Source organism: Polypterus senegalus, chromosome 8 (assembly GCF_016835505.1).
Source record: "Polypterus senegalus isolate Bchr_013 chromosome 8, ASM1683550v1, whole genome shotgun sequence".
Taxonomy (NCBI): domain Eukaryota; kingdom Metazoa; phylum Chordata; class Cladistia; order Polypteriformes; family Polypteridae; genus Polypterus; species Polypterus senegalus.
The window spans coordinates 165520964-165644625 of NC_053161.1; the positions used below are offsets into that span (position 1 = coordinate 165520964).

General features: G+C 41.0%; 2 protein-coding genes across 4 annotated transcripts; one reads left to right on the plus strand and one right to left on the minus strand.

Annotated features, from left to right (window-relative positions):
* Positions 1–451: 451 nt before the first annotated feature.
* Positions 452–73411, plus strand: LOC120533277 (gastrula zinc finger protein XlCGF26.1-like). 3 transcript variants are annotated; one of them, XM_039760092.1, is made up of 4 exons: positions 2327–2704; positions 23200–23569; positions 36337–37490; positions 72218–73411. In XM_039760092.1, the coding sequence occupies exons 1-4, from the start codon at positions 2690–2692 to the stop codon at positions 72827–72829; spliced, it is 2151 nt and encodes a 716-aa protein (XP_039616026.1). In that variant the 5' UTR covers positions 2327–2689; the 3' UTR covers positions 72830–73411. The 3 variants fall into 3 exon arrangements, with proteins under 3 accessions (XP_039616024.1, XP_039616026.1, XP_039616025.1); XM_039760090.1 differs by lacking the exons at positions 2327–2704; positions 72218–73411 and adding an exon at positions 452–569 and having other exon boundaries at positions 36337–38457; XM_039760091.1 differs by lacking the exons at positions 2327–2704; positions 72218–73411 and adding an exon at positions 2813–2835 and having other exon boundaries at positions 36337–38457.
* Positions 73412–99904: 26493 nt separating this feature from the next.
* Positions 99905–114392, minus strand: LOC120534683 (zinc finger protein 2 homolog). Its single transcript, XM_039762273.1, has 2 exons — positions 114194–114392; positions 99905–100701 (listed from the first exon to the last, which is right to left on the minus strand). Exons 1-2 carry the CDS (start codon positions 114390–114392, stop codon positions 99905–99907), a joined length of 996 nt encoding a protein of 331 aa, XP_039618207.1.
* Positions 114393–123662: the final 9270 nt, after the last annotated feature.

Sequence of the window (123662 nt, forward strand, 5' to 3'; positions counted from 1 at the left end):
AGGAGCTAGAAGAAGTGGCCGGGTGAGAGGGAAGTCTGGGCATCTCTGCTCAAGCTGCTGCCCCCGCGACCCGACGTCGGATAAACGGAAGAGGATGAAAGGATGGATGGACAACACTCTAATTTGTATCAAATTCAAAGTAGATCACTAATTTAAGGTTTCAGAAAAATTAAAGAATCTTCTGAAGAAAAGGGCAATAGTGCTGACATTAACCATCAACTGATGGAATTTCTTAAAAATAGTGGTTTGGAAACCAAAAAGAATTTACCAAATAAAATGGAATGAGAAATTAGCTCTCCATACAGAAGATGGCAGTAATACACCAAGAATATCTAAACTGAAGCGCGAAAAAAGCAGGCGGGGGCGCGCATTTTCAAGTAAACCTGAGCGAGCGAACGCGCGTACATGTAGACGGCGGGCAACGCGACGTGCTGTGTGACGTCATCAAGGGCGACGAAAATTCAAGTGGATCTGCTCCTCGTATCTCAAACTTGTCAGCTAACTGGAGGAAAGGAACAAGATGTTGGTCGTTGATTTTTAAAAGTATCACCTCACCCAGAAAGGCAGAAGTAAGTAAACCAAGTTCGGGGTCGTCATAGATATAGATGTGGGATTTGTTTATTTGCATAAATCAGAGTTACAGCACGCCGCTCTATTTATTGTCCGCCGTTTGCGACTCGCTTCTCTGTTGTTGAGTCCCGTTTCTGATTTTAAATCCCGAGACACACCGCCATTCCTTGCCGTATACTCGTTTTCTCGTGTCGTGGCCGAATAATTTTAGCTTGAGTAAAAGGCGATTTCACCGGAAGCGAAACTAGAACCGGCAGGGGTACTTAAAAGTCTGGGGGGTATTCCAGAAAGCAGGTTATGTGACATACACGGGTAAGTTTAAGGGTAAGTTAGTGGATAACCTCAACTTTCGGTTCCAAAAACTGAGGTAACTTTCTGGGTATGTATGTAACCATAGCAGCTTACTCTCTGAAGATAACCTGCCACCGAGCAGGTTATGTTCCAGGGTAAGTTTGTTTCAGAAGGTTACTGAGCATGGCGTGCCCTTTTGATGACGATCCTGTGGACGTGGAAGCACAAATTATCCGAGGTTTTTCCGCCGGGAGAGTAATAAGACCGCGTATTGATGTCTTTTCATTTCCAAATGATTTTTTAAAAGAGCGTTATCGGTTTTCAAAAGAATCGTTAATTTACTTGACCCATCTCTTGGCACCGCATATTGCACATGTCACAAACCGCGGGTCTGCGCTTAGCACAGAAAACATTCTGTGCATAGCACTTCGGTTTTTGCCTCAGGGCATTTTTTGTGTGGGCGATGCAGAGCATGTTGGAATGGCAACTGTGTGTAGAGCCGTTCGCACAGTATGTCTGGCACTGAAACACTTCTTACACACGTTTGTACAGTTCCCTGGCCGTAAACCTCTAATTAACCTCTAACCTGTAATTAAAGAGGAATTCCGCAGAGTGGCAGGTTTGTCCTTTGTAGTAAAATTCATGACGCATATTTAATATGTAGTCATACTATTTATATCTATAGATGTATTCATCCTGCACACACACTTGATACTTCCCTATATGACTTTCTATTTCAGGGTTTCCAAATGTAATTGGGTGCATTGACGGCACCCACATTCCTATTAAAGCTCCTTCAATGAATGAGGGAGACTATGTTAATAGGAAATCTATTCATAGTATCAATGTGCAGGTAAGAACTGGATTTTGTGTTCAATAAAGTCAGCCTGCATAAAAACATTTAAGCATGTTGAAGAAGCCTTTAAGTGACAGAGATAGTAATTTATTAAGTCATATAATGAAAACAAATCATAGCGGTAAACTTACATTTCACCATGCTACTTGTGGTGCATGGTGTGTGTGACGAAGTGCCCCCTGGAATGCCAGCAACCACTGGTCGCCCTTTATTAAGGGACAGAGCCAGCTCCTCAGATGGGGTGAGGGGAGGTGGTGGTGGGCCCCCGCCAGTTAGACGGGCTTCAGCTTGCTTTCTATTAGCTACATGACAGACAGAATATACTAAATCGTGTTTAATCAATAGTTCAGTGATCGTGTAATCAACTATTACCTTTTTGCAGTATGTTTTATGTTTCATTTTGACTTGGCTCAAAGTTCTTCTGCATCCAGACGGATTACACCTTATTAAATAAGAAACCATATATTCCTAGTCAATACACATTGTTATTTTAACCTAAAGAAATGAATGGCAGGAAAAGTGAATGCATTCAAAGTGATTGAACAGTGAAAAGGGTGCGGAAGGGGTGTTTCATTATTTTACAGTATAATAAAAGGGAGGCGGTGTCAATTTTGCAATTTAATACACTCACGCATTTACTCTGTCCGTTATTTTTTGCCAAGCCAACTCTCTTTCTTTAGCCGATGCAGCCGTATTACTTTTTTTCATTATGATAGGCTTGAATTCTTCAAACGCCTGCATTAACACCTCCAACTCCACCTCTGTGAAATATGCCGCTCGCTTTTTTTCTCATTGATCTTCCGTTTTGACTCGTGAAATCGGCGATCCATTGAAAACGTCTTTATGTATGCACGGTGCACGCGCATTAACTCTGGGTAACCAGTAGGAGGTTGATTGAACTTACTCTTCTCAGGTGTTTTGGAACCGACATACTCATGGTATGCGGGTTTGGTGTAAATCAACCCAGAGGTTATGATTTACCAAATGGTAAGTTAACCAAGCTTTCTGGAATACCCCCCTGTTGTAGTCCTGTTATATTTCCCTGCTCTGTTTGTTGTGTTATGTTACGTCATCAGTGTGAGCCTCTCCCAGTATGCGTTGTGTTACTGTGAGAGGAGGTAAGCACGCTGTTATTCTCTATATGGTACAATTAATTAAATGATTTGAGTTAATTTTTATGTATTATGACAGTAATTGTAATATGATTTTTGTTGCATACAGTTGCTGTTTTGAAATGTTTTGAACGCTTTACTATAATTTCGGTTATGTGTTAATGTGAGCATTCAACAGCCTTTCCACGTGGTTTTCTTTCTTTTGTTAATGGGAGGAATCACAGAGCTTGAGTTGTCACTTTTTATGTCCTCTGTTTAATATTTCAGACCGTTAATAAAAAAAGAGAAACATCGAGAACTAAAGAGTGTTTGCATTATTCTTTCGTGTCGGTTTTTACGGCACGTTGCATGTATATCACAACGCAGAAGCTTTAAGGGTTAACCGAATCCAAAGGCCAGGACAAAGCAGTATGGTGCGTGCGGTGGAGACCGGTTACACGTGCTATACAGTAAGTTAACAATCTGAGGGCTGTTCCACGAAGCGAGCTTATAAAATCGAGGATTATTTGTAATAGCCTCGCTTGAGTTAGCCTAACAGTTCACTTCAGGCTCATTGAGTTCCACGAACAAAATTCAGGTGTATTTAATCTCCGCTAATTCAAGCCAAGCTTGATAAGCGAGGCCCGTGCGCGTCCACGCGATATAAAAGGCAGCCTTGTTAATCGATGCTGGATAAGTAAGAGTGGAAACTAAGGAAAGAGCTGCCTTTTTTTCGCAGGCGGAGCAAGAATTATTATTACAAGCCTATGAGGACTACAAAGCTATAATAACTAGAAAGGGGAACACGAGCTGTATTATCAAAGCTCGTGAGGCTGCATGGCAGAAAATAGCTGACAAGTTAAATGCGTAAGAACATGATTTTAGTAACTTTTGTGTTAAGGATGTCAAACTATTTAACAACTAAATGAGAACAGTTTCAAGCCTTCAAAATGTATAGTCATTAAAATTTCCTTTTACATATGCATTTTGTTACCAGTTGTAAGGTACTTTAAACTGCACAGGCTACTACAATGTCCCACGCTCTGTCTGGTGTAACTCGGAGATGCCGCAGGCAGTTAAACCTGGATTTTAACTGTCCAAATGTCATTTCAATGCGTGCCCTTGTCTTACAATGGGCATGTTTGAAATGTCTTTCTGCTTGTGTTGCAGGATCTGTATATGGTGTGAGAAGAAACGGTAGACATGGGTATCCTCTGTCACCAAGCAGCACACCAGGAAAAATTCCTATAATGGAAAGTAGACACATTAGACTGTAGTATAATAAACTATAGTATATTTGTGAATTTTAGTTGACTTGCCTTGTCTGAGGCTTTGAGCCAGTGAAGACTCGCGAAAAATTCTGGCATCATGTACTGATCCTGGCCATTTTGCCACAATGTTTGAAATTAGATGTTCAGCAGTGCATACCATCTGAAACATTTTAGGAAATGGTAATGACATACATTGCTAATGTTGGACGACTACACTTTCACCTCTTGTATATAAATGTGAGATATTCTCAGTACTTACCTGTACATTAATACTGTGATATGATTTGCGGTTTATGTAATCAGGCTCTGTTGGACCTGCTGGAGCCTTTATCCTCACGTGTGTACAGTCAATGGCTCCAATGACGTTAGGAAAGCCTGACAAATTAAATTCAGTTACTTATCAGGTAATGATTTATGTGCTGTAAATGAGTAGATGTTTAAAGATTAAGCACCATTAATTCCAAAGAAAGTTTCCTTAATGGCAAGAATTCCTCGGTGGCCAGGAAAGGTAATGAATATATTTAAAAAGGACTTTAATGCAACGCAAACCTTCCTGATTTCACGGCACACTGTAGCTTTGCTTAAATGTTCAGCATCCCCCACACTGTACAGAAATGAACCACTGGCAAAATAACGCAAAGCGATACACAAAGACTGTGCAACCGTAAGGGCTTTAGAGCGACGTGTGTTTTTAGAAATGTAAGGTTCCAATAACTGACACAAATATGCAATACTGTGTCTACTAAATCTATAGCGCAGATAAATAATCATCCGCAAAATGCAACGGATCTATCCTGGGCCGAAGTAATTGTGGAACCTGTTGCCTTAAAGCTCTACGAATGAGCCTCGCTCCCTCATCAACTGGATTATGAATAAATGGGCACGCCATGGTTATTCATGTAAAAGCCTTCAATGCACTCCTTGTCATTTTATACTTTCTAAGTAATTAGAATCGCCTGCATGTAATCTGTAATAATTTTATATTGGAGGGTCGATGTGTGCGAAAGAGGGAGAGAACAGCAGCAGAATAATCCCAGCCCCGCAGAATGTCGTGCTGTGACATCACATGGCTTGTCCAATCATATTCATCAAGCTAAGCTAAGCTTCACAACTAACCTGCCACGGAGCAGGCTTGTCCAAGAGCATATGTTGGCATAGTAATTAAGTGGAGCTTCAGGTTAGCCTCGTTCGTGGAACCGAATTTCGAGAAATTAAACCGGGATTATCGAAATAAACCTGGATTTTGAGGTTAGCTCGCTTCGTGGAACAGCCCCCAGGTGAACAGCTAGTTATCCATTAAAAAAAATAATAATTTGAGACAGCAGATACCTCAGTGGAGAGAAAGGACAAGCTTACACTCTTACAAATAAAGTCTCGCAGTAGGAGACCAAAGAAGCGAATGTTGTATTTGCATGTAAACAGCAAAAGGCTTTTTAAGTTTGTTGACATTAGACCAGCAGATTCGGCACAACATCCGCATAATGAAACACATCTGAAAAACGCCGGTGCTTGTACCACAGTCCGTCAAATACATGAAAGTACTGAAAAATAAGAATCAGCATGTAAACATCTGGAGCAGAAGTTTTCTCAAACACAAAGGGCCGCTGACTACTGCTGATCTGAAGCACATGTCTGCAGGTCCTGTTGAGTTTAAGTATTACTTTAGTTACTAGGGTGTTGTACCGTGTTAGCCATTATGAGTATAGTGAGAGGTCAAGCAAAATGACACCATTTATTGTCTAACTGAAAAGATTACAATATGCAAGCTTTCGAGGCAACTCGGGCCCCTTCTTCAGGCGAGATGTAATTGACAGACAAGTCCAGTGTGCGTGGGCTTCTGATTATGTGCGTTTGTAACATAAATTCACTTTTTATGACGGCACACTTGTATTTGCTAAATGCACTTCTCTTATGCATTATGCACTAAAGGGGGACTTTTTTTTTTTATTTTTTTAAATGGTGTCACCTATTATCATAACTTATCCTTTCATACAACTGGGCACAAATTTAATCAGAGCAATACTTTATATGTCATGAGGGCCCATGTTCAGACCTTGTTTGGCCCTTTTACTAAAATAAATATTTTAACCAGTAAATTACTGGCAGCTAAGCTGTCAGTCGTTAAACCGTAAAAAGGGGGCAGAAGCTGAGATGACCAAATGTTTTAAATCAGTACTCCTATGAGGGAATTAGAATGCAATTTACACATTTTCCATCAAACTGTATCAAGTAATGTTTAAATCGGCTGTTTTTCTCTGATTTTTATACAATTGGTTTCCTCCGGGTACTCCAGTTTCCTCCCACAGTCCAAAGACATGCCGGTTAGGTGGATTGGCGTTTCTAAATTGGCCCGTGTGTGTGTCCTGTGGTGGATTGGCACCCTGCCCAGGATTGGTTCCTGCCTTGTGCCCTGCGTTGGCTGGGATTGGCTCCAGCAGACCCCCGTGACCCTGTGTTCGGATTCGGCGGGTTGGAAAATGGATGGATGAATTGATTTATATACAGAAGTTTAAGTTTTAATAGAGATATAAAGCATAATACCTTGCGCCTAATGTGATTTGTTTTCATTAACTTTAAAAGGTTCAAATATGTCAATTGTTTTTCATTTCTGCTTTTAAATAAATATTTAGGTCTGTTTTTAATATTCACATATTTCAATTGTATAACAAATATCCATTAAAGTGCATCGTGCTAATCTTAAAATGTTTTTTCTTTCTTTTGATTTATACAGTTTGAAATTCTTTAGTTTAAGAAAATGCACTAAAGATATATTTATTATTGAATGAACTTGTGACAATTATGCCACACATTTCTATTCAATCAGTAATATTCAAATAGTTATTTATCATGGGTCAGTATAATTACAACTGTAGAAGACAATTTTAGTTTCTGTTTATTTGGGATGATTGTATTTTCTGTGCAATCTTAGTTTTGCTTACTCTGTAATATAAATGGAAAAGAAAAAGCATCTTTTATAATGTGAGGTGGAAAAAAAGTATCATAAGTCTGCTTTCACACCCACATATAAGTGACAATTTTAAAAATCCTGGCCCTCTGATGGCACCATGTGGCTCTTTACTGGGTTGTATGGTTTCATGTGGTACGATTCCTTGACCAAGCACCATTTCATTTTAGGAAGGGTTGTTTGCATGTGAAGCGGATTCTTTGCGGTTTACCAAATATTTTACCTAATATGTAGGAAAACTAAAATAAAATCTTTAACGGGACCCTGACCGAATAAGAAAACCTGAACTTAGCCTGTGATATTTTATGCAGTAAGAGTCATTTATTTAAAGTTATGACCCATTGGTATTTCACCCATCTGTTCTTGATTATTGAGTCTGTTACAGATCTAAAGGAAGAACAGTTCTTTCTGGATCTTCTTTATGGATGGGTCTTTAGGGAACTTAAAATGATTCCCCGATGGCATTGTTCTGAAGAACTGATCTAACAAGTTTATTTTTAACAGTGCATGACAGTGGGGATGGGGTTTACTAAACTGTTTAAATATGTTTTCAAATGTTTAAAAATGTGGGAGTCCCTTGGATCGCAATGCAACATTGGTAGGGAGCTGCGCGGGACGGCTAGTCTTTACATAAACGTCAACGTCATTGTCATACGTACTTGGTAGAACAAAAATATTATTCTGTGGGTCCTCTGGCAATAAACAAAAACATCTCGCGTGCAAAACAAAATGCAGATAAACTAACAAACGTAAGAGGGCACGTGCAAATAAATAAACGATTCAGTGTAAGCTCTGCAAGTCTCAAGATGCCGAAGGGGGGGACGCAATAGATGGGTTTTATTTGCAAGCCTGAGGGACAGTTTTCTCCCTTATGCCATCAGCCTTGTTATTCTAGCTGGTATACTCCTCTAGCGTCTCCTTGATGGCAGCAGTATGAACTGTTCATGTTATGGGTGGGTTGTGTCCTTAATAATGTGATTGGCTCTCCTGAGAACTCTGGTGTTACAGATGTCTTCCGGTGCGGAGGGTACAGTTCCGATGACATTTAGCCCTGATTTTACCACCTGCCGTGGAGCCTTGTGCTCCCATGCTGAACTGTTGTCAAACCAGACTGTGATGGAGTAGGTGAAGATGCTCTCCGTTGTGCATCTGTAGAAGTTGCTGAGGACAGTTCTTGGCATGTAAAACTTCAGTAACGATTAGCGCTGCCGGCCTTTCCCTGCCAAGTCTGTAACGTTGTAGGTCTAAGTGACATTCTCAGAGATGTTAATTCCAAGAATTTAAAATGTAGCCACTTTCTCCTCCTCTTTGTGGTGGGTGCTGTCCTCTTTTCCTCCATGTATCAATAATCATCTCCTTTGTTGTTCTGGTGTTAAAAGAGAGATTCCCGTCTTCTGACACCACTTCATAAGGCCAGCCACCTCCATCCTGTACGCTGACTTGTCTCGGGCCTTGTGGAATCCGCTTTATTTTTTCACAAATTCCGCTTTATTTTATTTTTTTTGATTTTTGGGTTTCACCGCTTTATTTATTTTTCCTTGATTTGGATTTTGGGGTTTTAATGTGTTTTTTTACCATAAGTAGCAACAGCTACAATAAAACAAACAAACAAGAATGAAATGACACTTTACATTCCTTTTCATGAAACGGCACACTAGCACAACTTAACCTTATTTTGCAGGTCCATTCATCAGGTAGGAGCCCAGATCTTCCACAGTCCTGTACGCTGAGACTGCAGTAGGCCAGTGAGTGCCCTCCAGAATTGTAAGAGCCGTTACTAGTTTGATGCATCCTTCTGAGATGAAGGTGAACTTCACTTTTAGGATCTCGGATATTTGTTACAGCCTGAGCTGATGTGTTCTCAGCCAGAAAGAACTCTTTGTAGAGGTGTATGTGTTCAGCGAGGTACCCTACTGATTTGAACCAGCTATTCCACCTGATGTTTCCTGCCTTGGTGGTACCTGGCAGGCTTCTTGAAGAAGGTAGACTTTACCCACGTCACTAGAGATGCAGCCTCACTAAAGTATTTGTAGTGCTGCCAGGTCTCTCCCACCCCACCACACTGATGACTTGAACAAGCAGGTTGAATGTACACTATTGGGCAGAACCCCTTTTAAAACTTCCTGGTATGCTTTCAGACAGTATGATGCATTGTGGGTAACCATTGCTAAAATGTCATTAAGATTCAGCTGGTTGTTGTGAAGGAAGTGAAGTGCTGCCTGCGAAAAGGTGGGAATGTTGCTGCTCTCCATAAAGATAACATCTGCCAAAAAGTGCTGCTCTTCAGTACCTGTAATTATTGTAAAGTATTTCTGATGATTCTTAAACCGTAAGTGTTTACAGAGTGAAAACGTGCATCATTACATCTGTAGCTTCACCTACTGCTTAGGGCTGTTCGATATAACGATATATATCGGATGACAATATGAAAACGTCTATCGCTGCACATTACGTTATCGTTTGTTTTGTGGTGTCGCAAAATAAACTGTTTACGGCAATGTTTTTTTCATTGTTTTGATGGCCACCACGTGGATGCAGACACACTAGCATGGCTGATGAAGACGAGGCAACACCAGGTAGCTCCAAACAGAAGGACCTTGTTCCTAAACGAGGGGCTACCTCTGTAGTATGGAGATGGTTTGGATTTGAAGAGTCTGACACGGACCAGAAAACGGTACTGTGCAAATTATGCTGCAAACCGATCGCTACCACAGACTCCAACACGACAAACCTCTTCTACACCTCCTCAAAAAAAGTAATGAGCGAGCATGCAGAGAGTTTACAACTGAGAGGCAGGCCACGTAGGATATTACAGTTGTAAAGGTACTATTTAAACGAGCATGTTAAAAGCTTGGAAGATTAATTGCTACCAAAACAATTTGCTTAAGGCATAATTTTCCCTGCAGCGTTTGCTGTCAGCGTTAATGTTGTTAAAATTACTGTAGCGTCTTCCAGACGTAATGACGATCCGAGACGGTCACTTGGTTAGTTCCCTCTTTATTAAACACAAACAAAAAAAAATGGTTGCTGTTGGCCACAACCACGCCGAACAGACAGCAATCCAAAACAAACTCTTAGCTAGGGCGACAAGATCGCCGCCCACTCCTCCTTTTCACAGCTTCCCCATCCCTCCGAACCTCCTTTACCTTCCACTCTATTACAGTCCATCAGAAATAACAGGGACAACAGAATAAATAACTGAGAGGGATGTAAATCACAGAACACAAACTGCAGAACAGAACTCTTCAATAAAGAACAGTAAGCTACATTACGTTTACGCCACAACTGCATTAACACTTCAAATCTCCGTTAATGAGTTACCGCGGATCGCCCCGTGCTTAGGGCTGGACTGCATCAACACGTTAGCGCCATCCAGTCGCACGCACGGGGCGATCCGCTGTAACTCATTAACGGAGATTTGCCACACTACGATGTGCAAATTAACATTTTACTAGAATGTAGCCTAAAAAATATTATATTTAGTATTATATATTTAATATGTTTTTGTCGTAAGCCTTATTGCTGCTACAGTTTGAAGTACAATGTTTACATTTGGTTTTGACAGTTAATGTTAGACTTGTATTTATTTTGTTTAAAGGGTTTATTGGCCTTATATAGTTTAGTTGTTAGTGCTTTGATCCTTTTATATTTAATATATGTTGTGAGAGTTATTGCTGCTACAGTTCACATTTTGTTTATGTCAGGCATTTTATATAGCAGTATTTTATATTGAGCCTTTAGTAATTTGTTTTTGAAAAGTGTTTTATATTTGATATATTAACATTTTATGTTTACATTCTAAGTCAAACATTTGCTCAAATGTTCTAAATATAAGAACAGAAATAATTACAAGTTGCGTACTTCTCTTTTTTGATTTTTTTAATTTAAATGAAAAAAAAAGGAGTGGTGATTATATAAACTATTCACTGAATACAAAGAAAATGTACTATATCGTGATATCGGGATATGAAATGAAATATCGGGATATAAGATTTTGGTCATATCGCACAGCCCTACTACTGCTTATCTTAAAATAATTCATTACAATTACTATAATATATTAAATATAATTTCATGTCTACATAAAATTATTACCATACAAGCAAATGTTTGCTCGCCTATCACGTGATGAGAACTATATGGTCTCGGCTATCTGTGGTTTCATCAACTACAACATACATTTTACTGCCCTTTATCTTTTGAAGAACGGCGTCCATATGTTGTTCAAAGAGTTTGACGAAGGCTGCTGTCATTTTCTGGCAGTGCGCCTCCTTGTTTGCATTGCTTGATAAAGAAAGGACACATCTTTGTCATTTTTTCGAGTGGAATTTCTGACTCGCATGGGCACAAAGTCCTCCACAAACTGGCGTCTTTTACCTGACAATTTTGTTGTTTCCTCTGTTGTTACCTGAATCTTAATTTCTCCTTGTTCTTGAGTTGGGTTTTAGATTTGATGTGGTGATCCGTTAAGTAGTTCTCTTGTTGGCTAACTAAAGGGAGTTGAGGTTACACCCCGAGGCAGACGTGTGAGTGAGGAGGGCCCCACAGCCTGATGAGTCTCTCTCGGATTCGCGCTAATAAATCGGTGCCGCAAGCAAACTATGATATTTATCGAGATAAGAAAGTCACAAAATCAACGCAGTGCTCAAGCAAATTCTAGAAAAAAAAAAACCCAATCTAAATTCGTTGAGTAGTTCTCTCGTGAAAAGTGGACAGACTTACAAACGGGGTCTAAAAAACTATTAGAAACTTCGCGCTTGGGTCACAAAATTTTTAAAACCGTTTCTTAGCAAGCACCTATGGGCCAAGGGCAATTACATTCCAAGTCCCAAGTCCTCATGATTCGGGAGATTTCGTGATGAGTGAGTCAGTGGTATTTGGTTTATATACAGTGAGTACGGAAAGTATTCAGACCCCCTTCAATTGTTCACTCTTTGTTATATTGCAGCCATTTTCTAAAATCATTTAAATTAATTTTTTTCCTCATTAATGTACACACAGCACCCCATATTGACAGACAAAAAAAAGAATTTTTGAAATTGTTGCAGATTTATTAAAAAAGAAAAACTGAAATATCACCTGGTCCTAAGTATTCAGACCCTTTGCTGTGACACTCGTATATTTAACTCCGGTGCTTTCCATTTCTTCTGATCATCCTTGAGATCACCTTCATTTGAGTCCAGCTGTGTTTGATTATACTGATTGGACTTGATTAGGAAAGCCACACACCTGTCTATATAAGACCTTACAGCTCACAATGCATGTCAGAGCAAATGAGAATCATGAGGTCAAAGGAACTGCCTGAAGAGCTCAGAGACAGAATTGTGGCAAGGCACAGATCTGGCCAAGGTTACAAAAAAATTTCTGCTGCACTTAAGGTTCCCAAGAGCACAGTGGCCTCCATAATCCCTAAATGGAAGATGTTTGGGACGACCAGAACCCTTCCTAGAGCTGGCTGTCCGGCCAAGCTGAGCTACCGGGGGAGAAGAGCCTTGGTGAGAGAGGTAAAGAAGAACCCAAAGATCACTTTTGGCTGAGCTCCAGAGATGCAGTCAGGAGATGGGAGAAAGTTGTAGAAAGTCAACCATCACTGCAGCCCTCCACCAGTCAGGGCTTTATGGCAGAGTGGCCTGTCGGAAGCCTCTCCTCAGTGCAAGACACATGACAGTCTGCATGGAGTTTGCTAAAAGACACCTGAAGATTCTCTGGTCTGATGAGACCAAGATAGAACTTTTTGGCCTTAATTCTAAGCAGTATGTGTGGAGACAACCAGGCACTGCTCATCACTTGTCCAATACAGTCCCCACAGTGAGGCATGGCGGTGGCAGCATCATGCTGTGGGGGTGTTTTTCAGCTGCAGGGACAGGACGACTGATTGCAATCGAGGGAAAGATGAATGCGGCCAAGTACAGGGATATCCTGGACAAAAACCTTCTCCAGAGTGCTAAGGACCTCAGACTGGGCCGAAGGTTTACCTTCCAACAAGACAATGACCCTAAGCACACAGCTAAAATAACAAAGGAGTGGCTTCACAACAACTCTGTGACTGTTCTTGAATGGCCCAGCCAGAGCCCTGACTTAAACCCAATTGAGCATCTCTGGAGAGACCTAAAATGGCTGTCCACCAACGTTTACCATCCAACCTGACAGAACTGGAGAGGATCTGCAAGGAGGAATGGCAGAGGATCCCCAAATCCAGGTGTGAAAAACTTGTTGCATCTTTCCCAAGAAGACTCATGGCTGTATTAGCTCAAAAGGGTGCTTCTACTAAATACTGAGCAAAGGGTCTGAATACTTAGGACCATGTGATATTTCAGTTTTTCTTTTTTAATAAATCTGCAACAATTTCAAAATTTTTTTTTGTCTGTCAATATGGGGTGCTGTGTGTACATTAATGAGGGAAAAATTAATTTAAATGATTTTAGCAAATGGCTGCAATATAACAAAGAGTGAAAAATTGAAGGGGGTCTGAATACTTTCCGTACCCACTGTAGATATAGATATAGATAGAGAGAGATAGATATATATAGATAGATTACGTTAGCTTGAATAACAACAAACTAGAAAATAGTATCTGAATGATAGAACTACAGATTATTCAATTGTCTCCGGTGGGCTGACGCCCTGCCCAGTGTTTCCTGCCTTGCGCTATGTGTTGGCTGGGATTGGCTCCATCAGACCCCCATGACCCTGGAGTTGGGATATAGCAGGTTGGATGATGGTTGGATTATTCAACTGTTTAATTTTTTGGGAAGTTTTGTAACAGTCACCCCTTCAGTCTCTATATTCTGCACATTTCCATTTTTAAATCTATAATCCGTTTTTATGCGTTAATTCCGTGATTCCGTCCGTGTTTTCCGCATCACAGAAATCATAGGGCCCTACTTGTGTTCCCCAAGAAATTGGTCTAATCACGGTGATTTCATCCACAAATTTAATAATGCTGGTATTTTGCTGAGACGCAACACAGACATGAGTGAAGAGCATGTAGAACTCCAAACGCATCCTTGTGGGGCTCCTATATTTATGGTTATTGTTTTGAAAGTGTTGATCTCCCAGCCTGACTGACAGGGGTCTGCCTGTGAAGTCCAGAACCCAGTTGCATAGAGGAGGTGGCACATCTAGAGTGGTGAGCTTAGCTGGTATCAGTAAACAGCAAATGGACATAGCAGTCCTTGTTCTCTAGGGTTGTAAGAACTGTATGAAATGTTGTGCTAACTGTGTCTTCGGTTCACCTGTTTGGTCTATATGCAAACTCTAGGGGGTCCATTGTGTCGGGTGTGAATGTCCTGAATGTGGCACATAATGATTCTCTTGAAGCATTTAATCGCTATAAGAGTCTGTGCAACAGGCTGGTAGTCCTTTAGATAGTTAGATTGGCCCTTTTTTGGGCAGTGATGGTTTTGTAGCTGGTGGGGATTGCGGCTTGTATAAGGGAGAGGTTAAATATGTCCTTGAGAACATCAACCAGGGTTTGAAGCACAAGCTTTGAGTGCACGTCAAGCGATGTTATCAGGGCTGGCTGCCTTCCGGGAGTTTATCCTCCTCGGAGACTTTTCCGGATTTGATATTGTGAACAGGGCCACTGGCCGCCATCTTGCCCAGCACCTGGCCGCCATCTTGCCCAGCACCTGGCCGCCAGCACCTGCCCAGCCCCTGGCCGCACGTCTTGCCCAGCACCTGGCCGCCGTCTTGCCCAGCACCTGGCCGCCATCTTGCCCAGCACCTGGCCGCCATCTTGCCCATTGACTTGTGGGCCTCAAAGCAGGCATAGAATTTGTTGAACTCATCTGGAGAGAAATGGCTGTCAGTGGTTGACCCTGTACTTCTGTCTCTGTAGCCTGTGATGTTTCCAATCCCTGTCACATACTCTGAGTTACAGCAGTAATGTAGTGACCTTCCATTTTAAGTCTGTATTTCTTCTTGGCTTCTCTAATAGCTCTGCGTAGCTCATATCTGTTTTTTATTTTTATTTATTTATTTTTTTTTAACTCCCTGGCATCACCTGAGGCCTATGCCTTGTACCAAGCATAAAGCACTGAGTGGACCTCTGAATTAATCCATTGTTTACTGTTGGATATGACTGGGATGTGTTTGAGAGGCACAATAAAGTCAGTGCAAATGCTTATGCAGCTGGAAACTACTAAACTGTATTCCTCGAGTGTCACCCTCATTCCTAGCAGCTGTCTTAAAAACATCCCACTGAGTACACTGAAAGCAGTCCTGCTCAGAGTTTTTTGTCCACACTGTAACAGTTTTCCTTAATGTGGGAACTTGTTTGAGGAGCTGTCTGCATGCCAGATCGAGGAATTACAGAGCCATGCAAAGACCCTCCAAAGAGGAGGGAGAGGTTATACGCTTTACGCGTTATACGCCCCCTTCATATTACTATACATGTGGTCCGGTGTGGTTTTCTCACATGTAGGAAAAGTACCGTGTTGTTGGTATGCTGGTATAGCCGTCTGTAAGTTACGGTGGTTTATAGTTGCCAGCCACTATAACCAGTGCATTGGGGTGGTTTCTTTTCTTGTGATTTTAAAACCTCATATAATGTTCCCAGTGCTGCCTTTGGGTTTGCATACAGAGGAATGTAAACCGACAGAATGAACAGAGCAGTAGACTCCCTCAGGGTCTGCATTTCAGCATTTGGTACTCTGCATCACTCCATCGGTGTTTTCCGACAGTCTGCACATCTGAGCACCATCGATCATTAACATAAGTACAATTTCCTCACCTCTGATTTTTGCCAGATGCTGCTGTGCAGTCCCTGTGATGAATGGAGTGAGCGTGAAGCTGTACAGCCTGATTCCGGGATGTTGTCCAATGAGCTTGTTTCACTGAAAGTCAGGGGGCAGCAGTTGTTTCACTTCTTGCTGGGACTTAATCCTGGTTCTGAGTTCATCCATCTTATTTTCAAGCAATCAAATGTTAGCAAGCAGTTGGCTATGGAGAGGTGGTCTGCTCACCCTAGCATGTAACCCTGCAGCCCCACCCCGACTCCTCAGAGAATTTTGCTCCTTCCTCAGTGTTTTGTAAAAAGAAAATGGCAAAAACGTGTGTGGTTTTTTTTTTTTTTGTTGTTTAGAAAAAAGAAGAATTTCAACGAATACAAAATGGATGTCCTGTTTAGTGAAGTGGAGGCACAAAAAATGTATTATTTGGTGGCTTAAGCAGAGGTATAAGTAGCAAAAGGAAGCTGATGGAGTGGTACAGCGTGGTGAAGGCACTCCAAGTTTAGAAAGAAGTGCTCAGATATCAAGTGAGACGCAGCCAATCGTCTGAGTGTCGTAAGGTAGCGTATTAGGGTCACAGGGAAGAAAAGAATACATTTTGGACAAAGTCGGGGTATTCCATGTTGAGAATGAAGTCAGAATGTTGAGTTTAATCTTGTTTCCACTTTATCTTGTCATTTAAGTAGAACATCGTAAACGTCATCTTAAAATTGATCTTTACTAGATTTTGTCAAACCACATCATAGCTAAAGTAGCGTGTTAAATGCTTTGTATTCTGAGTTCGTTAATCACTGCGTGCTTCTTAAACGGGCTTTCTCTTATGGCGAAAGGAGCACGCAGACCGCGATTGCCACACAGAATACATTATTCATGATACTACTAAGATGTATACTTGATGGCATTTTCATGATGAAGTGCATTAAAGCATGTGTTAAACATGTCGGGGCATGGTGGCACAGCGGTAGCGATGAGCTGCTGCCCCGTTCGGAGCTTGTTCCTGCCTTGTGCACGATGCTTGCTGGGATGGAATAATTAAACATGTGTAACAACGATTTATCAGTGAACATTTAGTGTTCTAAGTTTATAGCTAGCTTTACTATCACAAACACATTTATTGTGCGGTGATTGGTTATGTGGAGAAAGAAAAGGAACTGGGGTTTGGTACATTTGATAAAGACTGCACAGCTGCAATAAAAGAGAGCCTGCTCAGAAGAACATCCATTGACGTCTGTGTCTGTGATCCTGACCACTAGCTAATGAGCCACACATTTACACATTATTTCAGTTAAACTAGTGGGATACTCATTCATACATCTAGCCTATTGGAGCCTCGTCACAACTGCCATAAAGGTTCTCTACATTGGACTTAAAGCTGCTTTTGCAAACACTTATTTTGTGGTGTCCTGGGAATTTTGCAGGAATACTGTGTCTGTCAAACATACCAACCTGCAATTCCTTCCCTTCTGTTTTTGTTTTTTTTTTTTTTGTCCAAGTAACCAATCGCCGCACAATAGGCTCTGTAATAAATTTCAAACCATCTGTAAGCTTATAATGCAGATTGTTCAGAACTTTTAAGGAACTTTGAAAAGTCTTTGTTATTCCTGTTTGATTATTCCATCCATCTTGGGTTGCCCCTCTCCCAGCAGGCATCCAACACGAGGCAGGAACAATTCCTGCACGGGGTGCCAGCTCCTCTCAGGGTGAATATCAGCACACACATACGAGGGGGACCCAAAAATAACCGGAATTGTGTTGTTGTTCGGTTGGTACTTGTAGTACGTGGTTGGGCCGCTAAGGTGATCGAGTTACACTCCTCACAAGTCAGTCAGTCTGCCAAGTGCCATCAGTCTGGAAGGTTGTGCTTGTGTTCAGTGAATTTTGTAACGTCGTTTTTTTACGATGGCCGATTATCGTGAGCAACGCGCAGCAGTGAAATTTTGTTTTCTTCTTGAGAAAAGTGTTGCAGAAACTATTGTTGTTGAAATGGTGTGACAACCCCGAACCACCCACCCTTCTCACCGGATTTAGCTCCGTGTGATTTCTTTTTGTTCACTCGGATGAAAAAAGACTTGAAAGGAAGGCGTTTTGCTGACGTCGAAGAGGTAAAAACAAGAAACGACCAGAGCATTAATGGGCATTACCTCAGACGAATTACACTTATCTAACCGTTTGTTCCATAACATTTGTTTATTTCCGTCAATAGAGAGTACTTCGAAGGAGACTAATTTTTAAAAAATATTTCCGGTTATTTTTGGGTCCCCCCTCGTACACTAGTTGCATCAACATAGCATCACCAGATCCCCTAACCTGCGTTATTTTGGAAGGAACTCGAAGCATGCAGAGGACACATACCAGGAAAACCTGCAAACTCCAGGCAGAATACAACCGGGACGTGACACCCTTACTACGAGGGAGCAGCACTTCCGCCCCACTTGTTCGATTATTAAGGCCGGAGTTATACTTCACGCGACGCATGCTGCAGCGGACGCTCCTGCTACGCAAGCGTTGTAGTGTTTATACTTGCGCGTGTACTTTATGTAAATCTGGAGGAATCCACCAGGTGGCAGTGTGAGATATTATCCCGGTGAGAACATGTTGGCTTCTCTGTGTTGTGAATTGCCTAAAACGCCTATTAAATTCCGATAACACCTTACCGCAATATCTGTGAAAAGGATGTTTATTGATTAAATCCATAAATCCAGGGATGTATGTGTCCATTCTGGGAAGCATTGGGCACGAGTGAGAAACAGTCCCTTGACGAGGCCTCAGCTCATCGCAAGGTGAATACAAGCACACGCATACACTGGCGTCATTTTAGCGGCACCAAATCCCCAAATCTGCATATCTTTGGAAGGAAACCGGAGCACAGTGTGGATTACCAGCAACATAACTCCCTGCGAGACAGCAGTGCTACTCCTCCACGTGACACCCCCGTGTGTGTAATTATTCCCCCATGTGTGTATTTATTAACAGTATTCATTATTTAAACGAAATTATATGTAAAATGTAACATACACATTTTAATGCATTTCATCATGAAAGTGATATCAAGTATAAATCTAAAGATTCTAAATGTGCAGAGAGTTGGAATATCATACATTTAATTTGTTCTGTTTGGCGATCTATTGCTGCTTTCCGCTGCTGAAGCAAAATGCCGACGTACAGATGCATTCGCGGTGCTTTTATATTCAAGCGTCGCATATTCCCGATCGTAATGACACGATGCATTTTAAAAGTCTCACATACCATCTTTTGTGCCATCTACTTTTATTGTTTTACTTTACCTGCTGTCAGGTCCAAGAAGCTCGTAGCGATTAAAAACTGGGATGACGTTTACGACCGTCTGCTTTAATGATAAAGTAAACTACGAGGTTAAAGTGGACAATTCGAGATTAAAGCAGAAATTTCCACTTTAATCACAAAATACACGTTTTCACCGTGTCCTTTATTTTTTTCTCGGTGGCTCAAATATAACGCTATACATTATGTTGCTGTTAAGTTGCAAAAATTAAAAAGTAAAAAAAGACATATATAAATGACACGATACATTTTAAAAGTCTCACATACCATCTTTTGTTCCGTCTATTTTTTTTTTGCAACTTCACATCGGCTACATAATGTATAGCGCTGTATTTGAGCCATTCATCAAACAGCAAAGTGCGCACATCGATCCCCGAAGGTTCTCCATAGAGGCTTGCTGTCACGTGTAGATAGTAAACAGAGACTCTGACGTCACGTTCTGACTTTTAGCACACTGCGCCCCCCGACTTTTTGCTGGTACTGCAACTCGCGCACGCGTCACGTTAATTTCTGAGGACCTGCTCAGAGGACGCGTGAAATGAACGCTCTATGGAGATCCTTCGGGAATCGATGTGCGCTTTGCTGTTTGATGAATGGTTCAAAGTGTTGAAGCAAAATGCCGACATACAGATGCATTCGTGGTGCTTTTATTCAAGCGTCGCATATTCCCGATCGTAATGACACGATACATTTTAAAAGTCTCACATACCATCTTTTGTGCCGTCTCTCTCTTTTTTTTTTTTTTTTGCAACTTCACATCGGCTACATAATGTATAGCGCTGTATTTGAGCCATTCATCAAACAGCAAAGCGCGCACATCGATCCCCGAAGGATCTCCATAGAGGTTTGCTGTTACATGTAGATAGTAAACGGAGACTCTGACGTCACGTCCTGACTTTTAGCACACTGCGCCCCCCGACTTTTTGCTGGTACTGCAACTCGCGCGCACGCGCGTTAATTTCTGAGGACCTGCTCAGAGGACGCGTGAAATGAACGCTGGGAACGCGTGGCAGCCATGATGCGGACGCGTTCTGAGCGTGAAGTATAAATGACCCCTAACAGTATACGTTATTTAGGCAAAGTTGACAATTTATCTGCAAAAAACCTTAATGCATTTAAATCAAAAAAATGATATCAAGTATTCATCCTAGTATTCTAACAGAACACGGCTCCAAGAGGATAGCGCCTGGAAATGTAAATCGACTCACAAGCCAGTCATCATCAGGGGACAAGAAGTCCATATGATCTATAAATATGTGCTTTCTTTTGATTCTTCCATTTGCAATGTCTTCTAACAATGCTAAAGCAGCCATGGTAGTTGGAATAGTTTGGCTGTTCCGTTAAATTTGTAAACAATATACAATTAATTTCGGTGTGTTTGATAAATCAATCAATCAATCAACATTTATTTATATAGCACATATTCATACAAAAAATGTAGCTCAAAGTGCTTTACAAAATGAAGAATAGAAAAATAGAAGATACAATAAAAAATAAACATAAGTCAACATTAATTAACATAGAATAAGAGTAAGGTCCGATGGCCAGGGTGGACAGAAAAAAAAAACTCCAAGGACTGGAGAAAAAAAATAAAATCAAGCCCACGTCACGGGTGCGAATATGAAATGGAAAGGGAAACCACACAGAAACGGCAGCACTGCTTTGACGCTGGGTGCTGCCTGTTTACAAAACCAAGCAGAAATATGTATATGCATGGTGTGAGGCTGCCATGAAAATGTTAGTTTAGTTTTTACTCGTCTGTATGTGAGTGTGGAAACTGGAGTACACTGCATTTTTTTGTGTACGCACCGTTTATACATGAAGGCCCCAAGTCCATCCATCCATCCATCCATTTCGTAACCCACTGAGTCCGAACACAGGGTCACGGGGGGGTCTGCTGGAGCCAATAGGCCCCAAGTCTTTAATTGAAAATCACGGCCAATGAAGTGAATTGTCAGGCTCATGTTGGGATCTGTTGTGCTGCTTGATCAAAGATTGGTCATGCGTGCGAAAAATTCCACGTCTTTCAGCACCCGTTTGCAACACTGCTCATAACGGCCTGCACTATTTTTTTTGACGTCTGGACCCAGGCTCGTATGGTGATGTGCATTCAAAACATTTGGAAATCGGTGGCTGTTTTAGACATGGTTCAAATTTTCCGTCTGGCCACGCTGCTTGCCCCCTTTTTTTTTTTTGTACTGCTGTGTTTCAAATTGTGGAAGAGGCTTGTTGTGTCTCCTCTCAAAGAAACCACCTCCGCTCGACCTGATTTACAAAATACCTGAGTTTGTAAATGGTCCTCCCATATAAAACCAAAGTACAGTACACCCCCAAAATTTGCGGTGGTTACCTTCCTAGAGCACCCGCAAATTGTGAAAAACCGCACATTTTGGATGTGGTTAAAAAAAAATGCATATTTTTATAGTTTAAACCCTAAATATGCCCCTAAAACACTTTAATTTAATTTCAAACTCAGCTTAATACATTACCTAAAAAAAAAGAATGTAAAGGTAAACCTGTATACTGTACTGCTATGTGTCCCACAGTGCTAGAATGTAAAATGCCGATGTTACCGCTATATGTACTGTAGTTCATGCAAGCCCGTTTTCATTGCCAGAAGCCTTAGACAGTGCAGCTCGTTTTGGCAGCATCTTGGGGCTTTAACCCTTAAACTGCCACATACTTGGGGTTAATGCATCCCTGGACACCAAATGCTTTTTTGCTGCACTTTAAGTAAACGTCACAATTCACAAAGAAAAAGTGAAATTTTAATATTACACATTTTCTTTCCATGCAAAGAGCATCACAATTACTGCGACACTGATCATTTTACACACTGCTAATGAACTGTAAAAACTATTTAAAAAAACTACTGGAGCAATACGTACAAGGTGCAACTGACGCCATGGATGAAATTCAGTAAATCACCAAGCCAACTGCGCTTGAACTGGCAACACGCAAGCACACTGAGGTAAACGCGGACTCTGTCTCAATCCCAGAGAGAGTGAGGCTGCACAGTATCCCGCTCAGGTCACAGAATTGCACAGAAGCACAGGAGATTGTAGAGACAGGAACTTTATTCAAACACGTCAAACAAACGTGTCTGTTTCAGAAGTAAAACGAGCTCAGTATGCAGTTATCGATTTTAAAGAATAGACCAACAATTGTCAGAAAAAAAAATGAATGCAGAGTCGGCGGTTTCGTTTTGCAGACGTACACGTCCCCCTTGTCTGTCAGCAGCTAAGTGAGTTTCTCTCTCCCCTGAGGTTTTATTTTGCGGATGTGCTCGCCTCGCTTGTGTATTAGCGGGTGAGTGAGTTTGTCCCACTGCGTGTCTCTCAGATTTGTGCAAATAAATCGGTACCATAAGTTAACTATGATACATAGCACGATGAGAGAAGTCATTAAAATCAACCGGAATGTTTAAACAAATTGTAGAAGGAAACAAGATCAAAATCCATTAAGTAGTTCTCTTGTAAAAAGCGGACAGATATCGGATATATAGTGTGATGTGCGAGTCCATGTCTTGCACCCCAAAACATGAGGCGGAGTCTCCGTTCCAACTTTATTCCTCTTTAAACAGGAACAGCACAGTTACTTATTGTAGCGGGATCTACCACTCTCCTATTCACAGACACAGCAATCAGGCAGCGAGTCATGGCCAGGTCAGGGGTCAAGTTCTACTGTTCCCTTCCTTTATAATGTCCTTTGCATTACCCATCGGCGACAGGCATGTATATTGCAATTTCGATGGGCTTATAGTTGTTTTCGTACCGCTGCGAACCTGTGGTTGCGTCGGCAATGGAGAAGCAGTACTTCACAGATGCGGCAGGCGTGCTTTGGTGTGCCATCCCGTTGGGGGGTCGGGTTCTAAAAGAGGTCAGAAACCTCGTACTTTCTGTATGAGGTTGCTCCTCTAACGCTTGTTAGACCTTCACTTCCCTGCTGTTTGTTTTACATTTGATAACATGTTATGAAGAGTGATGAGTTATCAATATACTTTAGTGTGACTTCTGACACTAACATCAGCCTTTGCTGGTAGTGTGCTATAATAAAATGAAATATTTTTAGAGCTCTGTGATGCAGTTTTGATGGAATAAAATTCTTTTCTTTCAACAACAAGGAAGAAACTGCTGTCATTTACTGTAATATCAAGATGGATGTGAAAGAGGAGAGCTGTGAGGCTGACATAAATACCATGGCGGTAATGACTGCAAATATGAAAAAGGAGGACTGTGAAGGGAGATCCTCCCACAATAACCAGGAGAGCCTCTGCCTTAAGGGTGAGAATTGTGAAGAGGAAACTGCAGGAGGTAAAGAAGAGGCAGAGGAGATGACGGTCAGCTCTGAGATACACCAACATAAAAGTCTGAAGTGTGATGACCCCGAGGTGAAGTCTGAATCATTGCAAGCTGACGTAAGGAGGATCGAGGAAATCTCATCTGTTACGATGCGGGATGATCAGCCATCCCCTACACATCCGTCTGGAGAGAGTAAGTGCAAGATAAAAATACTTTTTAGGATCAGCAGTATTTGCCTGAAAAGAGAGCCTCATACTCTTCATGTGAAAATGTGGTGAGGTTTAATGCTTCATGTTGAAAGGCAGGGGTGGGCAGTTTGTGTTGCTTTTCTTTCTTTTAGTAAATTACTGAATTAGCTAGTGTAATAAGAGTCATTTTGTATAATTTAAGAGCTCAATTGTTATAAAAGAAAGTAACCTTATTAACTCTGAGGGCTGAATATTTTTTCCAAAAAACATAATTTTCTGAAATGCAATGGCTTCAGACAGAACTCAGTATAAAACGTCTGTTGCTGCATGCTCTGGCTACCAGTTTGCCAAAAATGTGCGGCAGGAAGGCTGCCAGGCTGTGTTCACGTGGTTGCACGGGGCAGCAGCAGCAGTCACGGTCACAGTGGATTGCAATCTGGTTTCTACCTCTTTTCATTGTTAAGTGGCAGTCCTCCCAGGTGAACAGTGCCATAGGCTGTGTCAGTTTACATGAACCTGTTCAGCACCACGTTTAGCTGCAAAACCTCATACTCGTTTTCAATGGCTTGTATCAAAATCAGAGTCCAACAAGTCTTAGTCCAATTCAGAGAGAACAGGCAAAACGTTGTCCACGGAGTATTTTGCTTTATGCATTCGCTTTGATCTCTCGCCAGAGCTCTCGTCAGTTCCATTTTTGCCATTGTCTGCGCCTTGCTACCCACGGGAGCGCAGGAAATCTCGGTCAATACCAATGAAGCTAACTTTCCTTCTACCAACGAGAGTCTAACTAAAACGTAACGATTGGTTTTGTCACAGTTTACAGTGCATCCAGAAAGTATTCACAGCGCATCACTTTTTCCACAATTTTGTTATTTTACAGCCTTATTCCAAAATGGATTCAATTCATTTTTCTCCTCAGAATTCTACACACAACACCCCATAATGACAACGTGAAAAAAGTTTACTTGAGGTTTTTGCAAATTTATTAAAAATAAAAAACCGGAGAAATCACATGTATATAAGTATTGTGACAGATAGGGGGCGCTATCGCTCCCTTGAACTTTTGTCCAAGATGGCAGACACCAGATAAAAGTCCAAAAGTAGACTTTATTAATACAGCACAGTGCACAAAGCACCCTCCTCTCCACAATACTCATTAAATAAACAAATAATCACTACAATAATACAATCCTCCACTCCCAGACGCGTTGCCACCCTTCCACCCAGCTCACCTCGCCGTCTGGGAGTTCCCACAGTCCTTTTTATATTCCCTGACCCGGAAGTGTTCCAATCTCCAGTCCATGTAATCTCCTATCACTTCCGGGTCAGATAAAAAAGTCCTTTTCTTCACCTCGGAAGCATGTTATTCCCCTTGTCCATGTGACTCGGACATACTTCAGGGGTGTAAGGCAAATGACCATCGTTCCTCCTTGCAGCGTCTCCTAGTGGCCCCCATGGTATCCAGCAGGGCTGTGTATAAAAACTCCAATGTCCATGATGCCCTGCTGGTCTTTGGGGAACCTCCATACTGCAGGGAGGGCTCCACCTAGCAGCTTGGAGGTATTGGCCGGGATGAATTGCCGGCCATACACCACAGTATTCACAGCCTTTGCTCAATACTTTGTCGATGCGCCTTTGGCAGCAATTACAGCCTCAAGTCTTTTTGAATACGATGCCACAAGCTTGGCACACTTATCCTTGGCCAGTGTCGCCCATTCCTCTTTGCAGCACCTCTCAAGCTCCATCAGGTTGGATGGGAAGCGTCGGTGCAGAGCCATTTTAAGATCTCTCCAGAGTTGTTCAATCGAATTCAAGTCTGGGCTCTGGCTGGGCCACTCAAGGACATTCACAGAGTTGTCCTGAAGCCACTTCTTTGATATCTTGGCTGTGTGCTTAGGGTCGTTGTCCTGCTGAAAGATGAACTGTCGCCCCAGTCTAAGGTCAAGAGAGCTCTGGAGCAGGTTTTCATCCAGGATGTCTCTGTACATTGCTACAGTCATCTTTCCGTTTATCCTGACTAGTCTCCCAGTTCCTGCCACTGAAAAACATCCCCACAGCATGATGCTGCCACCACCATGCTTTACTGTAGGGATGGTATTGGCCTGGTGATGAGTGACGCCTGGCATTCACACCAAAGAGTTCAATCTTTGTCTCATCAGACCAGAGAATTTTGTTTCTCATGGTCTGAGAGTCCTTCAGGTGCCTTTTGGCAAACTCCAGGTGGGCTGCCATGTGCCTTTTACTAAGGAGTGGCTTCTGTCTGGCCACTCTACCATACATGCCTGATTGGTGGATTGCTGCAGAGATGGTTGTCCTTCTGGAAGGTTCTCCTCTCTCCACCGAGGACCTCTGGAGCTCTAACAGAGTGACCATCGGGTTCTTGGTCACCTCCCTGACTAAGGCTCTTCTCCCCTGATCGCTCAGTTTAGATGGCCGGTCAGCTCTAGGAAGAGTCCTGGTGGTTTTGAACTTCTTCCACTTACGGATGATGGAGGCCACTGTGCTCATTGGGACCTTCAAAGCAGCAGAAATTTTTCTGTAACCTTCCCCAGATTTGTGCCTCAAGACAATCCTGTCTCGGAGGTCTACAGACAATTCCTTTGACTTCATGCTTGGTTTGTGCTCTGACATGAACTGTCAACTGTGGGACCTTCTATAGACAGGTGTGTGCCTTTCCAAATCCGGTCCAATCAACTGAATTTACCACAGGTGGACTCCAATGAAGCTGCAGAAACATCTCAAGGATGATCAGGGGAAACAGGATGCACCTGAGCTCAATTTGGAGCTTCATGGCAAAGGCTGTGAATACTTCTGTACATGTGCTTTCTCAGTTGTTTTATTTGTAATAAATTTGCAAAAATCTCAGGTAAACATTTTTCACATTGTCATTATGGGGTGTATTTGTGTGTAGAATTCTGAGAAAAAAATTAATTTAATCCATTTTGAAATAAGGCTGTAATATCACAAAATGTGGAAAAAGTGATGAGCTGTGAATACTTTCCGGATGCACTGTAAATCTATACCTACGAGGTGTGGCAGAAAAGTAATGAGACTGATTTTTTATTTACCAAAGTTTTTATTTTTTTCAAACATCAATGTTATCCCCTTCAAAGTAGTTCCCTTGGGCAGCTACACACCGATGGAGACGTTGTTCCCACTGTTGGTAGCAGCGCTGGAAGTCTTCAACCAGTATGGTCTTCAGCATGTCCGTTACACTCTTTTGGATGTTTTCTAAAGTCCCGAAATGACGTCCTTTGAGGACATTTTTCAGTTTAGGAAAAAGGAAAAAGTCACACGGACTGAGGTCACGTGAATAAGGGGGCTGGGGAACCACAGGAATGCCTTTTGAGGTCAAAAAGTCTGTTATGGAGAGGGCAGTTTTTCGGCACCATTTTGGCACAGACCTTTCACATGTGCAAATGTTCAGTCAAAATTTGATGAACAGTAAATCTGTTCAAATTTAATTGTTCACTCAACATTCTTAATGTTACACGATGGTCTGATCTCACAAGATTGTTCACACGTTTGATGTTTTCATTGGTTTTCGAAGTTGAAGGCCTCCCTGAACGGTGTTCATCTTCAACGTGTTTTCTGCCTTCCAAAAATGATTTGTGCCAATGAAAACTTGAGCTCGGGATAAAGAATGTTCCCCATAGGCCCGTTTTAACTTTTCAAACGTCACACTTGCCGATTCTCCAAGCTTAACACAAAATTTAATGGCACAACGTTGCTCCAAATTCCGCTGTTCCATTTTGCGTGACGCACAACTTCGCTAATAGCAGTCACAAAAATCACGTAGTTAACGGAAGGAGTTTAAACTCGCACTGAGCTATGGGAGGGTACTGATGCACGTGCTCTATCAAGGACAACAGCACAGCGTTGCCAGTGTCATTACTTTTCTGCCACACATATAGATATATCTATCTATATCTATGTAGATACAGATACAGTAGATATATAGTTATATATCGAAATACACAAACAACAAATGACTAAATTAGTGTGGTTTGGACATATGCAGAGGAAAAATGCTGGGTATATTGGGGGAAAAAGATGTTAACTATGGAGCTGCACGGCAAGATGAAATAGGAAGGCCTAAGAGAAGGTTTATGGATGTGGTGAGAGAGGACATGCAGGTGATGGGTGTGACAGAACAAGATGCAGAGGAGAGGAAGAGATGGAAAACATGAAGTGTGATACTGCATAGACTTAAAGGAGAGGAATACGCCTTGTGCATTGCACAGTTTACTTTTCTACAGTGCCACCATAACATTTACTCATGAGCATGGCTTGTTAAATTTGGAATCACATCAAGTAGCAAGTGTTCTGAATCATTGTGTGTCACATGGCCTTGTAGATCCACCAGTTTCAATGAACAAGTTAACTCGACTTCTTGACACTCTCTGTGTTCAACTGTTTGTTTGCCCAAGGTGCTGCTCCTTGCAAACAAAATGTTAATGTCTGTTGTCTTGCATCATGTGGGCTTTGACATGTGTACTCTGACTCGTTGCTTGTTTGAACCTTATCTTCTTTGTCCTGAAATATGTCAGAGACCAATTTGCTTGTGATTTTTTTTTTTAATTTGTTTATTTTTTTTATACCCTGCAACAGGCCAAAACACTTACTCTTATTGCTTTGATGTTGCATAAAAAAAAAAACTTCCATGCAGACCATACTGAGGTTTGTCATTGTTAACCAGCAATACTCCTCTCTAAAGCCACCTTGGTCAGCAAAGCATTATTTACTGAATTTTACCACTTTCAAGCCCAAAAAGTTAAGCAAAATCAAATAGATTCTGTCTGTTTCAGCTTGTAACTTGTTGACCAGATCACCCTGCCACTTCATGTAAAGAATCATCAGTGCTACATTTTTTATTTTTTTATTTATTCCCTTTTTTAGTCGCACTCGCTCCCCTTTCACCATCTATAAATCACCATACAGAAAGTGGCACAATTGCAAAAATGAGTATTTGATGTGTTTGAAACAATATGAAGGGTCTCCCAAGGCTCTGTTGATCCTTTCACTGATCATACCATGAATGAGTCTCATTTGCTTTCGACCCTAATTTGGCTGACATGCACTGGCTTACGTGTGTGTGTGTGTATATGTGACTAGCTCTAGGAGGTCTTGTCCACTGCTGGCTCCTGCCCTGCACCCAGGGCTGCCTGAAAAGCCATTGTTCCACCCTATAACCTCACACTGGAAGAAACTGCTATTAACATATATGTTTGTATCTATTTAGTTTATTTCAGACATTGAAGTGCATTATTACAAATGGTTTGCTTGTTGTTGCAGTGTCATATAAAGTTTTTGTGCGCGTGTGTGTGTGTATATGTATATTTTGTTCTAAAGAAATAAAAAAAAAAGTGTAACTGCAGTTTGTTTTACGTGATTATCTAGGACCAAATGTTTACAAATGGGACAGTATAGTCACAAATTATTAAATACTGAACTCTTACTAGGCACAACTAAAGACAAGATTTCTTTAACTTCCACCTCTCACCCTAATATAGCATTATTTTATTTGGTGATTTTAATTATGGCATTGCCCAAAGATTATACTTTTGAAAGGAATTGCATTTATTAATTCATTATCTTTTAAAGATATAGAGATATATATAGAGATAGATATAGATATATATATATAGATAGATATATAGATATAGATATCTCTATCTCTATCAGCCATGTGCACCCAACTACGTTGCGCATGTTAAAGTTGTCTGTGAAGGGCTCCCTGTTTAAACGCGGCTGCCAGTCGTGAACTGGGCCCTTCGTCGCTTTATTGTGATTTTTTTATAAGGGAAACAAAATTATAAAAGAAAACCCTTGGATATTGATTCGACAGGAACGGCCTACTCGGAATCACTGTCAGAATCGTAATTATGTGGTGGTGTAGGAGCATTTCTGCTTCTGTCCGTTCACAGTCCGTCTCGTTTTCACGACGCTGTCGTTTCCTCTCACGATGTCTTCTCAACCTTTCTCCAATCTCGCAGGTTGCTTTGTGGCAATCCAAAGAGTAAGGCAATATACACGGAGCAATGGTTATAAAAGGGGGACACATAGGAATCCAGGCTCTTTAAAGCATGAATAGGGATCACTTCACTGACATGTGAGCAAGCCACGGTACAAATGTGAGACACGCAGCACTCGCCGGCTACAATGTAACAATAATAATTTCTGGAACGTGCTGTTACGTTGTCATTCATTTTACCCACTGTCTTTCTTTCATTCATATGTTACGTAGGCACGTACCTTTTATCTTCGGCAATCTCATTCTCTAACCAGGCCTCGGGAGCTAACCAGCGTAACACTGTCCACCACCCCTTTTGTTATTCCGGCACATTGTTGATATCCGTGAGTAAGAACAACGTACTAAACTGGAAGGTGGTCTACGCATGCGTGGAATTCGCGGACAGCAAAGATCAAGATCTAAATGAAGATCTCTTTAGTTAATTTAAAGCACAACAATTTGTTTAGTTTGAATGTCTGTGTTTTGAGGTGTGACTGGCGTACTACAGTCTTCAGTAGTATAAGCCTGGAGGAGAGTCTTAATGCAATGCCTATGTTTTAGCTGTCTCTCTACTGCCATCTAGTGCTGCTTCTTCTAATTCATTCACGGACAAACAAAGATCAAGATCCAAATGAAGATTATATATATATATATATATATATAAAATATACACATACAGTAATCCCTCCTCGTTCCAGACCCCCCCGCGATAGATGAAAATCCGCGAAGTAGAAACCATATGTTTGTATTTTTATATATTTTAAGCCCTTATAATCTCTCCCACACTGTTAACATTATTAGAGCCCCCTAGACATGAAATAACACCCATTAGTCAAAAGTTTAAACTGTGCTCCATGACAAGACAGAGATGACATTTCTTTCTCACAATTAAAAGAATGCAAACATATCTTCCTCTTCAAAGAAGTAAACGTTGGGGCAGAGAAAGTCAGAGAGAGGGAGCGAGAGAGAGAGCACGAGAGTAAAGCAAACAATCAAAAAATCAATACGTGCTTTTAAGTATGCCGAAGCACCGCGATAAAGCGGCATTTTTTAGAGGAGCGTCCGTATCCTCTAGGCAAACAGCCCCTGTGCAAACAGCCCCTCTGCTCACACCCCCTCCGTCAGGCAGAGAGAGTGAGAGAGACAGAAAAAAGCAAACAATCAAGCACCGCGCGGGAAGCACTTCGTATATCATTGAGGAGTTTTATTTAATATGTAATACATGCTCTGATTGGGTAGCTTTTAAGCCATCCGGCAATAGCGTCCCTTGTATGAAATCAACTGGGAAAACAAACTGAGGAAGCATGTAGCATAAATTAAAAGACCCATTGTCTGCAGAAATCCGTGATATATATTTAGATACTAGCAAAATACCCGCGCTTCGCAGCGGAGAAGTAGTGTGTTAAAGAAGCAATGAAAAAGAAAAGGAAACATTTTGAAAATAACGTAACATGATTGTCAATGTAATTGTTTTGTCACTGTTGTGAGTGATGAGTGTTGTTGTCATATATATATATATATATATTTACACACACACACATAAACATATATATACATATCTATACATACATATATATATCTACATATATACACATACATACATACACACACATATACACACACAAATATATATATATATATATATATATATATATATATATATATACATACACACATATATACATATACATACATATCTACATATATACACACACAGCTATTTCAGATCAGTGCAATACGCTGCTTGTTAAAACGGATGACTCCACTCTTACGTGCAAGTCTGCGTGGATATTATGAACTATCAGTATTTGTTCAAGTTCTATTTAAATTTTAAATAGAAGGAATTTTTATTTAGTCGACAGAAATATCTTTGGTAGGAATGGTAAAACAGACAGGAATATTATTCCTGAATAAATCAACTCAAACCTTAAACAACTTATAATATTTTGCTCTCCATAAAAATATATCCTGTCTAAATTATACAAGTTAGAAATAAAGTAAACGTTAAAAGAACAAACATTCAAATTTCTTTACTCTTATGTAATTTTATATAAAAATAAACTTAGATTTTAAATATCCCAAAAGATTTTGCTCTCCATAAAAATATATCCTGTCAAAATTATACAAATTCAAATATGAACATGCTGCATAACAAAACCTGGAAATATAAATAAAATGTGTTCCTTTCAGCAATAACAAATCAAATCATTCAGTTGTCTTTGCTCATATGTCATTTTAGAGCTGGACGCCTGGCATCTTTTTGGCCACAGGTTCGTTTCTGTTTGGTGTGAGGTTCTGTGTTGTGGAGATTCTCAGGATGGATTGCAGGTGCTCATCAGTGAGGCGACTCCTGTGTGCTGTTTTGTTAGTCTTTATCACTGAGAAGAGCTTCTCACACAGATATGTGCTACCAAACATGCACAAGGTTCGAGCCGCATGTAGACGGACTTTTTGTTCTTCAAAGTCACCAAAGCGCCGTGCAAACTCAGTGCAGTGCGCTCAGTTTATCAGCAAAGTGCGATTTGGGAACACCGTAGTGACGACTTGGTTTAACATTACTTGGCAACAGGGAAAGTGGGGCAAGGTGCACTGGTGCATTTGTGTCTCCCATAAAAGCAGCTTCACTTGAAATCACTTTGTGATTGTGCACGGTAAAACGTCCGCTGAAGTGTCAGATTCTTATTTAATTCTTCTGCTTTCTGTATCTTCTGCATTGCATTCAGTTTACCCTGATGTTTTGTCTCATAGTGCCGTCTTAGATTAAATTCTGTAATTACAGCCACATTAGCTCCACAAATGAGACACACGGGTTCAGTAAACATATACTCAGCCTCCCATCGGTTTTAAAGGCTCTATTTTCAGAATCAACTTTTCTCTTCAGCATCGTGTGAGCTAGCTTCGCAATAACTTGCAGCATCATAAGCTAGACTTGATTAGCGGTAAGTGTTCGGCAAGGCAGCTGAAGCGCTGCATTATGGGATCTGTAGTTTATTGTGTTACCAGCGCTTCATATACCGGGCTTTAATAACAATAATACAGTATATAAAATGATCTGCCGGGCCGGATGTGGCCCGCGGCCCTTGAGTTTGACACATATGGACTAAATAGAACTTGAAAAGATATATTTTTCAAATGTGATCGCAATTCAGATAGAGTTGACGCCTACAGCCTGCATGCCTCAATAAGTCATCCTCCCTCGCTCTTACTTTTTACCGTTCATCTAATGAATACACTGAGTATGGCTTTACCAAAACAATCATTGATGGCGAATAAAGTATCCATTATTCGAGTATGTAGATCGGGATATATATATATATATATATATATATATATACCGCGTATCGCAGCGAGAAGTAGTGTGTTAAAAAGCTAGAAAAGAAAAGGGAACATTTTAAAAATAACGTAACATGACTGTCAATATACAGTATTTGTTTTGTGAGTGTTACTGAGTGTTGCTGTCATCAAGGATTTGATTATCATTATTTCTTTCAATCAGGTTCGTATTTGTAGGATGTGTTGTGTTCAAGTTACATTCCGTGTTTGTCAATCGTTGTAAAGATGACAGGTTTCATTCATCGATTCGTTTCTTACTGCATCAATAAACAGCTCGTCTTCTTCTTTATCTGAGACCTGACACACTGCATGCACGGTTTTTTTACACTGTCTTCCTTTAGCGGGACATTGACTTTTTCCACGTGTGCTTTGTTTCCACAGTAGCTGGATTTATGAATATGCTTGTATCAGGCGCTTCATATTTTTGCTGCCTTTTCAATTGTGTAATTCGGTTTTGTTCAGCGCTCTTTGGAACTGTTGCTTTTATCTGTGCACTCGTCAGTTCACGTGAGCCACTCGGTGTACATGCATCGAAGGTTCCCAGCTGTGCTGGTGCCATCTCGTGCTATGTCCATGGCTGTATTTAATGTTACCTTAGTCCTGGCACTTAAAACTTTCTCTCGCAGTTTAGCTGAGTTTGTGTCAAACACCACCCTGACCATCTCATCTTCCTCTCCATAAGCACAGTCCTTCACCCGTGAATATTTAGTGGCAGTTTGCTATTGGATTGCCGCTGACGGACGGCCTTATATGGGCAGGCACTAAATTACAAGCGCCAGCGCAGCCTGTCTATGAACTTAATTTAAAGTGTAGGTTTACATCGTGCTTTGTTTCCAGTAGCAGAACTCATGAATATGGTTGTATATGTCACTTTCGCCGCTTCTTATTGTTTAGCTGCCTTCTCAATTATATAATGCATGTTTTCTTCAGCGCTTTTGAGGTCTTCCTGGTTTTCTATGTACTGCGTGATTACGTGGGAGGCGTGATGATGTCACACGAAACTCCGCCCCACGGCGTTGAAGCTCATCTCCATTACAGTAAATGGAGAAAACTGCTTCCAGTTATGACCATTACGCGTAGAATTTCGATATAAAACCTGCCCAACTTTTGTAAGGAAGCTGTAAGGAATGAACCTGCCAAATTTCAGCCTTCCACCCACACGGGAAGTTGGAGAATTAGTGATGAGTCAGTGAGTGAGTGAGGGCTTTGCCTTTAATTAGTGTATATATATATATATATATATATATATATATATAATATATATATATATATATATATATATATTTAATATATATATTTAATATATATATATGTGTATATATATATATATTTAATATATATATATGTGTATGTATATATATATATGTGTGTGTGTGTGTATATATATGTATGTGTATATATGTGTATATATATGTATATATATACGCCGAAGTACTGCATTAAAATTTTTATTAAGAAGAAAATTTTACCTTTTTAAACTGAGGGAAAATATGCCAATAATTATTTGTTAAGGATCTGTTTGTATACCACATTGTGAGTTTGGCCCTCCGGTTGTAATATGACCAAGCTGTGCGCTGAGCTTACTCTTGAGCATGTAACGTACAGTTGGCCATGTGAACAGTAATCTTTTCTCAAATCTCACAGCTTGGATTGCTGCTGTCATAATCAGTTTGAGTTTCATGGTTTGTTTCAATTACGACAGTATTTGCAGGATTTGTTGTGTTGAAGTGACATTCGGCATCTGTCAAGCGTTGTAAGCATACAACCGGTTTCAGCGATAAAATCACATCCAGCTTTTGAGAGTTCAAACATTCATAAACATCAAAGTGTCCACTACTGAAATCGTCACCTGTGAATCTAAGATGTTTAAGAGGCATTGGCGGTTGTCGAAAGGTGTAAAATATTTGGCCATTTCGGTACATTTGAAAGCGACAACCGAACAATTCAGCGGCAGCCATCAACTCACATGCAGAACCATAGGTGAAGGGCTTAAGCATTTCACTCTTCTAGTGCTCCTGTGTAGTATAATTATCTCCTGTACTGTCATCAGTCCACACCTTGAACCTGTCCCAGTCATTCAATACATAAGACACAATGTTCCTCTGGATATCAAGAGTGAGCCTGATATGGCCGTGCAATATGTAACGAAGAGAATGGAAAAGGCAGGTGCCATCTCCGGGCATGGAAACAACTCGACAAGTGACAGTTTTTTGATCGATAGTGATCATCTCGATTGACATTGTAATGGGGGTTGGAATGATAAAGGAAATGGGTACCTGAGCAATGTAAAGTAAGTGTAAAATACCTACACAATAACTATAATTGTAATAAACAAACAATAAAACAGCGGAGAAGCCGTGGATTAAACAAAAAGGCTGTAGTTATCAGTAGGGAGACATGAATCCCGTGGCGAAGCAAGGAAGGGAATGAAGAGACTGGAGCAACGGACGGCCTTATATAGGCAGGCAGCCAACAACGTGGGAGGCGTTGGGATGGAGGACCCAACGCCGCCTCACACTGTGACAGAGCTGCAGGCTATGGAGGTATATATGTACGTAAGTAGGATTCAGTTGGCGTTGGGAACCCGTGTACCAAATTTCTTGAAGATGGGCCCATAAATAAGAAAGTTCAACATGGCGGATGTTGTTGACCGTTATCGACCGTTAGGACCGTTACATGTAGAATTTCGAAATGAAACCTGCTTAACTTTTGTAAGTAAGCTGTAATTAAGCTGTAAGGAATACGTCTGCCAAATTTCAGCTTTCTACCTACATGGGAAGTTGGAGAATTAGTGATGAGTGAGTGAGTGAGTCAGTCAGTGAGGGCTTTGCCTTTTATTAATATAGATATATATATTCATTCATTCATTCTCCCAAACCCTTGTAGCACTTTGTCTGTACATTAATGTTGCTCTATCCATTCAGTTATTTTAATTTGGTGATTAAATCCGCCATTTTGTTTACACTTGGCATTCCAGTGGATTTATTCTAATTGTGGACAAATGTTGGGGGTATATTATGGTTATTAATGGTGTGTTTCACATGCTCAGCATGGCACACTGTTACTGTTCAATATCATCATAACTGGAAATCACATCCTTCCATAAAGATATAAAGTTGAGCAATATGTCATTTTGAAGAATATTTTATGACTGTGAAGATGGAGATCAGTAATGTAGCTATTAAAATGTGATCAAATAACAGTTTGTCAATCATACGTGATCTGCTCATTTTACTACTGACACTTTTTGCCTACGGCCGTTCTGCTTGTGTCTTGAGTATTTGTAATACGCAGGATTGTTTTATGCTTTTAAAAAGCATGTTGATAAATTCAACCAGGATTTGTTTAATATCGTGGCTTAATGTCAATAATATGGCAAAGGTTTGAAAAATAAGCTTTTGTTTTTTCTTTTAAACTTCATACAGGAGTCAAACTTCACTGCTGTTCTGAATGTAGTAAACGGTTTTCAAGAAGGAGCCATCTTCAGACCCACAGAAGAATTCACACTAGAGAAAAGCCATACTGCTGTTCTAAATGTGGCAAACAATTCTCTGACATTGGTAGTTTTCACATTCACACGAGAATTCATACTGGAGAGAAGCCATACCGCTGCTCGGAATGTGGCAAACAATTTTTAAAAAGTAGCAATCTTCGAGTCCACATGAGAATCCACACTGGAGAAAAGCCATATTGCTGTCTGGAATGTGACAAACAATTCTGTTACAAAAGTTCTCTTCAACACCACACAAGAATTCACACAGGGGAAAAGCCATACTGCTGTTCTGAATGTGGCAAACAGTTTTCAAGAAGTAGCCATCTTCAGACTCACACAAGAATTCACACAGGAGAAAAGCCATACTGCTGTTCTAAATGTGGCAAACAATTCTCTATCATTAGCAATTTTTACACTCACACAAGAATGCATACTGGAGAGAAGCCATTTTCCTGTTTAGAATGTGGCAAACAGTTTTCACGAAGTTCCAGTCTTTGGAGCCACAGAAGAATTCATACTGGAGAGAAGCCATATTCCTGTTTAGAATGTGGCAAACAGTTTTCACATAGTCACAGTCTTCAGGCCCACAGAAGAATTCACACTGGAGAGAAGCCATACTGCTGCGCGGAATGTGGCAAACAATTTTCAAGTAGCAGCCATCTTCAGATCCACACAAGAATTCACACAGGGGAAAAGCCATACTGCTGTTCTAAATGTGGCAAACAATTCTCTCGCATTGGCAATTTTCACACTCACATGAGAATTCATACTGGAGAGAAGCCATATTCCTGTTTAGAATGTGGCAAACAGTTTTCAGAACATTCCAGTCTTCAGAACCACAGAAGAATTCACACTGGAGAGAAGCCATACTGCTGTTCTAAATGTGGCAAACAATTCTCTCTCATTGGCAATTTTCACACTCACATGAGAATTCATACTGGAGAGAAGCCATATTCCTGTTTAGAATGTGGCAAACAGTTTTCACAAAGTCACAGTCTTCAGACACACAGAAGAATTCACACAGGGGAAAAGCCATACTGCTGTTCTGAATGTGGCAAACAGTTTTTAAGAAAAAGCAATCTCCAGGTCCATACAAGAATTCACGCTCATACTTCAGGGAAGCCATATTGCTGTTTGGAATGTGACAAAAAATTCTGTCACCAAAGTTCTCTTTGTAGACACTCAAGAATTCACACTGGAGGGAAGAAAGGAGTCAAAAAGCTGCCTGCCTAATTACTGAAGCATTGAGGAGTATCCTCACATGGTTGGCTTCATTGTACAAGCTCTATAACAAATCTCATCAAGGCCAAACTATTATTATTGTATAAAAAGGTCCCAAAAAATAACTTGTACTGGCCACACAGCTCCCTGGGTTAAAAGGTGCCCTTTTTGTTGAATTAAGAAAACCCGAGGCTTTCCTAGCAGCCCATGAAAACAATCCAAGCCACAAATGAACTGGCAACCCCTGTTTTGACATTCTGCTTTCTGGCCAGTCTATGATTCCAAATATCTCTCCATAAACTGGACACGAGCAGTAGAAAACTGCTGAATGCTCATCAAGTAATACGCCAGAATCAATTGAATCAAGACTTGACATCGTGAGTCCTGAATGAGGCCTGGCCCTGAGTGAGATGAATCGCACGTATAGATCAGCGACTTCAGGCTCACCTAATGTGATCTACAGAAAGTATTCAACCATAACACAAATAAGAAATATCCACCATTATAAAGTTTGGGCAGTTATGCAGCTAAAGTGCCAGAAGAGACTGTACAGGTAGCAAGAACAGGAATTTAAACTATTGGACCAGCTTGGACAACTTGCAAGACTACCAATTCAGTGACAAACCTGCTGTTGCCCTGCTGCAACCCCGCATACACCAGGGACTTGTTCAAAAGTGCCAGACAGAGAGGTGAGCACCAAATTGTGGTCGCACAGGGCAGTGGTCTGCACACAGGGTGGTTCAGGACATCAATAGAAAAAATGGCATAACAAATGCTGTAAGTGGGGGCTGGGTGGTCTCGTAGCCTTGGAACCCTGCAGATTTTGTTTTTTCTCCGGCCCTCTGGAGTGTTTTTTTTTTTTTTTTTTTTTTTCTGTCCTCCCTGACTATCAGACCTTACTTTATTCTTTGTTAATTAGTATTGTCTCATTTTATTTTTATATTTTTTCTTTTTTCATCTTGTAAAACATTGTAACCTACATGATTTGTACGAAAATGTGCTATAGAAATAAAATGCTGCTGCTGCTATGGCCAGACAGAACTGGAGAGTGTCATTTGTGTGTTGATTTATCTGGGGTTTTGTCTCTAGTCCTTGTCATTTTTATTGTATATTGCATGTTTGTTTACTGGATGTACTGAATGTTTACCCCTCTTGTGTGTTTGGTTTTGAATGTTATTTTGTTTATTGATCATTGAGTGTGTATTGTGTGCTTTTGTGTTAATATATTCACGTTTAGTTATGTGCCTTGGCCACATCAAATAGGAGTATCAGAGGGCTGGACCACCCTGTGCCCATTTATTCATGGTCGAGTCCCATCCTTCAGGATGGAATTGTGAGGTGCGGAGTTTACATCTTGAAGTATTGTTGGAGTTTTCTGTTTTTTTTTTTTCGGGTTGCTATTTGATAAATCTTTGAAAATGGAAAAAAAAAATTGAGTCTCATTCTTGCATTAACAACCGAAGTGGCATTCTCTCCTTTGTAGTTTTTTTGGGGAAAAAAAAAATATATAAAACCAGGCAATGTTTTTCCAGACTTCTATTGTCCAGTTTTTTGTGAGCCTGTGTGAACCACAGCCTCAGCTGCCTGTTCTTAGCTGACAGGAGTGGTGTGCGGTGTGGTCTTCTGCTGCTGTAGCCCTTCTGCTTCAAGGTTCGAAGTGTTGTGTATTCCGTGCTGCTCTTCTGCATACCTTGATTGTAACGAGTGGTTATTTAATCAGCTCAGATGAGTCTGGCCGTTCTCCTGCATCAACAAGGCATTTTCTGCTGCTTAGTGGATATTTTCCCTTTTTCAGACCCTCCTCTGTAAACCCTGCAGATGGTTGCGTGTGAAAATCCCAGTAGATCATCAGTCTCTGAAATACTCGGAGCAGCCCGTCTCAATGTCCACTTTGGGGTTACAGCTTGCAGCCTTTCATCTTTCCTTTGACTCCACTCCGTTTTCCACCGCTGCGAGGTTTGCACAAAGGCATCCCAGAGATGAATTAGGTTGGAGTGCGATTTCCCAGCCCCTCTGTGATTGTGATTGCTAAAGTCAGTGAAATTGAAGATGTCTCATTGAGATAAGGTGAAATAAACTTTGTTGATTAATCTGTATATGTTTATTTTGCAGATATTCCAGATATATGGAATCCTGTGAGTTAAATAAGCAAAATCAGACAACCCAAACAACTTTAATTGATGTCCACGGAGTAAGCTTTGTATCCGGAGTTTCACCTTGAGCAGTTACAGAATTCACAATATAGGAGCAGTTAACAGATTAAACAAACAAAGAGAAGTTAAAACCAGGGGCATCATGTATAAAGCCTTGCTTGAATTCTATACTTACATTTTGCTTACGTTAGAAAGGCAAAAACGGCAGACACTAAAAAAATTGGATCCGTACAGATCCCACAGTGAGTTCATTTAGAAATCTCTAATGAACTTAAAGCTAGGTGCTCGGCACACTCTTTTATCTGCCACCCGTCACCTCTCACCAGTAACCATGTCAGGCCTTAAATATGCCCATTTTGAATATTCAGCAGCTAATCATCATCATGATCATTAATATGATTGATTAATTAGGCCATGCTCCGGAGTGAAAGCAGAATGGAGGGAATGACACTTTAGTAAATGCAAACTTGAGGTGATATTAACATTCGGTGGAGTTTAAGAGGTGGCCAGCCCAACCCCTGTGGATATATATTTTTGTGTATACTATTTTATAAGACCACAGTTAATGTAAATACAGTATGTTAATGAATAAATTGGGTGCACGGTAACGCAGTTGTAGGGCTGCTGCTTCGTATTAAGAACTCTGAGGGTAGCGCCCTGGGTGTTCCCTGCGTGGAGATTGCACATGGGTCCCTGTGGGTTTGCTCTGGTTTATGATCAGTACGTTTACAGCGCTGATTGTTTCCACAGAGCTAGAAATGTTCTCACAGACGCATCCCACCCCAGTCACCGTCTGTTTGACCTGCTGCTATCATGGCCTGCACCTCCAGACTAGAATACGGTTTCTACTCCGCTGCGGTCATCAGGTTGAACCAGGCACCCAAGCAGTGTAATACATGGCCACATCAGACCTCAGACATTCATACCTATGCACTTTCCCTTTTGTATTTGGCCATCTGTGCTACGGTTTTCACTTTAAATGATGTTTATAGTCACTTTTGATTATCTTGTACCCTTTTTCCTTTGGCTACTGTGTGTTTTGCCTTTATTGTATTGTATTTTGCAATTCCTGTGATTTTGTTTATGATCACTTTATTTGGTACTCTTGTTCTTCTATCTACTGTGCTTCCTCAGTCCTATAGTACTGTGAACTTGAACTTGTACCTTAACAACCAAAATGAAAACTGCAGTTGTCTGTGACTGGCACAATCTCCCAATGTCACTGCTGCAGATTATTTCCCTTTATTTAGAATGTCAAGTTGTACAATATGACCGGACATTCACATCAATATCAGTTAAAAGGACTGATCCATGTAATGATGCTGTGGTGTATTATACATACTTGCTCTCTAATCGGCCGGCAGGTACCATTATTCTCATGTGAGTGTAGTCCTTTGTGCCTGCAATGTTTAGGAAGCTTAAATACTGTAACGTTACCTACTGTCACTGATACAACTTTGGATAAACACATTTTTTTTTTTTTTATTTCGCCTTATACAATTTCTTGTATTAGGAATATGTTAGTTTTCGCATACCCCTTGGGGTCAGAGCACAGGGTCAGCCATTGTACCGCGCCCCTGGAGCAATTACAGGTTAAAGGTCAGGGATTCGAACTGGAAACCTTCAGGATACCAGCACAGATCCTTAGCCTCAGAGCTACCACTCCACCACCACATTGTATATGAACTCGCCAAAAAAAAAAACTGTTTGCGCAATGGTCAGGCATTTGTTGTGGCAAGTTGATTCTGCGATGTATACTCTTTCAACTTGTGAGGTTTATAAACTCTTTTGGGACAACACGCCGAAGAGCGTCCCAATGCGCGATCACTGTTTCTGTGGAAGACAGCTTATCAATTGCCGGGGCAAGCACAGGCTCCCAGAGCTGCAGTGGCTCATCGCGAAAGTAAATCTGAACTGACTGTGGTCCTGCTATAAGTGCCTGTTATCGATGGGTAATGCAGGGAATGGTATTACTTGGCCATAACCCTGCCTGATTGCTGTGTCTGTGTATCGGAGAGTGGTAGATCACACTACAATAAATAGCCGTGCCGTTCCTGTTTCAAGCTGATTAAAGCTGGTTTTGCTAAGGTACTGAGACTTGGCGTCATGTTTTGGGGCGCAAGGCAGGGACTCGCACATCACAAACTAATTGCATATGTGTCAAGATACCCCAGCCCCAAGGATTAATAAAGTTGATCTAATCTAGACATATTGATTTATGCAAGTAGTCATGAAGAAACATTAGATATACTTAAAAAAATAAAAAAAAAAGAAGGTGGTAATAAATTAATTTAAATTGATTTTTTTTTTGTTTTAACTGGATAGTTTGGGTTATACTCTTTTACCGTTTATGTAATAAACAATTAATGTGCCTACAGCCAGAGTCAGACTAAGACCTTTAGAGACCCTAAGCACTTAAGAGATTTTTATGCCCTCCAGCTTCTGATTGTGTTGTATTCCCAAGATTAATTATATGTCATTAACCTTAATCATTACTATTTTATTATTTTTGTTACTGTATATATGTATGTATTTATTTTTTCTTTTAATGTGTGTGCCCCTTTTTGTGGAACCTGGTTTCGCTGTACCATTTTCAGTTTTGCACCATATGGTCCATGGTAAATCCAACATTTCTGTGATGTCCCCCCTTCACTTATTGCCCTAAGCCTATGCTTATTTTGCTTTTTAATTAATCCAGGTCTGCCTACAATCGGATAGACTAGAGCATTAAAGGCTCGTTAGTAGTTCTGGTGCAGAATAGGATTTACTTTATTATTAGACGACGAGCACTTCTTGACTTCATGGTTACTTCAAAATCTTATCTGTGTACGATACAAGCGATTGATTCACATCCCCTTTCATTGCCTGTCAGACAGCACAAAGCTTCACAGCAGTTGGAGTTGCACTGGGGCATCAGTGATGTTGGAAGCTTCGGACTTCATCAGTCATGTAGCAATGGAGTTTCCACTACACCGTTTCAGTAAAGTGTGCTTCACTAAAGCGGTACAAGCTTTGAAGCCTCAGCATCAAAATGTCCCATCCCTATACAATTCACCCCTTAATTATTATTACAGCCGCTTTAGCACCATAGCTACTAACAGTGCTACTCCATTTTACTGCTTGCTTAGAGGTGAGACTGGCAGCATCACCGTTCAAATGATTAAAGGAATGAGCGATTGCAGGCTTTGATTTTTAATGGATTTGAAAACACATTTTCACTTTGTCACTGTGGCTTTTTAAGTGTACATTGATGGGCAAACATGGCAAATTTTATCCATTTAAAATTAGTTACATTTATTTATTGGGCAGATGCTTTTATCCAAACTGTGACTTACAAAAGAGGTAAACATAATCGAGTAACATTAGGCCAGGGTCTGTTTTGTTCACCAGGTGTAACTGGACAGATAACAAAAGTTGATTGCCAAAAGTGAAAAGATGTAATCCTCTTTAATAAAACCCCTGTGTGCGTCCAGGGTTGTCCGTGTGTGTGTGTGTGTGTGTGTGTGTCTTCTGGTGAAGTGCGCATGTGTGGGGCACGGTGCGATGCGCGGCTGGGGAGACGCCACAGGCACTTTTATCAGCTGCATGCCGCACATTACATCAGTTGCTGGTGAGACTACAGTGATTGCACACTGTTGTGACAGAAAATTTAAAGGTATATTCCAGACATCAACGCCAGTATTACTGTGAGAAGAAAATTAAAGGCACACAATACAGTGACGCATATTACAGCCACATAGAAGGTCCCTTGCCATTTAATATAGACTGTTCCTACTAATGTTTATGCACTACTGTTCTAGTGCCCGTTATTGTAACAGGCTTAATGTCTAGTAACTAATAAATTTACAATCGTAGATTATAATCAATCAAGCAGTAAAACTTAAACAATAAGTTAACCAAAAATACAAAAGATCACAGAACATAGTATTTGTTTTTCTTTTCTCGTCAATCAGTTCGACAGATATTCTCAGAATAGATGGGTCTTCAATATCTTCTTAAATACACTGATAGAGTCAGCAGTATGTTTGGAGGTGGGCAGCCCATTCCACCAACTGGGAACTACAAAAGAGTCCGGATAGAGACTTGATACCACGTAGAGGCGGCATCACCAGACACTGTTCACTGACAGACCTGAGTGGGTGAGAAGGAACGATACACGTCAACAGTGTCTCCATATGCTCAGGTGCTGACCCACTGACTACTCTGTAGGCCAGCATCAGGGATTTGAACTTAATGCATGCTGCTACAGCAAGCCAATGTAGCAACCTGAAGAGAGGAAAGTTACATGTGCCCTTCTCGGCTGGTTAAATACAAGATGGACTGCTGCATTCTGGACAATCTGCAGCAGCTTGATAGCACATGCGGGTACTCCTGCCAGGAGTGAGTTACAGTAGTCCAGATGCATCAAGACCAAAGCCTGGACCAGACGTTGTGCTGCATACTCTGTCAGATAAAGTGTGATCTTGTGGATATACAGAGTGAACCTGCATAAATGAGAAGCAGGAAAAATGTGGTCAGAAAAAGATAACTGCTCATCAATCCCTACCCCAAAGTTGTATACTGACTTGACAAGTGTTAGTGACAGTGAGCCAAGCTGTACAGAGATGGGGAGTCCAACAGACTGTCCGGCTGAGATCACAAGAAGCTGTGTTTTTGCAAGACTGAGCTGTATATGGTTGTTCTTCATCCAGGTTGAGATATCAGTAAGACATGCAGTGACTCTAGCTGATACAGCATTATCCACAGGGTGAACGACAGGTGTAGCTGTCTATCATTTGACATAGAACTGATAAGAGAACCCATGTGATTGGATGATGGAGCCCAGTGAGGAAGGGTATACAGAGAAAAGTAGAGGACCCAGTACCGTTCCTTGAGGCACCCCTGTGCATGTGCTCTTGACCATTCTCCTCACCAGGACACATTGCAGGATCTGCCCAAGATGTAGGCATCAAACCATCGATGAGCAGTCCTAGTAATGCCAATTAGGTCAGACAAGGTGGAAAGAAGGATATCATGGTTGATCGTGTCAAAGGCAGAGAAGAGATCTAGCAGGATCAGGACCAATGACATGTTGGTAGCTCTATTGCAAATCGTACCAGGCCAACCACAGTCAGTAGGGCCATCTCAGTCAAGTGGTTCCTCTTGGAGGCGGACTGGTTAGTATCGAGAAATTCATTCTGTACAAGGAAGAAAGAGGTCTGGTTAGAAACGGCACGTGTGTGTTTTGGAACGAAAGGAAAGGAGAGAGACAGGCCTGTAATTGGTAACGTGCTCTTGACCATTCTCCTCACCAGGACACATTGCAGGATCTGCCCAAGATGTAGGCATCAAACCATCGATGAGCAGTCCTAGTAATGCCAATTAGGTCAGACAAGGTGGAAAGAAGGATATCATAGTTGATCGTGTCAAAGGCAGAGAAGAGATCTAGCAGGATCAGGACCAATGACATGTTGGTAGCTCTATTGCAAATCGTACCAGGCCAACCACAGTCAGTAGGGCCATCTCAGTCAAGTGGTTCCTCTTGGAGGCGGACTGGTTGGTATCGAGAAATTCATTCTGTACAAGGAAGAAAAAGGTCTGGTTAGAAACGGCACGTGTGTGTTTTGGAACGAAGGGAAAGGAGAGAGACAGGCCTGTAATTGGTAACTTGGGACGGATCGAGTGATTCAAGATGTTAGGAACTGTGCCCGAGCTGAGTGAGGTGTTAATGATATGTGTAAATGCAGGAATGAGTGAGGGGGAGATGGCCTGAAGGGGAGAGGATTGAGTGGACAGGTAGAGGGGTGATTGACGAGGAGGTCAGAAACATTAGTGGCAGAGAGGGTAGAGAATGCAGGGTGATGCTTTGGAGGAAGCATAACAGATGGGAAATGACTTCTATTAACAGTCACCCTATCCTGAAAAAAAGGGAGGAAGTGAAACACAAAAAAGTGTCCAGAAAGTGCGGGTGTCTGAATTCTTTCTAAATCCACTGTATGTGAACAGGTACACAGTTTATGGACAATGAACAAAAAGCATAATGTTCACGTATAAACAATGGCCGCAGGTGTGCTCAAGAAATCATGAAGTAGGTTCTGTAGGTGTGTTTCAAGGTGTCCGATCTTGGCTGTCTGCCCAACAGATGGGTATTATTGAAGCACCATCTGGCCACCAGAACGAGCCTTTTTCCGAATCAATGGTTTCATTTCTTGCATTTTCTTCAAAGCCCCATTTTTTCCATCACTATTTTCATGGTACATAACCTGACTCAATCTTGCATTTCATTTCTTTAAGGAAACCGTCATCCAAGACGACGGAAACTGAAGTCATGCTGCTGCCCTTGTAGTGGGCGGTGCCACAGCGAAAAGGCTGTGGAGTGTGAACGACTTTAGAAAGAATCCCATTACTGAGAGAAACGTAGAGGGTAAGTGCTTCGTTGGAGATGACATTTTCATTGATGTTTAAGTTTTTATTTTTTCCACTAAGCGTTAAAGATAGATAGATAGAGAGATACTTTATTAATCCCAAGGGGAAATTCACATAATCCAGCAGCAGTATACTGATACAAAGAAACAATATTAAATTAAATAGTAATAAAAATGAAAAGAATTAAAATAAAATTAATGTTCGCATTTACTCCCCCGGATGGAATTGAGTCACATAGTGTAGGGTAGGAACGATCTCCTCAGTCTGTCAGTGGAGCAGAACAATGACAAAAGTCTGTCACTGAAGCTACTCCTCTGTCTGAAGATGACACTGTTAAGTGGATGCAGTGGATTCTTCATGATTGACAGGAGTTTGCTTAGTGCCCGTCGCTCTGCCACAGATGTTAGACTGTCCAACTTTAATCCTACAATGGAGCCTGCCTTCTTAACAAGTTTGTCCAGGCGTGAATGCACATGGCTTGAATTTGAGACGAGCAGCGAGTTCATGTCTATCCATACTTTACTCGTTTCACATCCCCTTTCATTGCATGTTGGACAGCACAAAGCTTGACAGCAGTCAGAGCACTACCAGGGGATCAATAATGTTCAAAGCTTCAGACTTCATCAGTCATGTGGCAATGGAGTTTCGCTACACCGCTTCAGTAAAGTGTTCTTCACTTAAACGATACAAGTTTCAAAGCCTCAGCATCAGATTTCCCATCCGTATACAATTCATCCCTTAATTGTTGTTATAGCTGCCTTAGCACCATAGCTAGTAACAGTGCCACTCCATTTTGCTGCTCGCTACTCAACACTTTCTTAGAGATGAGACTCAAAGCATCACAGTCCAAACGATTAAAGGAATGAGAGATTTCAAGCTTTGATTTTTAATGGATTTGCAAAACTTTCTGAAAAACCTCTTCACTATGTCACTGTGGTTTTTTTAAGTGTACATTGATGGACAAACATGGCAAATTGTATCCATTTAAAATTAAATGGTCACATTTATTTGCTAGGCAGGTGCTTTTATCCAAAGTGACTTACAAAAGAGGTAAAGATAATTGAGAAACATTAGATCGGGTCTGTTTTTTGTTCACCAGGTGTAACAGGACAGATAAGAAAAGTTATCGGGGGAGTCCCCCTGAGGTCCACGTGGCTTTTGTTTTATTCCTTGGTAACTGTGGCTGTGGTTCATTTAATGTAATGTTCGATCATTTTCCTTAATAAATAAACGACTAAGTATAATATTTTTGTCTCATTTGTTTAACTGGTTTTTCTTTATCTACTTTTAGGACTTGAGTGAAAATCTGATGATTTTTTAGGTCCTATTTATGCAGAAATATAGAAAATTCTAAAGGGTTCACAAACTCTTAAGCACACCTGTATAAAGGAGGCGATGAATTGTGTTTTGTTTTTCTTTTCACCTTTGTCAAACATGGTACAATCCTGTATTTGAGTTGTAAAGCCCAATCCAGTAATAAATGTGAAGAAGTTAATGGGAAGTTAATGGAGATGTGTGGTGTTAGGGTCACTGAACCTTGGTGGTCTTATGGCCTTCTTTTGTAGTTTGTGTGTGTTTGCTCGGTGAGTTTTTTTTGTTGTTCCTCAATTGCTAAAGAAGCACTGGCAAATCTAACCTGTCTTGGTGTGTTTGTGGATATGAATGCTAACGCTCCGTGAGATGTCTTTGTGTAGGCAGTTTGGCTTTCTTTCCGGTTATGTTTTGTTGCTGTTTTTCTTTGTTTTGTCCTGGATCATAGTGATGAGGTGAAAGCCAAGTCCATTTGGTGGCTGCTACATGTAGTTATATCTTTTTTAAAACCATGCTTGCTGAATCTCCTTTCTGCTTTGCTAGATCGTTTTTTTTTTTGTTCCTCTATCAGTTTATCCTGATGTGATGGCTAGATATTAGGCCTCAAAATGATATCATATTTCAAGGAAATTTGCAGTAATGATATTTATGACAATATATACAAAGGTACCCAAAAATAACTGGAATATGTACCTGGCGGGCAATCTACACTTCTATTATATTACTACTAGCCAACCCGCCGCATAATTATTTATTGATGTGTGAACACCTCCTGAAAGACACAGTTGTCCAAATGGGGAGGGTTTGAGGATATAACTGTCAGTGAATGAAAAGATGGGACTCTGGTGAGAGCAACATACAATTGTCCATGTCAGAAAACAGGTTTTGGCAGATACAGGCATATCTTTTTGAAAGTTTGGCCCTGTGCCTTATTAATTGTCATTGCAAACGACAATCTAACAGGAAATTGTCTGTGTGTAAAAGTAAAAAGCACATTTGAATCTGATGGGGTCAGTGAAATCCGGGGAATAAGGACAGTTTGTGAGGTAGCAGATGTGATAGTCTTACACTCCAGTACGTTGTGGTGAATGCTGATAACAGAAAGTCTAGTGCCATTACAGAGACAGATCTCCTCAACCATGTGCAAATCCATTCAACACAAACATTTGTCTGCGTCACATCACCTTCCCACTATTCTCTTACTGAAAAACATTTGCAAACGCATTTCACTCTGAAATTTCAATGCAACATTTGCTCAAAAACCTTCACGCTCCAGAAATATCTCAAAGCACATTCAAACCCACACTCCACTGAACAAACGCATTCCACACAGGTCTTTCAATGCACTATTTGTTCGAAAATGTTCCGACTGCAGAGAGATCTCAACGCACATTTAAAATCACACTCCACTGAATGAATTATGCAACGTGAACATTGCCAGCAATGCTTCAAAACAACTCGTACTCTCAAGAAGCACTTACAAACTCATTCCAGTTCCTTTCATTGTCAACTTGCAAACCCCATGCACAGTCATTACATTCAGTTTTACGCTGCTTTTTAAGAAGATACCGCCATTCCCGTCCAAGAACATAACATTGGCCTACCTACCGCAGTACATACTTCTTGCAGTGCTCTTCATTGGCCATCAGAGGAGTTGGCGTGCATGGCCCTGTCGTGCGTATCCCATGGTCTTACGGTTGGCGGGCGGGGCTCTCTGTCTTGCATGTGTCTTGTGTGCCCTTAGTGAATGGCGGGCAGGGCTCTGCCTTGCGATCCCCATGACACGGGAGGAGGGTTAGAGTGGGCGTTCGTGGCTCGTTCGTGCATAACCCATGGGCGGGGCTCTGTGAGTTGGCGGTCGTGGCTCTCTGTCTTGCGTGCGGTGAAAAGTCAACGTGGCTCAGAGGTGCATGTGGACTTTTGCACATACGAAAGCAACTGAGGCTGTGTTTGGTGAGTTGTTGCGTGCGGGCACATGAGCAGGCAGTGCACTTGCCTCGAGAGCAACGCTGGACGCAGGAGGACAGTTATAGTTGCCTTGCGTGGCTCTGTCGTGCGTATCCCATGACGCGGTAAAAGGGTTAGAGTTGGCGTGCAGGGCTCTGTCGAGCGTATCCCATGGTCTTAGAGTTGGCGGGCGGGGCTCTGTGAGTTGGCAGGCGTGGCTCTCTGTCTTGCTTACGCTTACTGTCTTGCGTGCCCTTAGTGAATTATATATGTAGATATAATAATACAAAAATCAGAACTTTTTTGTTAAATCACAAATTTAGTGACATTTTTTGCTATGCTTCACACCTAAATACTGATTAAATTTGATGGCTGGAGTAGGCAGTTGATTTATTTGACAAATCCTGCATGGTTCAAATTTTCAAGCTATTTAACTGGTGGTGTGTTTTTAGTGCCTTTTCTTTAATGTTTGGGGGGTCTAAATAAAAAAAAAAAAAAAATTTAAAAATTGCTAATGGGACATCTGACAGGCTATTATGGCTAATGAAATCCACTGCAAATGTCATTGGAAAGTGTGAGGTTTCTAGAACTGAGTGTGAATATTAAAAGGAAAACTGGCTAATAGTTGAAAATGACCATCGAAATTGTCAGAATATGCTGATTGATGGCGAGGAGTTGGTGTTCACCCCTCATGGTAGAAGAGCTGTAAGGAAGTTAAGGCTAAGATTTATTTTATTGTAGAATCAACTCTTGGCAGCGGGTGGTAGTGCGGTGCATGCATAGTGGTGCCATTCTTATCCCTCCCACCTTTCGCCATCACTTCCCCTACCACTTCATATCTTAAATCATTCTTGAGGCAGATTGAACACTAAAGTGAAAAATTAAGAAAAACGTACTAAGTAATTCCAACATAAAAACTGACTTAATCAGTTTTAACACGTAAAGATCCAGATAAAAGAAGAGAAGAATCGGGCCACTAGGGTGGAGAAAACAAGCTGCTCCTAAAACAGTAAGCACATCAACCTCACGGATCGTAAACGTACAGAGAAAGAGTAGGAAAACTATAAGTCAAGTGTATTCACTGCACGGTATCGCCGTTACTGGTTTACTTAATATTTACATTTGTATTGCTACATTTTATTAGATGATGATGCCAGAGAAGGGATTTAGTAATCTTGCGGGAATTGACACACCAGTGTTGAGATCGGGGCTCATCGTAAAAGCAGGTGATTGGTGATTCACCCACATCAGTATTCTTGTCTAATCTAAGATTACGGCTGCAAGTTGTTTTTTTTTTTGTTCTCCTGCTCCCTTCCTGTTTACTACTGTTGTGCCATTTGTAGAATTATGAAATATTTATGTACACCTCAATATATTATGTCATTTTGCTGGTCCCTACATCTCTATCTTCTCATCTAATCTTCTGAAACTGCCTTTCCTGGTGAGGGTTGAGGTTGTGGCAGACCAAACAGGTCAATCAAGACTTACCTGTCCCCAGCAGCAGATTCCAGCTCTTTCTGAGGGATTGCCAGGTTCTTCCCCAGGCAGCCAAGAGATAGAATACCTTCAGCATGTCCTGACCCTGCTGCAGGGTTTCTGTCCATTGGGCTGGGCACAGAGTACTCTAGGGGAGCATTCTTACAACGTGCACAAAATGACCCAGAAGAGCAGCGATTCTATCCTGTGGTTTCTCACCTTATTATGGAATATTGTTTCAGTCACCCTGCGAATAAACCATGTTTTGGGCCCTTGTATTCACAATCTCATTCTTTTGGTCATTACCCACAGTCCATGAGCATGGGGGAGGATAGAGATGAAGATCAACTGGTAAGGTTGAAGTTTTATTTTTCCCCCTGATTCGGAAAGTGCAACCAGGACCTTAGACTTGGAAGTGCTGATTTCTGATCCTTGCAGCTTCACAATCAGTAGCAAAGCACTCCCATACATGCTGAAGGTCACTGCCAGACTGGGCAAAGAAAACAACAGCATCTGCATAAAGCAATAGTGCTACCCCTAGCCCCCCACCCCAATTGGACAGCCGTACATCCTCAACTGCTCCTTGATTTCCTGTTTGTGAAAACCTTGAACGGGAATAGTGACAAGACACAGCCATGATGGAGTCTGACACCCATGGAAAACAAATTCAGATTAATGCCAAGTATTTGGGCACACCTCTCGCTGTATTCTTTGGGAACAAATAGCATACAAGTGTGGCCCAGTTCACCAATATTCCTGCAACTTCACCCACAACGCATGTTGAAGGACGCAATCCTATGCTGCTTCGACATCTACAAAACACATGCACCCTTCAGCAACTGTGCCAGGTAGAAGGGCTGGTCTACTGTTTCACAGCTAGGACAAAACCCACATTGTTCCGTCTGTATTTTTTTTTTAGCTGAACCATCAGATGGAGTCTTCCCTCCAGCACACTTAAGTACTTGGGAGGGTGAGGCATGTGATCGCTCCAGAGTTGGAAGACCCTTACTGGTCGCCTTTCTTAAAAATGGAGATCACCAAACCAGTTTGCTATTGCTTTATCTGTCTTTTGTGCGACATTGAACAGATAAGTTAACCGTAGTACCCTAATTAACAATGTCATGTTCAGCGCTTTCATCATCTGGATTGAGAAAATACAATTTATAAGTTTATGGGAAAAATATCTAGATATCACAAACATGTTCTGTTACTTGCTCCCTTTCAACTTCTTGTATTTGGCTTTCTTGACTTCTCTCCAGTATTTAGACTTCCATTACCTACCCCTGACCTCGTCTCTGCTTTGCCATACATTTTGTCAAATGCCTTCGTATAAGAAGAATCTAAAACAAGCTTCCAATAAGACTTTTATCGCTAGCACATTTGAAATTTTCCATTCACTAAGACCGTGGTATTTGATTCATTAAAGTCAGTTCATCTTCTGCTCTGTCCTAAAATAAGACTTCCGTCTGTTTTCAGTCACATTTGGTTGTGACGCCACCTCTTTCGATCTCATTGAGCTTACAACATGTGTGTAAATTGTAATAAACTGATGGGCGCTCCAACAGATTGAAGAAGAAACAAGAGACGGGCAGAGAATATGAAACCTAAAGCAATGCAGTGGCTTCAGACCGTTGGAGAGGAAACATTGCATATTATCTCGGTTACCATAAAGAGGGTCAATGGAAGCTGCAAAAATGTTTCATTTTATTATCACAACCTATTTATACACATTTGTGAAGTGCCTACTTAGAAAGACGATGTCATGGTTGTATTTAATTGGAGTCTGAACCATTTTAACAGTAAGTATGAGGCCTTGCAAAAGCCTCCAGGACAAACCAGGCCATGCCTCTCTTGCCTGCCTGAAAGCGGCCTCAACCCAGTGGGCTTAATTCCAGCTCCATTGGCCAGCTTTGGCCCATACAGGTCTGAAAGGGTTCAAGTCTCAAAACTAAACTTGCAGGTGTTGAAGTATCAAAGTGGCTTGCAAAGGTAAGGCAACCATCAAAGCATGTGGTTTGTGAAGATAAATCCACAAAATAATGCTTATAAATGAAAAATAATAATTTGAGTGAAACAAAAATGTTTCAAGAGTAAAATGGAAGTCCTCTTCAGTTGAACGGTGAGCCCCGTCTTAGTGAGGACAGGTGACTTCACCTGAAAAGCATTAGGGAAAGGGACCTTATTTTGGGAAAGTTATAGACCAGTAATTTCAACATAGATCCTTTTAGTAATATTAAAAAGGCAAGTTTACAGGGGGATATTATAGTCACGGGGGACTTTAACTATCCGAAATATTAACTGGCATAACCTATAAATGGAGAAGCATGTAAGAGCAGGAATTTTTAGAAGTCATCAGTTACTGATTTTTTTATACTGTATGTTAAAGCACCAACATGGGATGAAGCCTGTCTGGATTTAGCATTTTGTAATAATCAGGATATAATTTATGGTGTAGAGGTGATTGGACAACTAGGGTCAAGTGACGATAATGTAATACAATTCTCAGTGCTTTGGAAGGATGCCGATACAATGACTAAACAAGTCCGGTTTAACTTTGGTGGGACAAATTTTGAGCAAAGTGCAGAAAAGTCTAAGGAGGATAGACCCGGGATAAGCTGTTAAGTGTAGAGACAATTGAGGAGTAGTGGTAAAGCTCAATGGAAAAACATTTTATATATAATGCAGGGCAGGTACATATCTAAAATTGGAATCAATAGAAAATTAAAAAAACTCAGCAGTGGGTTAATAAAGAGTTAAAAAAAGAAGCTGCAAAGGAAAAAAAAAACTGCTGTATAAGGCATATAAGACTAATGACTGCAATGTGAATCGTAGAGCGTATGAGAACATGAGGGCAACCATTAAGGAGGATATCAGAGAGGCTAAAAGACAGTTGGAGAGGAATATAGCAGATAAGGCGAAAGAAGACCCCAAGAGATTCTTTCAGTATTTTAGTAGTAAAAGAACAGTTAAGGAGGAGGTCAAGTTCATCAGGAATAGTAAAGGGGAATTAAAAGATACAGACAATGAAATAGCAGATGCCCTAAACTTACATTTTTCTGAGGTGTTTACAAGTGAGCAAGTGGATAACCTGCCAGAGGTAAACACGACTACTAAGGAGGTACTGAGGGATTTGGAAATTGTAGAGGGAGAAGTGCTGCTCAGATTAAATAAACTGAAATCAAGCAAATCACCAGGACCAGATAACATTTACCCTCAAGTTTTTAAGGGACGTACAGATATAAACCCTTGACACATTTTTAGGAAGTCACTGCCCACTGGAGAGATTCCAAAAGACTGAATAATGGCAAATATTGCGTTATGTAAAAGGGGTGACTGGGCAGATTGTAGCAACTATAGGCCAGTAAGCTTAAGTTGCATCACAGGAAAATTTTATTAAGGATAAGATTGAGCAACACATGACAAGGACAGGAGTTATTCTGAACAGTCAGCATGGGGTCAGAAGGGGGAGGTCGTGTTTTACTAACATGTTGGAATTCTATGAGAAGGCAACAAAAGGATACGATCAAAGTGGAGCTTATGATATTATTTATCTGGACTTTCAGAAAGCATTTGATAAGGTGCCACATGAGAGGTTGGGCATCAAATTAAAAGAAGTGGGAGTTCAGGGTGATGTTTTTAGATGGGTGCAGAATTGGCTCAGACACAGGAAGCAGAGGGTGGTGATGCGAGGAACCTCATTAGAACTGACCGATGTTAAGAGTGGTGGCCAGCGGGGGTCAGTGCTAGGGCCGCTGCTATTTTTAACATATATATAAATTATTTGGATAGAAATATAGTTAACAAACTGGTTAAGTTTGCAGATGATACCAAGATAGGTGGATAGGCAGATGATCTGGCATCCATGAAATCATTACAGAAGGACTTGGCCAGCATAAAGGCTTGGGGCAGATTTGTGGCAGTTGAAATTTAATTTCAGTAAATGTAAAATATTACACATAAGAAATAAAAATGTTAGGTTTGAATACACAATGGGTGGTCAGAAATTTGAAAGTACACCTTATGAGAAGGATTTAGGAGTCGTATTGGACTCTAAGCTATCAACTTCCAAACAGTGTTCAGAAGCTGTGAAGAAGGCTAACAGAATGTCAGGTTATATAGCGCCTTGATGTGTAGAGTACAAGTCCAAGGAGGTTCTGCTCAACCTTTATAATGCACTGGTGAGGCCTCATCTGGACTCCTGTGTGCAGTTTTGGTCTTCAGTCTACAAAAAGGACATAGCGGGGCTTGAAAAGGTCCAGAGAAGAGCGACTAGGCTGATTCCAAGGCTACAGGGGATGAATTATGAGGGAAGATTAAAAGAGCTGAGCCTTTACAGTTTAAGCAAAAGAAGATTAGGAGGAGATATGACTGAAGTGTTTAAAATTATAAAGCAAATTTGTCCAGTAGATCAGGACTGTTATTTTAAAATGATTTCATCAAGAACACAGAGACACAGTTCGAAACTTGTTAAGGGTAAATTTCACACAAACATTAGGACGTTTTTTTTCTTTACACAAAGAACGATAGGCACTTGGAATAAGCTGCCAAGGAAAGTGATAGATAGTAAGACTTTAAGGACTTCCAAAACTACTGTAGACTTGAAGTTTTTATAGAAGAATTACGACGATAGGACTGGTGAGCTTTGTTGGTCTGAATATCCAGTTCTCATCTAGATTGTTCTAGTGTTCTTAACGTTTAGATAAAAACAACTACGACTGAAAAGCCACATTATTTCAAGAAGGGCACTTCAGAGCCTTACTTCATTTGCTAGAAATAGTAATGCTGTTGTCTATGAAGGTGCAGAGGACACAACAAAGCCTAACACAGAGTTGAGGAAGACAGCTTCACACCAAGGACCATGTAGCCATTCAATCGTAAAAGAGAAAAATCCTCTGCTTGATCCTGGAACAACACCACTCAACTCTACACAACATTGGACATGAGTCTTGGTGGTGAAAAACATTTAACTGTACCAATCTAAATTAGAACTCTAAAGACTGGAGAGACTAGCTATTTACTTGCTATTGTGGTTGTCTGTCTTGCGTCCTGTCTTCTGTACTGATATATATTCAGTCATCATATTTCTATAATTCATGTGTTTGTTAGAAAGCTATACTCTTCTGTTTCTTAAATGAGTGAGCTTCAATTACCTTGGTAGAAGTCTAACGGCCAGAAAACCCTCCTAACTAAAAAAGGTAAGGAAAATAAAGTGAGAGACTTACCAAATTAATTTTAGTTACTGTCATTGCCAATGGCAGAACTGATAATGAACCGATTCGCATCAATCAGTCAAATGGTCTCACATCGTATGCATGCTTCCTACGTCTGTCTTTGTCGCCAGATTAAACACCACTTTTCTTCTCCCTCTTCTTAATGTCAGGTTTTTAACACAATCCTGTGGCTCAGTTTGTATAAACCTCTAACTGATAAAACAATTCTATAACCCCAACAACTCTGTATGCTTAACCCAAGGATTGAATATTGCTGACCTACTGCTGTGGGCGAAGGTTATGTTTTTCCAACCTTTTCCACCCTCACTACACTTCCAAATTTGTTTTACACATGATCATTTTATGTGAAGTAAAATTACTGTCCGCTTGCTCTTAAGTGTAACCCTTATCTGAGAGGGTGTTGCAAAGTGAAATAAAATGTCTTTGGATCTGCATGCTGCAGTTTTGTTGGAATTAAATGCTTTATTTTCACAGAGAGACAAAGGAAGCTGCCCTGTACTGTAACATCTGCATAGATGTGAAAATGGAGCTGCGTGAGGCTGACACAAATATTATGGAGATAATAACTGTAAGTATTAAGGAGGAGGACTGTGAGTGGGAGTGCGTCTTCCCTAAACAGGAGAACCTGGACATTAAAGAGGAGTATTTTGAACTGGGATCAGTAGGAATTAAAGAAGAGCCTGAAGAGAAATGGGTCAGAGGTGAAACGTGCAACCATACCAGTGTGGAGAATGTCAAGGAGGATAGCCTTCATTATGGATGTCAAGCTGGAGTGGTGACTGGCTTAGTCTCGTCTCAAAGCAGACCCTGTTCATCATCCCGATCTTCAGTGGACCTGAAGTCTAACTCTTTACAGTCCAGCAGAAAGAGGAGTAAAAAAAATTCAACTTTTAGGACTCTGGAAGATCAACCACTACCTACAAAGAAGTCTAGAAAAAGTAAGTGGGGAAAAATAAATATATACACAGTATATGTGTAAGCTTTAGGTTTGGGGCAATGGGCCTGAAAGGGGGTGTCTGTTTTTTTTTTTTCTTTTGTGAGAAACTTAGAAAATCAATAAAATTGTGTTTAATGTAGTTTTGAGAGTTCATCAATGTTGTAAGGTTTAGCAATTTGCTGTTCTTTCACTACATTTGTAAAAAAAAAAAAAAATTCAAAAGACAGAAGGTATTATCAGAACAATCTAGATGGTAACTGGCCATTCAGCCCATCAAAGCTTGCCAGTCCTATCCACTTAAGTTGATGTTAGTTTAGAAGAATTGAGTTTTGAAAGTCCCTAATAACCTCCTGTCTATCACACTACTTGGTCTGTCTGTTGTTCTCTGTGTAAAGAAAAATACCGAATCTTTGTGAGAAACAAGTTTCCATCTGTGTCCCTGTGTTCTTGATGTTCTTTAAAACAACAGTCTCAATCCACAGCACTAATGCCCTTCATAATTTTAAAAACTTCAGTCATGTCTCCTCTTAATTTTCTTTTGCTTAAATTGTAAAGGCTCAGCTCTTTTAATCTTTCCTTGTAATTCATTGTCTGCAGCCCTGAAATGAACTTATTCACTCTTCTCTGGACCTTTTCTAGCTCTGCTATGTCCTTTTTGTAGCTTGGAGACTTAAAACTGCACCCAGTACTCCAGATGAGGCCTCACCAGTGTGTTATAAAGCTTGAGCATAACCTCCTGTGACTTGTACTCCACACATCAAGGCGCTATATAACTTGATATTGTGTTAGCCTTCTTAATTTCTTCTGAACACTGTCTGGTAATTGATAGTGTAGAGTCCACTACGACTCCTAAGTCCTTCTCTTTTAAGGTATACTTTCAATTTTTGGACCTCCCATTGTGTATTAAAATCTAACATTTTTACTTTCTACATGCAATACTATCATTAAATGTCATATGCCACATATTGCCCTAGCCTGTATGCTGTCCAAGTCCCTCTGGAATGATTCAATGGATTAAAGATTTTATGTCAATCCGCCTATCTTGGTATCATCAGCCAACCTAATCAACTTGTTACTTATATTCCCTATCAAATCATTTTTATATATACAGTGATATATATATATATATATATATATATATATATATATATATATATATATATATATATATATATATATATATATATAAATATATTTACATACAGTGCATCCGGAAAGTATTCACAGCGCATCACTTTTTCGACATTTTGTTATGTTAAAGCCTTTTTCCAAAATGGATTAAATTCATTTTTTTCCTCAGAATTCTGCACACAACACCCCATAATGTAAATGTGAAAAAAGTATAATTGAGGTTTTTGCAAATTTATTAAAAATAAAAAAACTGAGAAATCACATGTACATAAGTATTCACAGCCTTTGCTCAATACTTTGTCGATGCACCTATGGCAGCAATTACAGCCTCAAGTCTTTTTGAATTTGATGCCACAAGCTTGGCACACCTATCCTTGGCCAGTTTCGCCCATTCCTCTTTGCAGCACCTCTCAAGCTCCATCAGGTTGGATGGGAAGCGTCGGTGCCCAGCCATTTTAAGATCTCTCCAGAGATGTTCAATTGGGTTCAAGTCTGGGCTCTGGCTGGGCCACTCAAGGACATTCACAGAGTTGTCCTGAAGCCACTCCTTTGATATCTTGTCTGTGTGCTTAGGGTCGTTGTCCTGCTGAAAGATGAACCGTCGCCCCAGTCTGAGGTCAAGAGCGCTCTGGAGCAGGTTTTCATCCAGGATGTCTCTGTACATTGCTACAGTCATCTTTCCCTTTATTCTGACTAGTCTCCCAGTTCCTGCCACTGAAAAACATCCCCACAGCATGATGCTGCCACCACCATGCTTCACTGTAGGGATGGTATTGGCCTGCTGATGAGCGGTGCCTGGTTTCCTCCAAACGTGACACCTGGCATTCACACCAAAGAGTTTAATCTTTGTCTCATCAGACCACAGAATTTTGTTTCTCATGGTCTGAGAGTCGTTCAGGTGCCTTTCGGCAAACTCCAGGCGGGCTGCCATGTGCCTTTTACTAAGGAGTGGCTTCCGTCTGGCCATTCTACCATACAGGCCTGATTGGTGGATTGCTGCAGAGATGGCTGTCCTTCTGGAAGGTTCATCTCTCTCCACAGAGGACCTCTGGAGCTCTGACAGAGTGACCATTGGGTTCTTGGACACCTCCCTGACTAAGGCCTTTCTCCCCCGATCGCTCAGTTTAGATGGCCGGCCAGCTCTAGGAAGAGTCCTGATGGTTTTGAACTTCTTCCACTTACGGATGATGGAGGCCACTGTGCTCATTGGGACCTTCAAAGCAGCAGAAATTTTTCTGTAACTTTCCCCAGATTTGTGCCTCGAGACAATCCTGTCTGGGAGGTCTACAGACAATTCCTTTGACTTCATGCTTGATTTGTGCTCTGACATGAACTGTCAACTGTGGGACCTTAAATAGACAGGTGTGTGCCTTTCCAAATCCGGTCCAATCAACTGAATTTACCACAGGTGGACTCCAATTAAGCTGCAGAAACATCTCAAGGATGATCGTGTGTGTGTGTGTGTATATATATGTGTATATATATATATATATATATATATATATATATATATATATATATATATATATATATATATATATATATATATATATATATATATATATATATATATATATATATATATATATATATATATATATATATATATATATATATATATATGTATATGTATATATATATATATATATATATATGTATATATATATATATATATATATATATATATATATATATATATATATATATATATATATATATATATATATATATGTATATATATATATATATATATATATATATATATATATATATATATATATATATATATATATATATATGTATATATATGTATATATATATATATATATATATATATATATATATATATATATATATATATATATATATATATATGTATATATATATATATATATATATATATATATATATATATATATATATATATATATATATGTGTATATATATATATATATATATATATATATATGTGTATGTGTATATATATATATATATATATATATGTATATGTATATATGTATATATATATATATATATATATATGTGTATATATATATATATATATATATATATATATATATATATATATATATATATATATATATATATATATATATATATATATATATATATGTGTATATATATATATATATATATATATATATATATATATATATATATATATATATATATATATATATATATATATATATATATATATATATATATATATATATATATGTATATATATATATATATATGTATATATTGTGACGGACAGCCGGTCCCATGCCCGGCCGGGACGCTTCTGATGCATACGCCCCGGGGAGCCATCATGGACTTTGCAATACCTCCCCGGGCGCTTGGGGCAGTCTCCTGGCACTGGATTCCTCCTCAATCTCCCCGTGGCTCCATGGGACATGGAGTCCACCACAGCAGCCCGGTTGGGAGATGGGGTGGCCGCTAGGGTGCTGCAGTGTTCCAGCCACCACACTGGACGGTTTATCAGCCCCACCCGGAGGTGCAATTAAGACCAGCTGGTCAGGCACCTGGATCACTTCCGGTGGGGCATAAAGGGCCTGCCTCCCAGCAATCGAGGCCAGAATCGGGAGGAAGAGGACGAGGTTGCCTGGGAGGAGTGGTGGAGCAGGAAAGTTTGGTTTTGTGTTGGTTTGGTGCTTGGTTTGGTGCTTGGGACTGTGTTTGGGCTGTGTGGCACGGGAAGACGTGTCACACGGCTGAAGAAAAAGAAATAAAACCTTTGAGTGTGAACACGCGCTCTGCCTATTCTATGCCGGGTCGGGCGCTATAAAGCGCTTGTTTACACTGGCGAGCCGCAGGATCCCGCCCGCCCATTTGGGTCGGAACCCGCGGTTTTACTCTTGCTGACCCGCATAGCGGCGCAACAGCTGGGCACGGTTCTCGCTCAGCGGCGTTGAGAGCGCGCCTCCCGACGCAGCTACAGGCAAGCAATCGGGCAGGACTGCACAGCACAGCGCACTGAAGCGCCGCGACACGCGCAGGAGCCGCAAGCCAGCACACGCAGTACAGCGCGCGCCGCACACGCTGCAGGGGCCGCAGCAGGCACGCGCAAGCCAGCGGGACTATCCAACCGGCCGCCGAGGAGCTGCTGCAGGCGCTTTTGTCATGGGGAAGAAAAAGCCGGGCGGACACAGAGGCCAACTGGCAGACGCCGCCACGCTTAGTTCGCCGCGACGGGTTGCAACCGGAGGTAGGTGACGAAGTTGCGGTATGTTTTTCCGCCGCGGTCATCCTACTCGTGGACGCCGAGGGGCGAAGCACCCGTGCGGGCAGGGGGACGAGTGTCCATGGCGTGACGACGGAGCCAGCTCGGGGGTGAGCGAGGCGGAGCTGTGTCTTTCCTCGCTTGAGCCAGCGGCTGGCGGAGGAGCGCCCGGACGAAGCTTCCCAGCGCGCGCTCTGCAAGTGGGCAGGAGCGCTCCGCTCTGAAACAGGTACACGGGGACGTGTCAATCACCCGCCGAGGAGGATCGGCAGGCGGGATGACGGACGCCTTCCCTCTCCTCCAGACTACCAAGGGCCCTGTGGGGAGCCACAGGGTCTTCTTGGCACGCTGGTCGGCGGAGGGCTTACACGGAGAGCCCAAATCCACCGCCGCCACTATTAATGTTTCTTGGGCTGTAGGGGAGGTGAAGTCCGTTGTCCTCGCCCTACAGTCCCTTTACAAGTTTTTCAGGTCCTGTCGGAGGCTAAGGAGGGGCTGGAGAAGAAGCTCGGTATCCCGCGCGGGCCCTGGCTGAATGAGCCGCGGACGGCGGGTGGCCAGCCCCCACCGGCAGGACAGAGCGTGCAGGTAAGTGAAGCCGCACCGCAGAGAAAAGGGGCGGACGCCGACGGCAGCAGTGTTGCTTAGTACTGCCTGTCAGGCGGACCCGCCCACCACACGAGAGGTTGCTGTGATGACTGACAGCAAGGCGGACGAAGCGCGCGGGGAGGCAGCAGGTGGAAACCGCTGCCAAACAACCCCGCCCGACCGCTAGCGCCAGTCTTGGCGGCAGTCCAAAGGGACGAGGCGTGCGGGTCCCTCCTTTTCTCATAGGGGACTCAGACCGCCAGTGCGACTCCAAAGGAAAAGGGGAACCGGAAGAGGAAACCGAAACCCCGCATATAGAGCAGTGTATGCCTGACGGCTTGGAGCCGGGCGAGGGCTGCACTGCAGAGGGGCGGAACTGCCACAAGCCCTCCTCGGAGGGGGCGGGGCAGATGTTCCCTGCCTGCTTCCGCATGCAGAGGGGCCGCACTGGAGGGAGTCGGCGGTGTTATGACTGTGGTCGGTGGCCATGTTCGGCGGGTTTGTCCCGAGGGACATCGGGCAACGCCCCAGACCTGTTTATTCTGTTTTACAGGCGCAGCCGCTGAACCAGGAATGCCGACTCCCCATCCTGGAGAAGACCGCCTCGCGGGCAGGCCGATGAGCCCCACAAGCCTCATCTGAGGGAGGGGCCATGTGACGGACAGCCGGGTCCCATGCCCGCCGGACGCCTCTGATGCATACGCCCCGGGGAGCCATCATGGACTTTGCAATACCTCCCCGGGCGCTTGGGGCAGTCTCCTGGCACTGGATTCCTCCTCAATCTCCCGTGGCTCCATGGGACATGGAGTCCACCACAGCAGCCCGGTTGGGAGATGGGGTGGCCGCTAGGGGTGCTGCAGAGTTCCAGCCACCACACTGGACGGCGATCAGCCCCACCCGAGGTGCAATTAAGACCAGCTGGTCAGGCACCTGGATCACTTCCGGTGGGGCATAAAGGCCTGCCTCCCAGCAATCGAGGCCAGAATCGGGAGGAAGAGGACGAGGTTGCCTGGGAGGAGTGGTGGAGCAGGAAAGTTTGGTTTTGTGTTGGTTTGGTGCTTGGTTTGGTGCTTGGGACTGTGTTTGGGCTGTGTGGCACGGGAAGACGTGTCACACGGCTGAAGAAAAAGAAATAAAACCTTTGAGTGTGAACACGCGCTCTGCCTATTCTATGTGCGGGTCGGGCGCTATATAGCGCTTTGTTTACAATATATATGTATATATATATATATATATATATATATGTGTATATATATATATGTGTATATATATGTGTATGTATATATATATATATATATATATATATATATATATATATATATATATATATATATATATATATATATATATATATATATATATATATATATATATATATATATATATATATATATATATATATATACAGACACACACACATATAAACATTTATACATAGACATATAAACATATCTACATATCCACACATGCACATATCTATAGATATACACATCTACATATATATAAATATATATGCACACACATCTACATATAAATATACTGTACATATATATACACACACACGCACACCCGTGTAGGTAGAAGGCTAACCCCATCTTCACGAAATTTGGTAGGTGGCTTCCCTGCGCTAACCAAAACCGATGTACATACTTATTTCAGTGGTATGACGCCACTGTCGGCCACCATTTTGAATTTTCCAAACATCACTAATTCTCCAACTTCCCATATAGGTAGAAGGCTGAAATTTGGCAGGCTCATTCCTTACAGCTTACTTACAAAAGTTATGCAGGTTTCATTTTGAAATTCTACGTGTAACGGTCATAACCGTCAACAATGTCCGCCATGTTGAACTTTCTTATTTATGGCCCCATCTTCACGAAATTTGGTAGGTGCCTTCCCTGTGGTAACCGAAACTGATGTATGTACTTATTTCAGTGGTATGATGCCACTGTCGGCTGCCATATTGAACTTTAACGGTCTTTGTTACTTATGAGCCCATCTTCAAGAAATTTGGTATGCGGGTTCCCAACGCTAACTGAATACTACTTACGTACATATATATATATATATATATATATGTCCATAGCCTGCAGCTCGGTAATTGTGTGAGGCGCGTTGGGTTCCCCCATCCCAACGCCTCCCACGTTGTTGGCTGCCTGCCTATATAAGGCCGTCTGTCGCTCCAGTCTTTACATTCCCTTCCTTGCTTCGCCACGGGATTCACGTCTCCCTGCTGATAACTACAGCCTTTTTATTTAATCCACGGCTTCTCCGCTGTTTTATTGTTCATTTATTACGATTATAGTTATTGTGTAGGTATTTTAGACTTACTTTACATTTCTCAGGTACCCATTTCCTTTATCATTCCAACCGTACCTCCATTAACATGTCTATCGAGGTGATCACCATCGATCAAAAAACTGTCACTTACCGGAGATGACACCTACCTTTTCCATTTTCTGTGTTACATATTGCACGGCCATATCAGGCTCACTCTTGATATCCGGAGGAACATTGTGTCTTATGTATTGAATGACTGGGACAGGTTCAAGGTGTGGACTGATGACGGTACAGGAGATAATTATACTACACAGGACCACTAGAAGAGTGAAATGCTTAAGCCCTTCACCTATGGTTCTACATGTGAGTTGATGGCTGCCGCTGAATTGTTCGGTTGTCGCTTTCAAGTGTACCGAAATGGCCAAATATTTTACACCTTTCGACAACCACCAATGCCTCTTAAACATCTTAGATTCACAGGTGACGATTTCAGTAGTGGACACTTTATTTATGAATGTTTAAAATCTCAAAAGCTGGATGTGAAGTTATCGATGAAACCGGTTGTATACTTACAACGCTTGACAGGTGCCGAATGTCTCTTCAACACAAGTCCTACAAATACAGTACTGTAGTAATTGAAACAAACCATGAAACTCAAACCGATTATGACAGCAGCAATCCAAGCTGTGAGATTTGAAACAAGATTACTGTTCATATGGCCAACTGTACGTTGCATGCTCAAGAGTAAGCTCAGCGCACAGCTTGGTCATGTTACAACCAGAGGGCCGAACTCACAATGTGGTATACAAAGAGATCCTTAACAAATAATTATTGGCATATTTTCCCTCAGTTTAAAAAGGTTTAATTTTCTTCTTAATAAAATTTTAAGGCAGTACTTCGCCGATGCGAAGCGCGGGTATTTTGCTAGTATATATATATATATATACAACAACAACATCAACAACATTATATTTTTCTTTAATATAGTGTAGAGAGAGGTCTTCGCTGACGATATGAGCGTCGAGTTGGGTCTCGTGTAGACTGGAGAGATGGCCCTGCCATTTACTTCTCCAGGTTGGCACTGTCGGTCCTCCACTGCTGTGCGTGTCTTCATAATCCGACCTGACGACCTCATAATCGTACGTGTAAAAGAAAGTGCGACGCGCCTTAATATTAGTTTGCCACGGTCCAGAAATGGGATCCCGTGTTTACAGTTGTCTGGGCTATAGCTCATGGGATGGGGGAAAAAAATGAAAAGTGTGTACTTTCACTTAAGGCAGAAGCGCAATCAGCGTCTCAAAGGCTGGCACAGCTACGCATGCGTGCTTGCGCGCCGGCCGCCCGACTTTTGTAGTATTTTTGCAGTGCAGGAAACGCCACTATTTGCAGACACGTTCATGTGAACTCTCCGTTCTCTTTAGAGGTCTTGCTTTCTCTGCGCACTGCGCTCATAGTCAGTTCACGTGAGCTGCTCGGAGTACATGCATCGAAGCTTCTTAGCTGTGCCTGTGTTATCTCGTGCGATCTTGCAATGTCCACGGCGTTATTTAATGTTAGCTAAGATCCAGCACTTAAAAGTTTTTCGCCACAGAAAGTTTAACTCCGTTACAAAGTGATCCAAAGTCTCATTTATACCTTGTGTCTTCTCATTAAACTTTTATCTCGTGAATAAAGTATTCCGTGTTTTTCTTCAGCGCTCTTTGGGGGCTCTTCCTTCTTTTCTAGGTACTGCGGTCACAATCAGCTCACGTGTTTACGTGGGAGGCGTGATGATGTCACACGCAGCTCCGCTTCCCCCCCCGGCCGTCGGGCTAACGTCCATTACAGTATAAGGAGAAAAATAGGTTCCAGTTATGACCATTACACGTAGAATTTTGAAATGAAACCTGCCCAACTTTTGTAAGTAAGCTGTAAGGAATGAGCCTGCCAAATTTCAGTCTTCTACCTACACGGGAAGTTGGAGAATTAGTGATGAGTCAGTGAGTGAGTGAGTGAGTCAGTGAGGGCTTTGCCTTTTATTAGTATTTTTATATATATATATATATATATATATATATATATATATATATATATATACACATACATACATAAACATTCCAGAACCCCCCGCGATAGATGAAAATCCGCGAATTAGAAACCATATGATTGTATGGTTATTTTTATATATTTTAAGCCCTTATAATCTCTCCCACATTGTTAACATTATTAGAGCCCTCTAGACATGAAATAACACCCTTTAGTCAAAAGTTTAAACTGTGCTCCATGACAAGACAGAGATGGCAGTTCTTTCTCGTAATTAAAAGAATGCAAATAGATCTTCCTCTTCAAAGAATGCGTGTCAGGAGCAGAGAATGTCAGAGAAGGAGAGACAGAGAAAAGCAAACAATCAAGCACCACACGGGAAGCATATCATATATCATTGAGGAGTTTTATTTAATACGTGATACATGCTCTGATTGGGTAGCTTCTAAGCCATCTGCCAATAGCGTCCCTTGTATGAAATCAACAGGACAAACAAACTGAGGAAGCGTGTACCATAAATTAAAAGACCCATTGTCCGCAGAAATCCGCAAACCAGCGAAAAATCCGTGATATATATTTAGATATGCTTACATTTAAAATACGTGATGGAGTGAAGCCGCGAAAGTCAAAGAGCGATATAGCGAGGAATCACTGTGTATATATATGTATACATAAATATATACACACATACATATATATATATATATATATATATATATATATATATATATATATATATATATATATATATATATAAACTGCTCAAAAAAATTAAAGGAACACTTTGAAAACACATCAGATCTCAATGGGAAAGAGAAATCCTCCTGGATATCTATACTGATATAGACTCGGTAATGTGTTAGGAACGAAAGGATGCCACATCGCTTGATGGAAATGAAAATGATCAACCTACAGAGCCCTGAATTCAAAGACGCCCAAAAATCAGAGTGAAAAAATTATGTGGCAGGCTAGTCCATTTTGCCAGAATTTAATTGCAGCAACTCCAAATTGTACGCAGCACTTTGTATGGCCCCTGTGTTCTTGTATACATGCCTGACAACATCGGTGCATGCTTCTAATGAGATGACAGATGGTGTTGTGGGGATCTCCTCCCAGATCTGGACCAGGGCATCACTGAGCTCCTGGACAGTCTGAGGTGCAACCTGGTGGCATTGGATGGACCAAAACATAATGTCCCAGAGGTGTTCTATTGGATTTAGGTCAGGAAAGTGTGGTGGCCAGTCAATGGTATCAATTCCTTCATCCTCCAGGAACTGCCTGCATACTCTCACCACATGAGGCCAGGAATTGTCGTGCACCAGGAGCCACTGTACCAGCATAGGGTCTGACAATGGGTCCAAGGATTTCATCCTGATACCTAATGGCAGCCAAGGTGCCTTTGTCAAGCCTGTAGCGGTCTGTGTGACCCTCCATGGATATGCCTCCCCAGGCAATCATTAACCCACCACCAAACTGCTCATGCTGAATGATGTTACAGGCAGCATAATGTTCTCCATGGCTTCTCCAGACCCTTTCACTTCTGTCACGTGCTCAGGGTGAACCTGCTCTCATCTGTAAAAGCACAGGGCACCAGTGGTGCATCTGCCAATTCTGGTATTCTATGGCGAATGCCAATCGAGCTGCATGCTGCTGGGCAGTGAGCTCAGGGCCCATTAGAGGACATGGGGCCCTTGGATCACACTCATTAAGTCTTTCTGGTGGTTTGGTCAGAGACATTCACACCAGTGGCCTGCTGGAGGTCATTTTGTAGGGCTCTGGCAGTGCTCATCCTGTTCCTCCTTGCCCCAAGGAGAAGATCCCGGTCCTGCTGATGGGTTATGAACCTTCTATGGCCCTCTCCAGCTCTCCTAGAGTAACTGCTTGTCTCCTAGAATCTCCTCCATGCCCTTGAGACTGTGCAGGGAGACACAGCAAACCTTCTGGCAATGACACGCATTGATGTGCCATCCTGGAGAAGTTGGACTACCTGTGCAACCTCTGTAGGGTCCAGGTATCGCCTCATGCTACCAGTAGTGACACTGACTGTAGCCAAATGCAAAACTAGTGAAGAAACAGTCAGAAAAGATGAGGAGGGAAAATGTCAGTGGCCTCCACCTGTTAAACCATTCCTGTTTTGGGGGTCATCTCATTGTTGCCCCTCTAGTGCATCTGTTGTTAATTTCATTAAGACCACAGCAGCTGAAACTGATTAACAACCCCCTCTGCTACTTAACTGACCAGATTAATATCCCATAAGTTTCATTGACTTTATGCTATACTCTGATTAAAAGTGTTCCTTTCATTCTTTTGAGCAATATATATATATATATATATATATATATATATATATATATATATATATATATATATATATATATATATATATATATAAAATACATACATACATACAGTGGTGTGAAAAACTATTTGCCCCCTTCCTGATTTCTTATTCTTTTGCATGTTTGTCACACAAAATGTTTCTGATCATCAAACACATTTAACCATTAGTCAAATATAACACAAAATGCAGTTTTAAATGATGGTTTTATTATTTGGGAGAAAAAAATCCAAACCTACATGGCCCTGTGTGAAAAAGTAATTGCCCCTGAACCTAATAACTGGTTGGGCCACCCTTAGCAGCAATAACTGCAATCAAGCGCTTAGATAACTTGCAATGAGTCTTTTACAGCGCTCTGGAGGAATTTTGGCACACTCATCTTTGCAGAATTGTTGTAATTCAGCTTTATTTGAGGGTTTTCTAGCATGAACCGCCTTTTGAAGGTCATGCCATAGCATCTCAATTGATTCAGGTCAGGACTTTGACTAGGCCACCCAAAGTCTTCATTTTGTTTTTCTTCAGCCATTCAGAGGTGGATTTGCTGGTGTGTTTTGGGTCATTGTCCTGTTGCAGCACCCAAGATCGCTTCAGCTTGAGTTGACGAACAGATGGCCGGACATTCTCCTTCAGGCTTTTTGGTAGACAGTAGAATTCATGGTTCCATCTATCACAGCAAGCCTTCCAGGTCCTGAAGCAGCAAAACAACCCCAGACCATCACACTACCACCACCATATTTTACTGTTGGTATGATGTTCTTTTTCTGAAATGCTGTGTTCCTTTTACGCCAGATGTAACAGGACATTTGCCTTCCAAAAGGTTCAACTTTTGTCTCATCAGTCCACAAGGTATTTTCCCAAAAGTCTTGGCAATCATTGAGATGTTTCTTAGCAAAATTGAGACGAGCCCTAATGTTCTTTTGCTTAACAGTGGTTTGCGCCTTGAAATCTGCCATGCAGGCCGCTTTTGCCCAGTCTCTTTCTTATGGTGGAGTCGTGAACACTGACCTTAATTGAGGCAAGTGAGGCCTGCAGTTCTTTAGACGTTGTCCTGGGGTCTTTGTGACCTCTCGGATGAGTCGCCTCTGCGCCTTGGGGTAATTTTGGTCGGCCGCCACTCCTGGGAAGGTTCACCACTGTTCCATGTTTTTGCCATTTGTGGATAATGGCTCTCACTGTGGTTCGCTGGAGTCCCAAAGCTTTAGAAATGGCTTTATAACCTTTACCAGACTGATAGATCTCAATTACTTCTGTTCTCATTTGTTCCTGAATTTCTTTGGATCTTGGCATGATGTCTAGCTTTTGAGGTGCTTTTGGTCTACTTCTCTGTGTCAGGCAGCTCCTATTTAAGTGATTTCTTGATTGAAACAGGTGTGGCAGTAATCAGGCCTGGGGTGGCTACGGAAATTGAACTCAGGTGTGATACACCACAGTTAGGTTATTTTTGAACAAGGGGCAATTACTTTTTCACACAGGGCCATGTAGGTTTGGATTTTTTCTCCCTAAATAATAAAACCATCATTTAAAAACTGCATTTTGTGTTTACTTGTGTTATATTTGACTAATGGTTAAATGTGTTTGATGATCAGAAACATTTTGTGTGACAAACATGCAAAAGAATAAGAAATCAGGAAGGGGCAAATAGTTTTTCACACCACTGTATATATATATATATATATATATATATATATATATATATATATATATATATATATATATATATATATATATATATGAGATGTGTGTGTATGTATGTATATTTATTTATTTAGAATTAAAAGTAGCAGGATCCCTAGCTCTGAACCCCAGTGGGACTCGACTCTTAACACCAGCCAATTCTGAAAGGTTCCTTGCTCCATAATCCTCTGCTTCCGGTGTCTAAGCTAATTTTGTATCCAAATGCAAGTACCCTGAAATCCCACTTCTGACTGAAAACAAACCCTCCGAGCCAGTGGTCATAATTATGAATTATATAGATGTAATACTTATTCTCTTTTGTTATTTTTTTAAATTATAACTAATTTTGTAAAGGATGTTTGATGTATTGTGGACTTTGCTATAGTTTTAGCTTCTTCCTGTAGCACACCTTGTGATGACTTGTAGCTGTGGAGTGCTTTCTTTCCACATTTTGCTGTAGAGCTGTTACAGGATGAGCTCTGCTGCCTTCATGTTCTTTGGGAAATACATGCTTTGTAGTGGGGAAATTTGACATGAGCATACTTGTGGTAGCTCCCATTGGGACAGCTCAGAGGTCACCTTGTTACCTGAGGAAACTCCCCAGCCCTTAATCCCATTGATAACTGGGGGACTATCCTCAAGAGGCAGGTGGACAAACAAAAACCCACCAATTCTGACAAACTTTAAAGATTGATTTTGTAAGAATGGGCTGCTGCCATCAGTCAGGATTTGGCCCAGAAGTTGATTGACAGCATGCCAGGGTGAATTGCAGAGGTCTTGAAAAAAAAAAAGAAGGGCCAACACTGCAAATATTGACTTTTTGCATAAACATAATGTAATGGTCAATAAAAGCCTTTGAAACTTTTGAAATGATTGTAATTCTATACCAGATGTGTTTCTATACCAGAGAAACATCTGACAAAAAGATCTAAAAAACACTGAAGTACCAATACTTGTGTCATTCTCAAACCTTTTGGCCTCAACTGTATAACAGAATTGGTTCATCTCCAGATGAGCTTATCCTGTATCCTGGCTAATTAATGTGATTAGTATAAATAAATCCTGACACTGCACTATGCATCCATCAACATTATACTGGAGAGTGTAAATGCCACTGGTGTGTCGCATAGCTGAGTAATCCTCCCCATCCAAAGCAGGCAGATATAGCTGCGCTGATTCAGTGTCTCATCTTCAAAATATTCTTCCACTTGTACATTATTGCAATACTTTGTCAATTTCTCTGCTGATTTTAAATAAGCCATTTCGAGGTACATTTTGGAGTCCGGTGCCTTTGGTGTAGCTGTAGAGGAGTGGCAGGGCACATTTTGATTCTTAAAGGTACTTTTCACATTTTTGGAATGCCACTCTGTTTTATAAATGAAACTATTTTCAATGTTGGGATAACAGAAGATTTTTACTTTTCACCTTTATTAATGTACAACATAATTTTAAATATTTTATAAACAACAATATGAGGATGTAGTTCTTTATTATTACCCAATTGCGACCGGTAATATTGTTAGTTGGGTCTAAAACATATGATTTATTTATTTTTGTTTACTGTGTGAATATCTTGGCTCATATGGTAAGAAGTTGTAATACAGAAAAGAACATTATCAAGTTTAGTGGCTTTACTTTTGCAGCCTAAGTTTTACAGTCACTTCTGCTTATAAAAGGATGTTTTTTTTATTTCTACCAGCTTTTACAGTATTTAATATTATGAATTAATGCAAACAACAGAGAAGTGGATTGAAAATAAGCTTTTATTTTTCCTTTTTAACTTTATACAGGAGACGATCCTCACTGCTGTTCTGAATGTGGCAAACAGTTTTTTGACAGGAACCATTTTGAGAATCACAAAAGAATTCACACAGGAGAAAAGCCGTATTCTTGTTCTGACTGTGGCAAGTGTTTTTCACAAAGGAGTATTCTCACAAGACACACAAAAATCCACACGGGAGAGAAGCCGTATTGCTGTTCTGAATGTGGCAAGCGATTTGTACAAAGGAATAAACTGTATAGCCACCAAACAATTCACACGGGGGAGAAGCCGTATTACTGTTCCGAATGTGGCAAGCGGTTTGCGCATAAGAGCAGTGTTCAGATCCACAAAACAATACACAGAGGAGAAAAGCTCTATTGCTGTTCTGAATGTGGCAAACGATTTTCACATAAGAGCACTCTTCAGATCCACCAAAGAATTCACACAGGAGAAATGCTGTATTCCTGTTCTGAATGTGGAAAGCAGTTTTTGAAAAAATGCCGACTTCAGAAACACAAAATCATTCACACGGGTGAAAAGCCTTATTGTTGTTCTATGTGTGGCAGGCGGTTTTTCTACAAGAGTGGTCTTCAGAGCCACCAACGAATGCACACAGGAGAGAAGCCTTATACCTGTTCTGAATGTGGCAAGCGGTTTTCACAAAGGAGCAATCTTTTGACCCACCAAAAAATTCATACTTGATAGAAGCAATTTAGTTTTTTTTTTTGAATGTGGCAAGCGTCAGGCATAGAAGAAGTCAGCAGCCCCACCACAGTCGAATAAAGAAAGACCACACGTGTTCAATGAGCATACGAGAAGTAGAAACAGTCTAGTGATCAAATGAAGGTAAAGAAGAGCCCCTCTGCTTAACTGATCTTGAGTGTTCAGCTGAGAGGAGTATCCTAGGAGGGCTTGTGCAGAAATGCAATCTTTATTTTCAAATTGGGTAAGATAACCAATGCAAATTTAGGATACTTAATTTGAACAATTAAGGAAAGTAACAAACTAGAGAAGAAAAATCCGAATACCTCCAATGCCCAGCAAAAGAAGAAATGTTACAGGAAAGAAAGACAGCATTTATACCAACAGACGACTTTCCATCAAAAAAGAGGTCATTTATATGTCGGAGAAAACCCCCAACTATAAGCCTAGACCACCAGAACAACATTAGCCAAAAGTGGAATGTCCTCCAAAGCAATTAATTCTCAAACCAGTAGTAAAATGGAAAGAAGAAGGAACAAAAACAAAACACTTGAGATCCATCCATTATCCAACCCGCTGAATCCAAACACAGGGCAATGGGGGTCTGCTGGAGCTAATCCCAGCCAACACAGGGCACAAGGCAGGGTGCCAACCCACAGCGGGACACACACAAACACACCAAGCACACACTAGAATTGCCAATCCACCCGGAGGAAACCCATGCAGACACCTGGAGAACATGCAAACTCCACGCAGGGAGGACCTGGGAAGCGAACCCGGATCTCCTAACTGCGAAGCAGCAGCGCTACCACTGTGCCACCGTGCTGCCCACACTGGAGATCCAGTAGATTGACAATAACAACAAAAGTTTAAAGTTCAACAGAATCCACCTAAAAAGTACAAGAGAAGATCAATGAGAATTAGAAGAATTGATATTAGAAATCGACAAAAGTTGCACATTGTAAACCAACATCCGAGAACACTTCAAGAGCAGGAAGGACATCGTCATTAGTGGAGAAAGTCATCCAGGAAATTAAAGAGGAGCTCGTGGACTTAATCAATGGACAAATACACAGAAAACATTTAAGGTGAAAGAAGTAACCAGCAATAGCAGTAAACCCTAATGGATGAAATATTACAAGTAAAGTGAAAAAGACCACAAACCGAGAGCCACCGATCTACAGTAGAATGGACCTGACAACCGTACATGGGGGTCTGCTTATGGTGCAGTAAAGCTCACCACCTCTAATGTAACTGCACAGAAGAAAATCAAAATAAGGAAACATCAACAAAATGGCACCCCACTCTGTATTAAATAAAAGAATAGCAAGAATATTCTGTGAGGTGTGGTGGCCTTCATCAAATTGTATATGAAAAGCCCTAAAAATTGAACTGGTGAAATTAGACATTTGCATATTAATACATGAAGACCTACAACTCAATAATCTGTCAGAAGCCAAAAGGTTAAGATAAAAACAAATACAAAGAACGTATGGAGCAAACTGTTATAGGTCAATCAGAACAAGTCCCAGAGAATGTAAAGTAATGTTATCGCCTGAACAAAAAAAGACACACACATTTTTGGAAAAAAAAATATATTATAGAAACATAATAAATAAGCAACTCGGATAAGCAAACTTCAAACAGAAACCGGAAAAACAAAGCTAAAAGGAATGGAATGGCTTGAGGTTAAGAGCTGAAAAAACGAACTCGTAACTTAACTGCTGTTAACTGGAAAACACCTGGTGGTCCATATGCTGTACCCCGCTTCCGGTTAGAGCAACAAACATCTGTGTACTGAGATATGGCGAAGAAAAATCTGAACAGCCCAATCTCCACATGACCTGCCACACCACTGTGTATAAACTGTTCTTCTTAATAGAAGAGATGGGCAAAATGGTAGATGGCCCAAAAAAAGATGGTTCTTTTAAAAAGCAAGTTTAGATGGGGATGTTAAAGTGGGCTAACCTTACAAGTAGCAGAGTAATCGGTGACTGTTTTGTTTTATTTTATAGTGCTTGTTAAAGAATCAACAAGAAGGGAAGCCCCTCTCCAGATTTAGGCTGGAACTGAGGGGTTAGAGGTGAGCGAACGATTGAGTCGTAGTGACCAGATGTAACACACTTGATTGGGTTTTCATATTAGAGCTCTGCCAAAACAAACTTAGGGTTTTGATCAGATCCTGCTAAACTTAAATGAGATGACTTGAGATGCCGTTGTAAATGTGGGTACATTTGAGATTCAGGAGAAGCATATCCCAAAATTTAGAAGAAGTCACAAGTGAAAAATAACAGGACATTACAAGTGTATAAGACATCTGAGAGCCATCTCTCCATTGATTAACTGTAGTGCTTATGAGAACAATCTTTGAAAAGGATGTCAGGAAAGCTAAAGGCAAGTGAGAAATATTGAAATAAAGAAAGAGGACTTAAAGAGTTTACTTCAGTTTTTTAATTTGCACATATGAAGAAGGTGGTTACAACAATAACGGAGACCAATAAAGGGGGTACAAAGAGATTTAAGAATTGTAGACATGCCGGAACAGATAATATCTCTTCTGGAGTTCTTACAGCAGTTGCTGGATGCATAACACAACATGCATGATAAGTAAATTAACAGAAGAAATTATGACAGAGAAGATCAAGCTGCACATGATGGAGAGAACAGGTATGTCATTGAACAGTCAATAAGAGTTTAGACAGTGAAGGTTGTGTTTCACTAAATTGCTGAGGTTCTATGAGGAAACGACAAAAGAAGAGGTACACGTGATATTTAACTTTATTTTCAGAAGGCTTTTGATAAAGTACTACATGAAGGCTTGCAATAATAATAAAATACAGGAATTCAGGAAAATGTCTGTTGGTGGATTAAAACTTGGCTTAAATACCGGAAACAAAGGGTTATGGTGAAGGGGATATTTAGGAGTTAGGTGATGCTAAGTGGTGTCCTTTAAGGATTGGTGTGGCAGCTGCTGCAAGATGAAGGGTGAAGGTTGGACGTCAGTCCGCCTTTGCCTGCCAAAAAACTGGAAAAGGTGTAGAGGGACTAGAACCTGGCGGTAGATCCTTATTTTTTTTTTCTGTAATCCCCCAGGAAGAGCTGGGATTTCTAGCTGGTGACAAGGAAATTTGGGCTGTCCTGCTTAGCCTGATGCCACCTTAAACCTCATTAGGAAAAGTAGTTTTAGAAAACCAGGTGAGATTCTTTTTTTTTTTTTTTTTTCTGCGTTCCTTGATTGGTTTATTAGTCTGAACACAGTAATATATTACAATGCCTGGGGTTGGATTTTCCATTGTGCTGCACAGGGCTACATATTCTAAAATGGGCATTTCATATTTTTCTCTCTTGTGTAGAAGATACAGTTGAACATTTTTAGGTAATCTTGATTGTCGCTGGGAAGCTGGAGCCTATTCCAGCATAAGCGAGTTTAGAAAATATGAATAGTCATTGCCTTGACATTCCCATTCCCTTCTGTTGTAATCTATCAGACCGAATGGTGGTGTGCTTGTCCGGTATGCAAATCCATGCCGTTGAAGTAGTCTCCACCAGATTTGTACAGAGGAACACTACAGGCTAGTTTTCAATTCCAAAATTGACTTGGTGCCTCCTGCTAGTGTTAAATAAAGATGAAGTTACTCACCGGCTGTTTAGAGGTTCTGTGTTTAGCGTGTGCCCGGGTGACACACAAAGTCACGTGGATGGCCGGTCCTTTGATGTGGCTGTTGGTGCACATCTTCAACCTGCTGCCAACTCTGAGATTATATAAAAAACATTTTCATGTTTTTGACACAAACTTATATACAGAGATGTATAGGTAGTTGATAGTGACTTTGTTCTACCTTTTGCGCCTTATTTTATTCTTATGACAAATTAACCTATTTATCTTTGTGTTGTAAATATCTACATTTGTTTTATTTGTACTTTGCTACAACAGGTATTCTGGCCATTCTGATTGAACTTATCTGAATGATACAAAATGTTAAAGGTGAGAAAGAATAAATATTTGATTAGTTTTACCTCAGTCTTTGAGTATATAATTGTCCCAGTTGTTCCATCCATCCATTTTCCAACCCGCTGAATCCGAACACAGGGTCACGGGGGTCTGCTGGAGCCAATCCCAGCCAACACAGGGCACAAGGCAGGAGGCAATCCTGGGCAGGGTGCCAACCCACCGCAGGACACACACAAACACACCAAGCACACACTAGGGCCAATTTAGAATCGCCAATCCACCTAACCAGCATGTCTTTGGACTGTGGGAGGAAACCCACGCAGACACGGGGAGAACATGCAAACTCCACGCAGGGAGGACCCGGGAAGCGAACCCGGGTCTCCTAACTTGTCCCAGTTGTTACTATATATATTTTTATGATGCTTTTTTTTTTTTTTTAAATATACAAAAGTTCCAAAGTTTTTACAGTATTGTTATAGTTTTTCTTTTTCAGAGCCATGTTCTAACCATAGCAGATCTGTTCTTTTTTGCAGCTCAAGGAGTTTGTTTGGAGTTGAGAATTCCACTGCTTTAATATAGCGGCCATTGCTGTGTTTCAGATATTATGGCACTGCAATATAGAGGGGGCCATGGATAAAAAGTGTTGTCATTTCTAAATGTTGTGACCGAAATATATGAAAGTCTGCAATGTGCACTTTAATTACTTCTGGATTGTTTGATTTGTAATTTTAAACTGTGGAGCGGAGCATGTAATCAAGAAAAATGTCTTTGTCCCAAACAGTATAGAGGGCACTGTGTTTGTTCTCTTGTTGTTTGCATTTGTAATAATTAATTTAATTAAAAAATGGGGAAAATTTGGAAAAAACAAAGCTACGCAGACTATCCAAGTTGTGACGCAAGTCTGACCTTTCTCGTCACTTGCCGTTCATTGGTGTCTCTGGTTCACTTTGCGTCATTGAGTCCCATTTCTACACCATAGTGTCCAGAGCCATCAAAGATGGCCCCTTCTCTTCATCCCTGTCTATATTTTCTTTCAGTCCTATTCTCCTCTTCACATCTCCAGACTCAAGGAGGTGGTGATTCTGCACACACACAGCTTTAATTTCTTTATTCCTTTCTTCATTTAATCCATAGTGCCCACTTCAAGGACCATTGTGGAGGTGGTGACGGGTCACCCATGGAAAGAGTAGTAAGGGTTTTACATTTCTGGACCAGGCCTGTGTACATTCATCTATTTGTGTCCAGTTTTTTATAGCTTGTATGTTTGCTTCCCAGTAATGAAACTGGAAGTTCAGTAGAGCCATGCCACCTTTGTAGCATTGTAGGGTCGCTCTTTGGATACGTGGATGTTTTGAGTTCCAAATAAATGAGGTTATTGTTGAATCTAATTGCTTAAAAAACGATTTATTGATGTATATTGGAATGTTTTGAAATAAAAAAGGGAGCTTAGGAAGAATATTCATCTTGACAGTGTTAATTCTTCCAGCTAGAGTGAGATGAAGGGTTGACCATCTATGCAAGTCTTGCTTAATTTTTTCCATACAGACGGCAAAATTTTGTTGATAAAGAGCTTTATGTTTACTTGTGATGTTTACCCCGAGGTATTTAAACTGTTCTGCAATGATAAAAGGTAGGGTATCTAATCTAATATTATATGCTTGGGAATTCTCTGGAAAGAGTACACTTTTATTCAGATTAATTCTGAGACCAGAGAGCTTTTGAAATTCTGTTAGTGTTGTTAGGACTGCAGGCACAGTATTTTGTGGGTCTGATATATACAGTACCATATCATCTGCATATAGAGAAATTTTCTCCTCCAGTCCTTCTCTGATAATCCCCTTTATCTGATCAGCATTTCGACGGTGAACTGCCAGTGGTTCAATGGCGATTGCCAACAGCAGCGGTGACAAAGGGCATCCTTGTCTTGTACCTCGTTCTAGTTTAAAGTAGTCTGAACAAATGTTGTTGATACAAATTGGGGGGGTGTTATATTTCTGATTAATAAAAGAGAAAAACTAACAAACAAGCTGGAGTGTCCATGACTGTGAGTTAGAGATGAAGTGGACACGAGCTGAAAACGAAAACAAATCTATAGACTGAGAGAGATGACCTGTGGCATACATTGAATGTTAAGTGATTGTTTGTGTGTATTTATAAAATAACATAACATACATTTGGTGTACATTACAGGAGTGTGTATGTGTGTGTAACATACTCATCATCTCCATCAGTAACTGGAAGGTGAACAATAAAAGCTCATCAAAGTAGAAAGGTGGGAGAAAAGGACAAGGAACAAATTGAATTGTACTGTTAACTGCTGGAGGCTCCTCAATAGATAAAAAAAAAACAAAAAACATGAACACAAACTTTTAAGACCGCACATTATTAATAAAACACATGGGCCCACACAAAAATCAGTAGGATTTGAAATATTTTCCTTAGCTAGAATAGCATTAATGAAAACCAGTTCCAAAGAATACCAATTGAATGTCCGTTATGTGTCGTCCTGTTAAACTATTAACACAGTCTGGTCTCATCTTACTTATTGTTCTCTACTGTCCTCCAAAATACAATGGGTTATTTTTATCTGTCCTGGCTGAACTGCTAACTCCAATTTAAGTTCACTTTCTTAGACCGTAATTCTTGTAGGTGTAGGTGGATGACTTTAAATACTTGGGATCAACAGTACAGAGTAATGGGGAGTGTGGAAGAGAGGTGAAGAAGAGAGTGCAGGCAGGGTGGAGAACAACAACATTTATTTCTATAGCACATTTTGATACAAAAGATGTAGCTCAAAGTGCTTTACAAGATGAAGGAAGAAAAAAAATAAAATTAGGCAATACTAATTAATATAGAATAAAAGTAAGGTCTGATGGCCATGGAGGACGAAAAAAAAAAACTCCAGACGGCTGCAAAAAAATCTGCAAGGGTTCCAAGGCCACGAGACCACCCAGCCCCCTCTAGGTATTCTACCTAACATAAATGAAGAGTGTCGGGAGTAATTTGTGACAGACGGGCATCAGTAAGAGTGAAAGGGAAGGTCTACAGGACGGTAGTGAGACCAGCTATGTTATATGGGTTGGAGACGATGGCACTGACCAGAAAGCAGGAGACAGAGCTGGAGGTGTCAGAGTTAAATATGCTAAGATTTGCACTGGGTGTGATGAGGATGAACAGGATTAGAAATGAGGACATAAGAGGGTCAGCTCAAGTTGGACGATTGGGAGACAAAGTCAGCTTGTAATTACCATTTACTGTCAGGAGCAGTTGATGTGGGTGTTTCCAACATGGCGTAAGGGTGCCCTTTCTTTGGGAACATCAGTGCATACATGAAGCCATCTGCTGAAAAACAGTGGCAGGATGTAGAAGGAGGGTCCTGACCTAAGGGCAATTCAATGCTTTAACGCTACACAATGGTTCTGCATTTCATCAGTCAAAATGTGAACATCCTTCTGTTGGAGAGTCAGTGGCACTGATGGTGGATGTAGCATCAGCCAGCCCATTAAAATTTCATGAGGAGATAAACTGGGTGTTCTCTTGGGAGGGGGCACTGCACTTCAGACCAGCTTCTGTAGATTAGTTGTTTTGCTTGATTTTCATAATTTGGTCCGTCCTGCTAACTGAGGATGATAGGATTGGTTCAAGTTATTCTTGCTTTGTAATTCTTTGCAAATGCCTTGCATGATGCCGCACACACCACTTGTTCCATGACCATTTACAGTTATCCTTGTATAGGCAAAGGCTTTTCGTGTGCCACTGTGATCTGCAAGGGTTTTTCAAACACACAACTTTATTTACAATGAGAATCTAAATGACAGGGTGAACCTGACAGGGAGATAAGATGAGTCAAGTGTGACAGAAAGCTGAAGTGCTGATGTCCCCCGTTTGCCCAGGGTCAACGGCTATTTCAAGGTTTCCCAAGCAAGCAACCTTTGCAGTCAGCAAACCAATTGTATTTGGAGCTTGGATGTTCAAAGAGAAGGTATAAAAATTGAACAACCGGATGGAACTCCAGAGCTCAACTACAGATGAATGGAAGACATTGCTTCTGCCCCTGCCTAGGACAATGCTTTCCCACTCTCTGTCAAAGACTGGACAAGCCGATTGCAGGAAACCCTGACTCCATTATGCTTTGGTCAGGTATAGCTCTCCTCTGACTAGGCAAGTATCTTAATCTTAATCTGTTCCAACAGTTTTCACTAAATCCAGGTTTTCTGGAATGGAATTAGCCCCATTTATGTGAATACGGGCGTAGGGCTTGTTTATCCTTCACGTTCAGAATACGCATCATGGGTGCCATGCGTTCCCAGCGTTCATTTGACGTGTCCTCTGAGCAGGTCCTAAGAAATTAAGGCGATGCATGCGCGAGTTGCAGTACCAGCAAAAACTTGGGGGGCGCAGTGTGATAAAAGTCGGAACGTGATGTCAGAGTCTCGGTTTACTATCTACATGTGACAGAAAGCTGCTATGCGGATCCTACGGGGATAATGAATAGTTCGATGTGGTGAAGGAATATACCGACATACAAATGCACTCGTGGTGCTTTTATACTAAAACGTCACATATTCCCAATCGTAATGACAAAGTCCCATGTACCATCTTTTTTTTGTGGCTTCCTCTTGACCTGACAGCAGCGGCAAACAGCAAACGATCACCACACAGAACACATCACATGTATGATATTCCAACTCTCTGCACATTTAGAATCCTTAGGTTTATACTTGATATCACTTTCATGATGAAATGCATTCAAGTATGTATGTTACATTTTCCAGATAATTTAAATAATGAACACTGTTAATAATTACACACATATGGGTGACGCGGTGGCAGAGTGGTAGCACTGTTGTCTTGCAGGGAGTCACGTCCCTAGTGCGCCCTGCCTGGAGTTTACATTTTCCAGCTGGGTTTCCACACTGTGCTCCGGTTTCCTTCCAACGATATGCAGATTTGGTGACACTAAAATGACGCCAGTGTGTATGTGTGTGCTTGTATTCACCTTGAAATGAGCTGATGCCTCATCTAGGGATTGTTTCTGCCTCATGCCCAATGCTAGCTGGAATGGACACATCCCTGGATTGATGTAATCATTAAACATCCTACTCAGAGATATTGCGGTAAGGTCTCATTGGAATTTAATGGGTGTTCCAAGCAATTCACATCACAGAGAAGCCGAACCTGTTCTCACTGTGATAATATCTCGTACTGCCACCTGCTGGAATCTTCTAGATTTCCGTAAAGTACGTGCGCAAGTATAAACAGTAAAACGCTTGCGTAGCAGAAGCGTCCGCTGGAGCATGCGTTGTGTGATATGAAGTATAAACCTGGCCTTACTGTAAGTGGATTCTTCACTAATTCTGCTTCCTGGAAGAACACCCTGCTACTGTGCTGAGCCAGGATATTGAAGAAGCTGGACACCTGGGGCCTCGTGTATAACCGATCCGTACACACAGAAATGTTGCATAATGACGTTTCCACGTTCAAATCGTGATGTAGAAAACCTACACTTGGCATAAAGCCACACACATTTCCATGGTAGCTCATACCCTGTCGTACGCAAGTTCTGCGCTCGGTTTTGCAGACTGGCGGCACCCAGCGTCAAAGCAGTGTTATTGTTCCACTGTGGTTTCCCTTTCTTTTTTAGATCCACATTACTGACGTGGCTTTATAAGTACCCTGAAATTAACCTCATATTGTTTATTAGTTTAATACATCTGATTGTAATTAACCAGTAACAATATAATGGTCCACATAATGGCCAAACTATTCCAAATACCATAACTACTTTAGCGTTGTTACTCTCACTGCACCTTCTTCTTCTTCTTCTTTCAGCTGCTCCTGTTAGGGGTTGCCACATTGGATTATCTTTTTCCATAACACACTTCACTGCACCACTCGGAGTATTTATATCACTGTATATGAGTGGGGAATCACAGCTCTACAGCATCTGATCAGAAAGAGAATTATCGGTATACAGCATCAAGCACACGCTGCCTCAGTCTTTGGCTATTTGAACTGCTCTCATCCGACACTTCAGAGCCTTTCCTGTACGGACCTCGCGGTTCACAAACAGTTTCATCCCAAGAACTGTAAACGCACTCCATCAGTCCATCAAGTGTTCCTTGCAGAACTGTTTGTACTTATAAGTACAATCACCTCACTGTAAACTTATAATATTACACAACCTGGGCCACTTTATAAAGAGCGTATTTACATATGATGATGATATCATTTTTAAGATGAAATGCAGCAAAATATATTTATTATATTATACAGATAAAACTTTAACTACACAGTGCCACAGTGCTAGCGAGGAGATTGAGCTTCGTTCAGGGATTGTTCCTGCCTCGCGCTGTATATTTACTGAGGCTGGCGCGACACTGGAAGGATAGATGGATAGAATAATTAAACACGTACTATGAAGATACGAGGTGTGGCAGAAAAGTAATGAGACTGGCAACACTGCAAGCAATCTGGCAATGCTGCGCTGTTGTCCTTGATAGAGCACGTGTATCAGTACCCTCCCATAGCTCAGTGCGAGTTTCAACTCCTTCCGTTAACTACGTGATTTCTGTGACTGCTGTTAGCGAAGTTGTGTTTTGGTTGTCGTCCACGCAAAATGGAACAGCGGAATTTGGAGCAACGTTGTGCCATTAAACGGCAAGTGTGACGTTTGAAAAGTTAAAACAGGCCTATGGGGAACATTCTTTATCCCGAGCTCAAGTTTATCGCTGGCACAAATCATTTTTGGAAGGCAGAAAACACGTTGAAGATGAACACCGTTCAGGAGGACTTCAACCGAAAACCAATGAAAACATCAAACGTGTGAACACTCTTGTGAGATCAGACCATCGTTTAACATTAAGAATGTTGAGTGAACAATTAAATTTGAACAGATTTCCCGTTCATCAAATTTTGACTGAACATTTGCACATGCGAAAGGTCTGTGCCAAAATGGTGCCGAAAAACTGTCCTCTCCATAACAGAATTTTTGACCTCAAAAGGTATTCCTGTGGTTCCCCAGCCCCCTTATTCACCCGACCTCAGTCCATGTGACGTTTTCCTTTTTCCTAAACTGAAAAATGTCCTCAAAGGACGTCATTTCGGGACTTTAGAAAACATCCAAATGAGTGTTACGGACATGCTGAAGACCATACCGGTTGAAGACTTCCAGCGCTGCTACCAACAGTGGGAACAACGTCTCCATCGGTGTGTAGCTGCCCAAGGGAACTACTTTGAAGGGGATAACATTGATGTTTGAAAAAAATAAAATCTTTGGTAAATAAAAAATCAGTCTCATTGCTTTTCTGCCACACCTCGTATTTCAATGTTCCTTAAAAGTTTTGAAGAGTCGGCGTTCTAAGCTTACAGATGGCTTAACGTCTATTACAGAGCTGATTGTGTGGTGATTGGGTATTTGGAGAAAGAAATATAAGGACAGGAATTAAGGGTTAGTACGTTTAAAAGAGACAGAACTTCTGTAATAAATTATTTCATCGAAGGTCGCGCACGCCGCAGCAGGCATCTTGTGTGAGACGTGAACAATCACTTCGCCACCGTGTTCCCATGTTTAATAACGTACTTTAACTCCTATCGTCCTGAAAATTATATCACGTATACATCTCAGTATTTTAATTATTCAGAGAGTTGTAATATCACAAATGTAATGGATTCTGTGTCCTGTCAGAGGAAGAGAAAGCCCGGAAGCACATAGTGATTCACACACACAGAGCTCATAGAAGATCAAATGCAAAACAAAGCATTTTACTTGCTACTTTAGTTACGATGGAATTTGAGAAACTAGTAAATTAAGGGATTTTAAGATGAATTTTATGACGTTCTACTTTAATGACAACATAAACTACGTGATGAAAGTGGAAAGTCAGACATTAAAGTTGACATTTCGTGCTTTTTTCTCACTGTGTCCGGGATTTATGTAGTGGAAGAACGTGGAAGCTGGCAAACGCACAGATTTGTGCATCTGGATATTTTTGTGCGTAAGTACATTTCCGCTTTTGTGCTTATGTCATGTTATAGTGTGAATTCCAAGCACGGTGTTATGCATGAGGCCCCAGGAGATGTATTTCAGACAAAAACCTCTGGATTGAGGTGTGTGTTCCTGTCCATCGTCATTCTTCCTATTGAATGGCCAATTTATCAGCTCAAATATTATCTCTTAGAAAGGCATTTTATCCTGGTGACCGACCATGCATCTCTGAAGCAGTTGCATTCCTAAAATAATTCCCACCCTTTGGTGAGCAGGTGGTTTCTGGACCTTCAACCCTAAAAATTCACCATCCGTCATGTACAGGAGCTGGGTCTGCCTACGCTTCTAGGGTTGGGTTAAGCAGGCCCTGTGTCATGCATGCACGTTAGAGGTTCACCTTCTGGGCTCAACCAAGGTAAGCGATATCATCCTGAGGTGAAAGGGGGTGCAGCTGCTAACAGTATCATCTCTTTTCTCATCTTCAGTGGAGAGAAAACACAGTGAGGACAACTCGTGGAACCCTATAAGAGTGCAGAAGCCCCAGAGAGAGAAAGACCTGTCAATCTGAACTGAACTTCAAAGAAGATGGAGACCCCAGTCAAGAAATACTACCAAGCTGTTCGTTCCTGGAGCTGAGAAGTGTGCCATTATTTTTTTATTGGCTGTTTTGTGCCATCAAGCACCTATTACCTTTGGAAGCTATCAAAATAGGATTGAAAGGGGTGACTTGGTTGGCACCCCCACACTTCTTTGGAATCCTCTTGTGTTCTTCCATCCGCCCACATGCAAAATTTACTGGAAAATGAGAGAATTGGTTGATCTAACAAAAGTCGTACAGCTGAACCAACTGCAAGCACTAGTAGCAACCCAGCAGGCTGATCTGGCTGAGATTGATGAACACCACAATGGCACGGATATGCACCTACTCGCTCCAAAGTTCTCACCAGCCTATATAAACACCTACCTCCTGATCTTTGAGAGCACCTCTACTCACTAGAGTTGGCCAGCATGGGACTGGTCACACCTCATTGAGCCATTTTTGACAGGAAAGGCCCTGCAGCTGTACGATGATGGAAGAACACGCTGCCATCAAATACCTCTCACTTACGTGGGAGATTTTACTCTGCTCTCGACTCGTATTGATATGACCTGTCTGGTTGAGTAGATAGTAAAGATGGTAGCAGCAAACTGTTTGATTCACTTCCTTCCTGAACACCTAACCTGACCGATCTGCTGCCAGTCTTGGGCCTCCACACTCGGACCTTTGGAGCACAAAGACCAGAGAAAAGCCTAAAGAAGGCTGAGGACATCAACCTGTGAGAATGGGTGGCCACTCCACGGTGACCCTGAGATGTTTCTTCTGCAGTGAGATGGGTCACATCGTGACTAAATGTCCCCACCTGGGTAATGTAATGGAGTACTGATGGGTGCTGTTGTGCCTAACCCTCTTGCTCTTTCCTTTACAGTTGCAGCCCATGTGAATTGACACCTTACACATGCCCTGTTTGATTCTGGCAGCAACACCTGTGTCACTGCACCCTGCTGTATTCTGTTACAAAAATATGACAGCAAGCAGGCCAGCCTAACCAGTATTCATAGTGAGACTCGACAAAACCCAACGCAGTCTATTGGTGCTGTGTTGAAGGTCAACTCCAATTGCAGGTGGTAGTGCTGCCGCAGCCTCCACAATCTGTAATACTGGGTCACAACTGGCCACAAGAAAGAGGTGATGGAAATCCACTACTCCTATCTGAAGGGATGAGCCTGACTATACAGGGAATCTGCCAGATTAAAGATGACTCTTAGTGATGTTAAGGCCAGCGGTGGCCATTATGATGCTGTGGAACTTGCCAGGATGGGCATCAACGAGCCTACTTCACTGCCAATCTTCCTGACCTCCAACTCGATGCCATCATTACGAACCATACCTGATCCCATTGCTTCCCTGCAAATTCAGTTTTGCTTCTTGTCAGGTTCTTTTAAGTGTGAGTAGTAGAATGTTGACTCCTTAGAGTTTGCAAGGATTGCAGTCACCATAATTAATGGTCATCCTACTGTTAGGTCCCTACTGCTCTCCTAAACCCCACTTCATTTTGTAAATCGATCCATTGTACCAGGTGACAGAGCTTCAGGGTGAGCCTAAGATCCAACTCCTCATTCCACACCCTTCCTACCATGAGGTGTGTGACCTGAACCACGCTCACTTACTGGGGGCTCATTTAGGAGCTGAGAAAACCCTGGAGTGCATCACTGCACGTTTCTAATGATCCATTGTGCATGAGAAGGTACACTGCTATTGCTGGCCCAGTTGACACAAATTAACCAGCAGGACTGCACACCTCTAATCCCCTTGCCAATTAACGACATTCCATTTGAGCGGATCAGAGTAGACCTCATCGTCCCACCCAAACCTTCAGCAAGAGGTCATAAATGTATACTTGTCCACGTAGACTAGGCCACTCACTACCAAGAGGCAAGATGCTTTACTGATTTACCCTAATTTTTCTCTACCCTTTATTGTCAGACCACCACCTTGGACACTGGTCTGGGTGCTTCACTGATCCAGGTTGTTAAAGGAGCTGAACACCTTGTGATATACTTGACATCTGCTGGAGCAGGATTTGAGGTATGTGTCAATTTAACAGGAGGCCCTTCCAGTAAAATGAGCGATTTCTCAGCTCAGATAGTACATCTTGGGTTGGGAGATTTACCTTGGTCACTGACCACACACGTCTTCAGTGTTTGTGTTCCCAGGAGAATTCCAACCCTTGAGTTACCAGATTGGGTTACCAGTTGATTCTGGGGTTCGTCAGAGGTGTGTTTTTGCTCCAACTCTGTTCAATGCTTGTATGGACTGGGTGTTGGGTAAGGTCTTGGGGTCCAGCAGCTGTGGGGTATCAATTGATGAAGAAAGAGGAGTTGGATGGATGGATGGAGGAGTTTGGGCATGTTCATGCATGCGAGTCGGAGGTTCACCTTCTGGGATCATCCAATGTAAGTGATACCACAATAGGCCGAGTAAGAACACTGTCGCTAATAGCATCTCTTTTTGCATAGAGAAAATGTCAGATGAGGGCAACAGATCACAATGTCATCAGCAAACATCATAGTCCACGGGGACTCCTGTTCTAATCTTATCTTTCAACCTGTCCATCACCATTGCAAATAAGAAAGGGCTTAGAGCCGATCCCTGATATAACTCTACCTCCACCTTGAATGCATCTGTCACTCCTACCAAACACCTCACCACTGTCATCCTTGTACATAACCTGTACAACTCTTACATACTTCTCTGTCGCTCCTGACTTTCTCATATGATACCACAGCTCCTCTCGAGGCACCCTGTCATATGCTTTCTCAAGGTCCACAAAGACGCAATGCAACTCCTTCTGGCCTTCTCTAAACTTCTCCATCAACATCTTCAGAGCAAACATCGTATCTGTGGTGCGCTTTCTTGACATGAAAGCATACTGCTGCTCACTAATCGTCATCTCACTTCTTAACCTAGCTTCGACTACTCTTTCCCATAACTTCATGCTGTGGCTCATCTATTTTATCCCCCTGTAGTTACTACAGTCCTGCACATCCCCCTTATTCTTAAATATCGGCACCAGTACACTTCTTTTCTACTCCTCAGGCATCCTGTCACTTTCCAAGATTCCATTAAACAATCTGGTTAAAATCTCCACTGCCATTTCTCCTAAACACCTCCATGCTTCCACAGGTATGTAATCTGGACCAACAGCTTTTCCATTTTTCATCCTCTTCATAGCTGTCCTTACTTCCTCCTTGCTAATCCTTTGCACTTTCTGATTCACTATCTCCACATCATCCAACCTCTTCTCTCTCTCTTCATTCATCAGCCTCTCAAAGTACAGGTAAAGTAAAGCACAGGTAGCAACCCAGCAGGCTGAAATGGCCAAAGTTGAGGAGCACCACAATGGCAGAGACATACACTGACTTTTAAGAAGCCAAGGCCGGGACCAACTACATGCTCACAGCACAACCTAGAAACCGACCTCCTGATCTTTGAGTGCACTCCCATGCACCAGTGCTTGCCAGCGTGGGACTGGGCACAACTCACGGAGTCATTTCTGACAGGGGAGTCCCTGCAGGTGTACTATGATATGGAAAGACAAGCTGCTGTGGACGCCTTCACAACATATTAATTGTAATACAATAAAAGGTATTTCATTTCAAGCACATTTTTCACCTGAACAGTCCTAAAAATGAAAAGTAAAGATCTTGTTAATGAAAGTTATTTTTCTTCTAAACAAGCACAAGATTCCTGAGGCCGATCACTGCCAGTGTAAATGCTTTGTGTAATACAGCGTGAGCCAAAATAAAGTACCACATTTCTCAAGGTCATTGCACGAGGTAGAGGCAGCTGAGTGGGTTGGGTTGGGGGGTGACGTCCTTTGATAGGCGATCCCTTGTAGTTTTCAGTCAGCACATGCCTTGGTCAGGTGCGCACTGTACTTTCACTGCCGAAGCATTCATCAAAATTAACAAATCCATCATCACTACGCAACACGCCTTCCGAACGCACTTCAGCATTCCTCCTAACGTTGAAACCCAGATCAGAAAACAATTCTTCAGTGGTTGGCTAAATTCAGACAGACGGGTACAACATTGAAAAGAAAATCTTCAGGCTGTCCTCGGACTGTACGGACGCCTGGAAACATCCAAGCTGTAACGGCATCCATTTTGCAGTCTCCTTAGACGTTCACTGCACAAACCTGCTTCTGCCTTAGGCATTTCCAACATGTCTTAATTTCCATCCTCACAAAACGATGGTAGTGTAGGAACTCACTGAGGGAGACTGGGAGAGCCATTACAACAACAACAACATTTATTTCTATAGCACATTTTCATACAAACAGTAGCTCAAAGTGCTTTACATATTAAAGAATAGAAAAATGAAAGACACAATTATAAAACAAAATAAATCAACATTAACATCGAATAAGAGTAAGGTTCAATGGCCAGGGGACAGAAAAAAAAAAACTCCAGGCGGCTGGAGAAAAATAAAATCTGTAGGGATTCCAGACCATGAGACCCCCAGTCCCCTCTGGGCATTCTACCTAACATAAATGAAACAGTCCTCTTTGGATTTAGGGTTCTCACGGAAGGGCTTGATGATGATGATGGTCACGTAGACTTCTGCCTTTTAATCCGTCCATCATTGTTGGAGCATCATGAAGCTTTGAGTAGGTGGAGGTGGCGCAGGCCACCACAAAGAAACCGGAAAAAGAAACAGAAAAGAGAGTAGGGGTCAGTACGGATTTTAGAGCCACCATGAATAGTTATTATGATGAATTGAACATACAGAGTATCAGGATTAAGTTAAATTACGATTAAAATGAAGTTATAAAAAGGCCATGTTAAAGTAATGTGTTTTCAGCAGTGTTTTAAAGTGCTCTACTGTATCAGCCTGGCGAATTCCTATTGGCAGGCTATTCCAGATTTTAGGTGCATAACAGCAGAAGGCCGCCTCACCACTTCTTTTAAGTTTTGTTCTTGGAATTCTAAGGAGACACTCATTTGAGGATCTGAGGTTACGATTTGGAATATAAGGTGTCAGACATTCCGATATATAAGATGGGGCGAGATTATTTAAGGCTTTATAAACCATAAGCAGAATTTTAAAGTCAATTCTGAATGACACAGGTAACCAGTGTAGTGACATCAAAACTGGAGAAATGTGTTCTGATTTTCTTTTCCTAGTTAGGATTCTAGCAGCTGCATTCTGCACTAGTTGCAAACGATTTATATCTTTTTGGGTAGTCCTGAGAGGAGTGCGTTACAGTAATCTAGTCGACTGAAAACAAACGCGTGAACTAATTTCTCAGCATCTTTCAGTGATATAAGAGGTCTAACTTTACTTATGTTTCTTAAGTGAAAAATGCTGTCCTAATGATCTGATTAATATGTGATTTAAAATTCAGATTACAGTCAACAATCACCCCTAAGCTTTTTACCTCCGTCTTGACTTTTAATCCTAATGTATCCAGTTTATTTCTAATAGCCTCATTGTATCCATTATTGCTGATCACTAAAATTTCAGTTTTCTCTTTATTTAACTTGAGAAAATTACTATTCATCCATTCTGAGATACAGTCAGACATTGTGTTAGTGAATCAATAGAATCGGGTCATCAGGTGCTATTGATAAGTACAGCTGTGTGTCATCAGCATAGCTGTGGTAGCTCACGTTGTGCCCTGAGATAATCTGACCTAACGGAAGCATGTAGATTGAGAATAACAGCGGACCCAGGATAGAGCCTTGTGGAACACCATATTGGATATCATGTGTCTTCGAGTTGTAATTCCCACAACTAACAAAATATTTTCTCCCTGTCAGGTAGGATTCAAACCAATTTAAGACACTGCCAGAGAGGCCCACCCATTGACTAAGGCGATTTCTAAGAATGTTGTGATCAATGGTGTCAAATGCAGCACTCAGATCTAAGAGGATGAGAACAGATAAATGGCCTCTGTCTGCATTTACCAAGTCATTTACTACTTTAACGAGTGCAGTTTCTGTGCTGTGATTTGTTCTAAAACCTGACTGAAATTTATCAAGAATAGCATGTTTATTTAGGTGGTCATTTAACTGCATAATGACTGCCTTCTCTAGAACTTTACTTAAGAAGGCAGGTTAGAGATGGGTCTAAAATTTTCAAGAGCTGAGGGTCAAGATTATGTTTCTTAAGTAGGGGTTTAACTACAGCAGTCTTAAGACAGTCTGGGAAGACCCCAGTATCTAGTGACAATTTACTATGTCAAGAACATTATCAATTAGCACGCCTGATACTTCTTTGAAAAACCTTGTTGGTATCGGGTCAAGGGCGCAGGTGGAGGTTTTAATTGAGATATTATTTTTTTAAATCAGGTAAATCTATCCTAGTGAAAGAGTTTAATTTGTTTATAACAGGATGCTGGGGTTTAGAGGATCCTTAGTGTTGGGGGATATACTATGTTATTTCTAATATCATTAATTTTTGATTGAAAATACAGCGACAGCCTCACAGGTTTCACTGGAAGCACTTAGGAGGCATTCCTTTGAGCTACCTGGGTTTAGTAGGCATCAATTGTAGAAAATAAGACTCTGGGATTACTAGCATTGTTATTTATAATCTTGGAGAAATAGCAGCGTCTCTCAAGACGGACAGTGTTATTGTATTCTGTTATTTTGACTTTTAATATTTCGTGGTGGATAGTAAGTTTAGTCTTCCTCCATTGACGCTCAGCTCTACGGCATGTTCTCTTTAAATCAGACACTCTTTGGGTCTTCCATGGTATAACAATGCTAGAAGATTTTTTCACTGTCTTTTCAGGTGCAACTATGTCAACAGCAGCTCTCACTTTAGAATTAAATCTTTCCACCTTACTATTTACATTATCCTCGCTATTATAGCTGGCACTATAAACGGACTGATTGCTTAAAATGTTTGTAAGTTTTAAAGCTGCTGCCCAATCAAAGAAGCGTTTTTTAACAATATGTTTCTCATGAGTGTTTTTTATCATTATTTCTATATTAAAAAGTAGAAGAAAATGGTCTGATAGACCAATATCAATGATCTGTTTTATATCAACTTTCAGTCCTTTAGTAATCACTAAGTCTAACGTATGACCTGCTTTATGTGTAGGCTGATTTATGAGTTGTCTCAAATCAAAAGAATCCAGGAGGTTCATAAATTCTTTTACTTTTAGATCACACTGATTATCTATATGAAAATTAAAGTCGCCAACTATTAGGAGTGTGTCATAGTTAGTAATTAAAATTGACATTAAGTCAGAGAATTCCTCAAAAACAGACGCGTTATATTTAGGAGGTCTATACACGGATAGTACTAGAACGTGAGAATCTCCATGGATAACAACGGCGAGATACTCAAAGGACTTGAACTTACCAAAACTGACATCTTTACATTTTAATCGGCTCGAGTAAATGTTAGCCAATCCGCCCCCCCTTTTTTCCTGGCGGTCTGCACGAGTAAAACTGTAATCCGGAGGCGCAGATTCGATTAAAACTGCCTCGGCATCCGAACATTTCACAGTACTTTTATTTATTTACGCATTTATTTATTTATTTCATTTTGTCCGAAATATTCCTCCATACCGAACTAAGCCATGTTTCATTTAGAGCAATAAGATCTATTTTTTTATCACTAATAAGATCGTTGATAAAAAACGTTTTGTTAGTTAAAGCTCTAACATTTAATAGTGCCATATTTAATGTTTCAGAGGTGCAGAGATGAGTACTATGTGCGTTATTGTTATTTGGAATAGGAACTAAATTATTATTATTAGCGCTCTGTGTGCATTTTTGTTTAATCTGTGATCTGTTTTTATAGTTTTAATACATTGTTCCTTTAAAATAGTGATTTTAATTAGATTATTGGAGTTTATGCCGTATTTCCTAGGTTTTCTACGTGCATTGAGATTGCTTATTACAGTATTAATGGTGTACACTTTAACGGAAGACTCTATTAAACATTCATCATGTCCTGGCACAGCAGTATTATTTCGGAAGGGGTGAAGAGCAGAGATAGTCAAGAAAAACGAATTACCTTCGATATGTTTTCGGAGAGGACCGGCGCGAAACTGTCGGATGCAGGCCATCACGCTTGAAGAGACGCGGCCTTTCCAAAAGAGATTCTAATTGTTAGTGAGTTGTGTGTGAACATTCTGCAAACTGTTCATCGAGATACCATCATCATGTGAAACGACAAGGCGCATTTCCATTTGAATGGTTGCGTTGTAACGACCGACCCCTTTCCCAGGCGGCAGCTACGCCTCCAAGACCTGTGGCCTGAATAAATTACTGAGGCTAATCTAAATATCAAGCTGTACCTTTAACAAATGAAAATTTTCCCCACAATTGACGGTTTAAACAAGCATTTAAAAGCAGGTATGTCAAATAAGTGAATATATTAAATGAAAAACAAAAACACTACAGCATGTTCCCAACGTAGAAAAAATATATATGTACAGACTACCACCAAAGCAATAACATGACATATATATAAAATATATATATATATATATATAAAATATATATAAAATAGTTTTTCACACCACTGTGTATATGTGTATATATATATATATATATATATACACACACACATACAGTGGTGTGAAAAACTATTTACCTCCTGATTTCTTATTCTTTTGCATGTTTGTCACACAAAATGTTTCTGATCATCAAACACATTTAACCATAAGTCAAATATAACACAAGTAAACACAAAATGCAGTTTTTAAATGATGGTTTGTATTATTTAGGGAGAAAAAAATCCAAGCCTACATGGCCCTGTGTGAAAAAGTAATTGCCCCCTGAACCTAATAACTGGTTGGGCCACCCTTAGCAGCAATAACTGCAATCAAGCGTTTGCGATAACTTGCAATGAGTCTTTTACAGCGCTCTGGAGGAATTTTGGCCCACTCATCTTTGCAGAATTGTTGTAATTCAGCTTTATTTGAGGATTTTCTAGCATGAACCGCCTTTTTAAGGTCATGCCATAGCATCTCAATTGGATTCAGGTCAGGACTTTGACTAGGCCACTCCAAAGTCTTCATTTTGTTTTCTTCAGCCATTCAGAGGTGGATTTGCTGGTGTGTTTTGGGTCATTGTCCTGTTGCAGCACCCAAGATCGCTTCAGCTTGAGTTGACGAACAGATGGCGGACATTCTCCTTCAGGATTTTTGGTAGACAGTAGAATTCATGGTTCCATCTATCACAGCAAGCCTTCCAGGTCCTGAAGCAGCAAAACAACCCCAGACCATCACACTACCACCACCATATTTTACTGTTGGTATGATGTTCTTTTCTGAAATGCTGTGTTCCTTTTACGCCAGATGTAACGGGACATTTGCCTTCCAAAAAGTTCAACTTTTGTCTCATCAGTCCACAAGGTATTTTCCCAAAAGTCTTGGCAATCATTGAGATGTTTCTTAGCAAAATTGAGACGAGCCCTAATGTTCTTTTGCTTAACAGTGGTTTGCGTCTTGGAAATCTGCCATGCAGGCCGTTTTGCCCAGTCTCTTTCTTATGGTGGAGTCGTGAACACTGACCTTAATTGAGGCAAGTGAGGCCTGCAGTTCTTTAGACGTTGTCCTGGGGTCTTTGTGACCTCTCGGATGAGTCATCTCTGCGCTCTTGGGGTAATTTTGGTCGGCCGGCCACTCCTGGGAAGGTTCATCACTGTTCCATGTTTTTGCCATTTGTGGATAATGGCTCTCACTGTGGTTCGCTGGAGTCCCAAAGCTTTAGAAATGGCTTTATGACCTTTACCAGACTGATAGATCTCAATTACCTCTGTTCTCATTTGTTCCTGAATTTCTTTGGATCTTGGCATGATGTCTAGCTTTTGAGGTGCTTTTGGTCTACTTCTCTGTGTCAGGCAGTTCCTATTTAAGTGATTTCTTGATTGAAACAGGTGTGGCAGTAATCAGGCCTGGGGGTGGCAACGAAAATTGAACTCAGGTGTGATACACCACAGTTAGGTTATTTTTGAACAAGGGGGCAATTACTTTATCACACAGGGCCATGTAGGTTTGCATTTTTTTTCTCCCTAAATAATAAAAAACATCATTTAAAACTGCATTTTGTGTTTACTTGTGTTATATTTGAGTAATGGTTAAATGTGTTTGATGATCAGAAACATTTTGTGTGACAAACATGCAAAAGAATAAGAAATCAGGAAGGGGGCAAATAGTTTCTCACACCACCGTATGTATATACACACACACACACACATTATATAGAGTAGTCAGTGACAAACCCTACCTTGCCCCAGTAACATATAACAGACACAAAACACAGATAGTAATAAATGAACACAGAAAATGTCAATGATATTGAACTTGAGTCCGAGTGCACAATTGTTCTGAATGCGGATGACTTGTTAACAGATATGTGGAGTGTTTGTATTTCCCGGTCCAAATGGAATAACCTCACCGTGAATCCTCTGCGCGTGGTGGATGATGTCGTCCGACCCCAGGGTCTCTCTTGATGAGGGATTTCAAGTAAGTCCGGTTGGATGAAAAACAAACTGGATGCAAAAGCTCGATGTGGAAAACAGCACGTAAGTTGATTCGTGTTGTGCAAAATGATCCTCCTCCTTCTCTCTCTCTCCCGATTGTTTATATAGTACTACCGGATGTAATTGATTGATAGTTAACAGGTGTTTTCCAATTTGGGGCTGTGGTCTCTTTCCATCATCCATCCCCCTTGTATTTACGGGGATGACATTTCCTGACGCACACAAACAGCAAATGGGACGCTGGAAACAAAACGCACTCAGTACAAACATTAAACAACACTTCCATGTAGACCCGCTACAGTGTAAATAAGCTAAACTTTCACTATGGAGCTGAAACCAACTCTTGTGAACTTCATTAGAGACCCCTGCGCAGTGAGCGGGTTACAGTTTGGTGCGCCGTTGCAGAATTTGGCATTGTAGGTCCTTACTTGTTTTGATTTGAAGAGGGAAGAGCAACGGTCACCGTCACTTCAGAACGTTACATTGAAATGCTAGAGAACTGGAAGAAATGGATGTGGATGTCTGGTATTTCAACAGGATGGAGCAACAGCTCATACAGCGTGGAGATGTTTCCGGGGAAGCTGATCTCCCTGTGTGGCCTTCACGTTTGCCTGCTCTTGATCCGTGCCATCTCTTCTTGTGGCGCTACTGCAAGTCGAAGGTAAACGCACACCGACCTCAAAACCTTGAAGCCCTCAAGGACGATATTCGCCACAAAATCACCTTGAAATGGCCGAACGAGTCATGTGAGCGTTCAGAAATCGTCTCAAAGAGTGTATCGCGAACGACGGCCACCACCTTGAAGACATCATTTTTAAAACACGGTGAAAATAAAATCTATTTTGTACATCCTTTCTTGTGTCGTAATGAAATGTATTTTATCTTGTAGAATAAATGCTTGAAATGTAATACTTCTTTTTGGTTCACCCTGTATTTAGTAAAGCTGGGAGTAAGAAGTTCTTGGGGTGAAGATCTGATGATTTTTGAAAGGCCAGTATGAATGCTCACTTAGATTTGTCCCTTGCTTAGTGGGGCAGGATAAAGAATAAAATTATAAAAAAAAACAATTGATTAATGCAGTCTGTCCTAAATAGCATTTAATTTCTCATACAACATTTTTCAAGAGTGACGCCATTAACTGTTCACCATATCCCAGTTTTCATTTACAATTCATTAAAAAAGTACCTAAATTATTCCTTAAATAAATGTATGGACCATCAGTGTTTTATGAGGGGGACAGGAGAGACCCTGATAAACAATTCGGTGAACGGCCTCCTTTTTTTTAAATGTTTAATGCTGCACACCGACATCGTGCTGAATGTCCCCACCTTATCTTGATGTTTTCATATTTTCCGGTGTTCTTACCGTTCTCAGTGTTCCAAACGTGTCTTTCTGGTATTAAGAGATTGAGGTTTGTACATAAATATATGGAAATTAATCCAAGCCCTTTAGAATGACAAAGTGACAAAGTGGTATTTTAATCTTCATCCCCGAGGCACATCAAACTTAAAGCAGACTCTTCCTTTCACCTCCCGCTACAGATTTTGATTCAGTGTATTGCTGAATGGCGAGCACACGATGACCTATCGACCATGGGCACTGAAACTGATTTTAGTATACGACCCTCGTGCCCTGATCCTATTCACTCGGCCTTTGTTGAAAATCATCACATTCTTGTGCCACATCACTTCATTTCTTTGACATTTCTAACTGTGCAGTGAAGGGAAGCGCAGCGCTAATCTCGCCAGTCATTCTGTCCTCTCGCCCCCTTTTTCTTAAACGTGTTTTTGATTTGCCAGTCGTCCTAGTTTGATTGCTTCACTGGTTGTGACAGGGAAGGCGGTCTTGTGGGGAATATTTTTTACATTTTCGTGCCATAGAAATGAAAGCTCTCAGTGATGACTTAAAGGTGTTTTTTTTTTGAACGCTAAACACATAGTTGTACAGTTGTGCTTGAAAGTTTGTGAACCCTTTAGAATTTTCTATATTTCTGCATAAATATGACCTAAAACATCATCAGATTTTCACTCAAGTCCTAAAAGTAGATAAAGAGAAACCAGTTAAACAAATGAGACAAAAATATTATACTTGGTCATTTATTTATTGAGGAAAATGATTGAATATTACATATTTGTGAGGGGCAAAAGTATGTGAACCTCTAGGATGATCAGTTAATTTGAAGGTGAAATTCGAGTCCGGTGTTTTCAATCAATGGGATGACAATCAGGTGTGAGTGGGCACCCTGTGTTATTTAAAGATCAGGGATCTATCAAAGTCTGCTCTTCACAACACGTTTGTGGAAGTGTATCATGGCACGAACAAAGGAGATTTCTGAGGACCTCACAAAAAGAGTTGTTGATGCTCATCAGGCTGGAAAAGGTTACCAAACCATCTCTAAAGAGTTTGGACTCCACCAATCCACAGTCAGACAGATTGTGTACAAATGGAGGAAATTCAAGACCATTGTTACCCTCCCCAGGAGTGGTCGACCAACAAAGATCACTCCAAGAGCAAGGCGTGTAATAGTCGGCGAGGTCACAGAGGACCCCAGCATAACTTCTAAGCAACTGAAGGCCTCTCTCACATTGGCTAATGTTCATGTTGATGAGTCCACCATCAGGAGAACACTGAACAACAATGGTGTGCATGGCAGGGTTGCAAGAAGAAAGCCACTGCTCTCCAAAAAAAAACATTGCTGCTCATCTGCAGTTTGCTAAAGATCACGTGGACAAACCAGAAGGCTATTGGAAGAATGTTTTGTGGACGGATGAGACCAAAATAGAACTTTTTGGTTTAAATGAAAAGTGTTATGTTTGGAGAAAGGAAAACACTGCATTCCAGCCTAAGAACCTTATCCCATCTGTGAAACATGGTGGTGGTAGTATCATGGTTTGGGCCTGTTTTGCTGCATCTGGGCCAGGATGGCTTTCCTTCATTGATGGAACAATGAATTCTGAATTATATCAGAGAATTCTAAAGGAAAATGCCAGGACATCTGTCCATGAACTGAATCTCAAGAGAAGGTGGGTCATGCAGCAAGACAACGACCCTAAGCACACAAGTCGTTATACCAAAGAATGGTTAAAGAAGAATAAAGTTAATGTTTTGGAATGGCCAAGTCAAAGTCCTGACCTTAATCCAATCGAAATGTTGTGGAAGGACCTGAAGCGAGCAGTTAATGTGAGGAAACCCACCAACATACCAGAGTTGAAGCTGTTCTGTACGGAGGAATTGGCTAAAATTCCTCCAAGCCGGTGTGCAGGATGATCAGAAGTTACTAGAAACGTTTAGTTGAAGTTATTACTGCAAAGGGGGGTCACACCAGATACTGAAAGCAAAGGTTCACATACCTTTGCCACTCACAAATATGTAATATTCGATCATTTTCCTCAATAAATAAATGACCAAGTATAATATTTTTGTCTCATTTGTTTAACTGGTTTCTCTTTATCTACTTTTAGGACTTGTGTGAAAATCTGATGATGTTTTACGGCATATTTATACAGAAATATAGAGGATTCTAAAGGGTTCACAAACTTTCAAGCACAACTGTGCATCATTGTACTTGAAGTAACTTGGCTAACATTACTACAGTCATGTGGCAAACCACCACAACCGTGTCCATTCCTCAATTTGGGTTGTGACCCATAGCTTAACAAACACTGCTGTGAAGAGTTTATACCTGGCAGAGAGGCAGGTTATGAGGGGATGTGTTTTGAGATCTTTTCTTTGATCCAATTTTAATAATCAGAGTTGTTCCTGTGGTGAACCACTTTGGTGTCATCTGTGGATTCCACATTAATTGCAATTCATTTATACAGTCAGCCATGTCCTGGTGCAGTGCTGTACTTTGTCCGAGACAGAAGTCTTATATGGCATCTGGACCACTGCTCTTTTAGTCTAAGCTTGGTATCTCAGGCCATTCTATTTCCTTTGTGTGTTTTGAAGGTCACTCCATAGAAAATTTGTTTGTCAGCTTTGGAGATTACAACAGCAACAAACTTATTTGCAACATTTCAAAAAGCAATATGGTTTCACTCCAGTGTGAAATCAAGTGTAGAACTAAAGATTCCTCCTCTAACAGAATCATTCACAATATTCCAAACAGCGATAGCGCTTCTTTCCAGTGTGCATTCTTTTGTGGACCTCAAAACTACTTTTTTGACAGAATAGTTTGCCACATTCCAAACAGTAGTATGGCTTCTCCCCAGTGTGAATCCTTTTGTAGTTCGTAAGATTACTCCTCCAACGGAATTCTTTGCCACACTCTGTACAGCAAAACAGCTTTTCTCCAGTGTGGATTATTTTGTGGATGTCAAGGCTACACCCGCCACTGAACTGTTTGCCACACTCTGTACAGCGATATGGCTTTTCACCAGTGTGCATTCTAGTGTGGATGTCAAAGCCACTCTGATGATGGAATTGTTTGCCACATTCCAAACGGCAATACGGGCTTCTCTCCCGTGTGAATTCTTTTGTGGCTCCAAAGATTACTTCTGCAACGGAATTGCTTGCCACACTCTGTACAACAATACGGCTTCTCTCCTGTGTGAACTTTTTTGTGGGTCTAGTGGGGGTTCTAGCATGGATCTCAGAACTACGCTTATCACAAAATTGTTTGCCACATTCTGAACAGCAATAAGGCTTCTCGCCAGTGTGACTTTTTTTGTCGCTCAGCAGATTAGTCCCGTCACAGAATTCTTTGCCACACTCTGTACAGCAGTACGGCTTCTCTCCAGTGTGGATTCTTTTGTGGGTCTGAAGAAGGCCGCTTCTTGAAAACTCTTTGCCACATTCTTTGGTGTGAATTCTGAGGTGTCTCTTTAGATCACTCCTGTGACAGAATTGTTTGCCACATGCAGAACAACAGTGAGGTTTGTCTCCTGTATGAAATTTGAAAGGAACAATGAAAGGTTATTTTCATCTCACTGATCAAATAAATGCTGGTTAAAAGTATGAAATACGTTATAGCAGCAAAGCAAATGTAAAATCTAAGTTGCACTTAGAAAGACAACGAACCTGTTAATTTTCTCTTCTGTATTACAAAAACTCACCACAGGAGTACGATTACTGGAGCCAAGAGGTTGAGGTAAGTCAACTAAATAGATCACGTGTGAGAGAACCAACCATTCACGGATTCACGGAGACAACCAGGCACTGCTCATCACTTGTCCAATACAGTCCCCACAGTGAAGCATGGCGGTGGCAGCATCATGCTGTGGGGGTGTTTTTCAGCTGCAGGGACAGGACGACTGGTTGCAATCGAGGGAAAGATGAATGTGGCCAAGTACAGGGATATCCTGGACAAAAACCTTCTCCAGAGTGCTAAGGACCTCAGACTGGGCCGAAGGTTTACCTTCCAACAAGACAATGACCCTAAGCACACAGCTAAAATAACGAAGGAGTGGCTTCACAACAACTCTGTGACTGTTCTTGAATGGCCCAGCCAGAGCCCTGACTTAAACCCAATTGAGCATCTCTGGAGAGACCTAAAAATGGCTGTCCACCAACGTTTACCATCCAACCTGACAGAACTGGAGAGGATCTGCAAGGAGGAATGGCAGAGGATCCCCAAATCCAGGTGTGAAAAACTTGTTGCATCTTTCCCAAGACGACTCATGGCTGTATTAGCTCAAAAGGGGGCTTCTACTAAATACTGAGCAAAGGGTCTGAATACTTAGGACCATGTGATATTTCAGTTTTACTTTTTTAATCTGCAACAATTTCAAAAATTCTTTTTTTTTGGTCTGTCATTATGGGGTGCTGTGTGTACATTAATGAGGGAAAAATTAATTTAAATGATTTTAGCAAATGGCTGCAATATAAGAGTGAAAAATTGAAGGGGGTCTGAATACTTTCCGTACCCACTGTACTGGAGTACTTTCTGTATTGAATTTGGATTTAAATTTTATAGACTTTGCCTCAATGAAGTTTGCAGCTTCAGGGACAAGTGATTTGAATGTTTTTCTGGTTCACTGGACGGAATTTTCTTTTGACTGGCCACTCCTGCCTGATTTGTGAACATTATTCTTTGCATCATGGAGATCAAGGGAACTGAGAGTGTTCTCTTTTCTTAATTAAAATGGACTTACTAGATTGCTGTCAATGTCTTCTATACGAGTTTCAAGCGGAAAAATGATCTGATGATATTTGCAGCGCTAAGGCAATCACACCTAAAAAAACCCACAATCATACAGGGTGCGGCAGAAATAACTCCCACATTTCAAAGGGGGATTGAAAAAAAAAGCTACAAGGTATCACAAAAAGTAGATATAAAAAAGTTTTTTTACTTTAAGTTTTAAAAATTATATCATCCAAATGGTGGCCTTGATGGCTGATACACATTTGGAGCCGTTCTTGGAAGTTTTCCGTCACTCTTACTAGCATGTCGGGTGAAATTCCTTCAATTTCTTCTTGAATAGCCTCCTTTAGTTGGTCCAAGGACCGAGGATGATGTTTGAAAACCTCCTGTTGCCCTTACTCTTTGAACCCACAGCAAAATCGTTTTCCAGCCTGAAACACTTTCATTAGCATGTAAACCGAACCGCGTGCGAAACACCCTCTGCGTCGCAGCTACAGATTCGCCATTTTTGAAAAAAGCCTCCACTACAAAGCCTCGATGCTCACCTGACCACAGCATGGTGACGACTGAAAACTTTATTATGTACCGTACCTTACAGAACGGACCGCACCCCTCTACCTGCTTTGGGGACCCCACAGTAATTTTTCGAAATGTGGGAGTTATTTCTGCTGCACCCTGTATGTTTATAGTTACATTATGTTGGAACCTTTCAATTGTGGTAAGGAACTTGTATTATCTCCTACCTTTTTAATTGATCAGTCTTCCAGTGGCATATATTTGTTCTACAGTCTCTGCTTCTGCTCATCTGTGCCACCCAACCCGCCTCACCTTCTCCACTGTGCTGCACCGCTTAAGTGTGCTCTACTGCTGTCAGATTAGCATTGGCTTTCTACTATGTAGAAATTCTCCCAGTGAAACTCCTGCATATTAAAACAGTTTGTCCAGCGGAAATGGTCAGACTGGAATGTCTTAAAAGGCACTGCTGTTGTGTGGTGCCCAACATATTGGCATTGTAGGTCAGGATGCCACCACTGCCAGTGTGAGAGTGTTAAATTCACCAGCAACATCTGTTCAGAAATACGGCGTTCTTCTCATGGTTACGGAACTAAGAGTGTCAGTATGCCAAATTTGCAGTACACTAAAATAAACTCTGGTTATGTATCTGTGCACAACGAACCCTCATCAGCTAATGTTGCACTGTTTGACACAAGATCTCTTAATGGTAAGGCATTAGTGCTATCAGGAGTTCATTACAGACTCCAATCTTGATATGCTATGCTTAACAGAAACTTGGCAAAAACCAAACAAATTTGTATCTCTAATGGAGGAGACACCTTCCGCATACATTTACTTCACAGAGGCTCGCAGCTCAAAACAAGGTGGAGGGGGTCACAGTAATTATTGGATTGTAGTTAAACATCAAAAGAATTGCAATTGACTGCCCATTTGTCTTTTGAGTGCCTGGCTCTTAAACGAATAATGAAATCTGAAATCAAAGAGTGTTTCTCATCTGATCTGTCTGAACTATTAAATTCAATTTCCCAGAGATTCATTCTTCTTGGTAATTTCAACATCCATATTGACTTTACTACATGTAAGATGAGAAATTAAAATCCTGTCTTTGCTACACTGTTTTGACCTGGTGCAACAAGTTGATTTTCCTATTCACTCTGGTGGTCACATCTGGCTTATCTGTCGGCAACACTTACAGCAGTGATTTGGGACTCTCTGATCATAAAGCAGTTAACCTCAAACCTCAAATTTCTTGCAGAAGATATCTGTGCTTTTTTCCTTCTTCCGTCTTCCCCTATTCCATCCACACTAGACACTCTTGTTGACTACTATAACTTAGCCCTTCTTTCAGCACTAGATAAAACCGCTCCTTTAAAACATAGAGGTTTCCTTTAAGCGCTCAGCTCCACGGCACAACTCAGAATTATGGTGTTTGAAACAACTAGCCGATGCCTTGAGAGAATGTCACATAAGACTGGCCTCACTGTGCACATCCAGGCTTTCTGTGACCATCAAAAAGGACTTACAGAGATGCAGCACAGAACATGCATTATCAATACTAATAAAAGGCAAAGCCCTCACTGACTCATCACTAATTCTCCAACTTCCCGTGTAGGTAGAAGGCTGAAGTTTGGCAGGCTCATTCCTTACAGCTTACTTACAAATGTTGGGCAGGTTTCATTTCAAAAGTGCAACTTGGTGATGACATCTTTACCAACTGAACCATCATTTAGGCAAACTGTATTAATATGGACCTTGCTTAAAGCTAAGCTATATACATAAATAATAAAACTCCACTTTTTGTTGTATAACCCTAAGGAATCGTATTAGGCCCACGGTGAAGAAGAAATAAAAAACTATAAGAATAAAGTCGACATGTTGACTTTATTCTCGACATTTCCACTTTAATTTTAATGCTTATGGTCGAGATTAAAGTCGACATTTCCACTTTCTACTTTAGTTTACGACATTATTCTCGCGGTTTATTTTATAATTAAACTTCATCTTAAAATCAATGTTTAATTTACTAGATTTTCTCAAACCCCATCATAAGTTATGTAGCACATTAAATGCTTTGTGTTGTGTTCCCAGACCCAGTTGTTAATCACTGTGCGCTTCTTAAACTGACTTCCTCCGCACTAAGAGGAGGCGCCGGCAGCGATCTCCGCACAGAATCCATTCACTTCATGATGAAATGCATTAAAGCAGGTATTAAACATGCGTGCTGGTGTGGTGGTATTGCTGCTCCCTCGCAGTAAGGGGTCCCCAGGTGTACGTTCAGTGTAGAGACCTTTATGGCAGGTGTGACGAGGCTGGATGTATGAATGGGTATTGCACAGGTTTAACTTAAATATTGTGTAAATGTTGGGTTTGTGATCTGGTGGTCTGAGACACATTCAATGGATGTTCTTCTACGGCAGGAGTGTCGTCTCTGTCTGATGTACCAAACCCGGAGCTCCGATCTTCGTTTTTCTTTCTCCATCTAACCAATCACCACACAAACGTCTTTGTGAATTAAAAACTAGTTATAAACTTAGCCCACAGAGTGTTCAGAACTTAAAAAAAATCTTTGTTATTATACATATTTAATTATGCCAATCATTCAGGGTTGCAGCCATCCCAGCAAGCATTGTGTGCGAGGCAGGAGCAAATCCTGAACGTGCCGCCAGCACATCTCAGGGTGAATACGAGCAACACATACACTAGCAGGGTCAATACAGCAGAACAAAACCCCACACCCTACGTGACTTTGAAAGGAAACTGAAGCACGCCGAGTAAACCCACCAGAAAAACATGCAAATTCAAGGCAGGGAACACCCGGGACCCCCTTGCTGCGAGGCAGCAGTGCAACCTCCATGCCACTGTGCCCTCACATGATTAGTACATGCTTTAATGCATTTCATCATGACAATTATATCAAGTATTTATCTTAGCATTGTAAATGTTCAGGGAGCAGGAATATCATGACGTGAATGGATTCTGTGCGGTGATTGCTGCCGGCGCCTCCTCTTAGTGCGGAGGAAGTCAGTTTAAGAAGCGCATACCGATTTAACATGGCAATGGGAACTAGTGATGGGCGGAGTGAAGCCTCATGAAGCAGCAAAACGTTTGAAGCAATTGCGTCGGAAATCGTATCGAAGCTTCGAAGCATTTGACACTCACCTCTTTAGTGACCCCTCCTGGCCATTTTCATTAACATTACACAAACTCATGATCCACTTCAATGACGTCTGTTATAACTCTTATTGCTTTTATTTTTTCGCTGCTACAGACTGACAACGAAGAGAAGGGTTCGTCAGCAACTTCTAGTGTCTGATGTCTAAAAAATATAATATATATATATATATATATAACTAACGCCGACAAGCAGAATGCACTATACGATAGCAAGAGTTAAAATAAGACGCCTCACGCATGGATTCCCGGCTCTTTCAATTAGTATTTACCTTTGCACTGTATCATTATAATCGCTCCTGTTATTAGTATTAGAATTAACCCTCATCTTTTCTTGAGATCACATTTTATAGCCTTAAATGTTTTCCTTGGTTTGACTTAATTAAAATGGAGTAGACGGAAAATAATGGTTTATCCCTGTACTTTGCCATGATATAGGTAAGCACATTTGAGAAAGAAAAGGTGAAATCCTTAAATCAGTTGTTATTATTCGATCAAGTATTGAAATATTTCATTTATTAGTACTTTACAATATTTTGTGGAGCACGAAAATAACGAATTAGCTACAACGAAATGACGCCGTCAATGGCACAATTAACTAATATGGTTGCTTTTCAAATTCTGAACGTAGTGCTAGCCCGAGTTCGATCCCACTTAAAGACTCATCAAAATTAACAATAATAAAAAAGGATCAGAATTGAAATCTTTATAACCAATTTGAACTAAATAATTTTGAGAGATACTGTGGAAGGATCGCATAAGAGATCTGTTCGGGAATCACCAAAATCGTCATCAAAATGCGATGTCTAATTGCGGATGGCAGCTCACGTATTTACATTAATCCATTTCTATTCATTGCCATTTGACGTCCATGAACCCCTCCATTGAATAAGGCAGTGGTTCTCAACCTGTGGGGCGCGAAGTAACAAAAAGGGGGGCGCGAAGATGTGAAAAAAAGAAAACATCTGTTGGAACCAAAACAAATTAACTTAAACTACATTCTGATAATAGAACAATAAATACTGTATAGAGTTAGATAAATGTCGATAAAAGTTAAGTAGGTATAATCAAATATGCATCTACATTTCAAAAATGTTGGGGGCGCGATTAAAACTGTTATGAAAACTCTGGTCGCAAATACTTAAAGGTTGAGAAACGCTGGAATAAGGTGATAACAAAGCCACTGTGGTAGATCAGGTTGAATTTGCTCTGCTGCACCAAACATTCAAAGGTGTCAATCCAGAGCACATCAGAGAGGCTGAGAGACACGGCGCAGATCAGTCACCGGCACACAGACACACACGGGACACTCCAATGTGAGCAGTGCACATATCAAGGTCGGCATTAAAGATTGAGTGCTGAGGCAACAAAAGCAGCGGATAAACACATCTGGACCTGCTGTTGAAAAACATTTGCTTTTAACAACAGCATCCCTCCCTCGTGAACACATCTTCAAGGTCCGGACAGGTGATCAGTAAAAGTTTTTAGTCACAGCACAGTGCAATAATAAAACATTTCCTAAAACACATAGTTGTCCAGTCTGTATCATTCCTAAGCAATCTTCCAGTAATAGAGGCGCAATCCCAGTTACTAACACATTAACACTCAAAGCAAGAACACATTCCACCTTATCAATTTAATATTTAAAAATTTAAACCGCTAAACCCGCCATCAACAACTACAAAACAGTTAAAATCGTTACTCAAATATTTTTTTTGTTATAGACATAAAACAAGATGCACGTTTCCATTTGATATATCCTTACTAGTGTTCTCGCCTTGCTCGCTTCCGGTCCACGCTGGAATTTGCTGTTTAATAAAAAAAAAAAAGAAAATCAGACTCTTTTGGGTCATAATTTACAGAGGGTGGACGTGGGACCCGAACCCACGTATGCTTTAGTATGAAGCGGTAACGCTACCGCTGCACCACTACTATTTTCAGGAGGATGGTACATAATGTATGTTTTTTAATGTATACATGTATGTATGTAGTGAAGACGAAAACAATTATATATAGATGTATACTATATGACATACCTTCAGTGTTGCATGAAAACGTTGCATGAGGCGAAGAATGGATATTTAGGAGAGTATTATAGTGAGAGATGTGTCGTCACCCGTATTGCTAAAGCTCTTCTTTGCAGCATTATGCATTCAACAAGTCGGCGTTTGTATGATGTATAATTTATAATTTTATTTTTTGCCACAACGTATTATCGGGCACGATCATTTAACATGTATTGATCATCTACAAACTTTCATTTCAATGGGAATTCTGTTGAGTTTTTTAACTCTGTTGATGCCATATGTAGCCTACTTCAAACGGTAGCTCGTTGAACAAATAATGAGTGGAAGCTTTGCGCAGAGTACTGAGATTGCGTCATGACGGGCTTTGAACGGGTCTCCGAAGCCTCAGACATGCGTACTAGTGAGATGATGACGGAGCTACCGAAGCCTCAGACATGCGTACTACTGAGATGATGACGAGACAACTGAAGCCTCAGACATGCGTACAAATGAGATTGCGTCATGACAGGCTTTGAACGGGGCACCGAAGCCTCAGACATGCGTAGTACCGAGATTGGATCATGATAGGGCTTCGAGCAGACATGGTCACTGGTTACTGAATCTTTGTAAAGCCTCAGCACACTGAAAGGCATTGACCTCTTAATTTTGAGAGTCTATCTGACACTTAACTCTCTAGTTATATTTTGTAATTCGTATTGACATTACACATTTCAGTTGATATGGTTAAGCTACAATTCAGGTAGTTGCTGAGAATTAATTATTGTTCTTGTGGATTGCTGTGATTTCCTTTGTCTGATACATAGTGTCAAAGATATATTGTCATATATTAACTTTATATATATATGAAAAGATTGGGTAAATCGTTCAACCTTTTTATGGAACACTTAATTTTGTTCAAAACCGTCGTCATATAGTATACATCTATACATATAATTTTTTCGTCTTCATTAGGAGAATACAACAATGATACTCTCGTATCAATTAAACCATTTTAACGTGCATATGTCAAACAACATATTTCATCCGCCACAGTAAGAACAGTAGTAGTAGTTCAGTTGTGCAGAGCTCGTTAATTATCCGGATTAGGTGGCTCAGTGGTGTTGTCGCTCAGGTTCGCGTCGCTGATCCTCCTCTTGTGAAAGTTTTTTTTCTATTCCTCCATTTAACAAGCTTGGACGGATAGCGAGCGAATCGAGCTATCGAGGGAAGGTTGGGCCACCGTAGTCGGGCAGGTGGCACACGCCCCTAATTATATTGTGTATGTAAAGAGTTTCACTGTAAAATGTAATAAGCTTCATATTTGTGTGTTTGGAGACCCAGGTGTCGTACTGAATTTGTATTGTAGAAAAATAAACTACTGTCCATTATGCCTAAATGTGTCTTTTCGTGTCTGATCGCTATACGGCACTTCCAACTTGGGACAATTCGCTATAAACAGTTTCAGCCAACCAGTGCCTTCTAAACATGCAGGATGACAGTGTGATCCTTATTATTGGCGCAGCATCTTCGTTTCAGTCAGTCATTGTCCTGTTAGACTATTTACTGTTAAGTGCTGCTTGAGCTACCGTTTATAGTACAACAGGTGGCCTACGTAGTTCTTAAATCGATATTGAAATGCACACACAAGTCTCCTAAATTATTTATTGAAATGCCTACATTTACAGTGTCCGTTTTAGGAAGTCGTAGTTTTTACTTGTTCCCGTTATTAGGAATTATAATTTCTCAGTGTCACATATTATTCGTTACTACTCCGAGTCCCGTATCATTGAGATTCTGTTTTATATTCTGTATAAGGAAACTTTTTAAAAGTAGCGTTGATTAAACTGACTATAGCAGACTTGTCATCTTCTTAAAATGATTTTATCGATTTGATATTGACAATTAATCATTAGGTCAAACATCAAGGAGGATTTGAGTTAGCATGGACTGCGCTGTTTCTTTTTTTCGTGATATCGTCAGTAGAGAGTGCGTCACGTTAACAATGCATTCTGTCCTAAGTGACAGCGCACACGCTTTTTTATATTTCCTAAAGGCCAATGTGTCTCAATTTTCTCATTAATATATTTTGACAGTGTCTTTTAGTGAGAATGATTATAAACATATTACCTGTGTTCATTTCCCATGTAGATCTGTAACGTTTGGTGAGTATAAATAAAAAGTAACAACACATATAATAGTTATGTTGCATTGTTTATGATTAACAAAATTCATCGTTTATCTGAAATGTTCTACGTATACAGTCGATTTATTCCACTTCTGAAGGTGTACATTGTCGGTATTACTTTATTACATGTTATTACTTTAACATGGCCTTTTATAACTTCACTTTAACTTAATCCTGATACTCTGTATGTTCAATTCTTCATAATAACTATTCACAGTGGCTCCAAAATCCATAATGACCTCTACTCTCTTTTCTGTTTCTTTGTGATGGTGGCCTGCGCCACCACCACCTACTCAAAGCATCCTGATGCACCAACATTGATGGACTGAAAGCCAGAAGTCTACGTGACCATCATCATCAGGTCCTTCCATGAAAACCCTAAATACAAAGAGGACTGTTTGACTTATGTTAGGTAGATTGCCCAGAGGGGACTGGGCGGTCTCTGGTCTGGAACCCCTACAGATTTTATTTTTTTCTCCAGCCTTTGGAGTTTTTTTTTTTTCTGTCCACCTGGCCATCGGACCTTACTTATTCTATGTTAATTAATGTTGACTTATGTTTATTTTTATTGTGTCTTCTATTTTTCTATTCATTTTGTAAAGCACTTTGAGCTACATTTTTTTGTATGAATATGTGCTATATAAATAAATGTTGATTGATTGATTGATATTCTCCATTGCATTTGCTCCAGAGTGTAACGTGTGCCAGTGTAACCGAGGGATGGCAGACGAGCTCACGTAATGGGTGACAAGGCACATGATGTCCAGGCTCTTGTCATAAATATTCCCATCTTGTGCTTTTCTCGTTCCTGCAAGTTTACTATTATTATTGGACATGTAGAGGAAATGTGTTTTATTTTATGTCTATGAAAGGAAGGACGGTAAAGCCTTGAATGAAACTGAGTGTTGATGCTTTGGGTAACAAGACAGGTTAAGGAGCAGAGAACATTGAATGTGACATTGACTGCGGGGGATTGTGTAACTGGAAGATGGTTTAAGAATACAGAAACGGCAAAAACTTAGTCTTTCAGTAATTCTATTTACATCAATTATTTACTCTGTTGTGCTGCACTTCGGAAGATTACTTATTTACCCCCCCAGCGCAGCCTTTGATAAGATGAATTCACAACTAAAGGAATGTTCATGACAAAGTCAGGTGCTTTTTTGAAAGTTTGGCTCCAGATGTGCTTATCCAGCTGCTCCTTCTTCTCAGTACTTGAGTGATCTTTACGTTCACCTTTGGATGAATTTGCAAAGTTTCTTTACAACTTTTTTGTCTCATTAACGCAGAAATCCCGAGGCTTTCCTAAAATTGCAGAAGACACTGTTGATGGCGCTGATTCTGTTTTAAAGACAGTTGTGATTAGTTATGCAGAACACGCTTTTACTCACATTGCTTTTTGGAAATCAATAATACAAATCAGCAACAGATCTGGGAATCACTGAATAGTAAAAACGTTTAATGAGGAATGTCTTGCGCATATACTGGTGTAATGACCACGTCGGCTTTAGTGAAGCATTTCTTAGCCTCTGTGATATGATCGACATGGGGTAGAATAGATTCTGGATTGTTACAATACGTGCTACCTTACGCAAAATATGCTCATCGATTTGTTACAGATTCTTGGTGGACACAATTCCACACCGAGGAAAAAGGTGCCCCATGTAAATCGTTCATAATGTCTCCAAAATATATTTGTTAACTTTCAAACAAGTACTACTTAACTGTTTTATACAAAATCCTTATTTCAACATATGCGAGCCCCAACTAGGATTTGAACTCGGGTTAGCGTATTTTATCAATATAGCACAGACAACCGCTTTTACGCTTTGAGCCAAAGCACTTCAGCAGACTAGTTACTGACCAAATCGACTGCTGACTGCGCGGATATCAATGACGTCATTACGCTAGCGTGCTCAAAATCACGTGACGGGCGCATTTGAAGCAAGCCTCGAAGCGGTGCTTCGATAGCTCGACACAGTGTCGAAACCTGAGTATCGAGCGGCCCATCACTAATGGGAACACTTAACACAAAGTATTTAATGTGCTACATAACTTATGACGGGGTTTGAGAAAATGTAGTAGATTAAATATTCATTTTACGATGAAGTTTAGTTTACGATGTTCGACTTTAATGACAAATTTCGAGGATAAAGTCAACATGTCGACGTTAATCTCTACATAAACGGCGAGAATCAAATAGAAATGTCGAGAATAAAGTCAACATGTCATCGCACTATTACACAGTACCCAGGTACACTACACAGTATTGTAAAAAAAATAAAACAAGTACAACTTGACTTGCAGTATTATCCAGTAGTATATAAACAGTATTCACATTTGAACATAATGGTCCACATCCGACCTTTTAAAACCAAAGCATCTCCAGGAAACAGACGTGACTCCTTTTTTCTGCAAAAGTTCTTCTGTGTCATCATGTTTAACTTTAGCGTCTGCTACAACTTCAGAAAGTTCTCTGTCCATTTTCACCTACATTAATGAATGTACTCCGTTGCATGCCTATTTAGCGGTGTAGCAGTGAAAAAGGTCCCCCCTTGAACAGTTTCCCACTGCGCCACGTTCTGAACGTCGTTTAGGTAATTTAAACCGGTGTTGCGGTTTAAAAAAAAAAAAATCCATATTATAACAAAAATAAAAGATGTTTTTCGGTATGAACCAGTATACCGCCCAGCACTACAAAAACTATTTATTTATTTGGATGCCCTGGATGAGCCATAAGCAAAGTAAAAAGGCCCCGAGAGTTCATGTTAAATTAATTACTCCTTCAAGACGATTTTATTTTCATTATTTGTATTACTACAGCTATTGCCACAGCTGTATTTGTAACCTCGTATTCTGACAGTTCTGTATTTATCGAGCGCTATCATCTACGGTATTCGTACATTTTGTGTTAAGAGTTGTTGTGCGGCTCTGGACCTGTACTTGGCAAGGAGTGCTGTGCAAGAACACAGTAAGAAGTTTGTAACGCTGCACTGTAGATCTGAAGCGGCCATGATAGACTGGCCATGGAGGATCACTTGTGGTCAGTTGTGTGCATTTTTTTTGTTTTACTCCCATTTTAATGCCACCCATTGCATACCCAACCTACCTGGAAGGGGGTCTCTCCCTGAATTGATCTTCCCAACATTTCATCCATCTCCAAGCCCCCCACCCCCCGAGGGTTACCTTGTGAGTTTTTTCTGTTCTTTTTAGGTAGAGGACTATCCAAATAACAAGAATAATAATTCAGGGAATTTCAAAGACTTCACCAACCTTCCTTACAATTCTACTTTTGTGTAACACTTTTTACTGAGGACAGACTTGGAGTGTTTGAACAAATTTACAGCTGCAATGTAAAGAGCAGCAAGATGCTAAACCTTACAACATTAACAGAGATGAACTCTCAAAGGACATGAAACACACAATGTAATAACACACCTTTAACTGCATTTCAGTGTTTCTCATAAAACGTACTAGACCTCCTTTTCATGCCTATAATCCCCCAACCTTAAAACTTACTTTTACTTTTCACTTAATAATAATAATAATAATAGATTTTATTTGTAACGCACTTTTCATTGATAAGATCTCAAAGTGCTACAACAAAAGCAATAACCACAAAATTTTAAAGTTTAAAAGACTAGATTAAATCAACAATCACAGCAATTATATGCTTTCCTAAATAAAAAAGTCTTCAAATTTGCTTTAAAAATGTCCAGGTTTTGTGTATTTCTCAGTTCAACAGGGAGCTGATTCCAGAGCTGTGGTGCAGCAGAGCAAAAAGCTCGACCCCCCATAGTACGGAGCTTAGTAAGGGGAGTATGAAGCTGCATGCTGCCAGATGATCTGAGGATCCGATTGGAAGTTTTTAAGTGAATCAAATCCTGAAGGTAAGAAGGTGCCTGGCCGTAGATACATCTGTGGGTCAGTAGAAGAATTTTGTACTCAATCCGGAAGGAAACAAGGAGCCAATGAAGTGATTTGAGGATGGGAGTAATATGTTCAAATTTCCTTACTCTTAATAGGATTCTTGCAGCACTATTTTGGATATATTGAAGCTTTTGTATGTCCTTGGTATGAATTCCCGCAAAAAGTCCATTGCAGTAGTCCAGCCTTGAGGAGATAAAGGCATGGACAAGTTTCTCTGCATCTGGGATGGTTAATAGGGGGCGAAGTTTGGAAATTTTTCGTAAATGGTAAAACGATGCCTTACACACATGTTTTATATGGTCACTTACTCTTTTCAGCCCGATTTGTAGGTGGCGACTCTTATTCCTCAATTCTAACGGATGAAGGGTCTTCAGTCCTCTTTGTGTCAGGCTGTGATGATTCAGACTTCACAAGGACAGAAGGCTCTGATGATGCACAGGGTCTGCTGTGAGAGGAGACTAATGCGGTCACTGCTCCATCTTCACCCCCACACTGATGGTCCTCTTCCTTGACATTCTGCACACTTTTACAAATGTTTGTCTCAATGCTGACAGACGTCTCTTCAGCCTCTTCTTTAATGCTCACTAACCCTGTCTCACAGTCCTCCTCCTTAATGCAGAGATTCTCCTGTTGAGGGCAAATGGACTCCCACTCACACTCCTCCTTCTTAATACTTACAGCCATTACTTTTCTGGTATTTATATCAGCCTCACACGTCTCCTTTTTTACATCCATTTAGACACAACCTGAACAGCAGCTTTTCCTCTCTCTCTGTGGAAAAAAAGGAAAAAGGATTTAATTGGATCAAAAGTGCATCACTCAGATGCAAATTAGGATCTCAAGATGCCAATTCCAATATATTTAATAAAATAACAGTGGGCAGTCGAGCTTTTAGTTACAGGGCCCCTAAACTGTGGGGCGGTCTGCCTGCTACTATAAGAGATGCCCCTTCCGTCCCGGCTGAAGCCTCACTACTTCAGTTTAGCACACCCTGACTAGAGCTGCTGATTAACTGTACAGACTGCATCTCTGTTGTCAGTCATTAGCATTAAAACATAAGTAACAGGATTGTTATAATTTGATACTAACCCTCACCTATTCTGTTTCTCCTCTCGGTACTCAAATGTGGCACTTCGTGCTACAGCCCACCAGCCAAGTTGTTTTGCCTGCCTGTGGTAAAGTCATCTCTGATGGAGGATCGCAGGAATCATGGGAAAGAGGGGTCCTTTCATCGGACTGGCTGGCCCAGCGCTATTTCAGCCATGGCCAAATGGGGAAGGCAGCTTGATGGCTGAGGTCTTCAGGACTCTAAACAAATCCAAATCATATTATGGGATATCATCCAATGTTAAATTCTGCTACGTACTTTTAAAAATTTTATTTTTATACTGTATTAAGGATTTGTTCTGTTCTGTGTATTGTATTGTATTTTACCCCCTTCTTTTTGACACCCACTGCACGCCCAACCTACCTGGAAAGGGGTCTCTCTTTGAACTGCCTTTCCTGAGGTTTCTTCCATTTTATTTTATTTGGGGTTTCCTTGTCTTCTTAGAAAGTCTGGGGGGCTGTCAAGAAGCAGGGCCTGTTAAAGCCCATTGTGGCACTCCTTGTGTGATTTTGGGCTATACAAAAATAAAGTGTATTGTATTGTACAATGTCATCAGCAAAAAAAAAAACACACACACGGGGAGGATTGTTCTTTTATCTTATGACTCGGCTCATCCATCAGATCAAAGAGTTAAGGATTTTAAGATCATCCCTGGTGCAGTGGGGTCTTGCCTGTCATTCCAGCACAATTCTGGGACCCAAACAGTATGCGAGTATTTAACTCAAGTTGTGAATATTGCGGACCTCAATGATGGAATCAATCCCATCAGCAGTATTCACTACTTGGATGAAACACAGACATACTGTTTGGGTCCCAGAATTGTGTTCTTAGTTATTTTTAATGTTTATATAAGAAGGGACTCAGGATTGTGTTAAACAGACGCATGTCAAGATGGGGAAAATAAAAGAGGAACGTAAATCTGGTAGAACATGCAGCCTGCAACATAAGATGGTAAGAAGGTGAAATAATGGATTTGCTAGCTTAAATTGTCGTTGATGAGGCTTACCTTCTACTTACTTGGAGCAGGTTGTACAAAAACCTTTGCATGGTAACTTATGAAGAAAAAAAAAAATTTAAAATGGAGCCACTCACCCAGTTAGTTGCACCCTGAGCCAATCGCACTGTTGGATTGTAGTAACTGATTTTATCAAACTCTTTGTTCCCACTACAAATTTCAAAGGGCTTTGTTCTGTTTAACTGTAACAGAGCTACAGTGCGTATAGAAGAGAATCACACTCTCCAAAATATTCACATTTTGTTGCTTTGCAGCCTGAAAGATACATTAAAAAAATATTTCTCCAGCTGCATTTACTCAATACAATTTGTAGCAGCCAAGTGAAAAGATAGAATAGCGATTCTGGTTTTTAATTTTGGTTTCTAAACGGTTTCTGAGATGGTCAAATGATCAGCCCCTCCTAATAAATCCTCGTAGACCAGGTGTCTGCAACCTTTAAGACATAAAGAGCCACTTGGACCCGTTTTCGAAAAGAAAAAAAAAACTTGGAGCCGCAAAACCATTATGCAACGCGTACATGCATCTATTATTTAATCGAGCGTTTATTTACGTTTAAACTTCTACTTTTATTCATATTTAAAATGCGAAAAAAACTTGGCGAAATCACAATAAACAACCACGCACCAACTCTGCAACTTGTTTACAAGTTAGTATGGCAAGTTACATATCAAAATGCTCGGCTGCTCATTGGCTGTAAGTTTCGAGTGTCAGTCACAGTGTCCAATCAAACTGGTAGATTCTAACAGAGTTCAGAGCTATACGTCACTCTCAAAGCTTTCTGTGACACTGGTTGGCTATACGAGGTGCCAGTCAACCCCAGACCCGTCGTAATTGGCCAACTTAGGTGTCTTTCGAAAGCTAACACTTCCGTGTCTCATGCGGTAGCATGGTTATCGCCGACAGAAACAAATTACGTCTAATATGAGCAATATAAGTGAAAAAAAATTACGTAGGTGGTCTCAAGTTATGAAACGTTTTCTGGAGTTTTTGTCCCTTTGAGAATATATCGTGCATTTTGGACCCAATCGTTTTACTGGATTATATTCGCTGGAGCCTTACGGACACAATGGGATCAAATCTGCTCGGAAATATTGATGTTTGACTTGCAGGGGGTCTTCAAAGGTAGGCACAGTCAACTCTTAAAAGTATGTACTTCTCTGTAAAAAAGGCTTTAGTGTCAGTGCTGTGGTTGTTGTGTGTCAAAATGGTTTATATCATCCGTAAGACGAGACTTTGAAGTTTCATTTGATGGGTAGGGTGTCGAGATGCATGGCAGATGGGCATGCACACATTACTGTAACGTTTTTAAAACGCTGTTATGTCCCGGGACTGGCACGTGTGCGCGTTAAGAGAAAAGAAAAGAGGGAAAAAAAAGTGTGACTTACCTCCTGAGAGCGAATCACGCGCCTTCCTTCAGCCCGGTCCTCCTCTTTATGGCAGGCTTGGCAGCGCAGCAGCAGTCTGGCGGCGTGATGACGCCTTCACCGGTCTGGCGGCCTCTCTGATAGGCTGCCAGCCAGCGGCAGCACACACGTCATCCTCCGCGGCGAGCAGCCTGACAGGTAAGGCGGCGCCTCCCATTCTTCAGGAGCGCGCCGCAGCCACTGAAAGACTCCGGCCCGCGTGACACACTACCAGAGCCGCGGCAAAGGTGAAAAAGAGCCGCATGCGGCTCTGGAGCTGCGGGTTGCCGACCCCCGTCGTAGACTCAATCAGGTGGAACTAATCTCCTTCTCCACCGCACACCAAGCTAATTGGCTCCCACCGGTGATCAGCTGTAATCATCCTGATTCGTTCAGCTATTCCTGTGGCATCCCAGTGCTTGGAAGTGCAACTGAAAGCCAACAATCAACTCTGGATGGTCAGGCACAGTCAGAAGATCTCAGAGATAAAGTTGTGCACAGGCACAAGTCAGGAGATGGATAGAAAAATAAAACATCTCAAAGGCTTTATCAATCCCTAGGAGCACACAGTGAAGTTCATAATCAAGAAGTGGGAAGTGTTTGGTACCACTAGGACCCTCTAAAATGGATGGAAGAACGAGGAGGACACTGGTCACTGGTCAGAGAGGCTAACAAAAGGTCTATGGCAACTTTTACAGGACTTTATGGCAAAGAGTGGTCATTGTGTGTATCTGATAATAAAATCGCAAATGTACCACAAATAAAAATAAATAAAACTGTCTTGAAAAAGTTTAGCAGTGGAGGACAGCACTTACAAGATAGGAGTCCAAATGAGTGTTTGCAGACTTTACTTTTAATAAGCCCTAAAACAGAACTTCAGCTCTGTTTGGTACGCCATGTGGAAGTAAACATCGCCTAAAAACATAAAATCATAAATCATATTTAAACACAGTAGTAATCGCCTATGAAATCCCAGCTCCTACCAGTACAGTGACCCTGGAGTGATGGAGACCTTGGGTGGCTCAGTCATCTTGAGAGCTCCGGAGACTTTGGCTCCTGATTGATTCATTTGCTGTGTGCAATCATAAGGGTGGGAGGGAGCAGGAAAAAAAAAAAACAAACTCATCATTGACCCTCATGAATATTCCAATTAAATCAAAAAGAGGCCTTTATCCAGAAGATGAATGCCAGGCCTGGCACTGGTGTTCACCCAAGAGTGCCTGGTGGAGACCCACAAAGCCTGCTTAGTCTCAACATGACAGCATCCATCATATGGGACTTGGCGTTCACCTCACAACCACAGTGCAGTACAAAGCTGTAACGGTCAAATGAAATATGGATCTGTACCTGTAAGTTTGTACCTTTTCCCATACCTGCTTTTGTGGTATGCCTTTATGTTTAGGGCCGGCCCTTTATACAGAGGGAGGGGAGCACCGGGCTTGGAGGGCCAACAGACTGTACGGGGAGGAGCTATCCGAATGGAAATAGGTGGCGGGAAAAAAGGGAAGAGAAGGAGGCCATAACAGAAAAAGGCACGAGGGAAAGGATTAACACCTCTTGGATATCGTCAGGTGAACCCGGGTTCATTTCCAAGCAAATTATTTTTCTTTCGGGAGGAAGGAATACGGGAGAGGACTTGACGGGCCAGCACAAGGAACTGTTAATCGGAACGTTTCCCAGAACAAGAGATATGGTCGGCTTCTCATTCCCCACTACAGACTGAGCTCAACACTCCGTACAGATAAGCTTTAAAAGACTATAAATCCATTGGTTTTTTGTGCGTTTCCATTTGTTCAAGTCTTTATTAGTAATGCATGTTTTCAAGTGTTGGTGTTATGATTGGTGTGGTGAAGGAAAGCGCTGCAGCGCGATATTATGTATATAAGGTTTTTTGTTGTTACAGTGATCCTATATATTGTCTGCCAATAATCATTTTTGCTTGATCCTGCTTTCTCTGGTGTATCTCAATAACTGAAGTGGTGAAGTAGGAAAGTAGTGTTGGTCACTCGCGCCCCGGATTATTTGTTTTCTTTTTCTTTTTGCTGCCTCTCAAATAGGGCAGCGTGTATTATAATCGTGCCGGTTCTGAGAGCGGTACAAAGCAAACACAAGAAAAAGACACTGGGATATGGGAACCCACTATGGGCCATCACAGGCTACACTCACATTAGAGTCCACAGACACAAGACAAGTTAGACTTTCCAGAACATTAAACCTGCACATCTTTAGAAAGAGGAAGGGCAAAAACACACAAAGGGTACACATGAACACTGCAAACCATAAACCAATTCATTCAGCTGGAGCTGTGAGGCTGTGACAGTGACCAGACATCTCTATTAACTTCTCTGTACTCACTAACCAGGCATTACTGAATTGGACTTTAACATCAGAAATAAGAGTTTGTCACATTTTAATGTAAAAGATACATTTACGTACATTATTTAGATCAAGCAATGTATCATCAGGAACGTGCGATCAGGGGAGGCAGGTATCATCATGAAAAGTAAAACAAAAATACTGATAACATACCATAAATTTGTCGACTCTTCTGTGCCATAAATTTGTTTTCTGTAGGATTCCAATAATTTTGATCATTTTTATAGTCAAAATCGCTGAATTTGCATATTTCCTGTTCAAATATGGGGGAGAAACGCGAGGTGCGACAGCGACAAGCCTCACGTCACCTCGCACTCCGCTGTCCCTCACACACTGGGCTGATGCCTGCAATTGGCGCGTTGTCTCTCTTTATTTCGCCAATTTAATGTGTGCAGACACGTTTATTATACACCCTGACTTTCCACAGTCTGTCTAATAACTTTAATGGATGTGTGGGACATATTTAGTCTTGCTGATCGGACATAAAACCGCAGTGAGAAGGCACACAGTACCGCGCCGTCCTGAAGGGGGCGCATGTGAGCCCAACAGGTGCTCGTTGCTGCTGTTCTTCTGCGCAGAGGCGCCGATAAGTTAGCGATATCAGAAAGTCAAGTGCACTGCAGCGCTCTGTTCATTTTGATTTTTTGTTCCGACTGACTGCCAAAATGGAAGATTATACATCTAAGCCAGTGAAAGGCAACCTTTTTCGAGGTGCGGCGCACTAAGTCCAAAAATTTTCTTTCGCGGCGCACCTGTGGGACTGCCCATAAATAAAGTCGTGACGACACAATCTATGGACAATCGCCATTAAAAACAGTTAATTTTACAAGTTTGAAAGACATTAATAAAGGAATCAAAGGACAAACCTTAAATTTAATTAATGTGAACGTTGAGATTGTTTTCAGCACATATGAGATTGATGCGAGGATCAATTTTCGAAAGACAGACGCGCATTTCCTTGTCGATCATTTGAAGTCTCTCGCGTTTCTTAGACTTCATTTCCGTAAGTGTTCCGTTATCTGTTTTTCCAACATAATTTAAAAAAAAAAAAAAAAAATTATCTTTTTAATCAACCAAAAGTTCAAAAACACTAGCAACTTTAAATATTTTACAAAAGTTTTCGCGGCGCCCCTAGAAAATTCCACGGCGCACCGGTTGCCCGACAATGGTCTAAACTTATTAATTTCTCAAATTGTTCAGAAAGCGGACGCCACTTGAGACGGCCTTCCCCTCGCCCAAACACTAACCTTAAAGTCAATAATTATGGGTCCCTGATGTTAAGTCACTAATTTTAGGGCTAAAATGATAACAGAAATGCGAAACCTACTTATATACCGAATCTTAATGATTGTGAAACAACCAAGTGGCGTCCGCTTTCTGAACAAGAGCCCAAGAAATGATAAATAACGGAAGACCAACGCCGGAGCTAAAGGGTTTGTTTCAAACTAAGAAACAACTAAATTTTGATCTTTAATAAAATACTTTTTGTTCTTCTTGTTATCCTTTTGTTGAGCAGTCTGTATGAAAATCGATTAAAGCATCAGAATTAAAAGCTTTAAAAAAAACAACTAAATATTTCAATTAAGGTCAATATTGAAATCCTTTTTTTCTGTGCACCACTCAGTACTTTCATTTGTATTGAATGAGAATAAACTGTGGAACGGCAAATTTAGAACACACGGGTGGTGAGGAGCAAATGCGCTCTCTCCGCTCTCGCTCGCCGCTATAAATGTAACGTTCTTTCTTATCCAAATATGCGCCTTACCTGATGTGTGTGTAAAGAATGCGGATGAGATATGAAACGAAACCTGTAGTCAATGTGCATGCTGGCTGCCAATGGAATAGCGAATAAGCTACTCTTTGGGGATCATATATGTGTAAATCTGACTCTGGAGAAGTCACCAGCCATGAACCTCAACGCACGTCACTGTCTAAATTGGATTAAATAGATTTCAGAATGTTTGTGTGTTTATTTATATACACGGACTAACCGATGATGACGGTCGCCAGACTTTGTCAGTTATTAACATTTATACATCTGTGGAAGTGTTAACGGAGGAGTAACAGCAGCACTACAACTCCCTCTGGATCTGTACTCGTTCTCAGCGCGTATCCACTGCGACTCTTCTCCAGTTTGTTCAGTTCATTTCTCACTTTTACTAATCAACAGTGTAAATGCCTGACTGATCCCCTCGTTGCCTTTTTCAACAGTGGATTGGTAACCAACTCTTCTATCGTCTTTAAACAGGACACCACGAACCGAAAGAAAAAAGAAATCAACGCGCTGCCTGTGGAGTGGCCGCCTCTCCATGCTCGACAATTAGAGGATTGTGACTGAAAGAATAGGAAGTGAAAAGGCGACGGTGTGAAGTAGAAATGGGATTTGTAAACGTGAAGAAAACCAGAGGAACGAACAGCAAAGACACGCGGCGGGGGGTTCGAGTCTTGGGGTGTGTTCATGGGCACGAACACGTGGCTCTCGCCTCTGATTGCAGAAACTCTAAATAAAAACTCACACGCCCATAAAGTGTCGTCCACAAACCCCGAGCACTTACCCTCGGTCATTCAGTGATGGGATTTTGTTTTTCTAAAGTCGTTGATAATCCTAATTCACTTGCAAACATTCGAGAACATCCTAAACCGTCTCGTGTACTGCCTGTCACTATGAGTCTGAGATTCCGACGCTCCGGATGGCGTCACTCGACACGCCTTTAAAATATCGAGCATGCGCCCTGAAGTTTGCCCTCAACAACACCAATCCAAGTTTTTCCTAAATCAGGGGCGTCCAGCTCCGATCCTGGAAAGGCCACAGTGACTGCAGGTTTTCATTTTAACTCCCCAAAACTTATCTTTTCAAACTGGCATACCAATTGTGAATTTTGCACTGTTACTGCCAGTTGTCTTTGTTTGTTTGCTAATTATTGCTTTTTGATTTATCATTCTATAGTTTTAATTTTACTAATGTTGTTTAATTTTATTGTAAGGTGACCTTGAGTGCTAAGATTATAAAACGAGATTTTCTAATGGCCAAATATAACCAAAACAATTGTTCAGCCTTACTTATGAAATGTTAATGTCAAGTTGAGGAGCACAATGAGAGACGCTCGAGCTCCCATAGCACTGAGTCTGATGTGCGGTACAGAAAGTCGAGCTGTAGATGAGGATCTGAGTAAACGAGAGGAGTGTCAGTCTGTAGGAGATCAGTGAGGTTGTGGAGAGCTTTAAATGTCCAGAGCAGTATTTAGTATTGTATTCTGTATTTAACAGGGAGCCAGTGAAGTTGAGAGAGAGTAAGTGTAATATGTTCAGTGGATTTAGAACAGCAGGTGGTTTTCCTGGCAGCAGAATTTTGAATAAAATATAAGAGATGGATACGTTTTTGTGGGATGACAGATAGAATAGCATTACAGTAATATGTGAGGTGACTCGGGCATTAACCAATACTTCAGTACTGTGTTGTGTAAGAACAGGAGTACAGGACGAAGTCTAGAAATGTTTTGGAGATGGAAGAAAGCAGTCCGAGAAATGTTACTTTTATGGGAGGAATTATTTAATAATTGCCATTATTAGTGTATAAATGGATATAAATAATTGCATGTAAATGATTAACCAAAATCTGTTGTATGTAAACGATACTGTTTTAAACGTTATTGTTCTTTCATCAGAAAACCCAGTTTCCACGTCTACCTGTATTAGTTTAAATGGCACTTTTGCCACTCGCAATATGGCGGACACGCTGACTTATCGTGTCGACTGGGCAACACAGTGAATGCGGCGTCTATCTATATATGTCTATGGTTTACTCATCCTGCCTGCATGCCTGCATCGGTCTGCTCGTTCTCTTCTTGTTCATTTTTCGTTTTTTTCTTCTTCCCTTCACACGCACGCACGATTCCCCTTTTAAAATGGGGACGTGGCACAGCTGTGTCCTTTAGCAGCTCTCGGCACCAATGGGTTGTATTAAGTTACCTGCGTATTACGTCACAATTTGTGTTTAATTGCCATTTGACCAGAGAAAGTCGAAGATGTCGTACGTTGCTCAGTTAGATACA

Bases quoted from the DNA above. Each gene is read 5' to 3' on its own strand.
- LOC120533277 (XM_039760092.1), top strand. The intron at 23,570-36,336 runs GTAAGTGCAAGA...AACTTCATACAG, and splicing joins TACACATCCGTCTGGAGAGA to GAGTCAAACTTCACTGCTGT. The intron at 37,491-72,217 runs GTCCATACAAGA...AACCATTTTGAG, and splicing joins TAAGAAAAAGCAATCTCCAG to AATCACAAAAGAATTCACAC.
- LOC120534683 (XM_039762273.1), bottom strand. From the start codon at position 114,392: ATGGCTGTAAGTATTAAGAAGGAGGAGTGTGAGTGGGAGTCCATTTGC. The intron at 100,702-114,193 runs GTGAAGATGGAG...AATTTCATACAG, and splicing joins AGAGGACCATCAGTGTGGGG to GAGACAAACCTCACTGTTGT.